This window comes from Ailuropoda melanoleuca, chromosome 7, assembly GCF_002007445.2.
Source record: "Ailuropoda melanoleuca isolate Jingjing chromosome 7, ASM200744v2, whole genome shotgun sequence".
NCBI classification, from domain to species: domain Eukaryota; kingdom Metazoa; phylum Chordata; class Mammalia; order Carnivora; family Ursidae; genus Ailuropoda; species Ailuropoda melanoleuca.
In genome coordinates this window covers 27,692,769-27,818,016 of record NC_048224.1, presented here as the reverse complement: position 1 = coordinate 27,818,016, position 125,248 = coordinate 27,692,769, and the positions used below count along the sequence as shown (strand labels likewise).

General features: G+C 47.6%; 2 protein-coding genes across 2 annotated transcripts in view; both read right to left on the bottom strand.

Moving 5' to 3' along the window:
- Positions 1–4,142: 4,142 nt before the first annotated feature.
- Positions 4,143–72,117, bottom strand: CCDC180 (coiled-coil domain containing 180). Its single transcript, XM_034664157.1, has 40 exons — positions 71,980–72,117; positions 71,283–71,354; positions 66,738–66,789; positions 66,397–66,492; positions 65,007–65,197; positions 61,987–62,075; positions 60,887–60,999; positions 59,942–60,070; positions 59,732–59,842; positions 59,513–59,608; positions 58,281–58,444; positions 56,780–56,899; positions 53,668–53,747; positions 51,086–51,174; positions 49,420–49,542; positions 48,129–48,302; positions 47,190–47,305; positions 45,925–46,051; positions 44,208–44,247; positions 43,543–44,078; positions 41,877–42,106; positions 39,503–39,678; positions 37,918–38,098; positions 36,843–36,989; positions 36,043–36,187; positions 35,754–35,870; positions 31,345–31,443; positions 29,230–29,349; positions 27,494–27,666; positions 27,153–27,208; positions 26,956–27,034; positions 25,269–25,493; positions 19,692–19,758; positions 18,742–18,883; positions 15,683–15,843; positions 15,012–15,149; positions 14,400–14,511; positions 11,586–11,691; positions 10,683–10,818; positions 4,143–9,532 (listed from the first exon to the last, which is right to left on the bottom strand). The coding sequence occupies exons 4-40, from the start codon at positions 66,463–66,465 to the stop codon at positions 9,401–9,403; spliced, it is 5,109 nt and encodes a 1,702-aa protein (XP_034520048.1). The 5' UTR covers positions 66,466–66,492; positions 66,738–66,789; positions 71,283–71,354; positions 71,980–72,117; the 3' UTR covers positions 4,143–9,400.
- Positions 72,118–77,720: 5,603 nt separating this feature from the next.
- Positions 77,721–125,248, bottom strand: part of LOC105235700 (stimulated by retinoic acid gene 6 protein-like) — a 54,670-nt gene continuing 7,142 nt past the window's right edge. Inside the window, exons 3-19 of the mRNA XM_011219350.3 lie at positions 112,979–113,054; positions 111,143–111,243; positions 108,137–108,267; positions 102,748–102,868; positions 101,114–101,159; positions 97,931–98,059; positions 97,540–97,610; positions 95,812–95,923; positions 92,782–92,935; positions 87,642–87,717; positions 84,263–84,344; positions 83,877–83,925; positions 83,334–83,451; positions 82,159–82,278; positions 80,781–80,944; positions 79,914–80,060; positions 77,721–79,220 (exon numbers count right to left, since the gene is read on the bottom strand). Coding sequence (XP_011217652.2) covers positions 79,072–79,220; positions 79,914–80,060; positions 80,781–80,944; positions 82,159–82,278; positions 83,334–83,451; positions 83,877–83,925; positions 84,263–84,344; positions 87,642–87,717; positions 92,782–92,935; positions 95,812–95,923; positions 97,540–97,610; positions 97,931–98,059; positions 101,114–101,159; positions 102,748–102,868; positions 108,137–108,267; positions 111,143–111,243; positions 112,979–113,054 — 1,846 coding nt within the window. The 3' untranslated portion in view covers positions 77,721–79,071. The remainder of the gene's footprint in view (positions 79,221–79,913; positions 80,061–80,780; positions 80,945–82,158; positions 82,279–83,333; positions 83,452–83,876; positions 83,926–84,262; positions 84,345–87,641; positions 87,718–92,781; positions 92,936–95,811; positions 95,924–97,539; positions 97,611–97,930; positions 98,060–101,113; positions 101,160–102,747; positions 102,869–108,136; positions 108,268–111,142; positions 111,244–112,978; positions 113,055–125,248) is intronic.

Sequence of the window (125,248 nt, the reverse complement as noted above, 5' to 3'; positions counted from 1 at the left end):
GCACCCTCTCCGGTCAGCTATTGCCTCACAAACAAGTGCAGGGGAATTTCTAGACAATTGCATTTGTTTTAACTGAGTAAGGAGAAACAAAACAAAACAAAACAAAACAAAACACTGAAGGGAGAGATTGCTGGGGCCCTGCTAAAATCCAGGCCCTGGTAAAGCTCAGGATGTGCTGATCAAGCAAAACTTTCTAATCTGCCCACAAAGGCCTCCAAGGTGAGTCAGCTGAAAGGGGCTAATCCCCAGAAGAGACTGATCCCTAAAGCTGTAGAGGCCACACAGCCACTGAACACTAGAAAACAGGGGATAACAAAAGCTTAAAGCCATATTGTGTAGAGCAAGGTCATAGGACCCACGGGGGAGGGTCCTGGTTGTCTAAGAGATGGCCTCTGCCCCTCTGGGGCTGTGGCTCATTCACACAGCCTAGGCTTGGACACGGCCCAGAGAGAAGGAGGACTCCAAGGATGCAAGTGTTGAGTTGGCAGCAGGTTAAGGGCCCAGATGTGGGGTAGGGCATGGAGGTGGGGTAACCAATACTCTAAACAAGGCAAGAAACTACAGTATTACTGATTCTGTAACAGCCAATAAACAGACTGGCACAAAAATTATGCTGTATTAGTTGCTAGGGGAGAGGAAGGGAGGAGGCAATGAGAAGGAACCACGTGAGTATATGGGAGGCACTCAATATCGGTTAGCTGACCCTGAAATCAAAGATGCAGATGGTATTAAAAAAATGTGGGTTCACATGACTCAGTCCTAGAGCATGTGCCTCTTGATCTTGGGGTTATGAGTTAGGGCCCCATGCTGAGGGGTAGAGATTACATAAAAAAATAAAATCTTTAAAAAAAATGTGGTTTCAGATTCAAAGTGTACTATTCTGGGAGGATCATTGGTCCACTTAAACGTTTGACCTGAATAAATCAAAGTCTTTTGTTAGAGTAGGCTCATTCTTGTCTCAGATTTGCTTAAGTGGCAATGTTAACTGAGTAAGTAGCAAAGGAGCCTTCACGACGGGCTGTTTGGTCAATTCCCATTCATCAGTGGTTCTCCGTGGGAGCAACATCTCCCATGTCTTCCCAAGGGCACTTAAGACATTCACAAGGTTATTTTAGGTTGTCACAATGATGGGGGGCACCTCCTGGGATTTAGTGGTCTAGGATGGATACTTGTTCTGCTGCATACAGAACAGCTCCCCCATATCCTAGAAGTTCCCTTTGTCCCAACCAACATGTGAATGTCTTGTCAGTCATTCATGTAGATGAAAAACCTCTGCTTTATGTATAAACACAAATAACTTTTTCGTAGTTTTACTATACAATGAATTTTCCAGGTTATTTTATCTATGGATTGCATTTCAGGAAAGTAAAAGGAGGGATTACAAAATATTCATTATAAAAGAGGGTGCAGAGTCAAATAGGGGTTGAGTGTTGCTTCTAGAAATCACTCAACAGCCAATCCTACCCAAAGAGAAGCTGAACAAGACATTCTTGTTTACTCCAACAGACTCAGGGATGAATGCATGTATTTAGCTTTATTTGAATTCTGCATCACCCCACTCCCAACTTACCTAATTCTCCCTAGCATTCACAACCAGCTGAGAAGATTAAAACCACTGTTTTGAGGGTCTTCCTGGAGTTCATTTAGCCCATAAGTGGAAGAGATGGATCTTCCTTCTAATTCTCTCTTCAACCTTTTGCACATAGTCTTTTCCATTTAAAACTGGAACCCCTGCTTTCAGCAGCAACTTCCTTAAAACAAGGTGTTTCATATTTGCAATTAGAAAATCATAACACCTGGAGGCTAGCTGTTGGCTAAGAAAGGAGCAAGCAAGCTGTTGGCCAGAGTATGTCACTAGAGGAAATTTTCTCTAAGTGGTTCTTAATCTGAGAGCAACACAGTTTGTTAGCACTGCCATAGCATTTCCCTCCTTTTGTGCAGTACATGTTCCCAGAAAGGGGTTTGACAGTTGATTATAGATAGATAGTTGGATAGATGGATAGATAGGGATAAAAATATGTTCCCTAATCATGACGATTGCAGTGTTCTAGTGCTTGGCACATATAGGCTTACAATAAATCTTTATTCAGTGGATGAATAAATAGAGAAGGATTCAAGTCCATCCTCTTTCCTCAATGCTATGCTTCCCTCTCTTCCCTTCCCTTGTACCTGATGAATGAAATAAGGGACTGAAGAAGTAAGCAAAGGAAAATGCATAAAAAGTATAAGGACAAGGTAAACTTTTTTTCCCTTATCAAAATCTCTAAGGAAAGCCATAGGCCTGTATAATAGAGGTTAACAAATAGCTTGCACAAATTTGTGGACTGACAATTGTTTAGAAAGAGACTTGATCTTTACTTTGCCGTTCTATATCCATAGAATTTTTCTTTTCACATCTCCAAATGTTTCCAACCAATTCTTCCAATTTTCTTCTCCACACCCTTTCCTTCCTGGGAAGGTGCTCTGTTCACCTCCAAGCCTAGTGGATCCTGGATCGTAAAGTGGAGAACAGGCTGAAGGAGTGTGATCTGATACTTATCCAGATGTTCAACAGGCCTGTCAACTAGACAGACAGACCTTATGGACTATTTCAAAACATTGTTCCTCTGCATGGACCACTTCTGTATCAGTTGGGAATTTCCCCTTGTATATGAGCCCTGTCTTTATTGGGCAGGCAGCTCTGAATGTCAATATGCCATTTTGATCTAAAAACTCTCTCTCTAGAGTGTCCACTCATGAGCTTTAGTGTTACCTATTGGCTAAAGAGAAAGAATGGAATCCTTCCTACAGAGGGAGCTTGTCTGATATTTGGAGAATGCTGTCACAACCTTCCTAATGTCTTCTCTTAGTTAAATGTCACACTTACCTCCTCAAAGTAAGCTTTACTTAATTGATTTCTTGAAAGTGGTACCCAGTACAAAGTCCTAAATTCCAGTCGGTCATTTCCTTGCAAATAAACAAGACCCATTTAGAAGGTATTTATAACTCAGATAATGACCAGATGTTCTCAATAGCAGAATTAGTAACTGTTTGGTCAGAATCTTTCCTTGGTGGTATTTGGAGCCAATACTGCTAAAGTTGAGAAAAGCATTGCTCTGGACGATTCCAAGTCTCAATCCTGATCTTGTAATGTGTCTGGAAAAGTCAAGAGGTTTTTATTTGAAATTCCAAGACTCATGGCTAGGGATTATGACATGTTGCATAAACCCTATTGCTGGAAAGCTGATTTTATAACTTGTGTGCAATGTTTACAACATCATCAGCAACCTATTTAGGGCTGTGATGCTGAAAAGATAGAAGTGGAGTCTAGGCCAATGTTTTGTAAACTGGTGTCCTTGGACTTATTCTTGGGGATCTGACAGTTCTCAATAAGAATGTAAAATATTTGCATTTTCATTTGGATGATTAAATAAATACAACCATATTTTACATCTTCTTGATGACTACAACAAAGCATTGCCGTGCTTACAGATATGTGTAAGATCTTTATAAGAAAACTATAACTCTGATGAAAGTGACCAAAGAATTGCTAAGTGGAGAGATATTCCATGTTCATGGATAGGAAGACCCAATATTGTCAAGATGTCAGTTTTTCCCAACTTAATCTATAGAGACAATGTAATCCCAATCAAAATCCTAGCAAGTCATTTTACGGACATTGACAAATTGATTCTACAGTTTACATGGAAAGGTTAAAAAAACAACAGGACAGCTAACAGTATTGAAAGAGAAGAACAAAACTGGAGGACTGCATTACCAGACTTTAAGACTTATTATAGAGTAAAGCTACAATAATCAAGATAGTGTAGTAAAGGCGCACCTGGGTGGTTCAGTTGGTTAAGTGTCCAACTCAGTTCCGGCTCAGGTCAAAATCTTAGGGTCTTGAGATCAAGGCCCCGCATATGGCTCCCCTCTCATTGGGGAGTCTGCTTCCCCTCTCCCTCTCCCTCTTCCCCTCCCCCCTGCCTGCACACACACGCACACACGCACACACACACTCTCTCTCTAAATTAAATAAATAAATCTTAAAAAAAAAAGATAGTGTGGTGTGGATGAAAGAATAGACAAATAGATCAGTGGAACAGAATAAAGAACCCAGAAAACAGATGCACACAAATATAGTCAACTGGTCTTTAACAAGGGATAAAAGGCAGTTCAATGGAGAATGATAGTTTTTACAACAAATGGTTTTGGAACAACTGGACATCCACATGCAAAAAAAATGAAACTTCATAAAGAACTTTCACAAAAATTAACTTAGAATGTTCTGATGTAGATTGTAAAACTATAAAACTCCTGAAGATAACACAGGAAAAAATCTAGTGACCTTGGATTTGTCAATAACTTTTTAGATAAAATACCAAAAGCTTGAACCATGAAAGAAAACACTGAGAAGTTGAACTTCATTGAAATTAAAACTTCTACTCTGCAAAAGACACCGCTAAGAGAATGAAAAGACAAGCCACAGGCCAGGAGGAAATATTTACAAAGCACATTATCTGATAAAGGACTGATATCCAAAATACACAAAGAACGTTTCAAACTCAACAGGAAGAAAGCAATTATCAAATTTAAAAATGGGCAAAAGATCTGAACAGACATCTCAGCAAAGAAGTTATAAAGATGGCAAATAAGCATGTTCAAAATACACAAGGAACTCTTAAAACTCAACAATATCTCAACTTGTAAACAATATCTCAGAAACAAAACAAACACATTAACTCAAGAAAAAATACCTCAGACAAACCATTAAAAAAATGGGCAATAAAAAGTATGGGCAATACATCTGAACAGATATCTCATCAAAGAAGATAAGCAGATGGCAATAAGCATATGGAAAGATATTCAACATCATATATCATTAGGGAACTGCAAATTAAAGCCCCAATGAGATACCACCAAACACCCATTAGAAGGGCTAAATGCAAACAAACAAACAAACAAACAAAAAACAAAAAACAAAAAAACCCCAAAACCCTGATCATATCAAATGCTGATGATGGTGTGGAACAACATTCCTGGCGGGAAAGCAAAATAGTACAACCACTTGGGAAGACAATTTGGCAGTTTCTTTAAATACAAAACATAGTCCTACCATATGATCCAGCAATCAGTCTCCTCGGTATTTACCCAACAAGAGCTGTCTACACAAAACCCTGCACACAAATATTTAACAATTACTAATAACTGCCCCAAACTGGAAGCAAATGAGAGGTCTTTTAATAGGTAAATGGATAAACGAACTGTGGTACATCCAGGTGATGGGTATTATTCAGCAATATAAAGAAATGAGCTACCCAGTCGCAAAAAGACATAGAAGAACTTCAAATACATATTTCTAAATGAAAGAAGCCAGTCTGAAAAGGCTACGTACTATATGATTCCAACTCTTTGACATTCTGGAAAGGGCAAAACTATAAAGAGGGCAAAAAGATCAGTAGTTGTCAGCGTTTGGGGGAGGAAGAGAGGAAAAAAGAGGTGGCACATGGGATCTGAACCTTGTACAACTATTCTGCATGATACTATACATGGCACCCTGCACTGGTCAACACTCATAAATCATATAACAGGAAGAGTGAGACCTACTGTAAACTATGGACTTTAGTTGTTAATAATCTACTAGTATTGGTCCATAAACTTTAACAAATGAACCACACTATCACAAAATGTTAAAAAGAGGAAACTGTGGCGGAAGGAGGGTGGGATATATGGGAATTTGGTGCTACTTGCTCAATTTTCCCATAAACCTAAAACTGCTCTAAAGTCTATTAAGTGTTAAAAAATAAGTGAGACAACATTTGAGGAAAAAACATATACTATACAAAGTCAATTGCAGCTTATCTACTTTTATTATTAATTCACTGCAACTATTTATATCAGGATCCATTATTTTTTTTAATGTAAATTGGGTTTTGGCCCAGATCATAATTTACTGGCTATAGATTCTGCTATTGTAAATTTTAGGGATTATTATTTTTACCAAATCATTTTTCTGGGGCCAAGTTATGCATATTAAAATGTTTTCCAAATATATTTTTTCTTCCATTAATTTTTAGTCAATGATAAACTTCACCATGAGCAGTTTTAACCACTGTTAGTTTTATTTTATGTGTATTATCTTTAGTTTTATTTTATGTGTATTATCTTTACTAGCATATTCACCACGGGGGGGTCAAACATGGTAGGGTCAACAGATTCTGCTCTTTGACTTACAGAGATATAACTTTGACTCAGCTTTTTAGGAACATGTTGCTTGCTGAAAAGACTTCACAACCCCACCTATACCCGCACCATTTATGAAATAGAAAAGGCTTTCCTCAGATCTTCTTGCAAGGGACAAGCAGATGCAAGCCAACACAGTGGTTCCCGTCATTCTGCTGGAAGCCCAAGGCAGAGGTTCCACTCACACATGTGGTTTAGAACTGAGACTCTGTTCTCTCTGTGAATGAGTGAACATCAAGGAAAGAGGCTGTGGATGCCCTACAAACCTGAAAATAACCCCTCTCCTCCTCTTCATCTTGGAGTTCTGGGTAGCAAAGAGTACTGGTAGTTTCCACAGTTTTCATTCCCCCTTTGCTTAAAAACAGTTTTAATTGGGGCAGCAATTCAACAAATGAAAAGACTAAAGTTCCTAACCTCTGTGGCAGCTAAGAGTGACCACACAAAGTTCAGGCCAGTGACATGTAATCAGAGTGTGGTGTGGGACCTTGGGGAGGCTGGCCAGATGGCACAGACGCAGCTGGGAGAGCCTCTTTTGCCCTCCCCCTTCCTCCTGCCTGCCGTCTCAGTGCAGATCTGGTGGCTGGTCCAGGCTGGAGCTCCTGCAGCCAGCCACCCTGGACCAGGGACAGACTTGATGATGGAAACCACATGACCGATGACCTGTGGTCTTCATGACGAGCAGTCCAGGATCAGTAAGGGCTGCCTGCCTCTAGAGTTTTGGGGGGGCTTGGGAGTTTGTTTTCGTTTTTGTTTTGTTTTAGTAGCAAATGTCCTCTACTGCAGGGGATGCGGGAAAGTTTTATGAATATGGAAAAGGGCGGGTTACAAAGGACAGCCCATCTCCCTGAACATAAACCATTTTCTCTGGTTACTGTCAGTAAGTCACAAATAAGTCAGAGCCATTGTCCAGTTCCCAGGGGTGGGGGTCATTGGAGTTGTCTTACAACAGAAAAAGAGTTCTTTTATATGAGAAAGATATAAATCTCTCTCTTGTTTATGCCACATTATTTGGGGGTTTCTACTATATATAGGCAAATCTAAGCCTAACCAAAATAGGAGCTTTGCCACTGAATCACTGTGTGATTTTGGACAAGACAGGTCCCTTCTCTGGAGACAGCCCCTGTGCATAGTGGCAGAGACAGGTACGGAGGCAGCTTGCATGATTCTGAGACTTGCCGCTTTTGCCTGGCTGACATCCCTGTCCTCTTCTATTAGGAAGAGTACATCAGTATTTCTTTGGGGAGCTGCCCCTTCCCCACACTTGTCCTAGTTAAGTGAGGCTGACCCCCTTCCTGGGTCCAGTGGAGAACAAGTGACCCAGACCTCAGCAGCTACGGGTGCACAGAACTGGCTGAAGGAGACCGGCCTCACATGGGGAGCCGCTGGTGCAATGCACATGTGTACACATCAGTCTGAGGGCTCGCATGTATGCACTCTTCTCAGGTCTTCCCAGGGCCCCTTGTGTGTGCCTGGCTATGGGCACAAAGCCTGGCCGCCATGCACAATGTTCCTTTCTGTACCCATGCCACTCCCCCCTGACACCCCACCCTGTTTTGATGGAGCCTGACCTCACTTAGCATCCGTTTAGTGAGGTTCTGTATCTGGTCTCTCATTGCACAATTAGGTAACTGAGGCCCAGAGTGAGTCAAGGACTGGTCTGGGGCCCAGAAGGTGGGCAGAGTCTAAAGGAAAAGGAAGGGCTTTAGACCAGGGCTCAACACCTCCCTAAGGGGTTTATTTTATGTTGAAAGCCTCTAAGATCCTAGGGGGATCCCTGTCCACACCCTCTCTCCATCTAGGGTCATTTTCCTCTCCACATCCTCACATGTGCACAGCCACACTCACATGGACTTCTCGGGTGGGGAACATGGAGGCGTGGTCAAGAAAGAGCAGACGCAGGGGAACTTACAAGAGAGAGTGTTAGGAAGAGGTTGGAGACAGCTCTGTCATGGAGCGGTGGCATCCATTTTCCTAACTACCTGCTCAGTAGGGGAACCCCTAAGGTCCCAAGGGTAGCTTTGAGAGGATAGGACAGGAGTCTTGCAGTCCACCTCTGTGGCCACCTGGAACTACAATGAGCCCACAGCCCCTAGGGTGGACAGTGGCTACAGGAGACAGGTCAGCGGCAGGCCAGGGGACAGGAAATGCAGGGTAGGGAACAGGTGATGCAGCGTGGGGGACAGGTGAGGAGGACAGGATGGGCCTGGTGTGGGGGTGAAGGAGCCAGGAGTGGGGCCAAGGCTCCTTCCAGGCTCCCCTTCCCCATGACCTCACTCATGCTTCTTGAGATCATCTCCAAAATAAATGACTTGTCCCCAAGTACTTGTCCACATTTGGGGAACAAAAACTATGCTGAGATTCTATACTGGCCCTGTGCTTTTGAGCAAGTTGTCTCAGCCTTTTTGACTTGAGTTTCTACACCTGTAAAACAGGGCAAAATCCTACCTCATCAAGTCATTAAAAGAGGTTAAAGCATGGGAAAACCCAAAGTCAAAATGCAAACGAGGTAAAAAAAAAAAAAGAGTTGATGAAATCAAGGAAGGAATGTACACAGCCTGTCCAAGTGCCACAGAAAGCTACTTCCCAGTGAGACTTGGCATGGTTAGGTCACCTAATCCAGGAAGATAAAATCAACAAGGAAGATGGCATGATGGAAGCTTCCAGAGAGAAGGATCTGAGTCTCACAAGATTAAAGAGGCCCTGGGAAAATTAAGGAGGCCTAGAAGGTTTTCCTCAAAATACTCTAATTTGGTTAGGCAACTCGCCAGACAGATACCCAATCAAGACTGGATTAATTCTTCGTTAGTTGCAGGGTTGCAATTATTTTACACTGTTTAATGTAAAATGTATTCATGCCCATACATTTTAATTGTTTCGTTTTCCAAGATGAAGTGCCAAGCATGCCTGTTGGAATCATGTCGTCTGAAGTACTGGTCTTTATTTTAAGGGGCCCTCTCCTGTGACCCACCATCTCTGCTAACCACGTGGAACTCCTCTTTCACCTCCATCCTCCTCATTGGAAGTGATCTCCACACGGGCAGAGACCACACCATGTCCTGGTCACTGATGAAGCTACAGTGCTGGGTACAGAGCAGGGGTGGATGGATGGACAGATGGACAGTTGGAGAGAGAAGGAGTCCTTTAAAACTGAGCCCTTATGTGGGGTGGGTTGAGGGTGTCACATGTACAGACCCTGGATGGTATGCACGGAGCGCTTCCAGCTGTCCTTCCAGCTCTGAGCCTCCTTCACCTGCAATGCATTGTCGGCCTGGATCTTCTTCAACTCCTCTTCAAATAGTGCTAGATATTTCTGGGAGCAAAGCAGCAGGAGGGGGCCAGATGAGGAGGGACTTCTGGACCCTGTGCCCTATAGGAATGCTGTAACTCACTGCCAGGTAGCTTTTAACCTACTCCAGGCACTGGCAAGAATTCCACAGATCATCCTGCATGTAATCTGCCCAGCCACCCATCAGGCAGGTCCAGTTGTTTCCCTCGTTTTACAAATGGGGAAACTGAGGCTCAACACCTTGCCTGGGGTCACCCAGCTAGAAAGATGCTGAGTGGGGACTAGGACCGTCTCCCTGACTCTGGACTCTGCACTCGTTCCTAACTGCCAACCTGCACTGTGGCCTCCTTGGAGCTCAGGGCTCTCGGCTTCCTTGGAAGGCTGATCCCTCTAGGCCTTGAGCCCTTACTGAACTCAACAGAGTTGTCCTCTGTCCCTGGGGCTTGTTGTGGTGGCCAGCGAAGAGCCTGGGGGGTGGGGTGGGGATCAGCCTATCTTTTTCATGGGCAGGACCATGTTTCTCTCTGGGCACCAGGACCAAAGCTCCCACAGGTAGCATCTGGGTGTAGCCTCCTCTTCAGGCAGGCCCCATGGGTGTCTCAGGCACTCAGTTCAAATCCTGCCTTTGCCACTTAAGTGGCACGAGGAGGCATATTCCTAGAAGCCTCAGTGTCCTCATCAGTAACGGGGACACTTCTACTTTCCTCACGGGGTAAACATGAGGCATCAGTGAGATGCCTCAGGCTGAGGCGAGAAGCTACAGGAGGTGCTCAGTAACTGCTGGCCGTTCCACCCACTGCCACCTACTGCTCCCGTGGCTTCTGCCTCTGACCACGCTGTCCCCTCGCTCTGACTCAGCTGTTCCTCCAGAAGGTCCTCCTTCCCCACCCCGGTCTGAGTGGGGTGTCCCTCAGCGGGGTTCCCCCAGCACTGGGGCTCATGCCCTCAGACCCACGCTATCACTGGGACTGCACATGACCCGCAGATCTCGTCCTGGGGCCTGAGATCTTGAGTGTTGACACTGTGCTCCAGAGCACCCCGACATGGGTCATCCGCTCCATGGGCCAAACCTCGGGGCCCTGTGTGGGGAAGCTCCCCTCTTCCCAATGCAGCCAAACTGAGCCGCCCCGTGCTCCCTGGGACCTGCCTGCCCATATCCGGCCTCTCTGCTCACCAGGTAGACAGCATCTCGGGCTTCCACGGCTGCCAGGTGGCCCAGGGTCGTTTTGGTCGTGGTGATGGATGGTGTTTTCAGGAGGAGAATCTTATTTTGGATGGTGACTTCGGTGGGTTTGATTCCTGGCCACTTCCTACAAATACACACACACGTCGAAGTCAGATGGGCTTGTCGTCATCGTTACAGATGTGCACCCTCCAGTCCTGCTGGAAGAGTCAAGCATATCTTTTTTTTTTTTAAAGATCATGTTTGAAATGTCTTCATTAAAAGGAAAACCCTCCTAAGCATTTAACGTTAAGCTTCTTCAAGTTCTTTTTCGTATTTTCATGCTGTTTAAATCCGTGTGCATAGATGGTCTTGGGTTGTGCATGGAGGGGGCGGGGAGGAATGCCACACCGCTAGTTGTCTCCCTTTGCCAGGCCCGTTTCCTCAGCAGGGGGCTGGTCAGGCAGCAGGGACCAATTCCCGGCCCATTCTTCCTACTGGGCTGGGCAAGTCACTGCCTTAACTTCTTCCAGAACCACATCCTTGGGGCCCAGGGAACAAGCACTTTGACAGCTCTCGTGCAGTGGTTCACAGTGCCACCAGCGACTCGAGAATGTGCCCCATACTTGGATGGGCCTCTCTTTCTTTGCAGGTCCCTCTGTGGGTCCTTAGCAAGGAAACTAAAAGCTGATGAGTTCTTGCTATGTGCCAGGGGCACTCTAAGGAAGATCTTGTTTAACTTTCTCTTTATAATATCATAGAAGGTGGGCCTCCATGCCCATTTCTCAGGTGAGGAAACTGAGACTTAGAACATACTGCCTTTCCAAGGCTTCCCGGTGCCCCTAACCATACCACTGCCCCGTGCTCCAGCAAACACCATCATGGCTGATATTCCTCGATGCTCTTGGCTCTTACCTGCTCCCCCGTTCAATCAGGGGCTTCTCACTTTCTTCCTTCAGGGAAAGCTTAGCAAGTTTCCTCCGTATGAGGATTGATGTTTTCTGTTTGGGGGACTCCATCCCTGGCAGGCAAAAGACAGGTTATGACCATGGCCTCACGCACAGGCGAGATCGAGGGGATTTCTCCCCTTCCTTACATTTGGGGGGATGAGGGCTTGCTCCTCTCCTCCCCATTTGGAGCCTCCAGGGGGACACGGAGCCTGATCCCACAGAGAAGTTGAAAGCAGCAAATCTGTAGGCCTGGGTGGAGGGGGTGCAGCCCGTGGTGGTGGGCGGGGGGCCTGGCTGAGTGATGGGAGTATGGTTTAGGTGCTCTTCCCAGCTCCAAAGCCCAGAGCACGATGCTCTGACATTTGCACAGCTTCCATGAGCCTCCAGATAAGCTTTGGTTTATAGTAGCTCAAATGGGTTCTGAACGAACAACTACCCCTGGGGCAAACACATTCAAAGTTGTCCCTCTGATGTCCGGCTCACTGACCTCTCCTTTCATGTGCTTTCCTGACAGGGCCACACCAGTGGCGTGAAAGCTAGCAGGCAGGGGCAGCCCTGATCTGCCAGGATGCTTGGGTCCCAAGCCCGAGTTACAGCAGGAAAGGCCTCCCTGGGGCCTCCCTGGGGCGGGTCTCCCCAGCTCCATGGCTCCTTCCAAGGTACCTAGAGTGCCTTCCCAGCCGGCTGCTCTGCCCGTCCTCCCTCATCTCTAGTGCATCTGCGGGCCCTGCTTCCCAAACAAGGCTCTCACTGGACAGAGAAACCTCCAGAATGGGAAAATGACCAGTGCCTCAACATGCGTACACAAGTTGATCCAAAAAGTCCACTTCTAGGAACCTATTACCCCAGAATGGAAATATAAGGATGCTGATGCCCCCATCAGCACAAGCACAGGAGTGAAAAACTGGAAATGGCCCAATGTTCAACAGCAGGGGACTAATTAAGAAAACGCCCAAGAAGATGATGGACTGGCTTGGCCAACGTCCCCCTGAGGGTGAATTAAGTTATAAAAGAGCACATACCGTGTAACCACCCACCCCCCACACACATACTCAGGCCTGTGCCCCAAAGGAAAGGCCTAGAAGGATGGACAGCAAATGGTAAGGGCACTTCATTCTGGGTGGAAAGACTGTGTTCTTCACTTCCTTTGCAACTGATACTGAGTTTTTAATTTTCCTATAAAAATGTATTGTCCTTATAAAAAAACTTTTTAAAATAAAAACAATATATTTTAATTACTCACTAAGTTAGGGATAAATGGGTAACATTTACTATATGACTCACATCTTTATATAGTTATAAAACTAATACATACAATATAAAAAATTTGAACATCACCTAACAGGGGAAAAGAAACAATTTTCGCAGTTTCTCACCGTTCCACCCACCAGAGGTGATCATTGTCAACTGTCTGGTATCTGTCCCTCAGGCTCTGGCTCTGTCTCTCCCTACGTCTCCCTCTGTCTCTGTCTGTCTCACACAGATTCATCTACATATTTGTGAGTATATATATGTTTATATCACATACGCAATTAAAAAAATGGTATCATAGATAAGTACCAATCGTCACCTTGTTTTTTCCCATAACAGTATTCCCTCCTACCTTTCCACACTGGCACGTGGAGACCCACTGCACCCACTTTAACAGCTGCACGATCTGCACTGGTACCTCCAGACCATAATTTACTGATCCACCCCCCTGTTACGTGCATGTTAGTGTCGTTTCCAATTCTCTGCAATCTCAAACGGTGCCGTATTGAATATGCTTGAAAAGGTATCTTTGATGGGACGCCTGGGTGGCTCAGTCAGTTAAGCGTCTGCCTTCAGCTCAGGTCATGATTCCAGGGTCCTGGGATCCGGCGCCACATCGGGCTCCCTGCTCAGTGGAGAGCCTGCTTCTCCCTCTCCCCCTGCCCATTCCCCTGTGTGCTCTCTCTCTCTGTCAAATAAATAAATAAAAATCTTTTTTTTTAAAGTTATCTTTGAAAAATGATGCAAGCATTTCTGTTGGATAAATTCCTAGGGTTAGAACCACTGGGTCAAAGGTACACACGTTCCGAATTTTGAAAGGTACCAACAGAGAGTTCTTGAAGACGGTGATATTGATGTTCACTTCTCCAAGGGTCTCTGTGGTGCTTGGGCTTTCTGACATCCTCACCAGGGCTGGTTGTCACTAACTTTGGAAACCTTACCAGGCTGGTGGTGAGAAATGGTATCTTAATAATGTTTACATTCTCATTATTCGCCACCATGGGCAAGGTCAGGCATTTTTACACTTCCTGGCCGTGTGAATTGCTTCTCTTGTGAACTTCATGTGTTTGTTCTTTGTCTCTTTTTACAAACTTAACCTATACCACAGGGATGTTAGGTCTTTTTCTGACCTGTAGGTTGTGAGGAACATCTGTCTAGTTTGTGGTTTGTCTTTCAATTTCTTGACATTTTTCTTTAGTTTTTTTTTGGCCATAGTAGCGTGCCAGCCATTTCCTTAATGGCTTCTGGCTCTCATCTCATACTTAGGAAAGCTGCCCATATCTCAAGATTATGAAAATATTTACTATTAGGGTTTTATTTTTTTACACATAATTTTTGACTCATTGGAGATTTGCTTTTTTAATTAAAAAAAAATCTTACTTTCAATGAAAACAAAAATCCATCAGTCCTCTTGGTGGAGAATCTGTTTTCATTCTGGTGGGATTGGGGAAAAGCAGCTGCCCCTGGCCCATCACGCTCCACCTACCTACCCCCTGGGGCCCAGGCACAGGCTGGTGGTACCACTTACTTGCAACCTGGACATCGTCAATGGTGACCACTTCATCCAACTGCAGCAGGAACTTCTCGGTGAAGGTGGCCAAGCTGGCTATGAAAAACTGGCCGTGCTTCCTGGTGAATTCCTGGAGAAACACGGGCAGCCTGGTGTGGCAGGGAGAGGAACCTGCCTCCAAAGGTAGGCTGAGGGAGGACTTGGGGAGCCGGCAGGTGAGATGAGACCAAAGCTATGTGTTGGCTATGTCCAAGGTAGGGGGCATCTGGTCCTCAGCCAAGAGGCCTCTCCCAAGAGCTAACTGGGCTTGAAGATAGGAAATGATTCAGAAGTGGCCAAGGGATACCCACTACAGAGAAATAAACTGACATGGATCTCAAAAAAAGAAGTTCTCATTAGTAATTTTAGAGTTAATTAATTTAGAAATCAAAAGATGCACATTAAGCCAGCCCATAATGACCAGCCAACCTTATAACACCTGCCGATTTCCATGCCCCTCTTCTGCCAGGGTGCCAGCTAGGGACCACGCTCAGCACTGTTGCTGGATTGTCAGTCGGGGCAGGAGACGGCTCTCTCTGGGGGCAGTGCAGCCCTCAGCACCCAGACCTGGGAGTCCAAGGCACCACTGACCTCGAGCTTCTCCTTGGTTGCCACAATTACAGTGTCTAAATCATTCTGCCTTTTCTCTTCCACTTGACACAGAGACTCCATTTCTTGGAAATGTGCAGGATGTCCGAGATTTGGACGGAGCTTCTGGGCATTTTCATCCTTCAATCAAACAATCCAGAAATCAGTGGGGGTGACCTGGTCTCTAGGTCAGGACCAAAACATCATTGGCCCATGTCCTCTGCTAATAATGGCCATGGCCAGAATGATGTGTGCTCTGACCCAGGTGTGTGAAGGGCCATGGATGGGCGGAGGAGAGGCAGAGAAGGCAAGATGGGGCATGGCTGGAGCTGATGCTGAGGGGGATGGGAGAGCTGAGCAGCTGCCTCAGCACAACCAGGGCCTTAGTCCAATAAAATCAATGGCATCCATGTCCTATGCCTCTAAGGACCAGGTAGACTGTCGTTGTGGATGTCAATGACCACACTCCCACAGAAACAGCAAACCCACCCAGTAAATCCGAAAAGAGGTTCATTGAACACCTTCTATGAAGAAAGCATTTCTCCAGTGCCCTGTGCCCCTCAGCTCCCATCTGACAACCCCAGCCTGACCAGTACTGCCTATGCCCTGCTTCCACCTCTGAGCTCTCAGGGCCCTTGGTCCTGGAGAGGAAGGGCTGGTCTTGGGGCCCCCACCTTCCTTTGCTCCAGCTTCTCCTGATAATTCTGAAACTGTCCCCGGATCTCTTCAGCAGAGGCACAGAATCTTTTCCAGTGGTGTTCCTTGAAGTTCTCCATCACCAGCCAGCACACCTGGGGCAGCAGCTCCTCAAATCTCCTCATCTGGGCCCGTAATTCTATAGGAATTGGAGGTGGGGGGGTAAGGGAGGGGACAGAACACAGCCAAGGTGCTGAAGTGATCACTTCCACAAAGTCCCAAAACAGTGTCCCAAAAAGAAAGACCTGGTCTACAACATGGCAACAGCTACCTCATCAGGAGTCCGGTGGTCAGAGCAGTATAGAAAATACTGGATTAAGCAAATTCAAAGGACTTCTCTTCAACACTCTGCAGGACTTCCCAGCTCATGAAAAGTGCAGCGAGTCTTGAGGAGTCTGTCTCATCTGTTATCCCTTGAAAAACTGCTTGACTCTAGTCCCCTTCCGTCCCTCTAGACCCCTAAGTAGACCAATCTTCTCAACCATATCCCTTTACCTCTCTCCCAGATTGTCATCTCTATGTTTTTCTGCTTTGCATTTTAGATATTTTCTTTGATAGTAAAATCATAATTTTAAAACTTCAACTATCTCAAGGTTCTCTTTTCTATCTACCTGGTCATTTTAATAGTCTCTCACTCCTTACTCATGTTTCCAGTATCCTTTTCTAATTAATTCTAATAAATACATGATTTTATAGTCTGTGTCTGATATGTTCAATACCCGAAGTCTTTACTGACCTCATTCTGCTGCCTCACGCTTAAGCGGCCCCTTTCCCGTGTGTGTGTGTGTGTGTGTGTGTGTGTGTGTGTGTGTGGTTTGTCTGTTTTTTACCATGAGCTTTTATTCTAGGCATTTGCTTTGTGAGAATCCTTAGAGGTCGGAACTGAAAGCAGGTTTTTTCTAGAGAGGATTTGTGTGTCTCTTCCAGATAAGCATCTAGGCACCACTAACCCCAGATCGTTTTAAGCTTAATTATCAGCTGGAAGTGTTTTGGATGATCCACAAAAACAGAGTTGAATTCAAGCACAAAGCCTGTTTTATAGTTATGGATTCTTGTTGGAGTTTTCCTTCTGCTTTACCCAGCAGCAGAGTTTTTAATAAGACCATTTCTTTCTAGTCGCTGGTGCTGGTAGTGGAGCCGGAGTGGGGAGGAGGACTTGAGTTTCTGTCTCATTCACCCTACTCTGCAGCTGGAGCCCTGTGGGGGCCCACTTTTCTGTGGCTTGTGTCCTTCCAGACTTCCTACCTTGGGTAGTCTGGGGCTTTGTCTCCTGTTCCCAAGACCCTGGAGGCCATGAAAACAAAGGCTCAAGTTCACCTGGGAGTCAGCAAAGGCCTTCATGCAATGTGTTACTCTTCAATTTCTCTCTTGGAGTTCCTCTTTTTACCCAGTTTGCGGACCTTGTGTGTTTCTTACTTTATGCTAGCTCATCAGTACATTTAAAAGACTTTATCACAAAAATATTATATCTGATTCTTTTAAATGGTTTCAGTGGGGGAGTTGGTCAGGATACTGGACTCCCACGCTGTAGGAAATGGAAGTCTCCATTTAATGGGAAATGTGACTCTTGCAGAGCGGGATATAATCTGCAGCATTTCCCAAAACCATTTGACCACAGAACCTTTCTTTTGAGGAAGGTCATAGAAGATGGGATCCCAGAGCTCCTGTGGGGAAATTCTAAGCTAGAGAAACAGTTTGAGTTCCAGTCCCTGTACAGTAAGAGCAGCGAGACCCACCGCGGATGATTTTCCCTGGATGTGGCCGGTCTCTGCGGCGGCTTAATCCTCAGAAAAGCCTTGCATGGTGAGTGTGTCTTAAGCTCCAATGAACCAACAAGGAAACTGAGGCTCACAGAAGTGAGGTGACTTGGTCAAGGTCATAAGGTGGGGAGATGGCAGCGCTGGGTCTTGACCTAGGTCTGGCTGCCCCTAATCCTCTCCCTCTTCTACCCATGCTGCCCCTCAACCAACAAGCAGGCCTCTGATGGGCCATCAGGTTTGCTGCCCTAGAGGCAGGAATAATTAGGACTTACAACTGCATACAACACGCATGGCTACAAACAAAGATGCGGAGGAATGTGGAGAGATGTGCAAAGGTGGGCTCTAGGTGTGTTTTCACAGCTACTTTTATGCCGTTAAAATAAATGTGAATGGCGCAATGTATTCTGCCTGCCTGTCTTCATGTCCCTACTCTCTGGGAGGCTGTGTCTATCGGGGTCATCAGAGCCCAGCACAGGCCAGGCATACCGTTGGCACTTCACAAACACCCATGGAAAGTTTTCTTCAAACAGTCAAATACAGAGTTAGCATGGGACCCAGCCATTTCACTCCTAGTTATATCCATCCAAGAGAAATGAAAACGTACGTCCACACAAAGGCGTGTGTGAACGTGTGTGGCAGCATTCTTCTCAGCAGCCAAAGATGGAAACCACCGAATGTCTCCCCATGAACGTGTAAACAAACCGTGGAGCGCGCACATGGTGGAATAGGAATCAGCCGTGGGAAGGAAGGAACTAGTGCCACCTGAAAGAAGCCAGTCCCAGAAGACCACGCAGTACACGGATCCATTCATATGCAAGCCCGGAATAGGAAAATCTATAGACGAAGAAAGTCGCTGAATGGTGCTGAGGGCTGGGGCAATGACGGAGGGACAGGGGACCTAAAACTGACAACAGTGATGGTTGCCCAACTCCGTGGATGTGCTAAAATCCATTGAATTGTACACTTTACATGGGCGAATGTTATGATACATGAGTCTCTCAATAAAGCTTTCCAAATCACCTGTGCAACGAACACAATATTCCTAGTGATGCACATCACCAGATCGCTCAAGAAAAGTGATCTTTTTCAGCATTGTTGTTTCTCCCAGTTAAATCCGATCAACGCTTTTACCTCATGCGAAGCTTTCGGCTTTTCACAGGGCAGCTCCTGTGCCTCCCCCGGGGACCTCCAGGTCAGGAAGGCGTCCTCCGGGCTGTGAGGCCCAGGCTCTGCTCTGTCGTCCCTGACCTGCCCTCCCGCCTGCCGTCCACACCCACCTATGAGGCAGGAGTTGTGGTACTCGTCTGTCTGCATGTGGTACTCCAGGATCTTCTTGCAAATGTTCTCGGCGCACTGATCAAAGTTTTCGTACATGCAGTCGGGCCTGGTGATGGAGCGCTTCTCTCTGCGGTAGAACTCCTGCAGGAGAGGTTGACCATCACCACGGGCTCTGGAGCAATCACGGCGCTCCTGCAACCTCCACCTTGTTCTCCACACCGCCTAGCCCTTTCTCCTGATGGCACCACTGCCAGCCACGCTCTTCCTCCCCAGCTGCCCTTGTCACCACTGCTGTTATTTCAGTCACAAGGCATACGTGACCGAACAGCAAAACTCTATCTGTCCTTCAAGACCCAAATGGAATCTTATTCCAATGACTAGGTTGAGAGCTTTCTATGATGCATTCTATGAAGTGCCAAGCTGGGTACTAGGCCAAGGGCCACAAGTAGGGAAGACTCAGAGCCCCTGTTCTGAAGGATTTGCAGTCCAGTGGGAGGCTGACAGGAACACACAGAGACACCCCCGTGTGGGGTGTGCTGGAACTGGGCACTGGGTAGCTCCCATTGGAGGCCCCCTAGGTCCCTGTTGCAGCAGTCCCACCCGTCTCCCTGTGGGGCCATCATGTCTGTTGCCCGTCTGTGGGGTGCTGGCCTCCCAGGGACAGAGACAGGGCTTGTTCCTCTTGACCCACCCAGTATCTGACACACAGTGTCCAGGAAATGTCTAGTGGCTCAATAAATGGGTAAATGAATGAATGAGGTTTAATTTCTAGGAAAACACCACATGAGGTGACAGAAGCTGGGTAGCCGTGGTCATGGGAACTGGAATCCCCTTTCCTCAGTTTTACCCACAAGGCCATCAGCAGAACGTAAGAGGCAGAGACAGCTGCTGACGTGTGGCCCACAGCCGGCCAAGGGACAGGCAGAGGTCTGTGTGTGGTGGCCCTCACCTCTATAACGTTCAACAGATGCTCATTGCTCTCCCAGAGGAGGGTCAAGATGATCCCTTTAAAATCCCTGCAACACACAAAAAACAGATCCCTGAGGGGCCTTGTCTAATCACACCAAATGGTGTGGACAAAACCAAATGGACAGAACATTCTGAGCGTGCAGTGGCCCAGCCAGAATTGGATGGGATGCCCAGGTGTGTTCTCACCTAATATTTCTATTTGTCTAGTTTAATCCCTCTTCTATATGACAAGCTGGGTTTGGCCCCTTCCAAGAGTCTATTTTCTTTTGGCCTCATTGCCCCTTGCTCCTGCCCCAGGACCTTTGCACACTGATTCTTCCCCCCGAGAACACTGTTAATTGGTCACATTTGCTACTGTTCTTCCTCAGATCCCAGCTTGGTGGCAATTCCTGACCATCTTATTCCCATGCTCTCAGAGTGGTCCTCAGCCCTACAACTCCCCATGGGGGGATTTGGGATTGATTTGCGTGACTGGCTGATTAACCTCTATCTCTCCCAGAAAATGGTAAAGCCCACCTGGGCACAGACTGTTGTGTCTACTTTTGCTCACCATGGAACCCCCAGTCCCACTGCAGTGTCTGCACTTGTCAGTGCCTTGGGACTGGTTGAAAGAAGAAAGAATGATTTCTTATAGAAATTAATCAAATGAGCAAGAATTCCTGTAGGAGCAAACATCCTCCTTGTGGAACCTCTGGCCGATGGGCTGATTGTGCGCACACGGGGGCTCTATTAAACATATCTGCACAGATCCATTGGATATTCCTGTCCAGTTAGGTCAACCTTCTCTATGGTAAGAGTGAAATAAGGGACAGGTGTCTTAGAACTGTATCTAGCTGTGGAACACTTAATTTGTCACAATTTCTGTTAAGTGATGCAGCGACTGTTATACACACATGTTGGCCAATTTCTAAAATATATGCATATTGGTCACTTGATGTTTCACTTGAAAATTCACTCATCATAATTAAAGAAAATTACAAATGGACTGAAAAGCAAAGGAAAAAAATGAAGGCCAACATTTTATGATATTTCCTTCTGCTGCTTTTAAAATCAGTTTGGAATTAGGTTCATGTATATTTTACATTCTGTTCACTCGGTAAGTGTTTTCCCACATTAAGATATCTTTTTAAATGGCTGTGTAACACCACCGAGTATGGAAGCACCATGGTTTGCAATCTCCTATTTTTGGAATGTTAGGTTTTCCCATTTTTAACTGGAATAAAAAGAATTGCATGGTGTATCTTTGTGCGAGTTCTCTCTTCTTGATAGAATGGTTTCCTTGGGAGAGACGCCCAAGGAGTTGCACAAAGGCATAATTTTATGGCCTTTACTACCTTCCCAAACTGCTTTCTGGAAAGATCTTTTGCTGTTGGTCATGACAAAAACTCTCTTCTTGGCCAAGCGTTAGATGGGCTCCTTTGTATCTCTTCACCATCCCTTCCCAAACAGTATTCTGCTGTGTGATTCATGCCACTGGCATGATTTGATTAAGAATAATGTGAGGGGTGCCTGGGTCGCACAGCGGTTAAGCGTCTGCCTTCGGCTCAGGGCGTGATCCCGGCGTTATGGGATCGAGCCCCACATCGGGCTCCTCCGCTATGAGCCTGCTTCTTCCTCACCCACTCCCCCTGCTTGTGTTCCCTCTCTCGCTGGCTGTCTCTATCTCTGTCGAATAAATAAATAAAATCTTTTAAAAAAAATAAGAATAATGTGAAAGCTCAGCGGCTTCTCTGGGAAACTTCACGTCTCCCCCAGACTGGCCCATCTAAGCCCTCTGCCTTCCCCTCACCTCTGCTCCTTGACTTCCTTCTCTCACCACCTCCATCTCCCCTTCAGATTCCTGGTACCCTTCAACCTCTCCACGCCCCCCCAAGCCTCACCTCTGTCCACTCTGCAAAACATTTCCCTTCCCACTCCCATCCTCAGCTCCCACATTCCCTTGAACTCTAAGCCTCCCATCCCTCTCAGGGCTCTTGTGGGGTCAGGGAACCCTAAAAACAAATACCTGAGACTGAAAAGGAAAAAGGGCTAATTGGAAACAGGTTGAGTGTTTCAGCCACTCACATGCACCCCAGAAATAAAAAACTCTTATCGAGTATACTTATTTTCATGGCAATACAATTATTCACAGGAGTTCAGTAAGAATCTATCCTCCTTATAAAGGAGCATAACTGGAAGAGCTGATATATGACCAAGGCTTTGACTGGAATGTCATATGGAGAAGGACACATAGAATCAGATATGACCAGACAATTTTAAGGAACCAAGATCCACTTTATGGGGCCAATGCTTACAAAGCTCTCCTGGGAAAAGCAGCCTGTACCTGGCTTACGGGGTTTTCAGACTTACAGGTGAGGGAGGAAGACCCCTTCCTGGCAAGCCTAGGAACCTTAGGATACTGTGGGGGCCTCAGAAGAGAGGGTTTCACCTAAATCTAGAGGGATTGCAGGTAAACGCTGGCCGGGCTTCCAAGCCTCAAAAGGCTTTTGAAAGTTTAATCTGAAATTCTTAATGAAGAGTTCCAGCAACACAAACTTAAAGAGATCTATGTGGTCAATTACCATTCTTGCTGCATTTACATAAAGAATCACTATATGCTGGCTAATTGAACATAATAATTAAAAAAAACTGCAAAAAAAAAAAAAAGAATCAGGCCAAATCTAAAGAGATCAGGCTTGTTTTGTAGGCAAGCATCAGAAAGAGGGGTGATAGAATTTTTATGCCTCAGTGGAAAACTATAGCACATTCTTGTGGGTTAGAAGATTCTAGTCCTATTCACTGTCTTTGAGATTTTGTAACCTACCTGTAAACTGGACTGGGATCTTGCTATCTTACACAGTTTGTCAGTCCTTACCAAATGCTCAGTTCTTCTGGTTTCCTTCAATATCTGGCCACAACTCCCCTAATTAATGTCTCCAAATTCTCTCCCACCTGCTGACTTGATGCCACTGAGAACTAAGCCTGGCTGCCTGGTTCCTTATTGAGACTTTCTGTCGTTTATAGCTGGCTTTCCCTCCAAAATCTAACGAAGTCCAGGAAGCTGACGCTGGATGAGGGGCAACCGTAATGCCTGGAGCTGCTCCTGTGTGGGCCACTCAGGATGTTTCAGGACAACATCTAGAAAGCTTAACTGGCTACCCTACTACCGAGTCTCAACAGATGGTTCAGCTGGTCTTGAAGGAACAAAAGCTGACTGAATGAGAAATGAACTTATATTGTTCAAAGGAAAGAAGAATGTCTCTTCTTTCCTTGAATAAGAGGAGGGACTGACCATGACCCTCTGCTTGACCAAACTTTAGACAGGCTCTTCTGAGCCTACTTCTTGCCTGGACCTCATACTTGGGCACTGTTTTTAGCCTGCTGGGTCCTATGTAAGCAAGAATACTGTTAAGTAAGTTTAGAACAACCCCCACCCTGATATCAGATCACCTCCGCTATCTGATCACCATGGCCTGCCTGCAGCAAGAATCCCGCTAAGTAGGCTTAGCAAGAATCCCACTTCCCTTGAATTTTCCATCCACTGACCCCCTTGTTCTGCACATTGGCTATAGATCTTCTCTTGTCCTTATTGCATTCTGAGTTGAGCCCCACCTCTCCCCTACTGGAACAGTCTTGACGCCTATTACAATGGTCCTGCATAAAGTCTTCCTTATTGTTTTAACAAGGATCAGAATGATTTTCCCTTAACACCTCACACTGGCAGTGCCTGGGAGGGACCATCTGCACCCTCCCTTGATAAACTGGGAACTTCCTCTAAAATCTATTTACATATTGGTGAACCTCAGGCAAAATATGGAAAGGATTTCTTCCCCTTTCATTTGTTTGTATTCCAGTAAGAATTAGTGTTTTCTCCATATGTTTGTTTCTAACTTTTTCTCCTTGCGTGTGGTCTCTTCCAATTCTCCCCTTACCCTACTGAGTGCTGGAAATTTCCTTAGCAATTTGCTGGGGGAGGGTGGGCAAGGAGAGGAGCTAATTTTTCCTTTGTTGGCCTTATATACCACTATTGTGCCTTGGCTGGTTGTTATCTAACTTTTAATTGCAGTTTACCTGAGAGGAGTTTAAAAAAAATTTGCCAAAAAAAATTCCATCTTTTTCTTTGTGATTTCATCTAGTGTTTCTTGGTGTGACGATCCTGTACACTCATGGGAAGCCTGTCGGTGACTTGCTGGCTCCTCGCCACAGCTCCAAGAGGAGAACTGTCTTGTACCCGCAGTGCGCAGCGAAGATGCAGGCTTGGAGAGAAGCCGCTTAGCCGAGAGGTCCCAGGGTGGGGCTCAAAACATCATCAGTCTGATTCCGTTTTCTGACCAATTCACCACTGAACTAGGCCAGGAAAGTCTCTCCCCTTTCAGAGATTTCATAAATGCTCAATTTATTTATTATTTTTTCTGTTTAGCCTGTGATCTTTCTTTTTCCCCACCACTAAAACACCATGGTGCTTCCATATGGTGGCTAACTTGTATAAGCAATACAAAGGGATGAAATATTGATACGTGACAACTTGGGTGGATCTCAAGGGCATTACGTTGAGTGCAAAAAGCCACTCTGAAAAGGTCATACACTGTATAAGACCATTTATATGACATTCTTGGAGTGACAAAATGATAGGGATGGAAAACAGACTAGAGCTTGCTTGGGGTTAGGGAGGGTGAAGGAGAGGGGTAGTAGGTATGGCTAGAAAGGGATAGCAGGAGTGACCGAACGGTTGGTGGTGATGGCACAGTTCTGGTTCTTGATTGTGGTGATGGTTATGTGAATACACACATGTGATAAAATGACAGAACTATACAAAGTTGAAAGAGAGAGTCAAGGTTTTGATGATAAGGAATGTCTCTCTGTGTGGGGGACAAGGGAGCATCTAGCTGCTGACTTGGACCCAACTTCTGGGCCACCTGAAGTGAAAGCCACCCATTTTTGCCAAGTTCACAAAACCCCAGAGATAAGACCAGTGAGGTGAAAAGACTGGTAAGTAGGGGTGCTGTGATGGCAAGTTCCCTGATTAAGGGGTATGTGTGCATCCATTGTAAATCTTGACTTTCTCAGAGGGCCCCCAATCTTCTGACGTTGAAATCTTGCTTGTTTGAAATGTAGCCATATTAAGTGGAACTGAGTTTGTTTTAATCAAAGAAAGTAAAATAAAGGAAAAGAGGGTTGAACATTATATCAAAAACTAATGATGTACTATATATTGGCTAATTGAACATAATAATAAAAAATTTTTTTAAAAAAGGAAAAGAGGAGTGGGGGAGGTGAGGCATTAAAAAATTGAAGAAAAAAAAAAAACCCAGAAACAAACCCCAAACGTAAAAGGGCTATGCTGCCCTGCTACCCCAAAAAGCTTAGCTTGGAAAATGACAAATCTTGGTGAAAATGTCTCTCAATGAATTTAGGTGAAATGGGGTGAGACACACTGACCTTGACCTTACCTATCCCCTCACCTACCTCTCCTGATATGCTCCCCATTTCTTACTTTCCCCCCAGCTGTTTTGGGTTTAGCCACCCCCTGACTGAGACAATGGGTTAAAATGGAGTTCAAGGATAAGGTACAACTTACTCAGCTGGCGGTGGTGGCCTCTCCCCAAGCACCTGGTACTTTCTGTCCATTCGGTTGGGCCTGGAGTACCGTGTAATGCTGTGAGACATAGGTGAGTCAGTGCTCTGGAGGCTGGAGTAGACGGGCAGGTGTCCTGGGGCTGGAGCCTCTGGGCCTGCCTGTAGGACACTGTGACTCCCGTGTCTGGGGCTGAATCCTTCAAGATACTTCCCTACTCCCCATCTGCTGTGGAGACAACCTTATTGTAGGGGTGAAGTCCTCATCACTAAAACCCACCCAAGGTCCCTGAGAGGAGGCAAAGGGCCAGAAATTGTGTATCCTTGCTTCTCTGTGGTGAGGATCCAAAGAAAAACAGGTTGAGGTGCTTTTCAAATAAAAATGTACTATGCCTAGTTAAACTTGAATTTCACAGAAGCAGAGAATAATGTTTAGTGTGAATATGTCCCATGCAACATCAGACAGCCCTAGCAACATGAACTGCATTTTGTAAGCACTGAGAGACTGAATATACAAATGGACAAGAGCTGGACTGTACATCAGTCCAGAGCTCTGACCCAGGCCCTGCAGCAACCTGCCCAGGAAACCAACTCCTTGTCTACCATAAACAACTCGGGAAGCCAGCCTGGTACAGGTCAGACTTGCAGGAAGCCATATTGTTCTCTCTCGTGGCAATCCAAAATGCTAAACAATAACTCCCATAACAATCCACTCCAAAAGGTTAGGACTTGATTACTAACTGACAGCTTCCCTAAATTTTGTCCCTGCTTCCAACTTAGGACCAACCAGAGAAAGCCAAACACGCAGCCCTAAATAATCACATCGAATGCCTGCTGCTAGCTGGCCTACCTCCAGCTTCCCCATGTCAACAGCCTCAACAGAGGCACACCTAAAGGCCTCCCTTCCTCCACCATGCAGCCTTTTCACTCCCTTGCCTGCCTTTGAGTCTCTTCTAAAATGTAAGCGATGATGGCTGACCCCCTTGCTGTACCATGCTCCAAATAAGTAGGCTTTGCTTTTCTCATTTGCATGGTCTTAGGTTTATTTCCACATTGCAGATGGCATTCATGTTCCAAAGGACTCCATGGAGATATGCAAAGCAGGAATTTCCTCACTACTGGCTCCCTAAAAACCAGGAATTAAATCATATAAATGTGGGATCGCAGAGAACCCAGAAGTCAGTTCAGCCACTGGCTCTGTTACTTGCCTTCTATAAAATCAGTGTCGGGGGACAGTGGGACCCACACTCACTGAGTCCTGACTCTAACGAGCCCGATGCGGGCATAGTGGGCAGAGTGCAGGACCAGGATGCAGAGGTCTAGGATTCCTCCTGCAAGGGAAACCATCTCCAATGTCCCTCTTTTTTTTTTTTTTTTACCAGGATGATGGGTACGGGAGGAGGGCTGCGATCCACCAGCTGTCACCGTGGAAAACCACCAAACATCCAGATGGCTTCTCAAGGTGGGAGGCCCGTGTGAGCCATGTCACTCAGCAGAAAAGAGCACAGACCTGACTAAAGCCAGCTTCAGAACCAACCTCTCACTGGGTCCCTTGGGGTCTCGGAACTGTGAGCATAGGCGGTACCTTCTGAAGACAGTCTGGTGAAGCAACGGGGTGGTCTCTGGCCTATGTCTGGGGAGTTCGGGAAGGCACCTGGGAAGGGAGATCCTGCATAGCCCAGGCTCCCTACCTTCCTGTTGAAGTGGCACTGGCACTGGACAAGGCTTTTCTCACGAAGTGTTCCCCCCGGTTCTGGTGTCGCTTCAGGCCTTTGGGTGATGAGTGCCCAGGACAAGAACAGAGGACCCAAGGTGAAGATGGGCCAGGTGACAACAACGACTCCCCAATCGCCAGTGCCCTGAGACCCACAGGCCTCTTGGCCTCTACCTGTCTGGGACCGGTCTTTGTCACACTGCTGGGTTGAGCATTTTTCATCGGGAAGTCTGAAACCAAAGGAAAGGATATGAGCTTTTCCCCAGTGACCATGAGGACAACTCAGGCCAGGCACTTGGTACCATCCCAGTTAGCCACAATACCATGTGTATTAGTCCTATTATGAGCCCCATTTCAGAGGAGGAAACTGAGGCTCGAGAGGAGAAGCCCTTACACAAAGTCACAGGCTGACAGGGGTGGGAACCTCGTGTGTGGGGCCCCACAGATGGTCCCTGAAAGCTCAGGGCCATGAGCTATGGTGGCAGAGCCTTGTTGTACACCCCATGGCCACTCACTGCAGGATCCTCTTGACCACTTCCACAGCTGGGTCTTCAATCATGGGCTTCCCCGTGCGGCTTGGCTGCGCAAAGGACTCAGGGGTGACCAAGTCAATCTTGGCCTCCTCTTCAAGGGCCTCTGAAGTCACCATGATGTCACTCTCCACCTCCAGGTCGGTCATGACACTATCCTAGAGGCCCAAAAGAAGGACCTGAGTGGGTGGGCCCAGCCTCAGTGCCAGGGATGCAGGCAGGCTGGGTTCGTGTTCCCAGGGCCTGCAGCTGGAGGCCAGCTGCCTGATTCTCCGAGCCTCGATTTTCCTTCTAAAAAACGGTAATGGTCATATCTCCTTTAGAGTCATGCATGCATGAATGCATTTACCTGTGCATGTTGGCTTTCAAAATGTTTCCTGCTTTCTGCAAGGTGCTGCCTGGGGCCTGGGACACAGTGTAGAGAGGTAACATGTGACCCTTGTCTTTATGGAGCATACAGTCTAGTCAGAGAGACAAACGTTTAATATGCGCTTCTACAAATAAATGGTCAAAACTGGGACCACTGCTGTGAAGAAGTTCTAGAGTCTTCCATGAGACAAAGGGTCATGGACTTATAAGGCGAGCCTGTAGATATGCCCGGGCACTGTTCTTGAAAGAGAGGAGTGAATGAAAGTGTACACAAATGAGTGGCCAACAACCCCCACAAGTTGGATCTTAGAGAAAGGGTAGGAGTGGTGACCCACAGGGAGTGCTTAGTTAGGCTGTTGCCTATCTTATTCAAGTCTCGTGTCAGCAGGGAAGGACCCCAGCTGGACTCCCTAGTTCCATCTGGAAGGGCACAGTGCTGGTGATGTGATGGAGGCTTAGTATTGGTGGCATGGTCTGAAGAGCCTCCCCATAGAAGCAAGTGCTGGATCAAAACACAGCAGTGAGAAGGTGGCCAGAACAGAACTTGCAGGGTGTCCACTTATGCCCACGTTGGTTCTGCGACACTCCCTCTGGAAGTTGGTTGAGTGCCTCAGGCATTCAAAGCCTGGTGTGTGAGGCTGAGTATGGGGTGAGGGTGATGCAAACTCTGCCTTTTTGGGGCACACAGTCTAGAGAGACAGACCCTAAAATGGAGACCTCACCCTAGGGTCTGTGAGAGAAGCCCCAGGGGTTAAGTCATGGCTTTGGTGTGGGAGTGGGGGCGAGGAATGAAGAGGACATGGAGGGCAGACTGAGGAGGCTGCTGTGAAGGCCTAGTCCAAGGGTCTGGATTTCACCCTAAGGGCAGGAGAGTGACACAGTCAGAATGACCTCCTCCAGTGTTAGGTCTGGCTGCAGCTCAGGGAGTAGATCATGAGGGGAAGTGAGAGGGAAAGGGCACCCAGGTGGGCAAGGAGACGTGGGGTGGAGAGAAGCCAGTGGTTGCTCATGGGTGTGGGTAGGAAGGAAGAGGCTGAGAGGTAAGGCTTGCCTGAGAGCCTGTGGGTGGGGTAAGCTGAAGGTCCTGGTGGAGATGAGGAGGTGGTGTCAAGAGGTGAGGGGTCTTCTGAGAGACCACGGCAGGGAAGTGACCTGTCTGGGATTTGAACCCAGATCTGACTGCATAGCCTATAGTCTTTCCAAGGCATCCCAGTAGGCCTGATGTCCAACGGGGGCCTGGGAGCTTCCTCTTCCCTTAGGCTCTGCTGAGCCCTGTGGGTCTCCTAGGAGCCCAGACGGCTCCCCCACCCTTCCCCACTGCCCAGCCCCTTCCCTTACTGTGTGTTCCTTACGGTAAAGACCACTTGAGTTACGGACACTGTGTCCAGCCTGCAATTGAGGTACTGAATCCTCTGGCTCAGTTTTTCTTTCCAAGTCTGGATGAAGCCAAGGAGATCTTCCGAGGTCACCATCTAGGGGAAGAAAGCCACAAGAAGCAGCTGCAAGACGGCCAGTTACCTCCATCTGAACTGCAGGCCTCTCAGTTCTATGGAGGCCCCCCACTTGCAGGAAGGGCTCCAAGAGAGAGGGGAATGCTGGCCGACTCTCTTGGGCAGCTGTGCTGGGGCAGCAAATCCTTCAATGATGGGGCATCAGGAATTCTAGTCCTGGTTTTATGGGTTCATTCTGCACAAATCATTTAAATTTGCTCAACTTGGTTTCCTCATCTGTATGGTGGGGACCCAGAATGTTCCCTGGGATCTCTTCTAGCTCTGACACTCTTAGAAGGAAATGTTTGGCCCCAGATGACCAGATTGTATAGGAGTGAAATGACCACAGCCTTTCTGGAAGGTGACCTAATAAGGTCAGATACACATCACCCTCTAGCAGCAATCCCACAGACCATGCTCCTGGGTGCGCAGGGAAGCACCTGGAAGGATGTTCACCTTCACCATGCATCTCACACATCACTCGGCAGTCCTCCCACTTGGTCCCCTGAATCATTCCCTGACCTCTGTAGACAACCCAGGCCAGGAGGTGCATTGGCCTCTTCTGCTTCCTTCATTTCCGGCGCACTCTGAGTCCTAACCATTCCCCTGCCACTCAACTCTGGAATCAGGTGTCTCTGCTGGCACCTTGTCCAGGCCACTGTTCTCTCTGCCTCAGTCATGACACCCTGCCTTATCCTTCCCTCCCTCCCTGTCTTTCTGCACACAGCAGCCAGGAGCCCCTCTTTGCGCACGGCACTGAGCACGTGACCCTGGCCACATCTGTCCCTGGTCCCCACTGCCTTCACCATGCATCCAATGCATTGTTCCCATCTCCTGATCACTGCTTTGCAGAAATAGCCAACCAGTCCCCTCCGTCAACACACGATTGCCTGCCCACCCAAGTTCATGCTCCCCTGACCTGGCCAGGAGGCTGTGCAAGCCCCAGGCACCGTGTCCAACACCCTGACACCACCAGGTGGGGACAGTTAGGGGTTTGGGGAGGTGAGGAAATGCGGAAGAGCAAATGTGTCTGCTCTGGAGAGGCAGAGCTGTCCCTAGAGGGTCCGTTGAAGGGGTCACTTCAGATTAACCTGCTTTCCCCATGTTCTCCGGGAATGTGCAGAAATTACTGCATGAAAGTACAGAGGTCACTGGGGGCTCTGCAAACAATGAGAATAAGATGAGGGACGTGTATTCACTCTGTGCTTTGTGGATGTTTGAACTTTCTTCAAGATGCATGTGTTACTATGCAAAAAAACTAAATGTCCTCTCGGTGTTGACAAAAATAAAGCCTCAACTCAGTCACTGAAGTGGAAGAGAAAAGCCAGAGCTTGGTGAGGAAGGAGCGTCCCACTCAAGAAACCTCCAGCTGAGACATCTGGTTCTCGAGTGCCTGGCTGAGCAGTTGAGAAAACATTGCTCAGGGAGGCCAGGATGAATGTGGAACAGGACATAGAGATGTGTGCTTGTGGGGGAAAACAAGCAAGTAAACAACACAAACACGCAGAGACCCGCTATGCTGATCCATATTGCTCTCATTCAGACTTTTCACAGTTTATACGTAGAAAACAGAAGTCACCAGTGTACGTGCAATGATCACAAACCAAGCAAATGAAAAATCAAACAAAAAAGTGGTTATTCAGAGGGCAGAGTCCGGCTTCTATTTTTCATCTAGGGCTGAGTTCCGATTACAGGGAGGGATGCCTGGTGACGTCGGAGTGGGAGTGAGGTCAGTTGGAAGCCCCACACTCACTGGACTGTACAAGCCTGCCTGGGAGGGGCTGGGGGCTGGAGCAGGTGGCTGTGTTTTCTTTTCTTCCTTAATTCCATCGAATAAAGCATGGGTTAATTAGGAAGGCTCAGAGGCCCCTCTGGAGCTGGAGGAATCTTGATGACAGATGTAAATTTACTTCCAGTTTATAATTCTTGTGTAATGCATCTTTACTATTCATAGCTTAGCAAATACTGAATACTTACTTTTTTATCTCCCTTTGAGTTTTGACACATTTCTACTTTCCTTTGGAGCTGTTCCAGAGAAGAATTTAATCCATCTGTTTGCAAATTGGATTTTGCGACCTAGAAAAACCAGAGGTTATGTGATTTGTTTCTAGAATACTTATTTTGATCAGGAAAATGTTCAGTAAAATATATTATCTGAAAGATGAATTCAGTATCGGGAAAATGAAATGGGGGGGAATGCACAATGTTATCAGAAATTAAAGATTTCAGCAATAGATCAATGCAAATGTAAAAGCCTTTTTTGTTTTGTTTTGTTTTTTACCCTCAAAAAGATAAGGTTTAGAAATAAAATCGACAACCCACAGTAGTGGTTGAGGGCATTGTCCTACTGGGGAGGGTTGTCTGTATAAGCCACCTGGAAAACATAAGGAACCTTAAAACATTCATGCTGTGTCCCGGGGGAGGTACTCTATGGACATAATCAGAGTTTCCTGTGCAAGGGTGTTTATAATACCACTGGGATAATAATAAGAGAAATCTACCAAATGTTCCTCCAAGAGGGAATGGCTAAGTAAAAATGGCAACACATTCAGGAGAGGGAAGCCATCACAGTAGTGCTTTTGAAAGAATCTTTAAAGATTATAACGCTTAAAAAATTGTATAAATAGCAAGAGGCCAGTTTTGTTCTTTGTGCATATATATATATAAAATACATATGAAATCTTTCCATATATTAAAAAAAAGCTTAAAAATAAGTCAAAGTCACTCCTGGCTTTATTGAGATATTATTGACATATAACGGTAAGTTTAAGTTATACGACGTGTTGATTTGATACACTTATATATTGCAAAATAATTATCACCATAACGTTAACTGATACCTCCACCACAATAAATAATTGCCATTTCTTTTTTGTGATGAAAACATTTAAGATCTACTCTCTTAGCACATTTGAAGTATACAATGTAGTATTTTTAACTATAATACCATGCTGCACATTAGATCCCCAGAACCTATTTGTCTTATAACTGAGTTTTTACCCATTGACCCTCATCTCCACATTTCCCATACCCCTCAGTCCCTGGTAACCACCATTCTACTCTCTGTTTCTGTGAGTTTGGCTTTTTCAGATTCCACATGTAAGTGAGATCATACAGTATTTGTCTTTCTCTCTCTGACTTATTTCACTATGCATAATGCCCTCAAGGTCCATACATGTTGTCACAAATAGTAGGATTTCCTTCCTTTTCATGGTCGAATAATGTTCCATTGTATATACATACATCTTCTTTATCCATGCATCTGTTGACAGACACTCTGCCTGTTTCCACACCTCAGCTATTGCGAATAATGCTGCAATGAACATGGGAGTGCAGATATCTCTTCAAGACAATATTTTCATTTCCTTTGGATATATACCCCAAAATGGGATTGCCACAGTGGCTACACGTTCAGATTCCCACCAACAGTGCACAAGGGTTCTTTTTTCTCCATACCCTTGCCATCAGTTATTATCTCTTGTCTTTTTGATAATAGCCATTCTGACAAGTGTAAGGTGATACCTCATTGTCATTGTGATTTCTTTCCCTGATGATGAGTGATGTTGAGCACCTTTTCATGTACCTGTTGGCTATACGTATGTCTCTTTTTTTTTTAATGTCTATTCAGTTCCTCTGCCCATTTTAAAATAAGATTGTTTGCTTCTTTTGCTATTGAGTTATACGAGTTCTTTATATATTTTGGATATTAACCTCTTATCAGATATATTATTTGCAAATATTTTCTCCTATTCCATAGGTTATCTTTTCATCTTGTTTCTTTTGCTGTGCAGAAGCTATTCAATGTGATGGAGTCCCACTTGTTAATTTTTGCTTTTGTTGTTTGTGCTTTTGGTGTTACATCCACAAAATCACTGCTAAGACTAATGTCAAGGAGTTTTTTCCTCATGTTTTCTTCCCAGAGTTTTATGGTTTTGGGTCTTCCGTTTAGGACTTTAATCCGTTTTGGGTTAATTTTTGTGCATGGTGTAAGATAGGGGTTCAATTTCATTCTTCTGCATGTGGTTATGGAGTTTTCCAAACACTATTTATTGAAGACACTATCCTTTCCCCATTGAGTATTCTTAACTTCCTTGTCAAGTATTAGTTGACTGTATATGTGAGAATTTATTTCTGAACTTTTCATTTTGTTCCATTGGTCTATGTGTCTATTTTTATGCCAGTACCATAGTATTTTGGTTATTATAGCTTTGTAGTATAGTTTGAAATAAGGAATTGTGATGCTTTGCTCTTCTTTCTCAGGCTTGCTTTGGCTATTCATAATCTATTGTGGTTCCATAGAAGTTTTAGGATGGGTTTTCTTAATCCTGTGAAAAATTCCAGTGGGATTTTGATAGGGACTGCACTGAATCTATAGATAGACTTGGTTAGTATGGACATTTTAACAATATTGATTCTTCTGATCCATGAACATGGGATATCTTTCCATTTGTGTCTTCTTCAATTTCTTTCATCAAATTCTTACAGCTTTCAGTGTACAGCTCTTTCATCCTCTTTGTTAAATTTATTCCTGTTTTATTGTTTTCAATGCTAATGTGAATGAGATTTTTTAAATTTTTTTTTAGATGTTTTACTGTTAGTATATATAAATGCAACTACTTTCTTGATGTTGATTTTGTATCCTACAACTTTACTGAATTTGTTGATGAGTTCTAATTACTTTTTGATGGATTTTCTATATATAAGATCATATGTTCTGCAAAGATGATCTTACTTCCTCCATTTCTTTTTGGATTCCTTTTATTTCTTTCTCTTGCCTGATCACTAGGGCTAGGACTTCCAGCACAAGTTGAATAGGTGTGGTGAGAGGGGGTATTTTTTTTTTTAAGGTTTTATTTATTTGACAGAGAGACAGTCAGAAAGAGAGGGAACACAAGCAGGGGAGTGGGAGAGGAAGAAGCAGGCTCCCAGAGGAGCAGGGAACCCGACGTGGGGCTTGATCCCAGGACCCTGGGATCATGCCCAGAGCCAAAGGCAGATGCTTAATGACTGAGCCACTCAGGTGCCCCAAGGGGGTATCCTTGTCTTGTTCCTGATCTTAGAGGAAACACTTGCAACCATACATTGTTGAGTATGATATTAACTGTGGGCTTGTTACATATGGCCTTTATTATACTTAGATATGTTCCTCCTTTACCTAATTTGTTTAACATATTTATCAAGAAAAGATGTTGTACATTGTCAAATGTTTTTTCTACATCTATGGTGATGAGTAAATGATTTTTATCCTTTACTCTATTAATATGGTGTCACATTGATTGATTTGTATATGTAGAACCATCCTTGAATCCCAGAGATAAATGACACTGGATCATAGTGTATGATCCTTTCAATGTGCTATTGAATTTGATGTGCAAATATTTTATTGAGGATTTTTGCATCTGTATCCATCAGGGATGTTGATCTTTGTTTTCTTACAGTGTTCTTATCTTTCTTTGGTATCAGGGTAATGCTCCCTTTGTAAAATTAATTTGGGAGTATTTCCTTCTATTATATTTTTTGGAACAGTTTGAGAAGAATTGGTGTTAAGTTTTCTTTAAATGTTTTGTAGAATTCAACCGTGAAACCATAAAATCCTGAGTTTTCTTTGTTGGGAGGTTTTTAATTACTGATTCAATCTCCTTACTCATTATTGGTCCCTTCAGATTCCCCATATATTCATGCTTCAGTCTTGGTAGGTATGTTTCTAGAACTTTTTTCATTTCTTCTAGGTTATCCAATTTGTTGGCATATAATTGGTCATCATAGTCTTAAGATTCTTATATTTCTGTGGTATCAGTTGCACTGTCTTCTCTTTCATTTCTGATTTTATTCAAGTCTTGTTTCTTAGTCTAGCTAAAGGTTAGTTGATTTAGTTTATTGTTGAAAAACCATCTCTAGTTTCATTGATCCTTTCTATTATTTTTCTAGTCTCTATTACATTTATTTCTGATCTGATGTTTGTGATTTCCTTCATTCTACTAACTTTGGGTTTAATTTTTTTTCTAGTTCCTTGAGGTATAGTTAGGTTTTTATTTAAGATCACTGACCTCAGTTCACATTTTGGTTTCACATTCAAGAGCTCTGTGTTCTTGTCTAAGTCACTTAATTACTCTCTGCCTCAATTTATCTCTAAAATAGGAAAAAAACCAGTACTTGCTTCATACAGTTCTTGTGAGGACTAACATAGCTGATCAAAATAAGTCAGTTAGCAGGATGTATGGTGCATAATAACTCAATGAATCCTAGAGGCTATTATGATTTAATATCTGTCTCCCTGGCTGCAGTTCAAGTCCCACGGGGTAGAGCTCACTGTCATATGCCCAGCATTTGGGACATGCTGGGTTGGGGCCAGCCCAGCATGAAGGTGAAGAATGAATCTGTCCTACCTCACACTTGATGTTCACTTGCAGATTTGTCAGCAACCGCTGGATTTTTTCAATGAAAATAAGGTCCACAGACAGGTTATGGAATTTGCTTTCAAACTTGTTGATGACATCATTGGCCTGTAAAGATATATCAAAAGTAAAGGAGAGGGGTTTAATTTGAAACTTACAGACTTTGAAAGCAGAGGGGGACAGGCTCAATTTTTTGGAAAGGGGGCTTGGCAGGCCCATCAGGCAATGAGCAAGGGTGTCCTGGGAGTCTGCCTGGAGGTCAGGGACCGGGCTCTCCCACCTGGTCCAGGTATTCACTCTCCATCTTCTCCATGTTCATCATGATTAAACTTTCAACAAACTCTATTCGGGAAGCTTCCTTCTCCAGTCGATGACACAGTGAGTCAATTTCTTCAGAAGAAAAGTTGCCTCCCTCAGAAAACAATCTGCAAATAGTTTGAGAGAAATCCAAGCCACTGATCAGACCTGAAATTTCCCACGCATCCCAAAAACTATGGTTGACAAAGCTTTAGAAAGTATAAGATCATAGAAAAATGAATACAAGAGATTCAAAGATAGAAGCAGTGAAATAACCCAAATGTCCTTCAAGGGAGGAAGAGAGAAACAACATGTGGTGTATGCACACAATGGAGTAGTATTCAGCCTTAAGGTGGAATGACGTTCTGACACATGCTACATGATGAGTCTTGAAGATATTATGTTAAGTGAAATAAGCCAGATACACAAAAGGACAAACACCGTATGATTTCACTTATATGAGGCACCTATGGTAGTCAAATTCACAGAGACAAAAAATGGAATTATGTCAGGTGCTGGGGGAGGAGAATGGGAGTTAGCGTTTAATGCATTCAGAGTTTCAGCTGGAGATGATGAAAAATTGTGGAGATGGATGTTGGTGATGGTTGCACAACAATGGGAATGTACTTAATGCCACTGAACTAACTATCCACCTGAAAAATGGTAAAAATGGACAGTTCTATGTCATATATTTTGTCACAATAAAAAAGTAAGGGGGAAACAAGACCACGTCTTGGTAGAGAAAGCCCAGTGCCCACAGAGGCCCCGGACGCGGGCTCCCACCTGCAGTGCTTGATGAACTCGATGTTGGTTAGGCGAAGCTTGCCCAGGCTCTCCTCCAAGTACTGGCGGAAGCTGCGCAGGGACACCTGGATGACATCAACATAGCTAAGCAGCTCCTGGTGCAGCGTGCTGCTGAGAGTAACCAGCCTGGGGGACACAGGAGGGCAGGCTGGGACCCCGGTGTGGATGGGCAGCCTGGAGGCTGCTTGCGCTCCACTGCTGTGCCCAGGTTTGGGGCCACCAGAACCATGGCCATATTCCTCTAGGTAGAAAAAGGGGCTAAAACGAAGTTCATAATGCTAGCGTGTGCAGGACACAGTGTGGAACTCTCCATGTGCTGTATCAGAGGACATCCCTCCTCTCTCTGGCCCTCGCCCCCGAATTACTGAAGGAGTCCCCAGGTCCCACTGGATCTTCACCCTCCCTGGAGAGCTCTCTCTCTCTCTAACTCCCAGCAATGTGGCTCCTGTGGCTGGTGCTCTCCCGAAGGAGTACCCTGCAATTTCCTCTTTATCTTTAAATCCACCCTAACCAGCTGCCTCTTGTGTACCTGACACCTGTGAGGGCTCCTCACCTGTTACCTGAATGAGGCCTCCCTGAGTATGTAAGAGCCTCCATCTCAAATCCCTGAATGGTCTCCTCGGAACCCCTTGCTCTGCTGTGAGCACATCCCCACCTCAAGCTGGGCCCGTGCTCCTTCCTGAGGAGAAAATTACCTTCCTCCATCCCAGGCCAAGGGGCCCTCCTGCAGGAAGCTCTTCCTGACTCCCCTCGACGCAAGTGGCCTTTCCCCACATGCACATTTCAGGGCAGGTTAGAAGCATCCCTGCATGCTGACCATGTGCACCCTTTTCTCTCCCTGGCTGCTCACCCAGCCCCCAGCCCCCAGCCCCCTGCCAGACAGTTCACACAGTTAGACTCTGACTCATGTGAAGAGGTGAGCTGAAAAGAGAAGGTTGCTGTGGGGCCCGGAAAAGGGAGACTTATCCACCAGGAGAGAGCAGCCAAAGGCTGGCACCTCATGTCTGGGATTCCAGGGCCACGAGGCCAGGGTGGAGATTTCCATGCACCTCACCTCTGGCTCTTTGTGGCGTTCAAGAAGATGTGCTCCATGTCGTAAATCTTGCGGCGGAAGTTTTTGCTCTTTATGTTTTGCTCTTCTTGGAACTGGCAGAACATCAGCCTCTCCTTCCTTAGTGTCTCGGTCACCCCAGCACAGTGGCTGTCCAGCCGCTCTTGATGAAGCAAGAGCTCAGCTGAAAAAGGACAAGGGGTAGCTGAGGACCTCTGGAATCTCAAGTCACCTCAGGACGTTCCTCTCCTGGATGGTGACAGCTGCCCTGGCCAGGGCTTGGCTTGGGAATGGGTGCAGATCTGAGAGAGGCCAATCAGAGACTGCTGCAGGGTCTCTAACTGGAGAGGAGGCTGTGAGCAGGGAGGTCCCTGCTTGGAAAGACACCCAGGAGCAGGTGGGTTGGGTGGAGGGTGTTGGGAAGCGGGGGGGATTGTGGTGAGAGAGTCTAGAGAAAACACCAGCACAACGCTGCACAAGGCAGTCGGAGTTTGCTCCTTTCTATCAGTGACTACTTTTTCCAGGGAGCTTGAATTCCAAAGCATTTATAAGGTGGTGTAAACAGAACCAGGACTTGGCTTCAAGGGCTCCATCATGGGCCTTTAGAGCTTTAGGCCTCAGCCCCGGGTGAGCCCACCCTATCTTCCTACTGTCTGCAGGTGAAAGAGCTGTCATCCCAGCTCGGCCAAAAATGAGTGCAGGGACTCTGGGACATTGTTTCCCTGACCTCGATCTCCCCATTGTGCACTGGAGCAGGGAGCCAGGGAAGGGGCAGGAAATCAGCCTTCATGGAGTATCTCAATTTATATTTATATTTAACGTACACATTTTCCAGTTGAACACAATGAGGCTCCAAAGCCAAGAAGGGCTCCCCAAGCCACAAGCACTGGGACTCCAGGCCAGGCTGTCTGATTCTACAACTCTGTCACTGTTCAAGCAGAAGGAGTTTGGTTGGGGCCATGTGGGGTCACTCTGGGAGCTCAAAGGGTCTATGAAAAATCTTGAAGTGTGACACAAGTGAAAACCCAACAGGGTCATTGAGGATCCAACTGAAAATATGCCACCCTCTGATAGAGCCCTCTGCCTAAGAGAGAAATGGCATCTCTTTTTAAGTTATAAATTATAAGCTTAAATTAATGGATACCATTTGCTCGTGATTCCTCACTGTACCCTTTCAGGGAGAGTTAATTACCACCAACAGTATCCCCTTCTGCAAGTAAGGAAGGGATCAGAGAGGTCAGGTAACATGTCCAGAGTCACACAGCTAGAGAGGCTGAGCCTAATACTCTGATTCCTGAGCTATAGGCTTGCCTGAGAGCATCTGCTATGCAGGCATGTATCTGATAGGTGTGTGAGCATATCTGGTATTCACACTGCTAAAACAGGACAATACTCTTCATTCTAGCATCTAAAGTCCCGTTTAAAAAAAATTTTTTTTTTCAATCTCAAATGTGGCTTCTGAGTACTGCTTTCTCTGCCAGCCTGGGAGGTGGAACCCTCACACGAGGACACCTAATGAATGCAGAACCCAGGCAGCATAGACTCCAGCTGTCTGGGGCAGGGAGGCCTTCTCAAGCAGGGGCTGTACCTGCCCTGACGTTATGGATGTCCTTTTCAATGCGCTTGGCTCTTGGCTCATGTAGATGCTGATGCAGTTCCAATTCTGAATCCAGCTCATCGATCTTGGTGGCCACCATGACCCGGGTTTTGAGGATACATTGGTCAAACCACTTCTCTAGGTGCTCGAAAAAGCCCGTTCGAAGTCTGAGGGAGAGACCAGTGAGGGTCAGCTCTGCCAGCAGTGTGACCAGGGAGAGAGCTTTCCAAATTGATACAGAAAGTGCTTCCCCCTTTCACTTCTTCCTCATTTTATTTCCCAACTATATTATATTCCTTTGTCTGGATGGACTGTCATGAATTTAGCCAGACTCCTGCTGGAGGACATTGGATGGTTTCCAACCATTTGTTCTTCAAAAAAAGGCTGCAATGAATAACCTTGTACCTAAGTCAAGTGTAGAAACATTTCTATAGGATACATTCTCTGAACTGGAATTGTTCAATCAAAGGCTAAAATACATGTGTGGTGCTTGAAGATATGTCTTAACTGCTTTCATGGTGAGGCAACCGGAACTGCCATCTGCAATAACAGTTCCCATTTCTCCACAGCCTCGAAGCAGATTGCCAAACTTTTGAATTTGACAATTTCATCATGGTATGACTGAAATTGAGCACACTGGCATGTGTTTTAAGACTATTTAATTTCTTTTTCTACATATTATCCGTTAATACCTTTTACCCATTTCTCCATTTCTCACTTTTGGAAACTCTTTGGTAGTATCTTTTGGTTGTATCTTCTCAAGAGGGATGCACATATAACCCTATGTCCACAATTCCACTCTCAGTTATATATCTAACAGAAATGGAGACATATCTCCGTTTGCCAAAACACTCGTACACGAACGTTCAGAGGGGAATTGTTCCATTCCCCAATGAAAAACAGCCCAAACATGCATCAGTAGTAGAATGGATAAAGAAAATGGGTTCTGTATTTTTATAATGGAATACTAGACAGAAATAAAAATGAGCTGAAACCACATTCAAAAATAAGTATGAATCTCGCAAACATAATGAAAGAATTCCAACATAAAAGAATACGTTTTCTATGATTCCATTTAAATAAAGTTCAAAACCAAGCAAAAGAAGTTAGAATACATGAAATGAATACATGAAGGGACTCCCAGAGAGTTGGTCATGTTCTATTTTGGGGGAAGTAGTGGTTACCAGGTGCGTTCTCTTTGGATAATTCATTGAGCTATACATTGCATGATTTCCATACTTTTCAGTATTGTATCCTTCAATATACAAATCCAATTAGTTTAACACAGAATTATTTTTCTGGTTAACCCTAAGGCCAGATGGCATAATGCTTGGCTCAAGACTCTGGAATCATATGGTCTAGATTCATATCCTAGATCCAACCACTTCCTATCTCAGAGATCTTTTCCAAATTACTAACTCTCTGATCTTCAGTTTCTTTGTCTGTAACATAGGCTAATTATAGTACCCCCTTCATAGTTATTGAGAGTAATAAATCCTCTCAATCAATTTTAGCTCTTGTGGTGGTCCTTGTTTTTCTTCTTTAAGGAGAAGACAGACTATGCCTATGACAGAGAAAGGAGAAAGGATGAGTTTCAAGTCAAATTTTCAAGGTGAGATGATGATGAGGTGAAAGAGAGAGTCCAAAAGCCTGACTTAACTCCTTTTAGTCCCTACCCATGTCTACACATAGGAGGTAGACTAAATCAGGTGATCTCTAGCTGATTAGTCCTAGCTATGACATTGTAAAGTCAGGAGTGCAATGAAAATGCTATTCTAAAGGCAATTGCAAATTTCCACACTGGGTCCAAATTCAAAAACAGAGGCCCAGAAACTTGGGAGTTAGGGGAGGTAAATTCTCAGTGATAGAATTATGGGTCATTTTTATATTCTTCATTGTACTTTTTTCAATTTTCTAATTTTCTGCAATTAATGTGTCATATAATCAGAGCCAAATACCATACGGATGTATACTCATACCTAGTGTCTATAGCTACATAGTTATTAAAAAAAAAAAAAAGGAAAGAGGGAGGGAAGGAAGGAAAGAAGGAAGGGAAACTGCAAGATTCCACATGTGCCAGGGGTTCTAACATCTTGCAGGGAAAACACTATTTCTTATGTACAAGGCCCAGGCCAGCAAGGCAACCTGGGACAGGTGGAGGGAGCCAGTCTCACAGAAGATTATCTGTGACTGCAAATAATTCCTGGAAATTTACTATTTTTTTAAATTGTTTCTCATCTCAACCCTCAGTTACCTACACGTTTTCTTTTTCCAACTGAAGCTAGTCCAATCTTTTGTTATAATACCTCACCTTGTTAATAAAATTTAGGACAGGAGAACAAGAATAAAAGGGATTTCTACTCACTGTTTCTTAATTTGTAAAACTAGTCTGGATGGAATGATCACTTGTTCTAGCAAGTTGGCACTGGAAATGTCATTGATGAGAATGGTGGAAAGGTTGGAATGGGCCTCCTTGCAACTCTCTTCTTGTTGTTCCAGGGTTAGGAAGACAAAATAAGTGTGTCCACTGGAGGTTGTGAAGGACTCCATGTCTTCATAGGAGATCTTCCCCAGACTCTCTTCCTGGGCTTCAGCCTATGCAGAAGAGAAGACTTTAGACTTGACGTCATCAGACAGACCTGGGGATCCAACTACAAGATCCTTGATATCAAGGTTGTAAACCTGTGGGCTGAATCTTGCCTATAATTATTTTTGCCCAGTATAGTGCTTTCGAAATCAGGAAATTCTACAAAGAATTTGGATTTTGGATTTCTCTTAAAAATCAGAAACTCTGGCAATTCTGAGTCTCCATCCCCATGTGGCATTATTGGCTGGAGCTGAGTAATGACTGCACAGTTGCCTTAGACTGAATGTTGGGTGCTCTCTGAAATTCATATCCCCAATGTGTTGGTATTTGGAGGTGGGCTTTTAGGAGGTGATTAGGTCAGGAGGGCAGAGACCTCATGAATGGGATTAGTGCCCTTATAAAAGAGTTGGTTCTTTCCACCATATGAAGACACAGTGAGAGAAGATGACTGTCTAGAACCAGGAAGTGGGACCTCACCACACACCAAATCTGCCAGCACCTTGATCTTGGGCTTCCCAGCCTCCAGAACTGTGAGCAATAAATTTCTGTTGTTTATAAGCTGCCTAGTTTATGGTATTCTGTTATAGCAGCCCCAACAGACTAAGACAATTGTCCTTACCACTTGTCATTATTTTACACTTGGTTTCCAGACCTCTTTTCTATTGCCTGCCTGTGGGCATCTGAATTTGGGATCCCTGCTCAAAAACAAGTCTCCAATGCTAATTCTTCTACAGCAATATAGGAAGAGAGTCTTGCAATTCATAATTATGGAATTCAAGTTACTGTTCTATGAGTTGGAATATGTTTTGAGGACAAGATTTTTTTTAAAGATTTTATTTATTTATTTGACAGAGAGACAGCCAGCGAGAGAGGGAACACAAGCACGGGGAGTGGGAGAGGAAGAAGCAGGCTCCCAGCGGAGAAGCCTGATGTGGGGCTCAATCCCATAATGCAGGGATCACGCCCTGAGCCAAAGGCAGACGCTTAACGACTGAGCCACCCAGGCACCCCTTGAGGACAAGATTTATTAACATGAGAGTAACTTCCCTGCACTCCAAGGAGAGCTCTGTCTGCCAACTTGGATATGGATCTTTTCTGCTACATAAGAGAATGGGAAGAGAGAGGGAATGGAGAGGCTAGGATGGTCTACACAGGAAAGAAGAGCTGGGAAAGAGATGACCAGGGAAGGTCAAGGAAAACCAGACAGTTAAGGGGTGACTTCAGAGTAGGTTGTTAGGAAAGATGTTAGGAAAAGAAAGTGAATTTTAAAAAGCATTGTTGTGAGATAAGAATTGGATTCTTGTGGACAAAATAAAAGATGTGCATACATTTGTAAATCCCAATGGAGACTGCACCACTGGGGACCCCAGCTTGTATTAGGGATATGCAGAGTGAGCCTAGCATGCTTGCCCCATACCCAAGAATGGATCCATTATTGACCTACCTCATCCATAAATAAACTCTCATGCTCTTCCTCTTCCTCCTCCTCCCCCTGCTTCTCTTCCTCTTCATGCTTCTCTTCCTTCTCCTTCACCTCCTCCTCCTCTTTTTCCTCCTCCTCCTCCTTCTTCTTCTTCCTCTTCTCCTTCTCCTCCCTCTCCTCCACCTTTTCATTCTCTTTCTCCTCCTCCTCCTTTTTCTCCTCCTCTGTCTCCTCGCCTTGAACCATCATGTTTTCCTGGTTCAGGGATGGTTTTAAGGAGCTGTGTCTTTCAACTTGCATTTTTTCGGATTCCTGAACAGACTCCTCACTGGACTCATCCATCTTGTCACTCAGTACAGACTGCTCCTGCTGGCTCACTGCCATCTCTTTAGTTAAGGAGGACTCAGTTTCTTGATCATCTTCTTCCATCTCTTCTATTGGCCTGGAGGGACTTGTCCCACTACTTTCACCTTCCTCACTTTTGCTCATTTCCACATTAGCCCTCTGTTTGCTTCTCCATTTTCTCATACTGTCCTGGAAGTGCTTTTCGTGTGCTTCTGTTGATGACCAACCCCAAAGCACAAGGAAACACTGGTTACCAAAGTAGCCTGGACTGGGCCCACCCAGCCCACAAATGTACAAGAGTAAAGTCAGAGAGTATCAGACTCGAATTATAATAGCATTACCTGGTTCCCTGAATTTGAAAATGACTTCCCCATCCAAGGTCTACAAAGAAAAACCACAGGGCACTGAGTAAGCAGCACTGACTTTCTCCAGAGGGCCACTCCTAAGGGCAACTCTTTTCATTTAAGTAGAAGGACCCACCCTTCTCCTTCAATATCTGATGTGGGCCTTGACTACTTATTTCCCTGGGGTAATCAGAGTGTTCCCCAACCAACCAGGGAATCAGTCTTCCTTAATCCCAAGCAGGCCAGCTAATCTTTCTATCACACAATAGGCATGAGTAAATAAACTCTCATTCTGGCATTTTTGTAGTGATCTGGGGCAAAGACAAGAAAGTGTAAATTGAGGGATGTAGACACACGGGCAGGAATCTGCTGCTCCCAGTGCTGGATGTGAACATACAGAATGAACATGCTTTACATGACCTGGGAGCCCCTTCATTAACCCTACAAATTCTGATTCATAGGCTCTAGATGAAGTCGTGAATATACCGTGCCATGGATGACAGGTGGGCTGTAGAGTTTGCAAGTCTGGATTTGAATCCCAGCTCCTTTCAAGCTGAGTGACCTCGGCCAAGCCCCTTAAGCTCTATGGGACTCAATCCCTCACGCCATAGAGATCATAATAGCACCTCAACTTGAACCCAGGCAACCGGACCAATCTCAAAGTGAAGATGGTGAGCTCACCCTCCTATAGCTTGAGCTCCACCTCAACCTAGGTACCTGAAGCAGCATTTACTAGCAACTGGAACAGAGATCTCTGCTGAGCAGAGGGCTTTTCTGGGGAGCTGGGGACCTGAATATATGAGAAAGCCTCAGCTAGGTTCAGTGATAACCGCAAGTAGTGTCAGCTCTGGCCACGCAGGGCTCTGGCTGGCTGTGCGGGAAAGAGACAAATCTAGGAGGGTCAGACCCGGACATTCCACGCAGTCATGCATTTACCCAGGGAGTATTCACTGTGTCTGAATCTTGTGCAAGACACTGTGCGAAGGGCAAGCGAAGCCAAATCAAAATTAGTGAGGCATAACCTGCCCTTCAGGAAACACCTACTCTCCATGTTCTGCTCTCCTGTATTTGCCAGCAGCCAGCATACAGGCACACCCAGAGAGAGGAGAGGGGACGGGGAGGGGGGGGCGTGAGTGTCTGGGACACTTGTCCCTGGTAGTGGAAGGCTGGCTGGCTCTGGGATGTGTGGAGACAGAAGGCTGCCAGCACAGGAGCAGGATGAGGAAGGCCGGGGACAGGGGGAAAGGGGCCTATGCAGGAAGAGTGGGGAGCTTGCTAAAGCAGGGAGGGGCAAGGTGGGAACCAGATGTGGGAGCCTCTGTGGTCGTCAAGGACTGTGAGGTGGATTTGGCAGGGGCTGCCGAGTTGGCGGGGGGAGACTTCTGAGCCAGAGAGAGGGCAGGTCTGAGCGGTATTTTAGGAGGGTTACGTGGCAGTGGTAGGGAGGACGAATGGAAATCCGAGTCCTAGAAATCGTCTTTTCATCATAATTCCATACAAGCCTGAGGCCTGAATTCGGAGCCTTCAACCTCTTTTAATCTAAGAAAGAGATGGTCTCTTTTAGAGACGCCTTCCACTTCTTACTCCTTGCTGTCCTGACAGTCTAACTCGGCAGGGGTTAGTGAAGGTGGCGTGCGAAGGCAGATCAGAGCTAGAAGATACGCTCCCCCTCTGCTTCTCTGTGAGTGGCCAGGCGTTTGCACCACTTTCCTACCTGTTCGAAGATCTCGCGAATGTAGAAGTGGCTGCTGAGCGTGGAGCTGTAGGAGTTCAGTTCTTGCAGTATAATCACGGGATACTCCATCACTTCCTTTGTCAGGAGCTTGTGGAAACACTCATACCTGGGAGCGGGGTAGGGGAGACCACCTTCTAAGGGGGGCTCCACTGAGTGTGGGAGACCCCAACAAAGAACCATGCCGCAGGCCACACCGAGATGGGTTGGGAGCTGCAGTTTGCTCTGCATGGAGCCCCGCCTGCGTCTCCTTTCCCTCTGGCAATCCTGGGTTTGTTTTGCTATTTTTCTGATCCTACGAGGAATACACACTCTTTGTAGAACATTTGGAAAACACACACAGGAGATTTTCTGTTTGTTGTAACATGGGTTCTGATTTCCTGTCCACAGTCCTAACCCTGTCCTTGAACTTTACCTGCGTCATCCCATCAAACCCGCCAGTGCCCCAGGGATCAGGCTTCATCTGTTTCCCAGGCAAGGAGACAAGGCTGGGGGGTGTGGTGTGAAGTGACTTATTTGCCTCAAAATACACTTCTGAAACTAAGTACTGAAACTGAGTACTTGCAATCATTTGGCAGTGCAATTTCATTTCTACGAATGGTCCCTATAGAATTAGTTGTACAAGGGCACAAAGATATGAGACAGTTCACAGAGAACCGTTTTTAATATTGAGAAATTGGAACAAATCTTATAAAGCTAATCAACTGGGTGATGGTTAGACCATTATGAAGCACCCGTATTAATGAATTCTGTGTGGTCATTAGAAAATGGACATCTATCTGCAGTTAGGGACCTACTTGCATTGCATGATCCAACCTTCTTTGAAAAAACACTGTGTATGTGTTTATATCCATGTAAATAAAGGTACATGCCCACGAAAAGGAAGAGGTGGGCAGGAAATGAGAGGGAAATTTCTACATGTTTGTATTGGTTAACTTTTTTCTTTAACAAAGAGCACCTATGTTTTAAAATTTGAAAAGGTAGTGGGAGGGCCCATGCTCTTGACCTTTAAACTACATGGCCTTGAAATCTCCCTCCATAAACTTTTCAGATCAAAGTTCTTGCTGGAAGATTGTGCTGGCTGAGAGCAGAGCCACAAAAGACCACTAGGACACTCTCCAAAGCTAGAGGCAACATTGAATCTTGAGCTCGCTGAGGACACCCTGGGCTCCTAAGCAGGCAGCCTCTGATCTTGAATACGAATTTCAGGCCATTCTCTTCTGTCTTTTGGGATCTGGTCTGCCTACCTGTATTTCATATTCTTCAGGAAATCTTTGGCCTTTTCCAGGTGAATCTTCAGTGTTTCCTCATGGTTTTGCTGCCTCAGTTGGTCCAAGAGCTTATCAAGGCGGGCCTCCTGGGCCTGGCAGCCACACCCAAAATAGGAGGAAGCAGATGTGTTACCAAAACTCAAAACTTGCAGAGTTCCCATGAGTGACATGCAGAGATCCCACCACCAGAACCGAGGGGCAGGTACCTCAGGGCAAACGCAGGACTTTTTCCTACAAAAAGGGGCACCAAATGTGCCACCACACTTACCTCAGTGCCATGGGCTCTTCTGTGATAATGTTCTTCTCTGTCTACTTTACATCCCTGGAGACCCAACTCAGATGGGACCCCTCAGGGACATGTCTCTCACACCCGTCCTGCCTGGCCAGGCCCCCCACTACACCTTCCCATGGCACCTGCCCCTTGCTCTCCTTGAGACCAGTTGTATTTAAAATCAGATGCTGGGTGTGCCCCTCTACTCCCTAGACTGTGTGAAGGCAGGTGGGGTGGGGGCCCAGCTCCTCTCCTGGGGGCACAGGGTGACTGCCTAGGTAGGTGTTTTGCACCGCCACCCCAGTGTGTCTGTCTGTCATGCACACTCTCTTAACACACACATTTGGATCCAGGGACCCATCACTAGCCCAGACCTGACAGGCAGATTTCCTCCACTGCCATCTAGGCCCACGACCAAGGTGAGGCTTGATTTCTCCATCTGTGTAAGTTTTATAGCTTGAAGTTTTACATTTGAGTCTAAGATAAGTTTGGGGTTAATTTTTATTTACTATATGATAAAAATGGTGAGAGGGTTTTTCTGTTTTTATCTGAATGCCGGCTGAGGTTACAGGCCACCAGGCAGAGCCATCGGCTGCGGACTTCTCTTCTGTCCCTGCAGGGCCCCCGGGCTCTAGGAGCTGCACCTGCTCCTCCAGGCTGTGCTTCTGCCGCTGCTGCTCCATCCGCTTCTCCAGCTCCAGGTCCTGCGCCGACAGCATGCTCTGATGTGCCTCCCACAGCTGCACGGCCTCTTGGAAGTAGCTGAAGAGATCCGAGCTCTGCCATTCTGTCTGCTTTGCCAGGCTCTCGAAGGATTTCTGCAGCGGCAGAACCCAGAGGAGGGGCCTTGGAGGCCAACTGGCCCAGGGCGTGGAGGAGGCCCCCCCCACAGGGCTCCCTCGCCAGCCAGTGGAGGCCCCACCTCTCCCAGGACAGGTTGTCACTGCCTGGGTACCATCCCTCACGGTCATCTTCCTGGGTCACACATTGGCTCATGGCCCTTCCTCCTCTGGGACAGCTTCTGGTCTGCCCAAAGCCATGCTCTCAGTCTGGCTGACCCAGAATTCCCATCTCTAGACCTGTCCCATATCCTCTGAAGTCACTCGTGGGAAGAAGGGGAAGTTTGGGGCCTCGAAGAAAGCAGGAGCCCCCACAGACAGCAGCCTGGGCACCCGGGTGGGCCACACCCATCTCCGCCTCGGCAGCTCTCCTTCTTTGGAGTTCCCAGATTCTTAGCATCTGAGCCGAACACCACACTCTGCTGTGAATCCTCACCTCTTCCCATTTTATGGATGTATTTCATGCTCTCATTGGAGTCCGCAAACTCGGTCTAGGAACTAAATTTGGTTCTCTGCCCTTTTTTGTGTGGCCCTCAGAGCTAAGCATAGATTTTACATGTTTTAACGGCTGAAAAAAATCAGATGAAGATATTGAATGATGTGGAAATTATATGAAATTCAAATTTCAGTGTTCATGAATAAAATTGTCTTGAAGCACAACCACGCCCATTTGTCCCAGTGTTGCCCACAGCGGCTTTTGTGTGACAACAGCAGAGTGAGGATTTGCTACAGAGGCCTGACGGCCCACAGAGAACCGAAATATTTTCTATCTGGCCTTTAGCAGAAAATGTTTCCCCAGCCAGTTCCAGATTCTAAGCATCTTGGGGCAGGGGCTTGTGACTCCCCGTGACCCCTTGGGCACACAGACTCAGCGAGGGCTCCAAGGAGCATCACTACCCCAGCCCAGACAGCGTGGCTGTCAGCGGGCAGCTGGGGGGTCGCGTGTGCGCCTGGAGCACCGGCCCAGAGGGACTGCCCCAGAGGGGCGGCCAGGACCAGGGAAATGGACTCCCTGGTGACAAGAAAGCTGGGGGCCCCCAGACTCCGGTCTTCTCCCCCCCCCACTCCCCAGCTGAGTGGGTCCCCAGCTACGCACATCCAAGAGCTCCAGCTCCTCCTCCACCTTGCTCTGCAGCACTCCCACCATCTGGAAGAAGTAGGGGCTCACCAGGCTCTCTGCCTCCTCCTCGGTAAAGGCTTTCCAGTCCAGCAGCTGCTTCTGGAGGGGAACAGGGCAGAACCTGGCTTAGGACTGGTGCGGGCTTCACCGCAGGGCTTGGCCCTGCCCCGCTGAGGTCTGCCTCTCACTCAGCCTCAGGGGAAACCCTCACAGCAGCTGAGATGGTCCATCTTTACGGTCCGCTCACCAAGTCTAGGAGCCCTGTGCTATCCCCGTTGTCTCACAGAATCCCCTGAAGGTGTTCTCCTTAGCCCCGTTTGACAGATGAGAAAACCAAGGCTCAGAGGAGTGGGGGAACTTGCTGTAGGCCACACATCTGGCAAGTGGGGGCGCTGGGATCTGAAGTCAGAACTGTCCTGCAGACCCTGAGACATCATCAGCCATGCTATGGCCTCAGTGTGGCTGCAAGTCAGACGGGGCTCCTATCGCCTATGGCTGAATTCCTCCGATGCCAACTCGAAAGCAGGCTTCTTCATATTAATAAAGCCTTGGTTTATGCAACAAATCTAATATAAACCAACCTCCCCGAAAGAAGAATTGTCTATAGTTGTATGCTTCCAATGCTGCTGACTAGGGATACCAAGCACCCTTCTTCTGTCAGGCCTAAGATGCTCTGGGTGTGTGTGCGGACTTCCACTTATCCCCTGTTGTGCCCCCCCAGGCACAGGGGTCAGCACCCAGGATCGAGGGCCCCTGGGCTCTCGAGGAGGTCCCAGGCAGCAGCAGGATGAGGCGAGGAAACTGTCAGGTGCATGGTGCTGGGAAGGCTCTCCTCGGGCAAAGCTTTCCCTCCCTTCTCTCCCTCCAGGCTTTACTTCTGAGACTTGACACCCTGAAAAAGCTTACTGAGGGGCACGTGGCTGGCCCTCAGGCTACAGAGCAAATAGGCAGCCTCTGGGCCTTTTACAAACTCGGTCTTCTCATTTCCAGAGGGGGCTGGTGACACCCGCCCTGCAGGACCTCGTGGAATTCAAGGTGAGCCTGTGCGAGAAGGTGGTGCAGCCCCTGGGACGCAGCACCGCACCCTGCATGGTACCGTGAAGCACTGTGCCCACCTCAGAGTCTCGGTGGCAGAACGAAGGCTCTACAGACTCAGGAGGGGTGGAGCAGGAACTTGCTGGAGCCAGGAGGTAGGGAGGGGGCGTTCTGACAAACTATCTCCTTGCACCCCAGAAAAGCAGGCATTGTCATTGAAGCACTTTGTGAGGGAACTCACGGTTTCACCCTCTGACAGGGGCAGGTGGGGTGGAAAGAAGGGCTGGGTGTGACAGCAGTGACCACACTAACTTAAAAAAGTGAAGCCTTGGAAATAACCCCCGCCCCCGCCATCTGACCTGCCCTGGATCAATAACGCCAAGTGCCGTAAGTGGTACAGATGGTCAAGGCTGAAGGCTGACGTGATCAGAGAGTGTATCAGGGAAGTCTTCCTGGAGGAGGTCAGGCTGGGTTTCACCTTGAGTGATAGGTGGGAAGCACTGGGGAAGAGGGGTCCCGGTGGAGGGATGCCCAGAGGCCAGGGAAGGTCTGGGGCATGTGAGGAAGGAAAGCGGGGGATCCAGGCTGGGAGGGGCAGGGCACCCACCTTGCACTTCTGCACGTGGGCCAGGCACTCCTGCCACGTCTTCTCATACTGCCGGCGGAGCCGCATCATGAAGTCCATGTGGTAGGTATCTCCGGGGGCAGAAAGAAAACATGTCAGCTGCTCTTCCAGAAGGAAGAGCGGAGATTAGAAGGCAAGCTTCTCCCTTTCATGAAGATAACTGAGGTGAGATCCGTGGTCCCGATTCTGAGCAAGGGCTGGGATCTCCTTCCTCACAAAGTCCCTGATACCCCAAGATAAGGATGTTGCCTTTCTCTGTTCCGAATCTATTCTACCCCTGATTCTTGACAAGGCTAATGAAATTCTTTTCAGATGGTTACACAAAATCATAAAACAATAACGAGGTTGCAAATTAACTAGAGTTTAATTCCTTTAAAAGTGAATGGGCTAGCAGAACGCTCAGAAGCTGACTGATTGATTTTCTCTCCTCCCCGTCTACTGTTTCTCACTTTCTAAGAAACTCAGTGTGACTCTTGGTGACTAAGACAAGTAGCTGAAGTTTAATGTACCTGACAGTTCTAGAAACTGAAAGCACAAAGATTCTGCGGTGATCGTTTTTGGAGGAGGGCTGTGGAGGAGGGCAGGTTGGATGGAAGCTGGGTAGATGGAGGACACGGAGGGGGTGGGGGGGCAGATATGCAGTGGAACTGATGAGGAGAAGCTCTGAAGCTGGTTTCTCGGGTCCCAGGGCAGCTTCCTAGGCTAGCACATCCCCACCCATCCCGTGAAGTCACTGAGATCTGTGCTTCCACTCCTGTACCCCTCTGATCTCTTCCACTCTGACCTCATCACTCCCAGCTCCGAACTTTGCCCTGGGTTCCCGCTCCCACTGGAGAAAGCCCAGCCTCCCCCACATGGCTGCGTGGCCAGCACAGTCTGGCCCCTTGGCATCTTCCAGCCTCCCTGGTCATGTTCTCCTCTCCCCAAAGGCCCCAGCTCTGTCTTGCCCCTGAGCCTTCTCACATGCTATTCTTCCTGCCAGAAGAGCTCCCCTCAGCCCTGGGTTTGGCCAACTCTTGCCTTGCAGTTCTTGACTGGATGAACACTTCCTTGGCAAGGTATCGTATGACCCTTAACCAAGCTGTGTCCTCAGAAACATGCTGGTCATCTATCTACTCTCTGCTGTAACATCCTGCATGGTCTGACTTCTGCTGTGGCCAGGAAACACCCAAGGAGCAATGCACCGTGCTGGGTACCAGGGCCCAGCCCCATGCCCATCCCTAGGGGGTACCTGGTAAATGGCAGTCATTGCTACTATTTAGGGTCTTGGGGCTCTTGCCCCTGCTATTATAATTATAATACCTCTGCAATTCTAAACCTGAGAGCCCTGGGAGCAATGGTGGATATTCTTAACCAAAGTACCCAGGTCAAGTACTGCTGTGACTTCATTAGCTATGTGACTATGGGCAGGACACCTCACCTCTCCAGGCCTCTGAGTCTTTCTCTATCACAGAGGGACAAGACACCACTGACCTTACCAGTAAGCTTCAAAGGAGATGGAAATATCCTATATCTTCTAGAGTAAGGCTTGGCAAACATTTCCTATAAAGGGCTAGATAGGAGATATTGCCAGTTTTGCCAGCCATAAAGTCTGTTGGAACTACTCTTTTTGTTTTGTTTTGTTTTGTTTTAAGATTTTATTTATTTATTTGACAGAGAGACCATAAGCAGGGGGAGCAGCAGAGGGAGAAGCAGGCTCCCCACTGGGCAGGGAGCCCGATGCAGGGCTCGATCCCAGGACCCTGGGATCATGACCCGAGCTGAAGGCAGACGCTTAACTGACTGAGCCTCCCAGGCGCCCCCTGACTACTCGTCTCTGCTACTGTAGAGCGGAGGCAGCCAGACACAGTATGTGAACAAAGCTGTGAGCACAGCTGTGTTCCAGTGAAGCTTACATGCAAACAAGCAGGAGCCCATGGGTGGGAGTTTGAGGACCCTCGCGATAGAGCATTTTTAAACATTACCATTTATTATTGAGTACTTTCCATGTAAGCCAGGCATTGAACTACATATGACTGGACTGTAGGATGTAATTTCTTGCAACAACCCCATAAGGGAGATACCGTTATTGTTCCTCTTGAGATCCCTATTTTATAGAGGAGCAGTTTGAGGCCAAGAGAGGCCATGACTTCCCCCAAGTCACACAGCTGGGACAGCACAGAACTGGGGGTTAAACCCACATCTCTCTGATTACAAGACCACATGTCTGGCATCTCCTATGCCCAGCACCAGGACCCCAAGCTGTCCTCACAGGAGCTCATCAGAGCCATCCCTCTGGCTCCTTGCTGGGGTCAAGCTTCAGGGGTCAGAGTGTGTGGCTGGTATGGTCGCCAGCTGGGCAGGGCCCAGGAAGCTGTGGGAGCAAGGAAAAGAGCTCTAGCAGGCAGTGTTTGGGAGATGCTATACGAACCCTCAGAGCTCACACTTCCATCTGCATTCCCTCCCTCCTCCAGGGGGACGTGCCCCCACCCCTAAGTTTATGATAGACTCTCACGTAAATGACTGGCTTCTACTTGATCAGGGTTCTGAAGAGACCCAAGCGGCATGCCACAAACCTCACTCACCGAGGTGCTTGTTTAGGGAGTTGAGAGAAGAATGCCATTCAGTCAGCTGGGCTTTGCTGTAATTAGGGGGTAGAAGGTCACTGGGGAAGGAAGATATGACAAGTAAGCCATGCTTGAATAAAACGCTCACTTACCAGAACTGGCAGCATCTTTAAAGCACACAGCCCCAGGGTAGTATCTATGTACATATGGAAGAAACAGTTGACTTGCTGGGGATTTCCTGGTACCAAAAATATAACTCATAAGAGGTCTATTAACAAGTCTGTTACTTAGAAAATAAAACAGGACACCTGGGTGGCTCAGTCGGTTAAGTCCCCGGTTAAGGACTCTGGAATTTGCCTCAGGTCATGACCTCAGGGTCATGAGACGGAGCTGGCATGGAGTCTGCTTAATATTCTCGCCCTCCCTCCCCTACCTCACACACCTGTGCACCCTCTCTCGAAAGAAAGAAAGAAAGAAAGAAAGAAAGAAAGAAAGAAAGAGAAAGAAAGAAAGAAAGAAAAGAAAACTGAATTTTCCTAATGGAAAAAAACAAATGGTTCACATCACCTGACAAAGGAAGCCTACTTGCCTACTTCTAGGAACCGAATCCAAGATCACAATATAAATGCATACAAAGTTTATGCATTAAGACAGATGCTTAACAACAGTGTTTATAAGCACTCAAAAAATCATAAACTTCATATCCAACAATAGGGTTCTGTCTAAATAAAGTACGGTGAATTCTCTTCTGAAGTCACTAAAGATAGTGTGGCACATTGAAAAACCAGCCAATATCAGTAGCTGCTCCCCTCAGTCTGTTTCTCTACCCCTGGGCTGCGCTGGGCCATGTTTTTTGCTTTAGCCAATGAGACATTAGCAAATGAGACAGCAGGTTGGAAAGGCTTGTGTGCTCCCCTTGCCCTCTCTCGTTGGGGGGAGCTTTGCCACCACCACCAGAGAAGCCCCAGCTGTCCCAGCCCAGGCTCCAGACATGGGAATGAGGCCATTGTAGACCATCTAGCCCCAGCCCGACCAGCCCAGACCAGGGGAAACACCCTGTGGGAAACAACCCACAGAATGGTGAGAAATAAGAGATGCTTGTTGTTTTAAGTCACTAAATTTTGGGCGGTATTTAGTGGTACGGAAAGATGCATATAGTGAGGAGGACCATACAACTTATTACCCAAACCAGGACATTTCTGACAATGAAGAGAGGGAGTCTATTAACGATTATACCAGGACAAGATGTGTAACCCAGGGTGGTCTTGGGCACCCTACTTATGGTGGGACAGTAAAGAGCAAAAGATAACTACGAGACTGTGCACAGCATAGTCTCAAGCCAAAACATTATACGAAGTGCAGTATTGTGTCCTGGATTGGGTCCTGGAACAGAAAAAGGACAATAGTAGAAACACTGGTGAAACTGAAAATGTCTGGGGTGTAGTTCATGGGTTTGCAGCACATACTTCAGACACAGATCGTGCCCTGGCTTCACCCCTCTGTACGCCCACGGCAAAGGAGCTGCTGCGTCCTATACATGCACACTCTTGTCTCTGACTTCACAGAGTTGCCCCCAACTCCCTCAGCTTGGGTCAGGTCACCCACCAGCTCTGTGCTCTGCCCGCAGACACTGCCATTACATAGTGTTTCCCAGCAGTGGCCAGACGTGCCAGGGAATGCATTTTCCTGCTTGTCTTTGGCCCTGTCTCTCCCTTCACTCAGGCGGCTAGCCAGCCAGCCCTGTGTTCACAGCCTGTGGGAGGGATGTGGCAGGGTAGAAAAGACAGCAGCCTAGAGTCTTTCTGGATTTTGTTCTCAAAATCTAAGTTTTCAAGAGAGCCTAGAGCCCTGGGGAGGGGAAGCCTTGGTGGGAGTGGGCCAAGAACCCTGGGGAGGGGAGCTGGGCTGGCAGGCGAGAGCTGAGAATCAGGGCTCTCTCCTCACCCAGCAGAAGGGGGCTGGGAGCAGGGGTGGACAGAGAGGATGGCAGTTGCCTGGCAGTGGCAGCCTGGGTCCTCCTTCCTGGAGGAAGGCCGGCGGGCAGCTGTAAGACCCAGGTACCCGGAGGGAAACAGCTGCCTGCGTGTGAGGTCATAGGGGTGCAGAGTAGCCTCAAGATTCCTGCTGCCAGCTGTTGGGGTGGGGGGTAGGGATGGGCAGTGGCCCCAGGACATGGGGTTGGACCAAATACAGAGGAACAGGCCCCTTCCCCGGGCCTGTGATGGATGGGGAATCATGGCTTCACCTCAATGGATACAACCCCAAGAAAGACTGAGTTTGGCCCAGTTTCAAAAAGAGGGACGCAGTCGGAAAAAGTGGAGTTGCAAAAAACAAGAAAAGCACTTTACCTTATGCTGAGATTTTTATCCACCTTGTTAATTTTGCACCTGCATGAAAAAGTGCCTGTCCTGGGGGAGATAGGGTGGGGTTCTAATTGTCACTGATACCCTAGGAGCACTTAGGCTCTGTGGTGGGCAGACAAGCAGGTAACCCAGGGCTACCAGGGTTAGGGATGGGAGGGACCGAGGTACACAGGGAGAGGAGCATCTCCCAGCACGTGAAGTGTCTGCACTCGCCACACAGGCTCCGTTGAGTGGATACTATAGGATCCCAAGCAGTGGGCTTCCAGGGTCTAGAACATTCACTGTGCCCTTCACCAAGCAGCTTATTATAGGGTCAGAGTTGGGTGAGCCCAGGGCTGAGAGGGACACCCACAGCCTCTAACAGGTTCCCTGTCTGATGGCCTCACGGCCCTCCAGGCTCCAGCCTCAGACCCTCCAACTCACCCTCCAAACTGCAAGGCTGATGGAGCCACTCTGCTCCCCATAAGCTCTCAGGAAAAAGTCCAACCCCTGAACCTGGCCCCTCCTCCCCCACTCAGCCTGCCCCCCTCCTTTGCCCTTGCTGCCTTCCACGGTTTTTGGCACAGTCACACTAAACTTCTTTCCCCAGCAAATGTGTCATGTTCTTTGTGGCCACTGGGGCTAGAATGCCCCAGAATGTGGGCCCAGGCAGCCAGCACAGGACTAGGGAACAAGGAGATGGCCTGGCCTGGAGGATGCCTCAGGACAGTGGTCAAAGCTGAGGACTGTGCCTGCCTCCCCCATGGCGGGAGGCCCTCCCAGTGTACCAGACGGCGCAGAGATGCTCCAGCCGCTTTTGCTGCAGGGCTTTCTGGTTCTTCAGCATGCTCTCCATCTCCTTCTTCACAGCTGGAGGAGCCTGGATCCTCTCACTGGCCATGAACTCACTGGGTATCCAGATGCGTCAGGACCACAGAGAGGAGAGGCGGCACAGGGCAGGTGGGAGGGAGGGGATGAGACCCATGGTAAGAACATTCAGAATCTAAGCATCCTTACGCCACTCCACCTGCTTCCTCCCCACTGGGGCCTCTGGGACAATGATGAAAGGAGGGAGGGAGGGAGGGAGGCAGAAGGGAAGAACCATAGGGCTGCCAGTGAGGCTCTGGCGCTAAAAGCCTGGGACCAGCAGGCACAGATCTAGGTGTGGGTCCTGACTGCTGCCTGCCAGTTCTGTGACCTTGGGCAAGTCACTCCCCTCCTCTGAAACTGCTTCCTTTTCTGTAATAGAGCCAATGAAGAGTACCTTCCTCACCTGGTACCTATAAGCACCCAGAAAGATACTGCAAGCAAAGCCCCTAGCACCATGCCTGGCTCAGGGGAAAGGCTCCTGACATCACTGTTGATGATTACTGACATTTGTAACAACCCCCAGGCCCAGGCCCAGACCAGTCACTTCCCATACAGCATCTTGATCATCACTGAAACCCTAACACTGGCCCATCATTGTGCCTGCTTTGCATAAGGAGAGAAAGGCTCTAATAGGTTCAAGTGCTTGATCAAGGTCACAGGGAAAGTATAGGTGGAGCCAGGTCTCAGTACACTTTTCTTTCATCCCCAGTGTCAGACTCTGGTGTTCTCCATCTGGAAATTCAGGTGTACAGAAGGGCCCCGCGTCCCCAGAGCTACAGTGCAGAGGGACAGACATTCTTTGGCAACCTCAGATATCTCGGCCCAACAAGCAAAAGAAAGGCTTGCTTGTTGGCCAGAAGCCGAAGGATCCTCCTATCAGTATTAACAGGAGTGCCGCCTGGTGGAGGAAGCATGGAGCTGGGCCCGCTCCCTTCCTCCCCCAGGTGGAACTCACTACCAGAGGGCAGGAAGCACCAGAGCCTGAGGGACCCTTCTCCCTGGCCCAGTAACACAGGGTTATGTGTAACAGTAGAGTGGAATTTGGGCAGATAATCAGACGGATGTTTTCAAACAATTTGTACTGGGCTCAGAAAATGCTTATGTGATAATGTTTATGAAGAAAATTAAGATACAAAGTGACATATGCAGTGTGGGTCTAAAAAAGCTTGGGAGGAAATATACCAAAATATCAGCTGTGCTTCTCCCTGTGGTGAGAGATTACTGGTGATTTTTAATTTCTTCCTTATATTTTGATCTACTGTAACTTCAAAAAAAAAAAAAAAGCAGCACATATTTTTAGCCCCTAAAGAACGACAGCATTCTGGAGTCCCACCTAAAAGGGAGGACGGGGGTCACCGGCTTGCTGGGTCGGCCTCCCAGGCCGGCTGGGGAAGAGCTGCGGAGCGGGCAGCCACGGACCTGAAACTCTGCACCAGGGCCTGCCTCTTGAGAGCCTTCCAGGCGTCCACCAGGCCCTGCCAGCGGCGGTGGCTCTCGAGCTCCCGCTGCAGCGTGGCCTCCATGAGGTTGATGAACAGCTGTGCGATGGCCCTCCGGTTGCCCAAGAGGGCCTGGTTTATAACCTGTGGTACAGGCAGGCAGGGGCTCTCCAAGCTCAGAGCAAGGCTCAGTTGGAGAGGGACAGGGGAAGAGGGGCCAGGTGAGGTGCAGGCACAGAGCCAGGGGCCCAGCAGGGCCGAGTAGGGCAGTGGCAGGATCTGAGGGGCACCGAGGGGTCACTGGGCACTCAGTGAAGTTGCCTGGGGCTGAGCAGCCATAGACAGTGATAGGGGTCTTCCCTGAAGGCTTACCTATGACCCTGACTTAACTATGTGCCTTCAACCCAGCCCCAAGACCGTATCAGATTGTGAAAGAAGCTGATTTCAGTTCACTGGAGATAAGCACTCTCGTGAGCTCTTAGCGTTTAACTGTTTTTGTGTTTTGTTTTAATAAATTTGTTCCAAAAGCAGAGTGCTCACACCATCAGGGATCAGTCACATATGGTGGTGATGAGAATGAAGACCCAATTACCAAATGAGGCCAGAGCTAGAACATTCTTCCGCAGTCCTCCCAGTGATCCTCCCCTGGGCATCCTTGGCATGGCAGCGGGGACCATTCTTCATTGTGTGGCACTGTTCTACTACTTGGAACCCTGCCTCCTTTATGACAGCAGTCTCTCCCATGCCCCCGAGGAGTGGAACAGCCAAATGCCGCCATAACTGCCCACGGCGCTCGAGGCACCACCCTGCAGCAAGGGTGAGAACCTGCCAGACTCAATGGGTAGAAATTCCAGCAACAATTTTCATTGGAACCTGAGGATTGCTGCCGGCTATACTTCCTAGCTGGGGGGCACCAGCAGGTTTTTCCTAAACCTCTAATTCTGCAGCCATAATATGAAGATAATGCTGTTGGCAGCATAGGGATTTTGTGAAATTAAAGGAGATAAATGCACATGGAGTAAGGAACAAGTGCCAGTTGTTACAGTGAGTAAAATAAGCGTGTGGAAGTCACACAATGAAACGTCCCCAGGATGCTACTAACTCTGACCCCCCCGCCAACTTTTATCAAGTGGATAAAAGTTGGGAACTCTGGGGCATCCTCCGGTCCCACTCCACCTGTGGGCCGATCCCCTGCACGTGCAAACCACTCACCATGGCTTCCTTATTTATCAGCCTGTACACGTCGGGCTGCATGAGGTAGGAAGTTTTCTCTATGATTTCCACATATTTCTTCAACACGCTTTTGAGCTGGAAACAACAAGGTGCCATTGTTAGCAACTCTCTTTTCCTGGAGACCTAAAAGGACACAGACGATGCCTCACAAATCCCACAGGTGAAAATCACCACAAGCCCACCTGCCGGTCAACTCACTTTATCTGCCCGGGAGAACTCGGCCTCATACAGGGCCTCATCCAGCTCCTTGATCCCCTGCTTCTGGAACTGGAACTTCTCAGCCACCTGATCCCACAGCTCCAGCAGGGTCTATGCCAAGAAGCCTGGGTCAGCCTGGGAGGACAGACAGACAGGGAGGGAAGGGGTAGGACCCAGGTGGGGCAGGCCTGGCCACAAGGGAACCCCTACTTGGATGGTGTAGTCTTCCAGGTGGGTGTCGCTTTCCACCTTTTTGAAGAGTCGGTCGATGTCTTCATCAGACTCGGCCAGCTTTTTTAAAAAAAGTGCTCCTGGCTCCAAGATGAAAGGTTCCATTTCCTACAACAGGCCAGTAGAGCAACGGCTGCGGTATCAATGCCACCAGCGGGCCCGGCCTTTCCCCCAACCCCTGGCCCCGTGATGGGGAAGTACCAGCTGTGGTCTGGCCTCAAAACTAATAACCATTCCCTAGACCTAAGGAGCTAGGATTTACTAACTAGTTCACAGCCAGGGCACAAGGGCAGGCACCATTCATTCAGTCACGTGCCACATGCTGGGCGCTCCGCCCCGGGCTGGGCCCTCGTCCTCAGACTCACTTGGTCCTCATCACACCCTCTGGAGTAGGTGCTGACATCAGGCTTGGCCCGTGGTTGGGGCTCAACAAATATTCATTAAAGAAGTGGCCAGTGAGAGAATTTCGAGTTTACTTCTGATGAGGAAACTGAGGCTCAGTTACTCTGCATGACCAAAGCCACAGAGTCCCGGACGATGGTAGAGCTCAGGTACAGATGGGACAGATGAGTGAAGTGATGACTGGCAGCGGGTGGGAAGACCAGCACCCCCCAGCAGGACTGAGCAGGGAGCTCAAGGGCTGGCCTTTGGCATCAGCCCTGGAGTCCAGTTCCCACCTGGTCCCTTACGTGCCAAGTCAGGCAAGGCTTTATGGGCCTCACCTGTAGAGTGGGAATGATAATGGTCCCAGACTTAGAGAGCTGAGCTCATCATGAGCACTCATAATGAGCCACTCAAACATGGCTACTCTGATTCCGTCTACACCACTGGTGAGCCACTCAGGACCTCTGAGCTGGGGGTGCAGTGACAAGCCCAGCTTGGGAATGGCCCAGGAACAGAAGGGGAGAGAGGGAGGACTCTCACCATCCCAATCTGAGCAATCTCCTCCTTAAAGCTCCCCAGAGCTCTCTCGTAGCCTTGCCTCTTGGAGTCCATTCCCGTGGTGCCTGGGGTGGCGGTGCGGGTCCTCTCAGGAACTGGGGGACAACAATAGAGTTGAGGAGGCTGCCCTCGGAGCTTTGATGCAAGGGGACAGTACCCAGGAAAAGTCAGCAAGGCAGAAAGTGCCTTGGTTCAGAAAATGGACCTCCAAACCAGGCCACAGTGTCAGACGCTTAAGGAAAAAGAGAAAAGACAAAGGTGATCCCTAAGTGCTGTAAGGCATGAAGTCTCGCATCTACAGTTAAATGCCAGGAAAAGTTTCCAAATGGACATATAGAATGGGAACAGTTATGTTTTTTAAAAAGTTTTATAGAAGCACATACATATACAAATAAGAATAACCAACTTAAATAGCACTTACCACGTACGAGGCATTGTTCTAACTACCACTGCTGAAGAGGCCGAGAAGCAGGTTCTATTTTATCAGCCCCATTTCACAGTGAGGAGGCTCAGGCATGGGCGTTCAAGAGCAAATGAAGTCAGTGGCTGAGCAGGGGTTTGGATGCAGGCCATCTGCTCCAGGCTCTGCGTTCCCGCCCTGAGCTCTGCTGTCCCCTGATCTGTGTGGGAACCTAGCTACCGCAGGCCCGTGTGGTTCCGCGGTGGGGGCCATTCTCGGGACGAGGCAGTGCTATTGTGAAGGGAGAGTGTTTACTTTCTGCCTATCTCCTTCCTTTGTTTTTCCACAGTAAGCGTGTATTAGGGGGTGTCTGTTGTAAGTCTGAACTCCACGTTGCGTGTAGGGATTACTTATAGTGAGCATGTATTATTTTTTAATCATAAAGAAGAGCCTTCCTCCACAGTATGAAGGAAGACAATGCAGATTGAAATCCTCTCGTGATATCGCAGTAAAGCAAGCAACCTCTGTTACCAAATGATTTTCATCAGTAAATGCCGTGTGCAGAGCCCCTTGCCCCCTCCCCAGCTCCCTGTATTGAGGAGAAGGCCCAGGGGAAGAGGCTCAGGGAAGGAGGCTGAGGTGAGAAAGCCAGGCCTGCCCTCACGGTCGAACAGAGGCTCACCGATGGTGTCCATGAGGCCCCGGACCTCCCGGGCAGCAATGGTGCTCTCGCTTTCTTGAGCTTTTTTCTTCTTGATTATTTCCTTTTCCCTGAAGCATAAACAGAGGAAAGAGTAAACCCCCAGGCCCCTCCCCCACACCAGGGCAGCTCTGGCGCACAAGGGAGTCCTCAGAGGGACCCTGGGTATCGGCAATAACCTAGCCCCCCCCCCACATCCCAGACAGCCCCAAGGCCATGCCAGTCTCCCAACACACATCTGCTGCCAGCAGGCACCATAGTCCTTAGACAAGAATCAGGGATGCAGGGCGCCTGGGCGGCTCAGTTGGTTAAGCATCTGCCTTCAGCTCAGGTCTTGATCTCAGGGTCCTGGGATTGAGCCCCACATTGCGCTCCCTGCTTAGTGGAGAGCCTGCTTCTCCCTCTGCTCCTCACCCCGCTCATGCTTTCTCTCTCTCTCTCTCAAATAAATAAAATCTTAAAAACAAACAAAAGAAATCAGGATCTGCTTCTGCTCTGGCTGCAAACCAAGTGTAGGTAGTAGGCAAGAACCACTTCCACATGGGAACACTGAGGACCAGAAGGGGCATGACCTGCCTGGGAAAGCCAGGCCGGTGCTAGGCATTCAGCATTTGCTCCTTGGGCAAGCCATCCTATGAGGCATTTGGGGTAACCCCTTGTCCAGGACGGGGGAAGGGGGCTTAGAGAAGTCACTGTACAAAGCAGAGCTGAGACTCCCAGACCCACATGTGTGAGGCTAAGATCCACGGCCCATGGGGTCTGGGTGTGGGAGGAGAAAGCTGAGACCCAGGACAAACTATCTCAGCAGGGAGAAGCAGGGTGGGTGAGCATGACCTTAGCTTTGGAATAAAAATCCCTGAATGCACTGTCCACAGGACAAAGCAGCCCAGAAATGCACCAGGTCTCAATGACACCTGCCATTCCTCAGGGCCCCCACATGTGCAGTGCTTTCTAGTCATTTCTCATGTAGTCCTCACTGCAGCCTTAACAGCGAGGAAAATTGCAGGGCCTGGCTGACCCTCCAGAGGTGGGTCTTTCAACCTTGTCAATCAGATGCCCGTGGGAGCCCGGGTGCTCTGACTACAGGAAATGCTGATGGCTCTGGCTTCTTGGTCACTTGACCCCAGGACTTGGTTTATGCTGCTGCTGATCTATTCCTACCTTGGGCTCCTCATCCTGAGGCCCTGCCCTGGGTGAAGGAACACATAATTGGCTGGCTTTGGCTGGCTTAATTTTCAAGAAGGGGACAAGGCAGAGATGCCAGTGCTGAGTTAGGGACCCTAGTCATCTGAGGGCGGCAGAGCCTGGCAGGTTACAAACACATCTTTCTTCCTGCCACAAGCCACAGGGAGTTGTCCTCTGGATCTGTGTCCAGGGCAGAGCTGGCTTTGTCTATCTGTCCCAGGAAGCAAACACAGCACAATGCCAGCACCCTCCATGAGATGTGTCTTTCCTAAAACACTCTCCTGTGAGGGCTAAGAGCTCCTGACTGATCTAGTTATTGGGATAATGGTGGTCCTAGGCTAAACCCTGGGGAAGAGGGGACCCTTGGGAGGCACAGGTAACTCTCAGGTCAGCTGAGAAGGGGCTTAGACCCTGTGGGCGCCAGAGTCACAGGCAGGCTGCAAGACCATCCTCCTGGCAAGTGGGGGTAGCATCAACAGGCCCCCACCATCTGTGCCTCTGGACCCCTGCACTGGACATTAGCACAGGGGCTAGAGAACACTGACTCCAGTCTGGGCTTAGGTGGCCAGTGGGTTTGCCCCTCGAGGTAGTTAAGGGTGCTGAGGGTCAGAAGCCTGGGATTTCCCTAGGAAAAGTCAAAGGTAGGTCAGGGCAGAGACCTTTACGTAGCATTAGGTCAATCTCTGCCCCAAGGCAGGTGAAAGGGAAAGCAAAGGAAGGTGGAGAAAGACCGACTTCCCCTTCAGAGTCCAGACCAGAGAAGGGTTTGTGGCTTGTGCCGAGCTTGCAGAGCGAAGGGAAGCTCAGCTCCGGCTACATTCTCCCCAGCGTCCCGGTGAGGCAGATGTGGCCTCTCCTCTTCCTTTTCTTTCCTTTTCCGGAATTGAGGAGTCTGAGCTCGGGGAGCTGAAATGGCATGCTCAGGAATCTCAAGTTCAGCTTCTAAGCGTGGAGGTTCAGGGGGAACTCCCGGTCTTCCAGCCCCAATACAATATGCGCCCATCTCAGGGAATGGCCCCTCGGCCGTCCACGCGAGCACTCCAGCCACAGACCCAGGACTCTCAGGAGCCCTCTCCTCCCATCCAATCCACTACCTAGTCTGGTGGGTTCTGCCTCCAAAATATATGTGAAGTACCCTACTCTCTGTCTTGCAGCCCCACCAGGCTTCTAGTGACAGCAGCAGCCTCTGCCCTGGCCTCCCTGCCTCTTCTAGCAGCTCCCCACATTCTGCACACAGCAGCCAGAAGGCCTTCAAAAGGCAGATCAGTTGCTCACTTCAGTAGTCCAAAATCCTGACTGCGGTCAGCAGGCCTCTCCTAGCCTCATCTCCTACCCCTCTCCCTCCAAACCCCCGCCAGGCCCACTGACTTCTTCAGCCTTCTGGAGTGGACCAAGCCCTTCCTGCCTCAGAGCCTTGCCCCATGCCTCCCTCCCCTCATCCTCTGGTCTCAGCTGAGGCCCCTCCTCAGGGGCTTTCCTGACCTCTGTGCCACTGCTCGTCCTCTGGGTCAGAGTCTTCCCACCTTTGGGGGGCCTTGCTTATTTATTTACTATCAAGGCCTCAAGTTCCAGGAGGGTGGGTTCCCATACCCAGTACCTGGCCCTAGGCACTCAATCATTACTGAGGGGGAGGAAGAGGAAGGGAGGGAGCAGCACAGTCCTGCAAAATAGGGGCTATTACCTCTCTCTTTCTGAGGAGGCACCTGGGACTTCATTCCTATCTGGCACTCATCTTGTGTGAGATCTTCCTGAGTTTTTGAAGACTCTGACAAGCCACCCCCAGTGGGTGGCAGTGCAGTGTGGGCCCCAGGACCTACCTGTAGAGAACAGGGTTTTCCGTGACCCAGTCATTGGGTAGGCTGTGAGCCCACTTCTGCTGCCGGGGAGACATCATCTCCCCTTCAGGAATATCCATCTTCTTCATCAAGGGCTTCCTGCCATTCTTGGGGGTCATAGACCTTTCCAAGGCACGCTTCCTGGAGGCTGCCAGAGAGTGGACCAGCTGCGCCTGAATCCACAAAAGATCCCAGTGGGGGGTCAGATCAGTAGGCTCCCCAGCACCACAGCCTGACCAGTCTTAAAAGGTCAAGGGGGAACTTGCCAACAGGAAGGCACTTTGCAGGGAGGCCTTCAACCCCAGGGTACGAACCATGCACTCCCCCAAAATATTCAGCCATCTAGAACTGTATCTCTTAAGAAATCTTAATGAGGGCCAAGATGCTTATCCCAGCATCTTTCATAATCACAAGGAATTAGAAAAATGGGACTGTCCAATTATAGGAGACTGGTTGAGTAAACTTGGTATGCCCCTTCAATGGAATGTTAGGCATTTATTAAGAAAGAGGCTTACAAAGGATTTTTTATGACACAGGGAAATGCTTATGAGAAACCATAAAACATATCAATTAAAAGCATAAATTAAAAATTATAACTAAAATTATACCATATGATCTCAAAATTTTTAACTTAACAGAAAAATGACCTGGAGAAAGTGTGCTAAATGTTAAGAATGGTGTGTTGCTTCCAGGCAGCAGGGTCATGGGAGTCATTTGTTTCTTTGGTTTCCTTATACTTGTATAATTTCCAAGCCTTCTACAGAAAGGATTATTCAGGGCTCAAAGTAGGAATGCAAATCCCTTTTAAATAAGCAGTACAGTAAGATATTGTTCTTGTCTGTGCAGTTTTCATACACAACAAGGCAATTCCAACAACCTGTATGGTTGTCAAGAGAGTGTTACTTTAATACATGATGGGAAGTCCTAGATTCACAACTAGGCAGCCTCTCAACATCCCGAAGTACCCAGATACCCCTTGACATGGGGAAGGTCAGTGTGAAACTGTTAAGAGAGGCAAAGCAGGTTTCAAAACACTGGTATAGAATCAAACCCATTTTTAAATAGAAAAAATTAAAAATTCTTTTGTGCATAGAAAAAGGTCCCAAGACACCCATTGGTTAATTTTGGCTATTTCTGAATAATTTAAGTTTAAATTTAATTTAATTTAATTAACATTTTAATGTAAGTTTTTTAATTTTCAAGGACAGACATTCTAATTTTGTATTCCTACGTTTTAAGAACCAATAAGAATTATTTTTAAAATCGAAGCAATTTCAAAGCCTTGTTTCATTGGATTCCCAGGCAAAAAAGCCTTCAGAGGGAGGGAAGTTTGGGGAGGAGAGGGAAGTGGGTAACAGAGGGACACACCTACCTCAGCCTCAAAGATCTGCTGGTAGAGTTTCCCGCTGGGAACCTGGGTCACCTTCCCCACTGAGGACATCTTGACTTGGCCGCTGTGTGAACGCCCCTGTTGGGAATTCATTGTCCAGGAATCCTGTCTGGGCTTTGGTCTCCATTCCGACCGAGGTTGAGAAGTTAACGCTCCCACCCCCAGGACAAGTCCTCTGCCTAGGACAAGGCCCACCCAGGCAACCTGGCTAGGGTGGGACCCACCTTGCTGCTCTGGGAAAAGCATGGGGCCCCTCTCAGGCATCAGGGTTTTTATTTTAAACAAAAAGAGGAGAGGGACAAAGAAGCAAAAAGGAAACAAACCTCAGGCAAGAACAGAACTCACGGACCGCGCAGGGTGCAAATCCGAATGGGACTTTGGGGGCAAAGAATAATAATAATAAATGGTTATTGTTTTGTGCTTCACTCTCCCAAGCTCTCCGGGGAAAAATCAACGTGCCCAAGGCGTCAACCTGGATTTCAACCTGGCCTTGAACCCCCAATCTGGAGCTGAACACGGTTCAAGGACCCCTGACTCCCTCCTCCGCCACTCCCCGCCAAGAGTGGACACAGAGACAGAGTAGTGGAGGGAGGGAGCAGCCTGACTCCGGCCATGTTAATTAAGCACCTACTGTCTCCTGAGAAGACCCAGCAGGCTCGTCTCACGCCACCAGCCCCGTCAGCCTACGGCGGCCGGGCGGGGAGGGCGGTAAGGAGGAGCAGTGCCTGGCCATCCCCTCCAAGCCCGGCCGATGGAGGGAGGCCCTGCGCCCAGAAGCCCAACGCCCCACCTGCAAGAAGGCACCACTCAAGTCAGCCAGGGCCCTTCAGGCTCAACCGCAACTGGACGCACTTGGTCTCCAAGGCAACGCAGAGGGGCGGGAGCCCCGCTTTCCCCGCCCCCACTTCCTTTCCGAGGTGGGAGGAGATTGCCCCTAGCAACGGGAGCGCCCCACCCGGAGCGGTGAAATTTAGGAACCCATTCCCTCGCTACCAGTTTCTCCTCGGCGCAAGGGGGAGCCTCAGGTCTGTCAGGAGCGTCCAGAGCAGCGCACTAACTGTTCTGAAAACTCAGAGAGACAGGAGATCAACTCCGAGCCATGGTAGTCAAGAAAATCCATCCCATCTTCTTTGCTTGGTTAAAACCAACCTCTGCTGTGCCAAGAATCAGCACAGTGCTCGGCTGTAAGTACGAAGCTGAGCCCACCTCTAAGAAAGACCGTCTCTTTCTCGGATTACGTGGTTGAAGGCTCCGAATTCAGGCCTCAGGCTTGTATGGAATTATGATGAAAAGACGATTTCTAGGACTCGGAGTTCCATTCGTCCTCCCCACCACTGCCACATAACCCTCCTAAAATACCGCTCAGACCTGCCCTCTCTCTGGCTCAGAAGTCTCCCCCCGCCAACTCGGCAGCCCCTGCCAAATCCAACTCACAGTCCTTGACGACCACAGAGGCTCCCACATCTGGTTCCCACCTTGCCCCTCCCTGCTTCAGCAAGCTCCCCACTCTTCCTGCATAGGCCCCTTGCCCCCCCCCCGGCCTTCCTCATCCTGCTCCTGTGCTGGCAGCCTTCTGTCTCCACACATCCCAGAGCCAGCCAGCCTTCCACTACCAGGGACAAGTGTCCCAGACACTCACGCCCCCCCCTCCCCGTCCCCTCTCCTCTCTCTGGGTGTGCCTGTATGCTGGCTGCTGGCAAATACAGGAGAGCAGAACATGGAGAGTAGGTGTTTCCTGAAGGGCAGGTTATGCCTCACTAATTTTGATTCGGCTTCGCTTGCCCTTCGCACAGTGTCTTGCACAAGATTCAGACACAGTGAATGCTCCCTGGGTAAATGCATGACTGCGTGGAATGTCCGGGTCTGACCCTCCTAGATTTGTCTTTCCCGCACAACCAGCCAGAGCCCTGCGTGGCCAGAGCTGACACTACTTGCGGTTATCACTGAACCTAGCTGAGGCTTTCTCATATATTCAGGGTCCCCAGCTCCCCAGAAAATCCCTCTGCTCAGCAGAGATCTCTGTTCCAATTGCTAGTAAATGCACCCTAGGACAACTTCCTACAGTAAGTGATCATTCCATCCAGACTAGTTTCAGAAATTAAGAAACAGTGAGTAGAAAACCGTTTTATTCCCCTTCTTTGGCAGTGGGTTTTATTAACAAGGTGAAATATGGTAACAAAAGGTTGGACTAATCTTAGCGGGAAAAGAGGAAAGTGTAGATAACTGCGGGAAGGGGTGAAAACCACAGTAAAAACTAGGAAATGTGGGAGCATCTGGATGGCTCAGTCGGTTAAGCATCCGACTCTTGATTTCAGCTGGGGTCATGATCTCGAGGTCATGGAATTGAGCCCTGTGTCGGGCTCCACTATGGGCATGGAGTCTGCTTAGGATTTTCTCTCTCCCTCTCCCCACTCCCGCCCCCCTCAAATAGGAAATGTGCAGGAATGATTTGAAGTCATCTATACTCTGTCTTGTCCCAGGACACCCTGCTGGCTTGGCCCTTGCATATCAGAAACAGTGTTTTCCCTTTCCAGATGTTTTCTGGATTCTAGTTTCTGGCACATCTATAATCTGGTTGTTCTTTATTTTTTATATATATGGATATAAATAGGTAGGCATAGATTTTTCATGCACAGTGTTTTGTTCTGAGAAAGCAACACACTTATTGTAGAAAATAGAAAAATATTCCAAGGGGAACGTAAAAATAACCCATAGTCTCAGCACTGAGAATTTATCTCCCTTAAGTCCTGAGTCTGGGCCTTTGTGTTTGAGTTTGGATCAAACATGGGAATTGTGTTTGGCTTTTGGATGCCATTTGCTTTACCCTTCCAACTCTGCAATGTGGTAGCCGTAAGACTAACCAGCCAGAGGTCACCTGGTTAGTTCCTGTCCCATGTTAGAGGTGAGCAGCAAGCGAGAGACAAGGAATAGTCCTTAGTGGAGCCAAGCCTTTGGACTCTTTTTCTGCACCTCACTGTCCTATCTTCCCCCTCAGTCTTCACCTTGAAAATGTCTCCTTTCTTTTTTTCTTTTTTCTTTTCTTTTATTTATTTTATTTTATTTTATTTTATTTTTAAGCAATCTCTATACCCAACGTGGGGCTCAAACTCACAACCCTAAGATGAAGAGTCACATGCTCTACTGACTGAGTCCACCATGCACCCCGGAAATGTTTCTTGACTAGAATGTCATCCTTTTCCTTCTTCTTCCACTGGTCATTGTCCATCTTCTCCACAGCCCATAGAATGAAGACCAAAAAGGACCAACAAGAACTAATATTTATTGAGAGGATTTAATCCCCTTAATAATTATAGGCAGGGTAGCATAATAAGCTTATTTTACAGATGAAGAAACTGAAGATCAGAGAGTGAATAATTTGGCCAAGGTCTCCAAGATGGAAAGAGGTTAGATCCAGGATATGAATTGAGATCATGTAATTCCAAAGTCTTGGACTAAACGCTCTGCCATCTGGCCTTGGTACTAACCAGAAGAAAATTCTGGATCAAACTGATTGGATTTGCATGGTGAAGCATAGCATACATACCAAAAAGTGTAAATGTATACTGTTTAATAAATTACCCAAAGGAAAACACCTGGTAACCAGTACCCCCAAGAAATAGAACATTACCAACTCTCCAGGAGCCCCTTCATCTACCCATCCCAAGTTACTGCCCTCTCTTCTCCAAGGATAACAAATATTCTAAATTCTGAATTAGTTTTGCTTGTTTTTGAACTTCATTTAAATGGAATCACACAGAACGTACTCCTTTATGTCAGACTTCTTTCATTATGTTTGTAAAGTTCCAAACATTTTTGAATGTGGGCATAAGTTCATTTTTATTTCTGTATAGCATCCCATTATTTTAAAAATGCCCATTTTATTTATTCTTTCTATTACTGATGCACATTCATGTGGTTTCCAGTTTAGAAAATTAGCAAATCAGGCTGCTCTGACCATTCTTTAGCATGGTGAACATAAGTAGGCATTTCTACTGGGTATTTACCAAAGCGTGGAATTTTGGAGTCATAGAGTATGTGTAAGTCCATCTTTAGCAGATACTACCACAGTTTTTGCAAGTGGTTGTGTGTGTTTACGCCTCGGTAGTGCATAAGAGTTCCAGTTGCTCCACATCCTCATCAACATTTGGCATCGTCAGTATTTTTTATTATAGCCACTCTGGTGTATGTGTGGTGGTTTTTCATTATGGTTTTAATTTGAATTTTCCTGGTGAGTAATGATGTCGTGTAACCTTTTATATACTTTTTGGCCATTTGGTTGTATTTCTGTGAAATATCTGGTCAAATCTTTTGCCTGTTTTTTTCTGGTAGATTCTCTCTCTTATTAATTCATAGGAGTCAGTTACATATCTCACCTGATGTTTTTTCCCAGATAAGTATATGACAAGTGCTTATTCCCATTCTGTTCTAGCCTTCTAACTCTCTGGATGGCAAAGAGAAATTCTTAATAAGGTCCAATTTACTAATTTTTGTCTTTATAGTTAGTGTAGTTTATGTCCTAAGAAATCTTTGCCTGCCCCCAGGTCATGAAAATATTATCCTAAATTATCTACTACAAATGTTATTGTTTTAAGCTTACACATTTAGATTTAAAACCCACCTGGAATTGATTTTGTTTATGATGGGTGGGGGATGGGGTAGGAGTCAAGATTAATTTTGCTCCCATATGGATAATCAGTGACCCTGGGCCATTTACTGAGACTATATTCTCTCCATTGTTCTGTGTGCTTTTGTCATATACAAAATGTCCATGTGTACAGGTCTCAGCTGGACTCTATAGCTCCTTCTGTCTGTCCTTGCACTATTATAGTGCACTGCCCTGATTACTGTTGCTTTATACTAAGGCTTACCATCTGGTGGTGTAAGCCCTCCAAGTTGGATCTTCTTTAAGATTGTCTTGACTTTTCTTGGCCACTTGATTTCTATTTTGAAACAATAGAAATTTTGAAAGAATGAAGTTAATATCCACCAGATATTTGCTGACATACTTTTACTGTGGCTGTATAAATCTATACATCAGTTTGGGGAGAAGCAACACCTTAATGATACATAGAAAACAAGCAAACACAGACAACAAAGACAAACACAAAACACCACCAAACTGACCCAAAAAATCCTAATAAAAGATTAAAAAATAATGAACTGGGAATGAATATTTGCAATTCATATTACAAAGAGGCTCACATCCCTCGTACCTAAAGAGCTCCTAGAAATTGATAAGACAAAGAACAGACACACTGTGGGAAATTTGGCCAAAGACATGAATACGCAGTTCATAGAAAAAGAAATATAAATAACCTTAAATATATGAAAAGAGGCTCAGGCTCAGTCACAATATGACAAAATTGTGAAGTTTAAAAGTTTGACAATACATTCTAAAGCTAAAGGGGGAAAAAATAGAAAAGTAATTCTTTCCTCCCCAGTGTCTCCAGGCCCACCAGGTCCAGCACCCTGTGGACCCACCTGATTGCATGTGGGTGCCCATGGGGCTCCAGAGGACTTGGGGGTGCTCAGAGGTGGCAGGTGGGGGGATTACAAAGAACTCACCTGAGCAGAGCCATTGGTCCAGTGAGCAGGTGTGCATGGTGAGGTGGGCTCAGCTAGAGAAAGCAGAGCTTCCCCTCACAGCTCATTCTCCCCCCTTTTCCAGGAAAGCTGGATTTTCCTCACTGCATGCCATTCGCTGTCTGAAGAAGACACGGGGAGAAGTTTCCATGTGGGAGGACTCTCTCCATAGGAGCAGGGAGATGAGGAATCTCCCACAGGGCTGCACTGCCCCTTCTTTCAGCTGGGACCTTCTGGGAGGCAGCCAACCTTGAGGACAGGGAGTGAGCTGGGGGTGGGGCCTCTAAGCCTCCCTGGAACCTGAGGCCACCAATTCTGCTTCAGGAATCCATTCCCTTCAATGTCAGAGATTAGGCTGAGCCAAACTAGAGGTTTTTGAGTGTTCGCTTTGTAACAACACATTCTATGTCCAGTTGGAACCAAAACTGGTCGAAAAAATGCTGCTTGGAAGAAATGAGAATGGAAGCCCCAACATGAAGACCAACATGAAAGCTCCCCTCCCCAGGCTCATGGAGTCCTTTGAGCTCAGTGGAAACCCTCATCTGGACAGTTTTGATCTTTTGGTTTCTCAAATAAAAAGTATTGGCGCTCCCACCCTTCCCATCAGTCCCCCAATATTCCTTCCTTCTTTTCTTTCTCTTCCCCTCAGGAAGAGCTCCCAGAAATTTCAAAAGCTTTGTAGCAAAGACAACTCACTGGGCAGGTAGAGTGGAGGCTGGAGGTCTGGAAACAGAGAAGGGGATGGGGAGGGGGACCAGGCGGGGTGTGGTTTATTTCTCACTTAAAGTATCTTTGAAAAATTCCAGTCTTGTCTATGTTAACAAAAAGAAGGAGCTGTTTGGTCTTTGAGCAGGTTGGAGGGGGTGGCACCTTGCAGGGCAGAAGGCTCTGGTCATGGGATACAGTGGTGGCAGCTGGGCTGTTCCAGGAGGGGTTGCTGAGTTGGCAGAATTAGCAGCGTCTGGCTTCCATGCTGGTCCAGGCTGTTGGGGGTCAGTGGGGGTTTCTTTCTTCCCTAAATAAACCCAGCCTGTCCTCAGGAAGCCAAGCCCCTGCTGCTCCTCCAGTATTCACCCCATCTCCAAGAGGAGGGCACCCTACCTCTACCAGAGTGGGAGCTGCAGGGGAATCCCATGGGCCATGTGGACAAATGGCTGCCTAGCCTTGGGTGCAGATGGCCGAACCAGGGACAGGTAGGTGTGCATTCTGTGACTTCCTACTTTGTGCCTCAAGCACTACTGCTAATCACAGTCAGGAGTCTCATCTGAGTGTCTCCTTGACCATGATATATGTCCTAGATACCTTCTAAGAGTCTGTGGAACTGACGGATTCTTGGTGGATCCTTCCTGAATGGAAGTCAGAAGCTTCAAAAAGAGGAAGCAAGGTGTTCCCACCCGTGCCCTGGTCACTCCCTCCTGTCAATCAGAGATGGCACCTCAGCAGCCCCCTTCTGAGTAGATGAAGGAAGACTGTTGTGCAGGACAATGTCCTGAGAGGTACCTTGAAGAGGTGAAGCCTTTGGCATGGCCTCAGGCCCAGCCTAGGTGGCAGAAACTCAGGTGGGCTGGGGCAGACAGGGGCCACTCAGCCAGGCTCCCAAGACCCCTGTCCCTCTTCATCCATGGCTAGGCCAGGCTGGGGACCTGGACTCGCATTGCGAGCCCAGAGGACAGGTCCGTGGTGGGGTCAGGCTGGGGTAAAGCTAGGGCACAGCCTCTGGCTGGAGATGGGAGCGGCCTCTCCTCTGTAGGCCTCTGAGCAAATTACCGCCCCCCTTTGGGGCTCTGTCTCTTCATCTGGAAAATGGAAGGTGATGATCCTATGGTGCAGGCCTCACGGGGTGGTGACAAGGCTGAAGGGAGGAAAGGAATGTGCTGGGGTGTGAGAGGAGAACAATGATGAGAGTAATATGATACTGAGTCCTCAGAGACCCTGTGAGGTAGGTGGAGTTCTCCTCACACTCTTCAGATGAGGAAATAGGCCCAGGGAGGCTAGGCCACAGGCCCAAGTCCACATGTCAGGTGAGTATCAGAGCCAGGATTGTTCTAGAACCAGAGCACACTAGAAGACAGAGCAGCACTGGTAGCAACTGACTTAGGTCAGTTTTCCAGGGTGTGAGGTTAGGGAATCTTAGGAGAAATGGGATAAGGGGACAATGGCCTCATTGACCTTCTCCTTGACCCTGGCAGGAGGGGATCTCCAAGTTTGCCACCCTGAAGATGATCCCCCAGAGATCCCAGAAGAGACAGCATCAGCAGGTGAAGATGCCTTCTGAGAGGGGGCTCTTCCCCCCTAAACAGAGCCTCCACACCAAGAGGGGAGGGCCTTCCCTGTCCAGCTCTGTCTTCTGTTGCCACAGTACCAGAAATCCCCCACTAGAGGTGACCAGGACCCAGGATCACATACCGTGATTGCCGGAAGCAGGCCCTAGGAGGTGATTAGCAGGAGTCTGGTGTTCTTGGAGGACGACAGGAGGAGAACAAAGGGAGGTCCACATGGGAACCCTGGGGCGGAGGCTGAGGGTAAGGAGTTTTCAGGGGGCGTTCCCTGGGAGCACCTGAGAGCCAGAGCTCATCCCCTCTCCCACCCCGATGGCACAGGGTGTTCCCCTTCCTTGGCATGTTTCTCACTGCCCCGGGTACCCCGGACCCTGTGATGCAGGATTATCTGGAGGTGAGAGAACCTGGGGCAGGGCAGCAGGGCTAGGATGCTGGGGTTTGGGAGGAAATAGCCCCCTCCTGAGTCCTAAGGTCACAGCACCTGGCAGGTCTCTCCTGAGCTGGGGTGTCATGCTCCTCTTAGGGATGCCTGAACGGAGGCACCATGTAAGCTGCATGTCCTGGTTCCCTGGGCTGCCCAACGGCAAAGCTGCAGGAGTGTGACTCAACCTCTCCTTCAGCAGATGCTCATGGAGGGGGGAGAGAGGTTGGGTTCCTCCAAATCAGGCAACACATAAGCGGCTGGGCAGTCACTTCCTGCCTGAGACCTTAGTCTCCCTGTCTGTTGTCAGAGTGGGTTGTGCTAGCCTGTCCCTGAGCTGCAGCTCTCATGTCCCCCCTTCTCTGGAGTCTGGAGCCCAGAGCCTGGCCTAGGTCCCAGTCCTGTTTTCTGTGCATGCCCTGCTCCCTAGAGGGCATTGGCGGTAGTGCAACCGCCCCAGGGGTGGGGAAGGGAGGCTAGTTATGGGCTGGAGGGCTCTTTCTGATGGACCCTGGCTGTCTGCCTCCCAGGCAATCAGATCAACCTCTAGAAAAGGAATGAGGTGAACATCTGTGGCTCTCACTGCCGGGAGACCACTGTGTGTGGGGGGGAATCGAGCTCCCCCACCCAGGCAGGACACTCCCTGGGAGTTTGAGAACAGAGAAGTGGGAGACCCATCAATTTCGTGGGTGGGGTAGATCCAGCTTCCTAAGGAGGGGCTATTTACACCCACCTCTGAGAATAGGTAGGACCTGGATGTAAGTGGAGTGTTTCCATGTGTACAAAGACCCAGGACCGGCCTCCTGCCTCTCTCCTCACCCCCACAATGCCCCTACAGCACCCCCTGTTCAGGCCCTGTCTGCATCTGTCCTTCCCTCTGGCCCTGGGAATACAAAGTAATGAGGGAGATCCAGCTGCTCCACGTGGCTGCAAATCATCATGACCTTGAGCCCGAGGAGCAGGCCCAGGAGCAGGCCGAGGCCGGGTTCCAGGGTATGGAATGGCTCAGGGAGAATGGGAGGTGCGCCCAGACAGTAGTTGAGCAAGAGCAGTACAGACTCTCCCTGGTGGCTGGCTCCAGAGAGCCTTTGGCCATGACTCCCTGGTTGACCCCAGACCACGCTGCCTGGTGACCGCTGGGGCACCTGGACTCCGGCTGCTGGGCAGGCACCGGGAGGGACACCTGAGCTGTAGCTCCTGGTAGGCTCAGGGGAGCCACTCAGTCCTGTAGCTACACTTTGTCCTGCCACGGGAGCTCCAGCCCTATTTGGCCAGCAGAACATTCAAGGCCAAAAAGAATCAGCCATCAAGAATTCAGGGCTGAGTGCATGTCCAGGCTTGGCAGGGGCTGAAGCCTCGGGGCTGAAGGTAAAACTTCAGACTAAGCAAGGTCCTGGGGAGTGAAATTCCAGCTCCATCACTGACCAGTCCTACGCCTGGGACAAGTCACCTTAGGCTTCCAGGACTCAGTTTCCTCATCTGTGAAATAGGTGATGCTAACTGATCACTCACATGGTAGGGACAAATGGGGTACTGTTGACTCACTAAGCACTCAGCACAGTGCTTGGAGCATAGGGCAGGGTGGACCATGACCCTGGGGGAGGCCCCTCAAGGTAATGCCTCTCTTCTAGCCACCAAGCCCCCAACAGAGCCCAGCTCCAGCGGCAGATCACACTCCAGAGCCCAGCTCCTGTGAGACCTCTTCCCCAGCAGCTGGGGTCCTCGGAGTGCACTGGGTCAGCTACCCCCTCTGAGGAGCAGGAGAACATTGTGAGTCTTTCCTGGGGCTCCCCTGGAGGCCAGAATAAGAGGTGACCCTGTTTCATCTTGCTGCTTGCTCTTCCCCAAGGCCTACTGACCTACTGCGGAGGGGTCCATTTGAATATTTTTATGCTAAAATCCCCCCCTTTTTTTTAACAGCCTGAGAATTAAGGTTTGGTTCGTTCCCTTCCTATGCTAATTTAAATGAGATACAGACTTTCACATTCCTCCTTGAACTAAGAAATCCTGCAGGATCACCAGCTTATTTACTGTATGTGGGAGAAGAGAGGGGGCCTCCAAGTCCCCCTTCCTCAGAGGAAACGGCATATCACCAACCTGGGCCAGGAGCAGAGACAGCCTCTCCGAGCACCTGGGGTTCAGAGTTCACAGGCATAGCAACCACAGAAATATACGTGTCTAGAAATAACACTTGCCAGGCCCATTTCTGCCCCAGGACAGGGGCTGTCTTTCTACAGCTTTGAAGGAAGAGGAAACATTCTCTGCTTCTCTTGTTGAGGTTTCTTTTGGCCAGACATTAGGGACTTGTAGTTTTCTAGTTCAGTCTCTGGAGATGCATCAGCACTAAGTAGACGAATAAATGTCAAGAGATTAAACCTTGCAGGTGGGAAGGACAAGACCAGAGGAAGATAATTTGCAAATGGATTAAGTCCCAGGACCTTCCAGCCTCAGTCCCCCTCTAGGGGCCCCACGTGTCCTCTTGACCTACATTAGAATCCTCCTGGGAGCCTCACCCTTGACCTCTATGCTCCTTTTCCTGCTTGCTTCATGTGTGGGGCAAAGATTGTAAGGTCCCTTTCAAGGTGACTGCTGGGCCTTGTTCCATAAACATTTACGATCCCTCTGCACTAGGGTCTCCAGCATTCCTGCCCCTCCTTATACAATTCGTTTTAAGACAGACATTCCCTAGAGGGCCCAGCCTGTCAGGTACGTGGTGGCCACTCCTCCCTGGTTGGGACCTGAGAGATCACAGATGACTTCTGATGTGCCAGGCTTAGGGTCCATATACTTGGCCATGGGCAGACCCCCACACTCTCCCTCGCTGGCCAAGATGACTTGTGGGGCCAAGTCTACCAGTAGGTCTAGAAGCAAATGGGGCTGGTGAGTGTAGGTCCTGAGGAAAATCAGCAACGATCTGCAAGGCAACTAGCTCAGGGGAGACCATTCCTGGCTCCTTTCTCCCAGCTGAGAGCATCCTGGAAGGTAAACAGACGTTAATCACATCACCGCAAAGTATCAACATTGCAAATAACAATGACTAGTATTTATTGAGTGTAGGATGTAGCAGGCACTAGCTTAAGAGTGTTTGTGTGTATTAGCTCATTTTATCCTCAAAATAATTTGGGGTGTTGCAGGCATTGCCCTTTTTATTCATAAGGAAAAAGCAGCACAGAAAAGCAGAGTCATATAGCTGGTGTCACATAGCTAAAAGTGATGGTGTGGGGACCCCAACACTCTAGTCTCAGTTGTCTCAGTTTCTGAAAGCAGAATGACAAAGTTTGGAGGTTGCGTAGGTTAAATTAAAAGAGAGAAGTCGGCAAACACATCTAGCCACAGGACTAGGTTTACAGTAGGTGCTCAATAATGATTATTGAATTTTAATGGCTCTGGGACTTGTGAGGTAGATGGGGACTTCCCTCCCACTGTTGGTAGGTCCTCCTGGCACTTGCCCAAGCTTCACAAGTGACTTCGGTCACTTTGCAAGAGTCCCGGGCCACCAAAGACCTTATGATGGGTATGAAGACTCAGGGTAAGTACTGGGCCCTCTGCACAAAGAGAAACATCCAGGCTTCCCAGCCTGGCATCTGGGCCTCCCTGGGTGATCTAACCAGGCCCCAAGGCCCTGCACTGCAAATACCAGAGGCCTTCCCTCCTCAAACATGCCTGGGGCTTTCCTGTTCCCACACCTTTGCTCTTGGCTCCCAATTAGAATGCCTGCCCACTCCCATCTCTGCCTCCCCAGATAGACAGCTTTTCCAGGGGATACCCTCCTTGTCAGATCTGTAGATCTTCTTTGTGACCAAGGCCCAGACCCATTCTGATCTGTTCCTTATCCAGTGACCATGGCAGGGACAGTCCAACATCTGCCTATTCGCCCTATCAGAGGCTTGGGACATGGATTTCCTTCTCTCCCACCATGATGGCTTGGAAAGGAGGAAGCAATGAGGATGCTGTTGGATTAAGGCCATACTTTCTTCCAGGGAAAAACTGTGTCAAACAGTTAAGCTCTCCTGGTGCAGACGTTTTACCACCTTCTTCAGTGACACGAAGTTCTACCCTGTGGTCAAACTAAGTCTTGTCCACATGGAGCTCCCCAACACTGCTTCCTAACTATGGATAGTGGAAATCATTATTGAGAAAAGATGATTCAACAGAAATTCTCTTTAGTTCTCGATCTTTTCACCTAGGGAGTGGATTATTAGACCTGAGACTTCATGGTTCAGCCCAGCTGCCATTCCGTGAGCGCCCGGCACTGTATGCGGTGGACAGTGACTGCACCCCATCACATTGCCGGGGACAGTGGCTGGGTAGCCTGGGCCTTGTCTCAGGCGCAGTCGTCCTGGAATGGGCTTGTAGCAATGTCGGAGGTTACCGTCAGCTCTCTGAGCAAGTCAACAGAATCTGGGGAAAGTCCCGGGAACCATGACCTGGTCTTGATTTTCTGAGCATGACTAATCTGGGGTTGTTGACCAGGGTCTGCAGCAGGAGCCACCTCGTCCTGGACCTGGTGGAGATTCGGGGACCTAAGAGTGAACCAGAGCAGACAGACTTAGGGGATGGGGTACCTTGTCTCTGTCCTTCTCAGAAGTTCTAGGAGAAGCTGACGGGTAGGTTGAGGTGCAGGAGAAGGAGCTGGAGCGGGACTTCTGGGGACATGAGGGCGGCTGGAGGGAGGTGGGTCTGTCCCACAGCCAGATGTCTACAGTTGGGAACAGTGATGAACAGAGCCCAGAAGGGTGCTCACAAGACATGGCTAATTGGTGGGCTTCCCAGCAGAAGGCAGAGCAGAGTAATAAGGGTAGGAGAGGTGGGATAGACAGTATAGACCCTTGAGAGGGCAGGAGATGGTAGCCAGAAGAGCTTGTGGTAAGCAAAACCCAGCCCCATCTTGGAGGTCACCTGGCCTGAAGCCTAGGATATGGGTGGTCTCAAACAAAGGGACTGGAGGTCTCAGACAGCAGAACTAGAGCTCATTTCTGGGAACATGGAGGAGCCCACTTAGAAGGACAAGGACACCAGGCCTCAGGGGTACCCTGGCCAGGCTGGTTGCAGGGCTAAACCTCCTGCTCTCCTCAGTAGAAGGTTCCCCAGGGCACGGAGTATGGAGGAAGGGGAGCAGGGAAGGGGAAGCTGGGACATCTCGGGGCTCCCAGAGAAGCTTAGGGTCCTTGTTGCCTATTGTCCAGCCCCAGCACAGGTTCAGACAGGAGGCTTACCTGCTGACTGATTCAGGTACCAGTATTTGATGGCCCGCTGCAGCTTCCTCTCCCTGTGCCCTGTGAGCAGGATGTTACAGAAGCTGACAAGCACGGGGTTGGTATGATAATGATCCACATAGAGCATGCCGATCCAGGCACTGAACCCTGAAACGCAGAAGGCAGGTCAGGCCAGGCAGCATGTGCCCTCTGTCCCAGGACGGTGGCGCTTGTGCTTTTGGTCCTAAACGGTGCCCCTGTTTTCACTGAGAATCTAGAAAGTTAGGTATAAAGAGCTGGAAGAGTTCTCAAGATGGCATTCTAATGCATCCATTTTGTGGAGAGCTTGAGCCAAGCGGGAGGAGCGCTGGGGCTCATACAGAGAGGCTGCCAGGCATACAAGGAACGGATGAGTGAATGAATGGACGCAGAAAGAAAACCAAAATGATTTTTGCTCTACAGAAATGGCTTGATTTGGGAGTCTTTCAACTGAACAGACCATTTTCTTAATTATGTTTCCAGCTAATGACACCAGTAATTCTGTGATGCATTCTTTCTCAAAATTTTCAGAGCTGTGCATTCATAAATTAATTAGCTTCTAACAGCTCAGGTGGGATTCTAGTACTTCTTACTGCTCTCCATGATACCTTCGAAGGTCTGTCAAATAGCAGCCGTTTACTAGCCTGAATTCTCTTCTGACCATTAGGCTGAATGATTTTTCTGCTCAGCGTTGTAGCCTCCATGAGAAGCTGAGTTCTGAGCAGAAGGAAGAGTGAAGTCCAGGTCTCTGGAACCCGGCCTGCAGGCAGCTTCCACAAAGCTGCAAGACCAGCCCACCCCACCCCCCACCCCGGACTCAACGCACGGCCCCCGGGGACCGGCACTCACCCATGTCCGCCCCCTCATAGCCATTCTGCATGATGGTCCTGTCGATGCGCGCGATCAGCCACGTGCCCAGGATGCAGCTGATGAGCAGCCTGGAGAGGCAGGCGCCCAGGCCCAGCAGCACGTTGTAGAAGAACAGAAAGTAGTTGAAGTTGTGGAACGCTTTCCTGCAAACAGAAGCAGCAGGGGGCAGCACCCTTTCAGTAGGAGGAGGTGGCCAGGAAGGCTGGCTCAGGGCCCCAGGCCTGTGGTCCAATCCTGTGGCTTCCATCTCCCAGCCGTGTGACCGTGATCGTCCCTGTCACACAGCACTGGTATGGGGACCAGCTCAGATACAGCACAGAAGGCGCTGAGCCCAGCACAGGGCGATTGTCAGTAGTGGCTGTGATTCTTCATGGGATCCTTGGGTTTTGAGGTTTCCTGTATGACAAGAAACCTCGTGTGGCTACAGCTGGCTTTGTGGCTACAGAGAGGTTGTGGCTTTCCCACCGTCTGTTGTCACAATGACCTGCTCCCCACTGGAATTGCTCCAAATTCTCCAAAGGAAACTTCCCAGATGACCTCTGGATCCTGTGGTTTCCTGGGCAAACTCGGCATCCTGGATTTCTGGGCCATCTCTGAGAGGGCTCTTTCTGGGGTCATCACTCTGTGCGCCATCTCTGCCCCTCACCATCCAAGGCCACTCCATGGTCGCCATGTTGGATTCTCACTGTTCTCTCAACACGTCTTGTCCTTCCGTGGCTGGCTGCCTCCATCTGTGCCGTGAGGGCTGCCGGCCATGCCCTCTCCTCAGCGCTACCTGTAGGAATCCCACCACCCTACCGAGCTCAGCTCAAACGTCCCGCCTGCGGCTGAATGAACCATTCCTGCCTCTCTTTCTCCATTACCCGCATTGCTCTTGTGAGACTGTCACCCCCTCTGGAGTCCACTGCCGCCATGTGTCTGTGTCTGCCAGCCCCCGTAGACTATGAGCTTCCGCAAATAGGTCATGTGGGGATATCTCTGTATCCTTAGTGGCCACGTTGTTTCCTCCCTGAGGGAAGGGCTTTGAATGTGTGAACTACAAAGAATCACCTCAAACCAGGCACTATTGTTCTAAGTTCATATTTTAACACATTTCATGCTCAGTATACCTGTCTGAGATGCACAATTATTTGTAAAATGAGGAAACTGCAGTTCATGGGTATAGGGTCACATACGGTTTCATAGAGCCAGGATGTGGACCCAGAAAGTTCGGTTCCAGAGACCACTCCTGAACCACGGCCTCTCACCCTCTCAGGGAAGGTACGGTCCACCCAGGGACCTGCCAAGGGGAAAGAGGAAGGAACGAGAGGCTGCTGAAGCCAAAGCCTCCAACCCCCATTCCCTTCTTGGCCCTCACCTGTTGTTGAGAGCCAAGGGCTTCTGCTTGTCAGCCGTGCTCATCTTCGGCTGCAGGAAGAAGGTGGCAGCAATCCACACCTGCAGGATCATGAGACCCAGGACGATGGATATGGTGAGGCTGAAACACAGGGGGAGACCATCCTGAGCTGGCCTTGTCCAAGCCCTTCTCCAATGCCCAGTGATAGAGAGGACAGAGATGGGACAGCCTGCTGGGACAACAGGAGCTCAGGCTCTGGGCTTCATGCCTCCAGAGTATTCCACTGTCTGATGGAAAGTTGAGGATCACGAGGACAGATGGCTTTCTCAAAGCCACAGAGTCAGGTCTTTTGGCTGCAGACCAGAACTCCAGGATTTAATTATGTCCCTTTGTCCATGCGTGGCAGCTGAGCTGCGTGTCTCACAGCATGGAAATCAAAGAAAAGCATAGAGCTTTTCAAGAGCTCATGAAGGCTGTGAGAGTGGACGGGCAGGCTCTGCCCAGCCTCCCACGTGGCTCTAGGGGAGAATGGAACCAAGGAGCTCAGAGCAGGGAGTTCCCAGAGAGGCCATCCTGTGTTTGCACCCCCTGAGTGGCTGTGGGGGGCAGCAGTTACATGGGGCCTCGGCTTCAGATTGCTAGCTCCCAACCCTGCCTCTTCTTGGACAAATTGGTTAGCCTTCTCTGCCTCTGTTGCCTTGTCTGAAAAACGGGCGTTAATATGAGACCCAACCTTCTTAAGAGAAAAGATGTGTGGTGAATTCTCAGTAGTGTCAGCCTTCGCTTTTTTCTCCCATATGGGCAAACTGAGGCTCAGAGAAGCAATTTATGCAAGGTCACACTGCTGATCTAGAACCTACGCTCAGATTTCCTCTCTCCTTCCACTCTACTGCCCTGACTCTCATGTCACCTCCCTGGACTCAGTCTTCCCAGCTGTAAAAATGGACACATGTGTATCCCCCACAGACACAACTGCGAGCGCCCCACCAAACAGCGAGAATGGAGAAATTTTATGAACTATAAGGTTCCAACGGTGTGAGTTGCTATTTTGGCCCATCCTTGGGTCAGAGGAGCTGAGAACATGGGATCAGGAATTAGTGAGAGCCCAACAGGGAAGGGGCATTTTGAACAGCAGCTTCGAGGGTCCACCGGCTCCTGGGCCCCGGGCAACGACAGGGAGCCCACCCAGCACTTACGTCCCGATGCCCAGTCCTTGCAGCATCTCCAGGCCCTGGTTGTGGATGACAGGCAACACCAGGCTGTACATGATCAGCATGCCACACAGGCTCTGCACCACGTGGATGATGAGGTAGCCTGTGGGCCAAGGGACCCCATGGTCACTCGAGGCCCTTCATGACCCAGTCATACATGTCCCTCCCTGAAGTCCCCCCTCTATCCTGGCATTTTTGCTTGTGCTGTTTCTTCTGTCTGGCACGACCATCTTCCTGCCGCCTTCTACTCGCCCTGCCAGATGGAGCTCAAGTGTCAACTCCACCAGAAAGCATTCGTGTCCTGCCCTGGGTGTGGAGAGTCACTTCCTCCTCTCCGTCACCACTGCCTTTAGCATTTCCAGCCCATAGGACAGGAAGTAATGATAGCTACGTGAGTGTGGGATTCTCCGTCCCTCCTGTAGGAGAGAGAACAAGGGCTGCTTCGCGTCGCCTCTCTTCTCTCTACGCACAGCCAGGACTCCACAGGGAATGGGTGTTGAATTGAATAGGTCACGTGAAGACACTTACCCCACAGAATATAGGCTATTTGCCAGCCAGAGTACCTTGCAATGGCCACCTGAGATTTAAAAAGAAAAAGGGGTCTCAGAGGGGAGAGAACACTGATCACCTCTAACACATGGGTCCAGCATCCCCGCCTCATCGGAGGTTCACCCACCAACACACCAAGGAAGGTGTCATGATTGTCATCATTGTACAGATGAGGAAACCGAGGGCCAGACGGGGACAGTGACTACCCTGGGCCACCCAGCAGCAGAGCATACTAGAAGTGAGGCCTCTGGACTCCCCGTCCAGGGCTCTTCCTCTCCCAGGCTGCTGCCCCTGTCCCAGCTGCAGGAGAGTGGGATTCAGCCATCACTTAGTCTCAGAGCAGAGAGAGGCCTCAGGGGACTTACCACACTCTCAGCCGAGGAAGGATTATGGAACTTCAAAGGGAGAAAGTGTTTATTTCCTGCCCACAACCTCTTCATGTGCTTTCTAGAGAAAAAACAGGAAATTAGGAACGTTCATAACCACAGCTTCTTATGTACTTAGAGCTCAACAGATGTAGACAGAAAAGCCTGTGGAGGGAGATGATGGCCAGCTCGTGGGATGGTTCTCATTAGCCTTAAAAATGTTTTAAAAATACTTTTAAAATTGAGATATAATTGACATACAACATTGCATTTCAGGTGTACAACATAATGACGGGATATTTGTGTATATTGCAAAATGTTCATCACGATGAGTCTAGTTAACATTCATCATCTTGCATAGTTACAAGCTTTTTTCTTGGGATGAGAGCTTTTAAGATCTACACTCTGCAACTTTCCAATACGCAGGTCAGTACTATTACCTAGAGTCACCATGCTGTGTATTACGTCACCATGACATTGACTTTATAACTGGAAGCTTATACCTTCTGACTCCCTTCACCCACCCCCACCCCCACCTTTGACAACCTCAGATCTGTTCTTTATCTGTGAGAGTGGTGTTTTTTTGGTTTGTTTTAGATTCCACACAGAAGTGAGATCATACAGTATTTGTCTTTCTCCGTCTGACTGACTTCACTAAGCCTAATGCCTTTTAAGGTCCACCCATGTTCTGCAAATGGCAAGATTTCATTTGTTTTTATGGCTGAATAGTATTCCAGTGTGTGTGTGTGTGTGTGTGTGTGTGTGTGTGTGTGTGTGTGTGACATCTTCTTTGCCCCTTCATCATCCATCAGTGGACACTCAGGTTATTTTCATATCTTGAATATTGTAAATAATATGGCAATAAAAATGGGGGTGCAAATATTTTTTTTTGAAATAGTGTTTTTGTTTTCTTCCCATAAATACCCAGGAATGAAGTTGCTAGATCATCTGATAATTCTATTTTTACTTTTTTGGGGAACCGCCATACTGTTTTCTGCAGTGGCTGCACAATTTACATCCCTACCAACAGTGCATGAAGGTTTCTTTTTCTCCACACCGTCACCCACACTGGTTATTTCTTGTGGTTTGGGTAGTAGCCATTCGAACAGACGTGAGGGAATGCCTCATTGTGGTCTTAACATGGTCATGCATAGTTCCCTGACGATTTAAAAATCTTAATATAGTTTGTAAAAATAATATGTAGTTACCTAGTCTTAATGGTGACTGAACAGGATAGTTGAGACTCTGCGTGTGGCTTTTATTTTCTTCAATTTGCTCTATTTTCATATTTTTTTCTGTGACGAATATGTATGACTTATGTCATAATATATCAAAACAGGTAATAATGGAAACCCTTTAATGATAGATCTACCTTATTACAACATAAAGGAAACTGAAAAGGGAACCACAGTCCCTCATGCTCCCAGCACCCCTGCAAACCTCTGCATGCCTTCCCCATGTGCTAGTCTTGGCCTGGACCTTTGCATAAAGATTAGGTCTGCGATGGTTATGTTCACAGTCCACATTCACATCTGTGTCCCGCTTTTCCCCCCACATCCTATCTCTAGCATTTTTCAGGATGTTTTGCAATTTTATGACCACTAAACTGGGAAGGTTTAATATGAAATAAAGAGTGTTTAAAAATCTCATTAGTAGTTTGTATATTTATTATATGATGAAATGATGGTTTGGGGTATGTTGGGTTATATAAAATATATTATTAAATTATTTTCACCTCTTTTTTAAACTTTTTACTAGCCTCTATTAGAAAATTCAAAATTGTATCTGTGGTTTTCATTATGTTTCAACTCAGCAGCACCGGAGGAGAATATGCCACCAGGAATATAAACACACGGATATAGCTGCACGAGGCATAGAAAATTTCTGGAAGCATACAGAAAATGAATAATATTTAGTTCTGGGGCAACAAACTGGGGTCTGAATGGAAGAAAGACATTACACTAAATATTTTTAATAACATTTTTTTAAAAAAGAGGCAGCATATAGGTTGGAATAATTCTAAGAAAAGGAAAAATACTGGCGCAGTGCTAGTGCTATCCAGGTATAGGGTTTTCTTATCCACTATTTCCTTTGCCCCATGGGCCTGTAAAACAGACAGGGCAGGGGTCATCAGTCCTCAGTGACAGGCATGGGAGGGAGGGGCCAGCCTTCTCTTTCCTGTGCCCTCCACCCATGTCAATGCAGCCAGCTCTAAAAGATGGTTGTGACTGGTTGTGGTCCAATGTCTCACTGATAATCTCCCAGGTACTTGCAGGCCACTGAAGGAAGGAGCAGGCATATGCCCGCATCAGGTAAGGCAGGGGAGAGCGGCAGTGTCCAGTCCACCCACGGGGTCTGGGGACAAGCAAGCAGAGAGAGGGAGCAAGCTAGGGCTGTGATGGAGAGCTGGGGCCTCTTTGTGCCAGAAGAGTCCTTACTTGGATACCATCTGCAAGAGACCCAATCTTTGGGCAGCCAAATGGGGAGGGTGTAAAGGCAGGATACTTTGGAGGGGAAGAAGATGGCCCTGGGTCTCCTGCGACTGCATGTGAGTTAGAGACTGAGATGGGGGGAGGGAAGAACTGAGAGGCAGAGAGACAGAGAGAGAGAGAGGAGGGAGGGTAGATACCTAAAATTCAACCACTATCTGCAGTGAAATGTTCACTACATATTGAAGGCCATCCCCTCCACCTGCTCTGCTCTTCTAGAGACTGATACACCCAGTGCCCTTAACCTGATCTCCTTTGATACCCCCTTGAGCCAGGTGCACCTGCTGGGAACCCAGTGTGGTTAGTCCTGGAGAGCAGAGCAGGTCTGACACCCAACAGAGATACTGAGCATACAAGGAGTGATAAGGCCTCTCAGGGCAGAAGATATGGCCTGGGTGAGTTATTTTGTTAAGTCTCAGCCTTTTCAGTTGTAAAAACAGAGATGAAAGTGCCGCTCAGGGTTGTGGTGAAAATCAAAAGATTCTTTTTTAAAAAAGATTTATTTATTTATTTATTTAAGAGAGAGAGAGAGTGTGAGTGCCAGGGGAGGAGGAGAGGGAGAAGGAGAGAAGCAAACTCCCCACAGAGCAGGGCTCAATCCCAGGACCCTGAGACTATGACCTGAGCTGAAACCAAGAGGTGGTTGCTTAATCAAGCTAAGCCACCCAGGCATCCCTGAAAATCAAAAGATTCGAAGAACAATGCCAAGCTTATAGTAGAAGCTTGAATCAATAGCTTTTTGGTTTGGGGTTTTCTGTTTTACTACTAATAGACGTGGCTGTTCCTGGATGGCATATATATTCCTGGTTCTAACTGGGCACTACTGTCACGCTCAGGGATTTTTAGAAAATTCTGGCTGAAGACACACAAAGATCCCAGAGCCTTCTTACCTGTAACAGGCCAATATGTGGAACAGATAGGTCACGCACGTGAGGGCGGCGGGCAAGACGGTCACTAGCCAGACTCCTGAAATAGAAGCAGTCACAGGAGAGGCCTGAGAACATGAGCCAGAAACAGTATTGTTAAAATGCGGATGTTCACATCAAAAAGGCTGGGCAAATACATTTTACCTCCTTTAACACATTTCTTGTGTAAAGTTTTGCTTATATTTGTCTCATTTCAGACACACACATACCCTTGCTATACTTTACTTCTTGCACAAGCCTCTCCTTTGGTATTAAGATTTTCCATCTACGGTGAGTAATGGGAAGAGAAAATTAGGGAGGATACACATCGTAGTCACCTTCTGTCCTCGTATAAAACGGTTAATAGTTGACTTCTATTTGCCACTCCCAGTAAAGAGCAACCATGCGCAAAGATAACTGGAATCAAGAGGTCTTGACTATTCTTTCATCCCCCTTTGGCAAGTTTTTAAGATGTTGTATCTAATCTGCTTCCACGTGATGTGATCCGTGTGCTTGCGAGAAAGGGAGGGAGAAACAGGGAAGGGAGATGACGTGTACGTATAAAAGCTTCTGGACAAGCTGTTTATCCATTGGTCCACAAAAGGCATTAAAAAAAATCCAACACCTCTTCATAATTAAAAACACTGCGTTGTGTAGACACAGAAGAGAACTTCCTCAACCTGATAAAAAGCATCTGCAAAATACCCACAGCCAACATCATACTAACAGCAAAACACTGACTGCTTTCCGTCTAAGTTCAGGAATAAGAAAATCAATGTCCACTCTTGCCGATTCTATCCAACACTGCACTGGAAGGTCTAGCCAGGGAAAATAAATGAGAAAAAGCAACCAGGCTGCAAAGGAAGAAATAAAACTACCTCTGTTCACTAGTGATGTATCCTTATATTTAAAAAATCCTAAGGAATAAACAAAAAATATTCAAACTCATTGATAAATGAGTTCAGCAAGGTTGCAGGATACAAGACAAATATATAAAAATCAACTGTATTTCTGTACACTAGCAATGAACAAACTGAAAATGAAGAAAACAACTGTGTTTGCATTAGTATCAAAAAGAATAAAATACTTAAGAATACACAGAAGAAATATGCAACTCCTACACTGAAAACTACAAAAGATTGTTGAAAGAAATTGAAGAAGATTTAGATTAATGGAAAGACATGCAATACTCCCTAAATTGATCTAAAAATTCAACCCAATCCCTATCAAAATTCCAATGCCATTTTTGCATAAATTGACAAGCTAATCCTAAAATTCATATGAAAATGAAGGGACCTAGAATTGGCAATATAATCTTTTTTTTTAAAGATTTTATTTATTTATTTGACAGAGAGAGACAGCCAGCGAGAGAGGGAACACAAGCAGGGGGAGTGGGAGAGGAAGAAGCAGGCTCCCATTGGAGAAGCCTGATGTGGGGCTCGATCCCAGAACGTTGGGATCACGCCCTGAGCCAAAGGCAGACGCTTAACGACTGAGCCACCCAGGCGCCCCTAGAATTGGCAATATAATCTTGAAATGGAAGAAGAAAATTGCAGGACTCACATTTCTTGATTTCAAACTTACTACAGAGCTACGGTAATGAAGATAGTGTGGTACTGCCTTAAGGACAGATAAATAGATCAATGTGATAAACTGAGAATCCAGAAGTAAATCCTCATCATCAATGTATTTTCAACAAGGATGAAAAACACAATTCAATAGAGAAAGTATATGCTTTGCAACAAAGGGTCCTGGGCAACTGATATTCACATGCAAAACAATGAAGTTAGAACCTTACCCCACAGCATATGCCAAAAATGAACTCAAAAAGGGATCATAAGTTTAAATGAAAAAGCTAAAATTACAAAAGTCTCAGAAGGAAATATGCAATGCTTTCTTAGATATACACGTGATGAAAGAAAAATGANTAGAGAAAGTATATGCTTTGCAACAAAGGGTCCTGGGCAACTGATATTCACATGCAAAACAATGAAGTTAGAACCTTACCCCACAGCATATGCAAAAATGAACTCAAAAAGGGATCATAAGTTTAAATGAAAAAGCTAAAATTACAAAAGTCTCAGAAGGAAATATGCAATGCTTTCTTAGATATACACGTGATGAAAGAAAAATGAATATGCTGGACTCCATCAAAGTTAAACACATCTGTGTTTCAAAGGACACCATCAAAAAAATGAAAAACCAACCCAAAGGATGGGAGAAAATATTTGCAAATTATATATCTCTTAAGGGATTTATGTATAATATAAAGAATTCTTACAGCTCAATAATTTAAAAATAGGCAAAGAGTCTCCATGGACATTATTCACAGAAGATGTACAAATGGCCAATAAGGACATGAAAAGATTCTCAACATCATTAGACATCAGGGAAATGAAAATCAAAACCACAATAAGATACCATTTCACACTTATTGGATCGCTATTATTAAAAAACAAAAAACTACCAACATGTGTTGGTGAAGATATGGAGAAATTGGACCCCTGATACATTGCTGGTGGGAATACACAGTGATGCAGTTGCTTTTGAAAACAGTCCAGCAATTCCTTGAAAGGTTAAACATAGTTACCATATGACCCAGAATTCCACTTCTAGGTATACACCCAAGATATATGAAAATACATGAAAAACTTGGAGATGAATGTTCATAGCAGTATTACTCATAATAGCCAGAAAGTTAAAACAACCCAGATTTCCATCAACTGACGAATGGATAAATATAATGTGGTATATTCATACAACAGAATAAATTCCAGCAATAAAAAATAAGGAAGTTCGGTCAACATGCTATGACACAGATGAACTTTGTAAACATTTGCTACGTGAGAGAAGCCAATCAAAAAAGACCACGTATTGTGGGATTCCATTTACATAAACAGTCCAGAAGAGCCAAATCTACAGAGCCAGAAAACAGTGGGAATGTTGAGGGGAAATGAGGGGTGATTGCAAATGGTCATGATTTCTTTTTAAGGTGATGAAAATGTTCCAAATTTGATTGTGGTGATGGTCGCACAATGGTGATGGTTGAGAATATACTAAAACCACTGAATTGTACTCTAAATGGATGAATTATAAGGCATGTGAATTATATCTTTGAAAAGTTGACTTAAAAAGAAGGAAAAAGAAAGCTGATCTTCATCAAGAGTCAGATATTCAACTGACTGAGCCACTCAGGTGCCCCACTTTTATAGCAATTTTAGAGAGATTTTATATATGTTAAGTCTAATAATTAAAAATGGGATTATATTTTATATTGCACTATAATTTCATTTTTTTCCTAGAAATAAATTCATTTTACAGGAAAAAAAAGAAAGAAAGAAAGCTGCTCTCCATTCCTTCCAAGTTTTAAATGTGTCTCTGTCCTGGCATCACCAGGATTAGGCAATTGCTATACCCTAAACCTCAACCATCACAAAGGATGCAGGTAAATAGCCATAAATCTCACCCCAGGGGGGCACAGGGATCCTCCAGGGAAAGGACGGGAGGAGTCTGGCCACTAGCAGAGTGAGTGCAGACTTTCTCCAGCCAGCAGCGGGAGCATGACTGACTGCACACTTTTAATTTAATGCCTTTATCTTCCCAAAGATGAAGCTTGTTCAGCTTAAAAGTCTCTCTTGGCCAGAGGGCAGCTGTGTTAAAGCTGGAAAAGATCAAGATGCAGTGAAAATTTTATGTTTTGACTCTCAAAGTATCTAAATATGTGAGAAATACATAAAAGAGGGGGTAAAACACGAGTGATACGGTGATATATTTACTCCAGTTCACCCAGAACAAGTAACTGAGGTTGGCATTAAAAACTTGCCCAGAAGAGGGGGGTTAATATAAACTATAAAAACTATGACTTAACATTAGTATGATTGAACTTAAAGATTAGACTGTGCTTGCTGAGCAGGGCACTCAGGGACCCCTCGGGCTGAGCATAAACGTACATTAAAGATGAATATGAATGTTCAAGGGCAACAATAAAGTATGTTGGTATGGAAGAGATGGTGCCCCAGGGCTCACATAAAAGTAATTTTCCATGTCACGTGTATGAAAGAGAATTTCCCTCAAATAATTCACAGATCTATTTCCTTCTGGTTGCAATACTCTACCAGATTATAAGTCTTAAGTAAAAATATCATTTGCAACACCTGTTTCATGACTTAAGGAACATTTGGTAATTTATGGGCATTAAATGTTGGTGCTACAAAGGCTTTTGGAAACCACTTCACACCCTGTTCCAAGCCCCCATTTAAAGATGAGGAAGCCAAGGACAAAAGAGAGGTCTTGACTTGTCTGACAACACGGAGTTTACCTGACATCTAGTCCAGAGCCTTTCTCAGCAGGAAAGAGGGAAGAATTCTCCTCCCTCCGTGGGCAACAGACACAGAATTAGAATGTCGTTTTCAAAGAAAACTATCTTAAGGTAAAGTGACTGCTATGAATAGATTCATATGTCAAAACCCTAACCCCCCATACAATGGTATTTAGAGACGTGGCTTTTGGGATTAGTGCCCTTGTAAGAGAAGGAGACAGCCTGCTTCCTCTCCCTACTCTCCAGCACTGAGGATACAATGAGAAGGCCATTCGGAAATCAGGGAGCAGGCTCTCACCAGACCCCAGATCTAACGGCACCTTGAACTCCCAAGTGTCCAGAACTGGGGAATAAGTGTTTGTTGTTTCGACTACCCAGTCTATGGCAATTTGTTATAGCAGACTGACCTAAGCGAAATTAAATCTGAACAGCATAAATAAATTTCCTATAAAATTCTAAAGAAAAACCATGACTTGCTGTTTTATTTTTTCCAAAGTGAAAAAGAGACGATGATTTTAGTTGTTCCCACTGGCATCAAAATGAAATAGGCTATTTAAAATGAGAAAATTCTCAGGGCATGTTCAATTCAGCCCCAAATAGGTTCTAACAAAATGGCCTGGATCCCAATCCCATTGGTCTTCTAGTCACCCACGAGGCAGATATCACTTGTCTCCCAAACCAGGCACCTCATGCAGGTAGTAGCAGTACCATGGCAATAATTATCCCAGGTGTGTACCTGCCACCAGTTATAAGTCCCTCTCCCAGTTTCCCACACTTCCTCAACAAAGGTGGCAGGATGGTTTTTACCTTTGGTGACACTCATCAACTCTTTCACCTGAAGGATGACTGGGGTCAGAGTCCCTGTCTGGTTCACGGAGGTGATGTACTTCTCCAGCTCCCCTTCAAACACATCCAGCTCGTCTCTCACATACACGAACATGCAGAGCTCAATGACAACGAACTGGTACAAAGAGCAAACATTTCAACATCTCACCTGAGTCCCGCCTCGTAGGTGAATAACATATGGATCCCTCTTTGGTTTTGAGGTCAAAACTCTTTGAAGTTCAAAACTCATCTGAAAAAGACTCTGGCCGGTGGCTATCCCAGGGTGAGTGGGATTGTGACTTCTTTGAAGACTTTCTTGGAGTCACCCCAAACTCTTTTCTTCACCCGATAGCATACAAGACTAGGTCCTACAAGGGCTCAAGGAACTCTTCAAACACTAATTACATCCAAATGAAATGAATGTCTAATGGTGACTAAGGAGTGACCTTGGGGACAACTCCAGCCCTCTCTCTCACCGCTCTCCTTCTGGCGTCTTGGTGGTAACCACGTTAGAGAAGGTGCTGTTTCCTGCATACATGTCACATGTGCTCACTCCCATCATCCTGTCATCATGGCTCCATGCCGCCTGCCATCATGCCAAAGCTTCTAGAGTTCCTACTCCCATTTTACTTCATCAGCCAAATTCTGTTTGTCTTTGAATGTGTAGCTCAAATGTTACCATCTTCAGGCAATATCTCAATCTAGAATAATTTGCTAAACTTTCAGAGCACGTTCACCTTTTTCTCTCTTTACATGGCAGGTAATTCATAGCACATCGTATCCCCTTCTCTTAGACCATGGGTCTCCCCCAGGCCAAGACTCTGCTGAGTCAGCTGTCTTTTCTCTTCCACGTCTTAGCATGGTGCTTGGCATTCAGTAGATAACCACCAAAGACTTAAGGAACACAATAACTCCAAGTCAGTTATTCACATTGGGAAAAACTCCAGTTGTCCTTTAAAATCCGTTCTCCCCTTCTCTGGGCGCAAAGCTGGACTACCTTTCCCAGTCTCCCTTGAGTTAGATGTGGCCACATCACATAGTTCTTACCCATGGAAGAGGAGTGGAAGGAATGTGTGCTATTCCACATGGGCCTTTGAAAACCTCCCACATGCATTTCTCCATGCACCTTCCCCTTCTGCTGACTGGATGCAGAGGGTGAGGGTTCTTGGGGATAATGAGGCGCATGATGGAAGAATCTGGGTTATGGACTAACACGTGGAGGACTGCTGCCCCCCAAACCTGACACTGTTACATAGGCAAACATATATATAGTGTTAAGTCACTGAAACGTAAGGGTTTATGTGGTACTTCAGCATTACCTAATACATTCATTTAAAACTCAATCACAGGATTAATTTATATAGGTATCATCCAGAAGGCAATTTGGTCTTGCCATTTCTATCTCTCCATGTTGACCCCACTTTTGATACAGACATTTTACCTCAGGTAACTTTGACCACATGAAATGTTTTGATCTTGTGCTTAATAAAATATTAAAGTCAGAATTATGCCAGCATTAAAAAAATTTTTTTTTGAGAAAGCCAACTTAAATAATGTACCCACACTAAAACATGATTATCACCCAAGCTCCATAGTTCACCCTAGGGTTCACTCTTGGTGTTGCATATTCTATGGATTTGGACAAACATCTAATGACATGTGTCATGCACTGAATTCCAATATAGCTCAATCCCAATATATGTAGATCAAGTTGGGAAGTACTGATACCTTGACAATACTGAGTCCTTCCATCCATGAATATAGACTATCTCTCCATGTTTTTAGTTTTCTTTGATTTCTTTCAACACAGGTTTGTAGTTTTCCTCATATAAATCTTGTACATATTTTATTAGATTTACACTTAAGTATTTCTTTTTGGGGGGTGCTAATGTAAATGATATTGTATTTTTAATTTCAAATTTCCCTTGTTCAATGCTGATATATAGAAGAGCAACTGACTTTTGTATGTTAACCTTGTACCCTGAAACCTTGCTATAACTGCTTATTAGTTCCAGGAGTTGGAACTAAGACTTTAAGTAATCTCTGCACCCAACGTGGGGCTCGAACTTACAACCCTGAGATCAAGAGTCCCATGTTCTACTGACTGAGCCAGACAGGTATCCCTTTGGTAGTTTTTTTGTTGATTCTTTTGGATTTTCTACACACACAATCATGTCATCTGTGAACAAAGACATTTTTACTTCTTCCTTCCCAATCAGTATACCTTTTATTTCCTTTTCTTGTCTTATTACTTAGCTAGGATTTCCTAAGTAAATGTTGAGGGGGAACAGTTTTGCCTTCTTCCTGATCTTAGTGGGAAAGTTTCTAATTTCTCACCATAAAGTATGACGTTAGCTGTAGATTTTTTGTTGATATTCTTTATCAGATTGAGAAAGTTCCCCTCTATGCCTAGGTTGCTGAAAAATTTTCTCATGAACTGGTGTTGGATTTTATTAAATGTTTTTTCTGCATCTATTAATAAGATTGTGTGATTTTTCTCCTGTTAGTTATTGATATGATTAATTATTTTTTAGCATTGTACCAGTTTTGCATATCTAAGATAAATCCCACTTGGTTATGGTGTATAATTCTCATACGTTGCTGGATTTGGTTTGTCCCATTCCATTGTGGTTCTCTTATACCCCTGTCTGTCTCCAATTTTAGGGGCAATGGTTTGCGCCATGACTTCTCTTCTCTTATGCATCTAAGAAGAACTATTGATTTTTTTCAGTTTGTTCAGATTTTTACTTGTTGTTAGAATGGAATGGCATCTTACAAGCTCTTTACATGGAATTGATAACTGGAAGTCTCCATAAATAATTCAACTGTATTTATTAGTAATATTCTCCATGTGGGTGAGGATGTCCTTGGAGTAAAAATGGGGGAGGGGTCAAAAAACTGTACTTCTTTGATTTACAGAGATTCAGTTTTGACCTAGCTTTTAAAGACTAACCCCAGCTCTAGCCCCATCACATTTATGAAATAGAAAAGGATTTGTTCAGATCTACTTACAAGGTACAGGCATATGAAAGCCAACACAGTGGTTCCAATCATTCTGCTTGGGAACTGAAAGCAGGGGTCCCACTCGTAGATTCTGGTTTGGAACCAGGACTTTTTAGTCTCGCTGTGAATGAATAAATAACAAGAAAAGAGAGGCTGTGGTTGGTAAACAAATGCCTGATTCTTCTGAAAATAACCTCATTGCTTCAGTTTCATCTTAGAATGTAGTGAAGAGAAAGAACACTGGTAGGTTCCAGTTTTCGTTCTCCCCTTATTCTTAAGAACAGAGACTCAGTTTCACTCAATACAGCAATTCACCAAACTAAAGGGCTATTGCTCCTGACCTCTCTTACAGTTAAGAGTGACCAAGACTAAGCACAGGCCAATCAGATGTGATCAGAGTGTGGTGTGGCACTTTGGGGAAGGTGCTGAGGTGGAATTCACACAGCTGGGAGGGACCCCACTGCCCTTCCTTCTTTTTTCCTGCCCACTGTCTGAAATGCAGACATGGTGGCTGGTCCAAGCTGGAGCGCGCCCAGCATCTATCTTGGACATGGACAGCCTTCACGATGACAAGCATTAAGAATGGCAGCAGAGGGGCTCCTGGGTGGCACAGTGGTTGAGCGTCTGCCTTCGGCTCAGGGCATGATCCCGGCGTTCTGGGATGGAGCCCCACGTCAGGCTCCTCCGCTGTGAGCCTGCTTCTTCCTCTCCCACTCCCCCTGCTTGTGTTCCCTCTCTTGCTAGCTGTCTCTATCTCTGTGGAATAAATAAATAAAATCTTAAAAAAAAAAAAAAAGAATGGCAGCAGAAGACAGATGATCTGCAAACTTCCATGGTGGGCAGTGCAGGGTCAGTATAAACTGTCTGCCTCCAGAATTCTTTTATATGAGAAAGAAAGAAATCTCCCTCTTGTGTGTCCCACTGTTGTTTTGCATTTTCTGTTACACATAAGCAAATGTAGTTTTAACCAAAGTAGGAGCTTTGCCACTGTATGACCTTGGACTAGCCATGTCCCTTCTCTGGGGAATATCCCCTTGTAAACAATGGTGGCAGTGGCAGGGATAGAGTGACCTGTATGATCACTGAAGACCAGGTGCTTTTGCTTGGCTATGAGCTATGTCTCTTGTATTGGTAACAGCACTGCAGTCTTTCTCTGGGAACCTGCTCCCTCCCATCAGTCCTAGCGGTTAAGCGAGGCTGAACCACTTCCTAGTTCCAATGGCAAATATGTGACAGGCTTAACAATCCATTTACTCTCATCATCTCGCCACAGTAATTGGTTTTGGGAAGACATGGGGTCCAATGTGATCCAATGAATCACAATGGGAGTTTGGTTTGAATTATTAGGAAGGAAAATGTCTTTTTCTTGTGAGCTTAAACCATGAGGGTATAAGCTTAGAGATTCTGGGGGCCACCACAGGGAGGACGCCCGTCTTACCACAAGGTTAACGCAGATCAAAGGAGAGCTAAGAGAAAATGAGGGAACTCGCTGTGGTTTTGATATCAGTGAGGCCATAGCATCCATCCACTTCTGAGCTGACCATCTCTAGATTTTTACATATGGAAGGCCGTACGTTTCCTTTCTCGCTTTAATCTAGTTTGAGTTGAGTTTCTGTCATTAGCCAACAAGAGTCCTGACTACTCTGTGGCCTTCCAGTCATGTCAGGGGCTGCCACACCTCAGAGCTCGTCCACAGGGGCGCACACACGGAGGGTGAGTGAGGCACCCGGGGCTTACTGCAGGGGGGGCTTCCTCAGGAGCCGTTTGACATGCTGCGCCTGGTGAACTTCCAGGAAAGGCTTTTCTTCCTGTGAGAAAAGAGACAAGGGTATGCTTGGGCTCACAAATCCTTGTGACAGGCTGTTGCCACAGAGGCCAGGAGTTCGGGTAAAGCTGTTCTTCCAGAGGGAGCACAGTGGTTAAGAGACAGCCTCAACAACCGAGCTGTCTGGTTGCAGATCCCGCTCTGCTCTAGACCAGCGACGTGACCTCGGGTGATGCAACCCACCACCCCGGGGCCAAGGTCCTTCACGCAGAACGGGAGCAGTAAAAATAGCGCCTCCCTCCCAGGGCGGCGACGCAGCGCATAACCGCGCGGACGCACACGGCGCTCGCACTCGGTACTCACCATCGGCAGCTCCCAGCCCAGGTGGACCCTTAGAGACTTGACAAACATGTGCAGGAAACGGCCCAGCAGGAAGGCCAGGCACAGCAGCGAGGGCCAGTAGAACAGGACCGTCTCGTACCTCCCCAAAAACTGCAACCGAAGCAGAGCATGGGAAGCACGCTGTCGCTGGGCCGGGGCTAGGCTCCCGGTGAAGCTGTGGGCGGGGATCTGCCTGCCCCGGCCCACGCCCACCAAGCCCACTCTCCCAGAGCTGTGTGGCCAGTGGTCCATCTCTGTTCCCCCTGCCCCACACCAAGGCACCAGCAGTGGCCTACAGTCCAGCAGCCCTCAGTATGAGTCCTAGCGCCTGCATTTTATTTTATACAAACGGCTTTCTTTCGTAGCTTCTTCTGGTCAGGGATTAAATACTGCTACTTTTGGAAAACACACACAACAGAGAGGGGGACAGAAAGAGGGGTGAGGAGGGACGCATGGGTGGTGCAGTCGTTAAGCGTCTGCCTTTGGCTCAGGGCGCGATCCCAGCGTTATGGGATCGAGCCCCACATCAGGCTCCTCTGCTGGGAGCCTGCTGCTTCTTCTCCCACTCCCCCTGCTTGTGTTCCCTCTCTCGCTGGATGTCTCTCTGTCAAATAAATAAATAAAATCTTTAAAAAAAAAAGAAAGAGGGGTGAGGAGGGGAAATAGGGAGGAGAGGACTGGAGAGGAGAAAGAGGGAGAGAGATATGTAGAGAAGGAGAAACAAAGAAAGAAAGAAAGAGAAAGAAAGAAAGAAAGAAAGAAAGAGGGAGGGGAGGGGAAGGGAGGCCCCATAACTGCCATCATGTTGGCAGCAACACAAGTTTCCAAGAGCACAGGTCTCTTGAGATGGTGCTCATAGTTTTTCTGTGATTTTAGTTTCATTTTAATGAAAACACACACACAAAGAATTTTTGTTACTGTTTTAGGACAAATAATATGGTGACTTATCTTTCATAATTTAATGGTTGGTTTTGTGGGATTTATTTTTTTAAGATTGATTTATTTATTTCAGAGACAGAGTGTGTGTGTGTGAGCAGGGGGAGGGGCAGAGAGAGAGGGAGAGGGACAGAGAGAATCCCAAGCAAACTCTCTGCCCAGTGCAGAGCCTGATGTGGGGCTAGATCCCACGACCACAGCATCATGACCAGAGCCAAAATCAAGAATCAGACGTTCAACCAATTGAGCCACCCAGGTGCCCTGGTTTCATGGTTTTTTAAATATGTCCTTGCCCCCACAGGGAGTCAGGATTTGATATCGTGCTGTTCAGGTGCAGAACAGAAGCCTGATGAGCTGTGGGGGCTCATGTCTCCCCTTCATCCTCCTCTCCAATGTCTGCTCCCCACTTACACATCAGATATCACCACTGCCAATATTCCAGGGTCTCTCCTCTGTATCTATCTTTACATCTATATCTATTATAACTTGAGATTATACCAAATACATAGGTCTTTAGACATCATAATCAGCTCCCCACATGCATACAAATTATCTGCATATGTCACTTTTTTTTTTAAAGATTTTATTTATTTATTTGACAGAGATAGAGACAGCCAGCGAGACAGGGAACACAAGCAGGGGGAGTGGGAGGAAGAAGCAGGCTCATAGCAGAGGAGCCTGATGTGGGGCTCGAACCCATAACGCCGGGATCACGCCCTGAGCTGAAGGCAGATGCGCCTAACCGCTGTGCCACCCAGGCGCCCCTGCATATGTCACTTTTAATGCAAAATAGTAGTGCATTATTTAGATGAACCAATTTTATTTTTTTTAAAGATTTTATTTATTTATTCGACAGAGATAGAGATAGCCAGCGAGAGAGGGAACCCAAGCAGGGGGAGTGGGAGAGGAAGAAGCAGGCTCATAGTGGAGAAGCCCGATGAGGGCTCGATCCCAGAACGCCGGGATCACGCCCTGAGCCGAAGGCAGACGCTTAACCGCTGTGCCACCCAGGTGCCCCAAGATGAACCAATTTTATTTAAAGTTTCTCCTAATATTCGACATTTTAGACTCTTCCAATGTCTCATTTTTATATATAATGCTTCCATGAACACATTTGAGAACATGAGACAAAGTCTTTATTATTACCTTAGTCCGAATTTTAGTCCCATGATTTTCAACTCATAAGTCCTGTTAGCCCCTGAGCCTCACTTTCTTATCAGTGAACTGGGGCCAGCACTAACACACAGCCTTCAAAGTGCCTTGAAGCACCCTGAACTACGCAATAGTTCATCTGGGGGCCTGAGCCTCGAACAACACCTAGCACGTTAGCAATTCTGAGCACAGAGGTAACACCCTGCCCTCTCCCTTAATTAACCACGAACATTTCAAATTTCAGAAGAACCTCAGGAAGACTGGAAGCTCTCCAAGATGCCAGAGAAAATGCCCATGATCTGGAATCTCTGGCACCGTGAGCAGAGTGGAGGGCATATTTTTCGGCAGAGGTATGCTAGAATGTTCTTAATCCCAACACAGAGATGCAGAGGGAAAACCCAGCCCCCATACTAGTTTTCCATTCCAGCTCCCCCAGACTCTCTTCATCACACCCTGTAGTCCTCCACGGTGAGTGAAGCCCCGGAGAGACTTTGGCAAGGCTCCCATTGGCTCCCAACCCCGGTGGCCTGCTGGTGCTCCCCCCACCTTCCCAGTAACCCTTCTAGATGCAGTGTGACACCCTCTTTCATCTTGCTCCTTTTCCTTGCACTCAAGACCAAACAGACGAACCAGTTCCCCCCAATTCCAAGAAGGACAATGCATGGCAAAGCTGGAGGGTTCATCCAGTCCAAGCCTCCCATTTTATAGACAGAGAAAGTAAGGCTACATGAAGAAATGGAAAGATATGAGCTTTGGAGTCAGCCAAACCACATCTCAACTCTCAAAACTGCTATTTCTGAAGAGTTACTTAATACACTTGGCCTCAGTTTCCTCACCTGTGAAATAGGTCTGCTGAGAGAGGTTCCCACCTTGCGGGGCTGCTATGAACATCAACTGAGAGAACATCTGTCTGTGAATGAGCACCGTGATGAACGTAAGATGTTATACAAATGGAAGCCTCATCAATGGCTCCAACTCTCCTTCTGTAAACACTAGGGAACTGAGGCCCAGAGAGGGGCATAGGCTGGTCATGGTGACAGGACTGGATACTCTAAACATAGCTCAGCCGGGACTCACCTGCCCGTGGGGACACTCTGTGATGTAAAGGACAGTAACAGCAAACCTGCAGGACAAAAACAGGGTTTGGAGTACTATGGCCGCTCCCAGCCTAGTCCCTGTGAAGAAGCCCAGATCCCATCAGGCTGGAGCTATCTCCCCTTCCCTTCCTGCTCTGGAAGGCTGGTGCCCAGGCCTCTGCACACCTCCCTCCCAGATCAGGCACCCTGCTTGTGCAAAAGTATGTGCACCAAATTCATCTCACATGCCCTCGGAGAGGATACAATCCCGGCATCCACACAGCAGAGCACGAAGTCCCTGAGGGATCTCCTTCTCCCTGCCCCCATCACTCAGGGGCACAAGCTGAAGTCCGCAGAGGGAAAGGAATCTGTCCAGAGTCACACCCGGAGCCAGGACTGAGGCCCAGGCCTCCTGACTCTGGTGTCCACGCTCCTTCTGTCCAGACTGGCCTCGTCTGGAAACACTGCCCTGAGGAACGAGCCTCAAGTCTTCAGCCCAGCGGACACGAGAGTCCTGGTCACGTTCCAGCCCGATTCATCTCCCAGGGAGCGCAGGCTGCTGAGCGAGTCCCACCACCCTCTCTTCCCTGGGATGAAGGTTTGTCAGAAGCCGACAAGATGGTGCCACTACCTCACATCTAACCCCAGTACCCTCTCTTTAAAGGTTATAAAGTGAGCCATTTACAGGCTCAGGAATTGTAGCCGCTGCAGCGTCGGCAGCCTGTGAGTCCCCGCAGTGGCCCGCACACAGGCCTGAGGACCCCTGTGTCACAGACAGTGCTGCAGGGGGGAAGCCGGTTCAGTGGGGGGACAGAGGCTCAAAAGCAGAACGCTCATGGGACTATTCAGTCAGCAAGGACTCCTGGGTCCTGCTCCGCGCTGGGTTGGGTGTCAGTGCTGAGGGCAGAGACCAACAGGAGGGTGGAGAAGTTCCCCATCTGTGGGGTTGACCAGCCATGAGGGATGAGCATATATCTGCCACCGGACCGAGTCGGGACAGATAATCCACAGGGGGACAGCAACGTAGAGACAAAGAGGGCAGAATGCATGATCCACACGGGCTGTCTTGTTTTCAGCATGTCCCGTGGCTCAGAACGGGGATGTAATAGCATGCTTGCTGAGTGGGTAAGCAGGTGGATGAAGGAACTCAGAGTCTGGTGTGACCAGAGGTGTGTCCTGGGTGCTGTGGGGGATGGAGAGACAGGGGAGGCCTGACCACAATTGGCCCTCAATGTCAAGCTGAGCTGCACGGACTTTCTCCTGGGCTCCCGGGGGAGACATGATGGCACAGAGAATAAGCATCCACATGGGACTCTGGCATCCCCCACTGGGACCCTTGGCAGTTTATAGAAATGAAATTTGCTACATGGTTGACTTCGGGGAATATTCTAATCACTTGTGGCCCATGAAGCAGAAAGCATGCTGGCCTGACCTTCTGCAGCCTGAAGTGCAGCCCCACAGAGAGGCCACAGTCACCTCTGGGATCTGGGACCAATCACCCCCCCAGCCCATTGTGAGCCTCGGGTCTGGGCAAAGAGGTCCTCCACGGGGAGCTCACAGGTCACCCCTAGCCCTTTGTCCAGAGGTCAGCCACGGCTGAAGGAGTCACAGGCAGGCAGGCAGCGTCCATCTTACCAGATCAGTGAGTAGCTGAAGCCGAGGATGGAGCTGAGCAGCCGGAACTCCGACGAGAGGCAGGCAAAGAAGGGGAAGTGGGACAGGCCGACTTCCATGCCTCCGATCAGCAGCACAAACGCTGAGGGAGACAGGGCCAGAGATGCCGTGAGTCCTCTTCTCACAGGCTCAAGGCGTCCCAAGGAAGCTATGGGGCTCTACACCGACTTCCGGTCGCAGGCCTCAGGACCCAAAGAGATGAGAGGAGAAGTCCCCGCTCAACAAGGAGGAATGCGGGAATGTCTTTCACTCTTGCAATGGACCCTTCCTGGGAGCCCTTCCATGCCAGGCACTGGCTAAGTACTGAGATGAAGAAGACCTGGTCCCTGCCTTTGGCCAGCGCACAGGAGGAGGGACAGACAAGCCAAATAAATGAGCGAAGAGCGCCCACCAAGAGCAAAGCACTGCGAGTGTCCCACAGCAACACAAAACGTGATGTGTGCACAACACCTCCACGTAACCATCACATCCTCTCTATACAAGATGGTGATAATATTCATTCTGTCACTGACTAGCTCTTAGAGGATTTAACAGGGTCCAGGAACTGCAAGATGACCTTTACAAAGTATCTGCTTTGAGCCAGGTCCAGAGCCAGACCCTAGGGCTGCAGGAGGAATGAACTAGCTTCCTGCTCTGAGATGCTTGCAGTCCGATAGAGAAGACAGGGAGGAAGGTGAGTGGTGTGTTAACAGAGGCACAGTCAATCTGCTGTGGGGACAAGAAGTGGAAGCCACTGACTTCCCCTGGGGTCTGCATCAGGGAAGGCTTCCTGGAGGTGGTGACATTTAGCAAGGCCAGGAAATACAAGCAGGAGTTTGTAAGATGGAGAGGAGAAGGGAAGGAAGGGCATTTCTCACTCAGAGGATGGGAGATGGCCCGTTGGGGCTGGTCAGTATTTATGTGCATGTGAGGGGCAGGCAGCCAGCAGGACAGGACCACATACAAGGAAGAATTTCTGCGAGGATAGAAGCCACAACAACATAATTTTGCAATTCACCTGAAATCCCCATCATAGCAGCAGACAGAGCAACTAAGGTGGCAGAACCAGACCCGCAGACAACATCTACCAGAAATCTAGGTCTCAAGACCATTTGGTATCGACATCTGAGTAAGAGGAAGCAGAGGAAGGCAATGGGATGTCTGAAGGCCCAAGAACAGAACCCCAAACTGCCAGCGGACACAAGACACCAAAGCTGAAATCCCAGCTGAAGACAGCAAGGTGCTGAAGGCCTCAATTCACGGGTGAGAAAAAGCAAGGTGTGCCGGTGCTGGAGCAGGGCGGGGGTGGGGGGAGGTGTGTGGGCATGACCTGGCTCTGCTGACTATCTCAGGCCCCTCCCACGACCGAGCCCCCCATGGAGGCGGCCTGAGGACAGTCTCCAAAGTGAGAGGGGGAGGAGCATTAGGAGCTGGGAAACAGTGTGTCCAGACACAAGCGGAGGGAAGAAGCTCCCTCGGAAAGGATGAGTGTATTAGGAGGATACACCTCTATCATCGCCTTGTGAAAACTGAAGAGAGGAATCTCGAGCCACGAAGCAGGAAATGATGTTCTCACCCTGCCAGATGGCCCACAACATTGGTCTTTAGGAACCTGCAAATCCAGCAAGTAGAGACTACTTCACACATGCTACGATGGCTGTAATCGTTTTAAAAACAGAGGACGCTGTTGGGGAGGATGTGAAGAGATTGGAGCCCTCACACGCTGCAGATCAATGGAACAGAGCAGAGTCTGGAAACAGACCCATAGGTATGCAGCCAACTGATGCTGACAAAGGTCCAAAGGCAATCTCATGGGCAAAGGACAGGTTTTTGAAATACATAGTATTGGAAAAAATGGATAACCAAAGGCGCACACACACACACACACACAAAAAGAACTTCAACCCATACCTCACACTATATGCAAAACATTAACTCAAAATGTATTATAGACTAAATGTAAAATATCATGACTATAAAGCTTCCAGAAAAAACAGCAGAAAATCTACATGACCTTAGATTAGGCCAAGATTTCTTCTATGACACCATAAGCATGATCCATAAAAGAAAATGAATAAATTAGATTTCATCAAAATTCTAAGTCAGCTTTTCAAAAGAAACTGTTGGTAGAATGAAAACAAAAGCCATAGACTAGGAGTAAACGTAATTCAGACATCTGATAAAGAATTTACATACGGAATTAGATGTAGAATTATCAAAACTTAATATGAAGAAAACAAAAACCCTAACTTTTGTAAATAAGGAAAGTGATCCCGACCCTTCACCAAAGAAGCTGTAAGGATAGCAGATAAGCACATGAAAATATGCTCAACATCACCAGTCATTATGAAAATGCAAAATGAAACCATAATAAGACAGCACTACATGCTTCTTAGAATGGCTAAAATTAAAAAGACTTTGTTTATTCATTTGTTTTATAGATTCTACATACGAATAAAATCATATGGTATTTGTCTTTCTCAGTCTACCTTACTTCACTTAGCATTATACCCTCTAGGTCTGTCCATGTTGTTGCAAATGGCAAGCTCTCATCCTTTTTATGGCTGAGTAATAATCCTGGGTGTGTATCACATCTTCTTTATCCATTTATTGATGGGCACTTAGGTTGCTTCCATATCTTGGCTATCGTAAATAACGCTGCAATAAACACAGGGTGCTAATATCTTTTCAACTTAGTGTTTTCATTTTCTTTGGGTAAATACCCAGTAGTGGAATTACTGAATCATATAGTAATCCTATTTTTAATTTTTTAGGACTCTCCATACTGTTTCCCACAGTAGCTGTACCAATTTACATTCCCACCAACAGTGCATGAAGGTTCTTTTTTCACCACATCCTCACAACACTTGTTATTTCGTAAATAAACAAACAAAAAGCAGAATCAGATCTATATTTACAGAGAACAAACTGATGGTTGCCAGAGAGGGGGTGCAAAATGGGTGAAGGGGACTTCCAAGTTGCTGGTTATGGAATGAAAAAGTCACATAAATAAAAGGCACACGGAGGGAATACAGTCAGTGATATTATAATAGCATTGTATGGTGACAGATGGTAGCTACATTTGCAGTGAGCAGAGCATAACAGACAGAGATGCTGAATCAATATGTTGTACACCTGAAACTAATGTAATTAAATTTAAAAAAATTTGAGAGAGAGAGTGTGCATGCATGAGTGGGAGGTGGGAGAGAGGGGTAGAGGAGGGAGAGAGAGAATCTTTTTTTTTAAGATGTATTTATTTATTTGAGAGAGAGAGTGTGGTGGTGCAGTGGGGAGGGGCAGACAGAAAATCTTTTTTTTTTTTAAAGATTTTATTTATTTATATTTGTCAGAGAGAGAGACAGAGATAATGAGGGAGAGCATAAACAGGGGGAGTGGCAGGCAGAGGAAGAAGCAGGCTCCCTACTGAGCAAGGAGCCCGATGTGGGACTCGATCCCAGGACCCTGGGATCATGACCTGAGCCGAAGGCAGAGGCTTAACTGACTGAGCCACCCAGGCATCCTGGGAGAGAGAGGATCTTCAGCAGGTTCTACCCTCAGCACAGAGCTGGACATGGAGCTCGATCTCACAGCCCTGAGATCATGACCTGAGCCGAAATCAAGAGTCAGGCACTTAGCCAACTGAGCCACCTAGGGACCCCAAAAATTATTTTAAAAAGAGACTGACTCCAGGAAACACACTGAGGGTTACAGAGGGGTGGGGGTGGGGGTATGGGGTAACCAGGTCGTGGGTATTAAGGAGGGCACGTGATGTGATGAGCACTGGGGGTTATACACAACTAATGAATTGTTGAACATTACATCAAAAAATTATGGTGTACTATACGTTGGCTAATTGAACATAATAAATTAAAAAATAATAACAATAAATAAAATAAAAACTGAGAAAGAAGGGGAAAATAAATAAAAAGAGACGGACAAGAACAGTATAAATAAAAAATAAAAAGACTGACCATGTGTTGCCAAGGATATAGAGACACTGGAAGCCTCGCATACTGATGGTGGTATTCCAAGATGGAACAATCACTTTGGAAAACAGTTGACAATTTCGTTAAATGAAGTACATGATCCAGCCATTTTACTCACAGGTATTTACCCAGGAAAAATGGAAGCACAGGTACACACAAAGATTTGTACACAGATGTTCATAGCGGCTTTCTTTGCATTAGCTAAAGATGCAAATAAATCAAATGTCCATCAAGAGGTGAACGGGCGGGCACCTTGGTGGTTACAAGGCTGACTTTTGGTTTTGGCTCAGGTCACGGTCTCAGGGTTGTGGAATCGAACCCTGGGTTGGGTTTCACGCTTAGCAGGGAGTCCGCTCAAGACTCTCCCTCCCTCTCCTTCTGCCCCTCTCCCCGCCCCTCTGTCTCCCCCCACCCCGCCCTGCCCTGGCTTGCTCTCTCTCTCTCTCTCATGAATAAATACTGTAAAAAAAAAATGGTGAATGGGCACACAAACTCTGTTTTCTCCATATAGTGGAACAGCACCTCACAATAAGAAAGAATGAATTTCCGGCACATGTTAAATGTGTATGAATCTTAAAATAACTACGCTGTGTGAAAGAAGCTACACCAAAAATACAAGGTACATTCTGTATAATTCCATTTATGCAAAATTCTGGAAAAAGATCAGTGATGAGGGCGGTGATGGATTAAGGTGGGAAGGAGAGATTACAAAAGGCGACAAGGACACTTATGGGGTTCATTGTCTTGATTGTGGTCACGATTTCACGGACGTAAACATTTGTCAAAACTCATCAGATCGTACACCTCAAAGAGCTGTGTGGTGGTATATCATTTCAGTCTTAATTTGCGTTTCCCTAAAGACTAATAAGGTGCTGGTACGCAATTACTTATACAGGCCTGGAGGCCCTGAGAGAGAACCGGGCTGGGCAGAGAGTTTCGGAGTCATTGTATTGGGATGGGTGAATCTGTAAATGAGAGTCAAACCTTCAGGCAGAACATGAGGTGTGGAGAAAGAAGAGGCCTCAGACCAATGGCCAAAGAAATAAGCATTGCTCTGTGAGGAGGAATCCCAGGGCTTGTTGATATCAAGAAGACAGCGAGGGCTAGGACTCGGGACTGAAATTTTTGGGGCAGGTGATGGTGAACCTACTTTTTAAGCCTTTGTTCTATGTCTAAAGGAGCTCTGAATCTCCCTGGGAGAAAACCTCACAAACAAGCTTTGAGACCTGGAGGGCAAGGCATTTTCCTTGGGCTAGTAACAGGCAGGGAAGAACGCTCACTGCTCATAAGTTTTATCCCCTGATCCCAGGGAACCCCTGGCACACGCTCTCTGAGAGTAAGACTTGTCATGGCAACATTCCCAGCAGGCACGAGGCAGCCCTTACCTTGGGCCCACTGTGGGATCTGCAAGGGCTGGTAGCCTTCCGAGAACAAGAACATGATCTTATTGGCTGTGGCCCCAAAGGCGATTCCATAGGACCATCGGTTACTAAAGGTGCCCACGAAGTCCAGAGGTCTGTGAACGAGAGAAACAGCTCGTGAGGCCAGACCATGGCTCATTCCCGCAGTTCACCTCCAAAGTATCAATCCTACCCTGAGAAGGGATTATCGGGTGGTGAATTATTCATTTCAACTGACATTTTCTAAAGCCCTCAGGGCCAATTCTGGGGGTAAGCGTGGATTCAGGGTACTGAAGTGAGGAAGACCAAAATCTTTGCCCTTGAGGAGCTCCAAGTCTTCGGGGAGGGGAGTGGTAGGAAGGATACAAGCAAGGACAAGAAACAAAACAGGATAAGTTGCATCTATGAGAATGACTCAAGAGACCAAAGCAAGGAGTATGTGCTTGACAGGCCTGGGGTGGCCTGCCCTGCGCCCAGCCGCTAGGAGAGCCCCAACATCCCTGGGAAGGTCTGGGTATCATAGGCCATACTGGTTCCATGCAAGCATATCTTCCAAGCCACAGCTGATTGGACCAGGGGGGTGACCACCTGACTCTAGATGAGCCAATCAGATGTCTGGTCTTGTATTTTGGGTTTCTGACCCTGAGGACACGAGCCAGTCAACTGTTAAAATTCTGTTCTGGAAAGTCATGCCAAGTTTGGGATCAGAGTTGGTGCTAGAGGCAAGTGGAGGTTTTAGGGAAGCAAAGATCCTAAATTAGAGGATAAAGTCAGACAGCAAAGAGGACAAAAATAAAATTGTACTAAGGGGCTCCTGAGAGGCAAGAAGGCAGGAATAGAATTAGTCTTGCAGAGATGCCCATCTCAAGAAACCCAGGGGCCATGAGGCCGGCCTTGCCAGTTTCTGTGAAATCCCTGTAACTTTATAAAAATTCTTTCTTTTCCTTTTACAGAAACAAGCTTTACAGGATATCTGTTCTTTCTAACCAAAATAGTCCTGTCTAGATCAAAGTAAGCAACCGCATCTGGGAAAAAGAGACCTTCCCGTTGAAGTACCATGGGAAGCGAGCTTTGATGAAAACTCAGGGGGGCACTAGGAGCAATGCATGGAAGCAGGGACCGGGGGCCAGGATCTGGATCTCACTGCCTGCCCCCTTAGTCTTGCTCATCTTCCCCTTCAAGGCTCAGCTAAAGAAGCACCTCTTCCCAGAAGCCCCCGCCACCATCACCCCAACCACTCCCAGCAGGCCCACCTGCCGCCTTGCCGGTGTCCCCTCAGCCCTAAGGGCATGTCCGTGTTTCTGCACACCTCTCTGCACTATTGTTTGTCTAGGAAATGATACCCTCCAAGGACTGAGTACCTAGCACAGAATCTTGAAAAGAGGAGGTTCTTACTACACATTTACAGACACGCATTTTGTGGACGTGAACCGAATTCCGTCAGTCCCACCTGCAGTACCTTAGAGATATGTGAGACTTCAGACAGACGGCAGCGCTCGCTCTGCTCAAGTCAGACACACTGTGGGCAGCAAATGAAGAGCTGCTTGACAAACTGCTGTGCCACGCACACGTGAGGGGCTGCCGATGCGTGAGGACGGTGGGCCAGAACGCCTCAGAAAAGCGGGGGTTTTAATGGCAAAGTGGCCAGGGAACAGGCAAGTTGTGCTGTTATCAATCGAATTCGAAGCAGTTCAACATGACCCACACAGAGCTCCTACTTCTTAAAAAGTCCCACACCAGGCCCCGCATGTCAAATGCCCATGGCAGAGTCTGCCTCCATGCCCCAACTAGTGTGGCTCAGGCCCGGGAGTTTGGGAGTGGCTGACCCCTCCAGTGGGTGGTATCCAGAATCAGTCTGCTCCTAGAGCTGGTACAGGGGCTCCCTGGACTTTGCAGGGGGATTTGTCACCCTGAAGCCCTAGGTCACTGCTAGCCTTGGTCTCGACAGCCTGGCTTCCTCTCCCTTCTCCAGAGCCCAAGGTGGAGACAAGTGTGTTCACATTCTTAAGCCTGCTTAAGCTATGACACCAGGGGAATCAACCCGACCTCAGTGAAAGCTCTTGTCACCTGTTAGCTGTGTGGACTTGGGCAAGTCACTTAACCTCTCTGAGCCTGAGTTTGCTCGTCCATTACATGAGGATAAGAACCTCCAGCATGTTAGGCTGGCAAGAGGGTTCATCCAAGGGGCGCCTGGGTGGCACAGCGGTTAAGTGTCTGCCTTCAGCTCAGGGCGTGATCCCGGCGTTATGGGATCGAGCCCCACGTCAGGCTCCTCTGCTGTGAGCCTGCTTCTTCCTCTCCCACTCCCCCTGCTTGTGTTCCCTCTCTCGCTGGCTGTCTCTATCTCTGTCAAATAAATAAATAAAATCTTTAAAAAAAAAAAAAAAAGAGGGTTCATCCAAGTAAGGTTAGGCAAAACAAATGGTTCAGGGCCTGGGTCACGGTCACTGTGCAATAACTATTATCTGCTTTATCATCATTATTATGATGAATTATTAAAGGCTGCTGTGGCAGAGATACGAATGATTAGAGCTTAAGGAAAAATGTAATAAGGTGCAGAGACTCAGGATGGCAGAGCCAGCAAGGGCCCCAAAGCTGCCTGGTCCGGCAGGATCTCCTGGTGCATGACTCGTGGAGCTGTCCCAGCATGAATGCTTGCTGCTGCCGGTGACCGACCGAGAACTCTCTTCCTCCTGCTGCCCCAAGGCCACCATAGTGCTGGGTGTGGGAAGGCCCTTCCCATAGTGAGCAGAGCCTGCCTGAGATGTTTTAATCACACCTGGGCAGCCCTGGGTGCTGACGCCACACTGGCTTGGAGGCCAATTCTGAACTCCCAGAGCTGGGTTGGGCTGGGGCAGGGAGGGGAAGGAGGGGTAGAGAGGAGGCAAGGCTGGAGAGGTAACAGGGAGTTATCCTGGCCTTACAATAGGTGTTGGCCCCAAACGCAGGGTTCCCCAAGCTGTAGTAGTGATCGGCCCTAGCTCCACTCACATGATGATTTCAAAGTGGTTCCCCAGGAGGTGAGAAGCGTCATCTCTCTGCTTATGGTGCTTTTGTCTTTGGAGAAAGGACAGGACCAAAATGATGAAAAGCTATGGGAAGAGAAGATGAACTTGTCAGTGTGAACACTCATCCTCAGCACGGCCCTGGGGCCTTCCCTGAAAGAGAAGGTGAGGGTGAGCAGAGGGCACAGAGTGACTAACTTCTCAGAGCCCCAAGTCAGGGAGCTGGCTGTATATACCCTTGAGCTTCCAGAATGTTTTGTACTGAGCTTTCCTCTGTGTTGCCCTGAACAGGTTCAAAGCACGTTGCCCCCACAGACTGACTGGAAGAGAGACTTAACTTCTTGGAATCCCCATTTCCTCATCTGTAAAAAGGGGATAATATCTGTCAGGCTGCAAATTCTTCTTTGCTTTTTTCCCTGCTGTGGATTCAATCATATTCTCAACCCTTGATGCCCCTTGTCTCTCCCCCTTTACCAGAAACCTCTGGAGAATGGTCTACACTCGCTGTCTTCATTTCCTCACCTCTCACTTGCTCTTCAACCCCCGAACCCGGCTTCACCCCTATCCATGGAAACAGCTCTGGGCAAAGTTGAAAATTACCATCAGTCCAATGGAAACCTGAAGCCCAAATCTGGCTTAATCTCTCAGCCGCGTTCCACAGTGTTGACCGCTTCCTCCTCTTAGAAAACACCCTCTTCCCTAGGCTTCCATCAACCATGCTTTTCTGAGTGTTCTCCATTAGCTCTCGGCCTCCTCTGCTGGATTAGTCTTTATTCAACCACTAAAGTCGGGAGCTCCTCACAGTTCAGTCCAAGGACCCTTCCTCTTATTCCTGTATCCTCTCACCCACGTCTGTGCTTTCAACGGCCACCAGTGCACAGAAGACTCACACGCTTGACTCTTCAGCCCAGACCTTATCCATGAGCTCTTTAACTGTTCATCAAACTACAGAGTTGGCATTTCTTTTTGATGTGTTGAAAACTTCTTAAATTCAGTCTGTCTTAAATGGAATTTATGATTTACCTCCCTGCCCTGTTCCTTCAACCACCCCAAACCCTGATCTCTTCTGGTTCTCCTTAACTAGTGAATGGCAGATACTGCCGTCCTTCTGGCTGTGCAGGCTAGAAACCCATGGCGTCCTCAACTCTTCCTCTCCCTGACTTTATCCAGTGTATTACCCAGTCCTATTATCTTACCTCCCAAATGCCTTGAGCTGACCACCACCATCCAGGATGAGCTAAAATCTGCAACGATCTCCTCTCTGGACCACCTCCAACCTGATCCCCACAATGTGACCAGAATGATCGTTTCAAAACAGAAATCTGATCACACCAGCCTCGCGCTGGAAACACTCCAGTAACTTCCCACTGCACTCAGAATGCAGACACCACTCCTTCACACAGAGCCCCACAGGGCTCCACCTGACCTGGGCCCACCCACCTCCCAGATACCTCCACCTCAGCTCTCCACTCCCTTCACACCAGCCCTCTCAGCTCCTCACACTCTCCATTCCCCTCCTCCACAGGGCCTTTGCACGTGCTCTGACCCCTGCTTCAGAGGCTTTTTACCACATCTCCCAACAGACTTCACCTGTAACACTGCTTCTTTAGAAGAGCCTTTTTTAACTCCCCTAAAAACCAGTGTCCTTGATTCTTTTGGCCCTAAAAGCCTTCTTCTGCCTGCTTTTTTGGTGCTTAATGCAAGAGAGCAAGTCAAGGAAATTCAGCTGATGTCTCTCTGCTGACCTATTCAGGCCTCTTTGGTAGTCTGTGGAAGGGAGTGACCCAGTTCCCCTCCCCTCCCCTCCCCTGCCCTTACTTACTGATGGGATGAGGGAGTAATGGAGGAAGAGCTCCAAGTCCACCGAGCTGACACAGGTGCCGTTTAGCTGCCTGGTTCTGAAAAACAGCCAAAACCACATTCACATCATGAGTCACTGCTGCAGTCACTGACCTGTCAGCCTTGAGCATCACTGGCAGGAGCTCGGCTTGTACCCCACTAAGGTCGATCTTTTTTAACTTCGCTTCCTCAGGGCCAGCACTGCCTACCTGCGATGTGTCTTCCTTAAGTGGATTCATCTTTATCCATATTTCTTTCTCCAGCTTGATTATCTACCCAATGGTCTTGCTAACCGGATCTAACTTCTTTCTTTTTTCTTTTTAAGTTAATTAATTTATTCTTTAAGTAATCTCTACACCTAACATGGGGCTCAAACTCACGACCCCATGGTCAAGAGTCATACACTCCACTGACTGAGCCAGCCAGGCACCCCTAGCTCCTTCCTTTCTTGATGACACAGTCGGGGGCAGATTCAGGCTCTGTGAGGCCCAAGCTTATCTAATGTGGACATCTTTTTCAAATAAAACTATGAAATCATCTCACTTTTTCATATTTTCAGGAAAACGTACCGCCACGTAAACACTTAACTAAGGTGTCCCCCCTCCCCCGAGCCTTGGAAGGGCCCTCCCTGTGCGGCGAGGCTGGAGCTCTGCTAACTTCACAGGAAAGCCGCGGGCATCTGGACCGCCGGCTGGGGACCTTGTCCTCTCCAGGCTGCAGGAGCGAGATGCTGGGGCCTCAGGTCTAAAACACAACACAGCAGTTCCATGACTTCTCTTGACAGGGACCTTCTCCTTTCTGGGCTCCCCGATACTCTGTTCTTGCTGCTTGGACTCCATTCCACCCCCTCTGTGCCCTCACTGGCACCCGCAGATCTGCGCTGACTCTGTGTCCCTCCACCTGTGGCGTCCGTCCGTCTGGCCATCTCCAGGCCTCCTCCCCCGGCCAGTTCCTGCTTTTCCCTCAGAGGTTTCAGGGAAGAGCGCTCCTCAGGGAAACCCATGAGCAGGGCACCTTCCCCTGTAGTTCTTTAAAACCTCAATGTTCCCCAGTTATGTCTAACCACCGGTCTGAAAGATTCTAGAAATGGTGGGGAAGGTGTGGGAAGCCAGGTCGTCAGAATTGTGATAGAACTGTAAAGGTCACATTTCTGCTTTTAGGAAGGTTCACGGAGCATGTACATCAGTCTCCCCATCCCATACGAAACCCTCAAAATGACAGAGATGTTATTTTAAAAAAAAAAGAAAGAAAGGACAGAAAGAAAACTGAGATATTTGAAAGCAAGAAAGAGATCTAGGAGGGTCAGAAACTACAAGAAGACCCTGAATGATGGAGAGCAAATGGGATTACAGCAAAGAGAAGCAGCATGAGCATGGAATGCCTGGGTGGCTCTGTCGGTTAAGGGTCTGCCTTCGGCTCAGGTCATAGTCCCAGGGTCTTGGTATTGAGTTCCCTATCGAGCTCCTTGCTCGGCAGGGAGCCTGCTTCTCCCTCTCCCTCTGCCTGGCGTTACCCCTGCTTGTGTTCTCTCTCTTTCTCTTTCTCTCTCTGACAAATAAATAAAATCTTTAAAAAAGAAAAGAAAAGAAAAAGCATAAGCCAAGAAGGCTACAGACTGTGGGGCCACACACAAAGGCCTCTACACCCACAGTGCAAGAGGGGAAGCAGGCAGGGGTGCCAACAGCCCACTGAATGGTGAACTGGGGTCTCACAGAGACCCACCTGTCCTCCCACCTCTGCTGACCAGCCAGGACCAATGGGGGTTGTCCCCAGGAAGAGCGTATATGGGTCACAGAGAGAGAGAGGTAGCGCTCTGGATCACAGGAGGTCCTGCGAGGGACCAGGAGCTTCACCTTCCAGATGGCCAGCCCCAGCGGCACCCCACCTAGTGGCACCTCCCCCTCCAACCTGCTGCCCTGACAGCAGCCTTAGGACTGGCCACCTTCCAGAAAGCGGGGACCCCAGTGGCCACTTGGTCACAAAGATGAGCACACAATCAAGAGCCATCGAATATTTGAGGGAAGATTACACCACAAAAGGGAGCCAAAAATTCAAGAAGGGGGAACTTGCCATTGAGGAGACAAAGTGAAGACGGAACCTCTCTGAGGTCATTACCACAGGAAACCCTCCATAAGAAGCATGAATCTAGGAGAAAGTAGAGGGGCACAAAGAGCGACAGCAGGCAAAAAAATTAGCAAAATTTACTGCTTACCCTGAGCACAAGATTTTAAGTAAATATACACTTAAATAGTTACATAAATATATAAATATATATATAAGATATACATGAAGATATATCTATTGAGATATAACTACCTGGATATATCCTATATCCGGATACAGGATATATCCAGTACCTGGATAGATATATCTTTACCTGTAGATAACATTCTTAGAAACACAAGGACGCAAAAGACCCTCTGGAAAAAGAAGTGGAAGAAATTATCAAGAAATAAGAAAGAGGATTCTAGGAAGAAGGAGAAGGATTTGAAAGCAACAACCAACAGAGGAACGAGTGAAATATACTGTTAAATATCAGGGTGCCTGGGTGGCTCAGTCGCTTAAGCATCCAACGCTTGATTTCGGCTCAGGTCATGATCTCGGGCTCGAGGGATCGAGCCCCACATCCGGCTCTGCACTCAGCACAGGGTCTGCTGGAGATCGTCTCCCTCTCCCCCTGCCCCCCTCCCCACTCATGCTTTCTCTAAATAAATAAATATCTCGGTGAGTAGTTATTGTGACACACAATGTGTGAAATGCCAAACTGGAGGTAAAATACCAGGTGATATCCCACAGGGGGGAGGAACTGGGTGGGAACAGGTGTGGACAGAGAGGGAATAGCACCATCACACTCTCCTGCTTAGCAGGATGATGGAGAAAACTGTTTTCTTTTTCTGGGCATTATAAGAAAAATGCAGTTCAAAGTAAGTATGTTAAAAATCCACAGGTAATTGCTGGAAGAATACAAATACAGTATAATCCTGTATATTAAAAAGTATTTATGGAAGAAAGAACATTCAATCGCTCCAACAAACTACAGGAAGAGAAAAAAATAAAATCAAGATTAGAGGAGAATTGCCATAAGAACAAAAATGTCCAAAGAACAGTAAGCCACCAACAAAGAAGATACAAATTTGCAATAAGTTCTTAAAATTTCAACTAGTACTAAAAGTAGAAATTAAGATAAAATGCTATCTTAGCTATTAAATTGGGAATTACTGAAAATACTACCCAGTATTACTGAAGGTTAAGACAAGTTACTATCCATTTACTGGTAGTAAGAGTGTAAACTGGTATAACCATTCTGTGGATTACTTTTGCAATATATACACCAAGAACCTTCCAAATACAGCAATTCCACTTCTAGGAATTCTAGTTCTGAAAAATATAAGCTAAGGAAATACTCAGAAAGGTACCTAAAGATATGCTTAGATTCTCTCTCTCTCTCTCTATCCCTTATTCTGTCAGTCTCTCTCTCACATGTATATAACATTTGAAATGTAAGATATGCTCATTGCAAAACACTCAAAAAATGTACAAATGTGTAAGGTAGTAAATAAAAGTCCTTCCTCCTTCCATAACAATGCATGTTTATAACCTCTATAGTGGGAAGCAAAAATGGGATCTGACTAAACTTGATTTCTTCATTTAATCAAGGAAAGAAAATGTATTTACTAAGGAAAGGAAATTTCTCATGTCAGCATATACAGACCCATCAGACTCTTCCAGATGGGTGACAGCCCACACAGATTCACCAGCAGGCTTGTCTCCTGTGAGGGGCTGAACCGAGAGTTGGTCTGGCAGCAGCGGGCAACAGGTGAGCTCCAGGACGGTGGATGGTGCAGCTCTCCAACTAAGGAGCTCACAGCTGCGGAGTCTGGCCCCCTGCGCTGCACTTCCTCTCCAGCAACAACTGCTGTGAACACAGGAAGCCTACTGCAAGCGACCCGAGTTTGAAAGCCACTGAGACCCCTTCCTGGCAGGCCCAGGGCTGGTGGGGCAGGTGTGTTGAAAGGTGAGCGTCTACAGGGCAGTGGAAAACAACAGCCCCAAATGTGGAAGACCCGCTCTCCACGGATGAGGCCCTGGAAATGTGTTGATGATAGACTGTTCAGTGAAAGAAAATTCCTTCTTGATCCCAAGTTGAAAAGAGTGGTCATCTCTGAGTAGTAGGATTTGAGATCATTCTCCTGCCCTCTCATGATTTTCTTCTGAATTGCAGTACACTGAGATATGCCGGTTGACAGCTGTGTCTATCTATCCGAGGGTTAAGAACAGTGTCGGCACAAAGTAGAGGGAATAAACATGTGTTAAACAAATGAGCGGGTTGCTCTGTGATCAGGGAAAAAACTGAAGGTTGTCCCTAAGCCATACAACACCATTCTGAAGTGAAGATGTGTGTGAAATCAGCATAAAATGAAAACATGCAAGGTTTGTGGTGGTACAAATTACAAATCTTTTGTTAATTACACAATTCTTAATAAAATGCTGTGGGGGCCACTGTAAGGCGAGCTATGCAGCTGGCACACCTAGAGCCTGGGTCATCCCAATCCCCAGCTCCTTTCTCCAACAGTTGTGGCGGCATCTCTGTGCTCCCACAATCCTTCGGCTTCCTTTGTCCCTACCATTATCACTCTATAGAAATAAGTGAAACATATGATAAAAGCTTTCCTTGATGGATGTCAATTATGTGTCGCCATGACCTCGGCAATCAGCTAGTTTAGATTATCTAATCTTTGCAGTAATCTTGGGATGCAGGCTATGTTATCCCCTTTCTAAAATGTGGAACTGAAGCCAGAAGAGGCTTCACACCCCTGCCCAGGAGGAGGGGAGGATGCCCGTCACCACCTCCCAGTCCCGCCACTGGTCCACAGGGCTCCTTAGAGCGGCTAGAGGTGCCTGGCCTCCCAGCCTGTGGCAGACTTATCTCTGATTCCCAAGGTCAGCCCAGCTCCCTGCTCAGAGAGGCTCAGGAATATCTGTTAAATTTAAGAAACAAAACAGGATCATAGGGGAAGGGAGGGAAAAATAAAACAAGATGAAATCAGAGAGGGAGACAAACCATAAGAGACTCTTAATCACAGGAAACAAACTGAGGGTTGCTGGAGGTGAGAGGGGTAGGCGGATGGAGTAATTGGGTGACGGGCATGAAGGAGGGCATGAGATGTAATGAGCACTGCGTATTATGTAAGACTAAGGAATCACTGACCTCTACCTCTGAAACTAATAATACATTATATGTTAATTGAATTTAAATTAAAAAAAATAAAATAAATATGAAGAAAAAGAAGAAACTGGCACGGGGGAATGTTGGATCTATGCATTTGAGCGAGATAAGCTCCCTCTGAGCTGGTTAAGCAGAAGAGTGCCTTCCTCATGTCCCAACCATCACGTTTTCAAGAGTAAGTAAATACTTTAGACCAAAAAAAAAAACAAAAAAACCCAAAAAAAACCAAAAACAAAACACCAAGGCAACTTCGCTCAAGAAACTGAGGCCCAGAGAGGGCCAGTGAGCAGACAAAGTCAGGATGCCCAGGACTATTTCAGGCATAGCTCGGTGAGTTCAGGCACCAGCCTCCTCATGGGTGGGCAGCTGCAGGACTGCTCAGTGCAGAGACGGATTAGGGAAGGAGGAAGAGGTGTGCGTGTGTGTGTCTGTCCGTGCGTGTGTGTGTGTGTCTATGTGTGTGCAGGCACCTCTGTGTGTAGTCTGTGTGTTGGGGTGTCCAATTCTGGGCCAGCCCTGACCCATCCCTGTGAACCCCATCAGTCTCCTCATGCACAGCCTCCCTGCGATCCTGCCTGAGAGTTCGCGGCAGATCTAACTTGCACGGGCTGGCTTGTACCAGCTTGGGACTGTCATGTTTATCAGGAATTTTGCCAGCCAGTTGTCCAACACCACCAATGTTAAAAATTAAATTATATAAACTTATCATTAAATAAATTGTATTAAAAAGAAAGGTAGTAAAGACTCAGAACCCATCTTTCTAATTATTTTATTGCCGTCTACGCTTTTGAGGTTATTTACATCTATTGTATCCGCATGATGGAAACTATGTGAGGGCATGCCACCGAGCATCTCTTCCCGCACTCAACGTTCAGCGACAGCAAGTTGGGAGTATTTACATCATGTTGGGAATATTCACACCATGGAAATAGGCAAACACTACAAATCAGGGCTGGCTGTATTTTTTGTAGGTTTTCTATAAAGCGACAGAGAAAATATTAATAATGCAGATTACGTTTAAACATATGTTTGTAGCCATGACATGGTGAATAGCCAAAAAAAAAAAAATTGAGGAAATATTCTTCCAGAATTCAAAACCCTTATCCTATTCATCTTAGAAATAGCTTCCGTTAATTGATGAACAAGTGAAGTTCTGATCTAACCCTTGTCTTCATTGTTTCACATTTGTCTTACTCATTAATGTAAATAAAATGATCAAATAACATTCATGTCGAAACTATGCTCATTCATCAATTGCAGGTTGGCTACAGATAAAAGAGTTCAGCAAAAATCAATGAAAGCGTTCCATGAGAATTAATTGGCTGTATGGAATCTGTAATAAAGAACATCGTATATTTCATCATTTGTAAGTTGTGTGATACATCTGTTATGTCAGTACAATGTATGTCAAACATGTATTTTTTTCCCAGAGAGCCAGTTGTTACACATTCCCTGGCCCACCACTGGGCAGATGTGGCCCTGGTTCTGGGCATGGGCAAGAATAATGAGGATGTTAGAGTTTAGAAACAGATGTTAATATAAATTATGCTTTGGGATAAAGAGAAGTTTAGAGGAAAAAACAAGGGAGGGAGCCAGTGCCCCAACCTAACCTCTTCTCCCATGCTCTGTAAAATGAGAAGACTGGACCAGTTCAGTGTTTTTATGTTTGTTGACTATAAGTCATAGTTGTGGTCAAGTATACACACTATAGCCATGACCTAGTTCACACGTGTGTGTGCACACATGTAAAACAAATTGTCACAATACAATACCCTTCATATGCACGGTATCCTCTAGTATCTGATTCAATTCTCTTCATTTTGTTCCGGCCCATTCCATTTTGTAAAATGCTGGTCATAACCACTAAATTAATTTTGCAGCCCACTAATGGTTTTCAATCAGCTCTTTGAAAAAACCCTGGCTACGAAGTGATCGTGAGGGCAGGGCACCCCCCATCCCTGAAGGCCTGTGACTCACGGCACCTTCCACAAGCATTTGTCCTTGCACCGAGGGGTTCTCAAACACCAGGCCTTGCTCCAATGTGTAATAGCAGGTGAGATCATCTGGAAACTCTTTAGCTCAGGCCCTTATCAGCCTGCCCTTCAGGATGTTGCACCCGCCTGCTGGCCCTGGCTCATCTCCCTGGTGCCAGAGTCTGTTGCTTGGCGCTCCCCTGGGAAGGACTCCCCCAGCTCCTCAGCCACATGGCTCCCCGGCACTCATCACCTGTGTTTCCTGTTACAGGTGCCTTCTTCAGGCCTGAGCTCTCCCTCTTAGCCTGGGCTTTTCCAAAGTAAGAAATTAAAGCTTTAAGCTCTAACCATCTCCCATTCCAGGCCTACCCCCAGCTTCTGACTTGGAACAGGTACATAACAAATCCAATTCGGTGCTGAATGAATGAATGAAAAAGGAAGGAAAGAAGGAAGGGAGGGAGGGAGGGGAATGAGAAACACTCAGCACTGGGTGTGGTGTGCTTACATGTGGCACAGCTGTGCCCTGTCTCTCATCCACCCACTCATGGAATCACAGGCTCCCACCCAGTCACCAGAAGGCTCTGGAATCCTACCCCTGCGGATGCTTGAATGCCTTCTAGGACCCTCTCCACCACATCCATACAGGCAACCAAGATGTCTCATTTGGGCACTTCCAGGGGCGGGCATCCTCTCCCCCACAAAGCCAACCCTTCCGTCTCACTGAGTCAGTGGGGTCTGGAGAGAACTGAAGCCAGAGAGACCTGAGAGCCAGCCCAGCCCCACTGCTCAGCAGCTGTGTGACCATGGGTGAGCCATGCCTTCTCTGGGCCTTACTCCTCCTCGTCCTGAAAGTGGATCGAATGTCTTCCTTCCAGGCTGCCTGACGATTAGACAGTGAGTCAAGTGCCCACCTCATGCTCATGAAAACTGATGTTCTTTTCCACCCCTTTCCTGCTTTTGCACAGCTGTGACCAAAGAAAAGGGTTTTCCTGCTGCTGGGCTGAAAAGGTACTCTTGCTGGCTGTGTTTCCACCTCCTCAGACCCCAGATCCTGTCTGCTCCTCTGTCCCTGGAGTGTCTGTGGTCAGCCCTTCTCAATCTACTGCACGGCACAGCCTGGCATCCCTGGCCTCCTGCTAGGCGGGGGGGGTGGGGTGGGGTATCAGAGACTCCCCTGCCCTTGGCCCCCTGACCACACAGTGGACTGAAGTCCTTCACCCGGCTAACTAGGAGCCACAGTGGCTGCCTACACTTGGCCCTGTGACCTGCCTCCCACTTCCCTGCTGTTGGCAGGGTGACCCAAAGCACAGCACCTTTGCCCAGAAGAGCTCTGCTAACCTCCAGAGCCTCCAGCTTCTGAGACCCTCATGTAAAGACGACTGGCCAGGAATGACTGCTTCAAGGCCACCCAGCTCTGCTGCTAAGTGCCGTGGTTCCTTGGGCTCGGAGGACCCAGAGGTCTCAGTCTGGTCACTTGTGAATCAAGAAGGTTGAACTGCTTGAGGCACCGCCCACTGTCAGCAGCCAGCCCGCTGCTGGGAAGTGTCTCTTCCTGGGTCTGTGTCCCCACAGGATGGGGAACTCCCTGAGGGCTGGGACCCTTTCCATTCATCTCTATGGGCCCGGCTCCTGGCCCGGCATGTGGTCCCAGCAGGTGCTCACTAACGTTCCCTAAGTGGATGGAGGGATGGCTAGCATTTCTCGGGGCTCACTGTGCACCAAACTACGCTTTAAGGCTGTACATTAGCAAACTTCCTCATGACAGCCCTGTGACAGAGGCCCTATTATCACCCCATTTCACCGATGACGAAACAGACGCGCTGAAATGTCAGGAAGCTTGTCCAAGCCTACCCAGCTAATAAGTGGAGGAGCCACCAGGATTCGAACCCTGGCAATGTGGACCGGCACATAAAAGCTTCCTGTCACATTCTAGGACTCTTTAATATCATATTCTGCACCTGTGGCCAGGGCAGCCTGAACACTCTTGGACGAAGACCGGAGATGCACAGGGGCTTGTGAAGGGTTGACCTTGTGCACAGCCTTAAGAGTTCCATGGGGGAAGCAAACTTCCTTCACACATGACGAAATGATCGGCTGTCTGGAGTGGTGGGAGCGGGTGGGGTTGCTCGTGAAACCATATGGGCCGTGGGATTCCATGATGGAATAGGCTTGCTCAATATACTAGTCCCTCTTCTTCTGTATAAATGTGTACACTTCCAATTTTAAAACTTAAAATTGTTTAAACAAAATAAAATGAAGGCCATGACTATTGTAAAACCCACACAGGTGGCCACCTTGTGGATGATCTCTCGTTTTCTTCCCAGCCCCACTACCCCACTTCAGGCCTGCCTCTGACAGCCTTTCCAGAAAGTCGTATGTGTCTTCTGTCTGCTTCTCTCTTATTGCTGGTTGGTTTGTCTCTGTCACTTTCTGTGACTCTCTGAGAATCAGGGGAAAGCTGTATTATGAAAGATACGTACACACCCTGTTTTTATTCCATTTCTCCCCAGGGCTTCTGTCTTCTCTGCGTCCAAAATCCATCTCCTCTTTTGCCTTGACTACTCCCATTCATTTTGGCCTTGCTGTACTGCTAGAAATGGTCAGCTCTGGGTCAGTAACCTCCTTTAGAGGGCGTGTAGGGAGTGTTTGCATGCTCATGTGGGACCTCAGATCTGTCTGGAGGGAAGAGCCTGGGATTTGGAGTCAAACACCTTGCAATCATTTCTCCTCCTGCAGCCTCGGTTGCCTGTCTGTGGAATGGGTGGAATGCCAGCACTTGCCTAGATCATGAAAGAATGGGTCTGGATGGTGCATTGTTAACTGAGGCCTGCGTCCCCCTTCCCTCCAGCTGCCTCCCTAAGATGCTGTTCCACAAGCTGCGGGTGGATTCCAAGCAGCAGCCTGGCCCCCAGGGGGGCCCTGGGGCTCTCTCCTGGGGTGGCATCGGCATTATTGAGAGACACAGAAGCCATTGTACCAACGAGCTGGACATCCTGGTTGGATGCCCCGGTTCCACCAGTGTCTTGGAGAGACAGAACCAGCTCAGCCAGGTGGGGAACAGAGCTCTCTACTGGGGCACAGGGACCCTGGGATCTTCACCAGTGCCCAGCTATGGACGCCGCAGGATAGAACGGTGCTTTACATCTCACACAGCATTCTCACTCCCACGGTCTTGCTGGACCTTAGAGAGCAAGGTGCAGAGAGAGGCTGTCACTTGTCCACAGGGGGACTCCAACACAGGCACCAGCTTTAAGCTCCGAGGATCAGAGATGAAGTGTTAATAGGCCTTTCATGTCTTCATTCCGTTTTCTCCCCCTCCCTGTGTCTACGTCTTTATTCTCTTTATTCTCCTCTGCTTCGCCTCGCACCGTTCCTGAGTTTTCTACACAGCTAGGAATGGTCAGCCCGGGTGGGTGCGGATGGGGGTGTTTTCACCCATGTCTGAAAGGTTCAGAGAGGGTTACCACGAAAAAAATTGGCGACTGAATAAGACAAAAGCCCACTTTTCTACTCCCTACCATTCCTAACTGTCCAATAAAGCAATGTACACTTTCACTTCTTCTCACTTAATAAAATAACAATAATAAATGGTACCGTTTGTTGAAGGTTTATCATGTGCTAGACATTGGGCTACAGTCTTTGAAGTTATTATGTCACTGAATCTTTCACAACCCGTGCAGCGTGGACTCTTATTCCCACCTCATGGGTGGGAAAAGTAGACTTTAGAGAGATGAAGTAAATGCCCAAAGCCACTCAGGGAGTGAGTGGTAGAGCTGGAACGTGAACGCTTCTTCTATGTTCTAAACAGGAAACAGACTCATGCATTAAAATTACACTAAGACACTGATAAAGGGGTTCCTTCAGTGTAAACCCTGAACTCCGTGTCAGGGTTCCTCAGAGAAGACAGTGACCCCGACTCTTCACTGGTCAAACAAATCTGAACAACATGCTCAGGCCTGAGCCCTGCCCTGTGAGATGCCAGCCTGGGTCCAGGGCAATGACCATGACAAAGAGGAGGTCCTGGGAGGAGCACCTGGAGGCTGTGACTTCAAAAAGAATATCGGGGGCCCAGAGGGCACAACGGCCCCATGGGATGGGTCACATTCTCTGGGCACAGCCTAGACTTTGTTCTGAGTCCAGACCATACAGCTGATTGCCTGCCTCCTGGTCATCTCGTTTTGGATGTCCCACGGCATTCCAGTCCAGTGTGTCCCAACTGAACACTCCTGCCAACCTGCTCCTCCTCGGGGGTCCTCATGTAGGGAATGGCCCCACCAGAGATCCGGAAGGACACTCTCCAACTCACCGCCAGGTCAAGTCCAGTCAGATGGACTCTCCAATCCCTGCTGAATCCAGACACGTCTCTGTCCCCCCAGCCACTGCCACCATCTAGGCTACCCTCACCCTCATCCTCGCCTGGACTTCACGGTAGAATTCCTGCCACGTCTCACACCTCCTGCACTGCCCCCCGTCCATCCTCCACCCTGTGACCAGAGGGACCTTCCTAAAATCCACACCCAACTATACTCCCCTGCTCCCTCTCAGCCTGAGGAGCCCAGCTGGAGAGAGGAGAAAGAGACAAGCACCCTCCGGCTTCCTGGTTCCTGTCCCCCAGCACTCAGCTGACTCCCCTCTCTGTCCACCTGTCTCCAGGCCACCCTCTCATCTGCTTCCTGTCCCACGTCCTTCTCCACCCCCTGCCCTTAGCCTCCTGCCCTCTTTCTTCGTGCCTGGGGCTCCAGGGACAGCTACACCCTGCTCTCCCAAAGTTCACATTAAGCCACTTCCCTCTTACAGAGGCCCTACATGAATACCTGTTTCCACTAACCAAAAGAAATCCACAGGGGATTTTCCCCTTTATGAAAAAAGGCCAAAAGCAAAAACAGTGTTCAGCATCTGTCTTACAGCAGGCGTTACAGAAGCAGCAGGGGCCCCGGGAGTGAGATGGGCCCCCGCCACACTCCTTCCCCAGGAAACACACTCAGCATCTCCATCGAGCCGCCAGAGCTCCCAACTGTGTGAGCGCTGGTGCTTTATCTCGATTTAGTTTGCA

Excerpts from the sequence above, each read along its gene's own strand:
- CCDC180 (XM_034664157.1), bottom strand. The coding sequence starts at position 66,465 with ATGTCCTCAGTGGGGAAGGTGACCCAGGTTCCCAGCGGGAAACTCTAC. Across the intron at positions 65,198-66,396 it reads AGCAGATCTTTGAGGCTGAG|GCGCAGCTGGTCCACTCTCT; the intron begins GTAGGTGTGTCC and ends TTGTGGATTCAG. Across the intron at positions 62,076-65,006 it reads GAAAACCCTGTTCTCTACAG|GGAAAAGGAAATAATCAAGA; the intron begins GTAGGTCCTGGG and ends TTTATGCTTCAG.